This window comes from Oncorhynchus mykiss, chromosome 21, assembly GCF_013265735.2.
Source record: "Oncorhynchus mykiss isolate Arlee chromosome 21, USDA_OmykA_1.1, whole genome shotgun sequence".
Classification (NCBI taxonomy): domain Eukaryota; kingdom Metazoa; phylum Chordata; class Actinopteri; order Salmoniformes; family Salmonidae; genus Oncorhynchus; species Oncorhynchus mykiss.
Window position 1 is genome coordinate 24,146,580 of NC_048585.1, and position 144,179 is coordinate 24,290,758.

The window sequence follows — 144,179 nt, forward strand, 5'->3', positions numbered from 1 at the left end:
ACAACTACTATTATATTTTTACATTGTTTATTCTTGAATTTCTTCAGATGTATACTTTTGATAGGATTCATGTAAGACCTACTGTTACGTATAACAAGACATCCCCCTGCACTGACACCACAACCCCAGATGAACAGCAATATCCCTTCTGTGTCGCTGCAATGAGTCTCACAGCATTAGCCAGTTTGAAAGTTGAGAGCGGGTTATTATTGTATAGTAGTACTGCTACCCCTCATCATATTCATCCATGTTTAACCTCAACCCTAACCTGAACCTCTACCACGAAACGTCCACTGATCTCCAGTGTACAGCCACGACCACTGTCCAGCCCTCCCCACCCTGCCCATAAGTGGGGATCTCAGACACACTCAGTAATCATTGAAAGTTGAGGCACTGTGCCAGGGCATTTATCCATAAGAACAATGGTCAAGGATAGGGCTGGGCTGGCGTGTGATGACTGCATCATAATTGCTGTTAATAATTACAGTTAGGAACGATAAGCAACCCGGTAGAGGGGATATGTTAATTGCAACATTCCCAAGGGTCCCGGTCCCAGATAATCGTAGGGTGTTCCTCTGTGCGGAGAGAAAGAGAGAGAAAGACAGGAAAAGTTTGGATACACTGAAGCTGCGTACACAGATAAACTAGTCAGGTAAGAGTTAGTGTTATGTATTATTCTAGTACCTTGCTTATCATTTATTACAATTAAAGATAGAAAGTATCTTAATTTATCTATCTTTCCATCTGATATCTGGATATGGCAGTTGGTGACAACACTTTCTTAAGAGTTTTTTATTTTGTATTACCTTTAGTAAAAACTGTTTGTAATATAGGACAACCTTGCCTGTGTTCTCCTGTGTATTATAATGGTATCAGAAACCTTATTTAACCCAGACCACTCTAACCTGGTCAAAGCTGACAGGCAGCACAGGCCCTGCCCAGCCATGCCAGTCGCAGCTGGTCCACTGGACAGCACAGAGCTGTGACATTAATGACACAGGCTGATGTAGTTAGTGTGTGACGGTAGCTATACCTTTGTTGTGCAGCAGCTCCACAGTGATCGTCTGTGCCAAGTTACTTTCAAAGGCAGGAGAGAAAGATATGACAGGAGCCTGTACTAAAATGTGATTGATGGGTCTCAGAGACCCTGTGAGGAACAGGTGCCGCACCACTCAAGACGAAGAGGGTAAAGATGAAGCAGTACATGGTCACCAGGCCACTCTACTCAGAGGACGCCTTCGCAGACGTACATGAGAAGATCCACAGGCACCATAAGACCGTGCGGCACCATGTCAAGCAGTATTTCACGTAAGAACCAATCAAGTTTCTTCTGTTGTTTTGCTTGTGTTGTTTTGTGTAACACTGAAGGTAGCCTTATGATGGGCTGCAGTGCATGGATGCAACACTTCGGCCTAAATTCAATCAGATCAAGAGTTAACCAGCGATAGCAGACACTTGCATAGCTGGTGTTTTGGCAGAGTCGGACATGTAACTGCATTAAGAGGTGTCAAATCGGTGAGCGGCTGCTCCTTTGGTCATTGTCACGATTATTACAACACACATTCCAGTGTACCAACTTGTAACAAGGTTGCTTGGGATTATAATTCATGCAATTCAGCGTGTCCAATGGCAATGTCCGCGATAGGTATACTGCCGGAAGTTGTTTGCTGATTTGACAATGAAACTGCAGTTGTCGGTTATCACGACTCAAATCACTGTAGGAGTTTAGTCTTTGTTTGGTGTGGACGGGTGGGCCCACATGACATTTTACCTGAGACACCCTGATTGTCTTTAGTTTGCTTACAGATACGGTAACTGTTCTTTAAAAGCATACGTCTTTTTTAAAGATCAGCCCTATCATCTTATATACTCTATGCCTAAAAAATATGTGCATCAAGATGCTTAGATGTTATCAACTATTAGTAAGTCATGCCTGTGGAGACTAACTAAAAATGGTGTGTGTGTTAACTGTAGTTGTGACCTCAAGCGCGCTAAGAACGCAGCGCTCTCTCTGCTGCCTTTCATTGGTTGGATGAGAATCTACCAGCTGAAGGAATGGTTGCTGAGTGATATTGTATCTGGGGTCAGCACTGGACTGGTAGCTGTTCTACAAGGTGAAGCTAACACCCACTCTAACCCACCTCAATCAACCAGTGTCCACCTTCAGATCTATCAAAGCAGTTCCTAGAGCACTTTTTGAGAAATCATTTGATACAGAACTGTAGACCTCCTCATTAACGTCACAAAAACATACACTTTGAGCATTGATAGAGAGAGAGAGGGCTGTTATTGAAATTGAAGAATATTGATGAACTGTGGTTTTACAGAACGGTGATCAGGTCCGATGGTGGTATCACCTAAAATACATTATCTGATCCTAGACACCTATTAATAGGTGTTTATTGAAAGAAGAGATGTTAACGTATCTTTATTAGCAGGCGTTGTTATCACAGTATTAGCATTGGCACACAGTAGAGCCAATAGATACATCTGGATCATGATGACTCTTGAATGCTGTCGTAGTCTCTAGTGACTAATGGTGGAGTTATTTAGCATGCGCTGTAAATTGTTGTTCATTGTTTTTGTTTGATTGACAGGTCTGGCATACTCCCTGCTGGCCTCCCTCCCTCCATGGTACGGACTCTTCACTGCTTTCTTCCCAGTGATCGTCTACTTCTTCCTTGGCACTTCCAGACATATCTCAGTAGGTAAGTACTGTGCATGTGTGTGTGTGTGTGTGTGTGTGTGTGTGTGTGTGTGTGTGTGTGTGTGTGTGTGTGTGTGTGTGTGTGTGTGCGTGTACCGTGTTTTGCTCTGACCATCACAAGCTATCACACATTTTTACTGTACTTACCGCCCTCTCTCTGCCCACCTCTCCAATTTCCATCCACTGCTTCCTCATCTTCACTTCCTCTCTCTTTTTCCTCACCCCACTCACTCCAGGGGCGTTCCCTGTTCTGAGCCTCATGGTGGGTGCAGTGGTGACGAGGCTTGTGCCTGATGAAGGCCCCCCAGTCAACATCACTGGGTTTGAGGGGCTGACCAGCGATGAGCAGAGAGTAATGGTGGCCGCCTCTGTCACCTTCCTCATGGGGATAATGCAGGTAAAACACCATCATTACCTCAACATTATCACTCATGTACTGTACATTACTCATACGGTATCTCTCTGTAATCTGAATCTAAAATGAACAATTCTCCCATATTCTAACATGAGTCCTCTGCTTCTCTCCCAGCTGGCCATGGGTCTGCTGCAGGTAGGCTTCATCGTCATGTACCTGTCAGACACGCTGGTGTCTGGGTTCACCACCGCGGCTGCTGTCCACATCCTGGTGTCCCAGCTGAAGTTTGTGTTGGGTCTGGTGGTGCCGGGACTCAGTGGACCGCTGTCCATCGTTTATGTGAGTCCAGGAAGAGAGACAGGATGAGGTCAAATGTCTTTCAATGCAACAGTCTGATTTTTTTCAACTGATATCCAAATATGTAATGGCTTAGCTATGACAGATATATATTCATTAACTCCCTCAAATCTTATCCCTCATATCTGATCGGTTTCTAAGGCTCTGAGGAATAAAAGAGTGTTGATAAGCTAAACAACTGTCTCATTGTATCTTATCTTACACAGTTAAGCACAGGTCTTCCTCAAGTGCCCACAAGATTTCAGAAAAAGCCATAATTCATGAGTCATGGCTTGGTGTAGAGACCTCTGACTTAACTCTCACACCCTGTAACTGGTTCTTCATTACTGTCATCAATATTAACTGACGTCTTCCTCAGACCCTGGAGAAGATCTTTGTCCAGATTGAGAAGACCAACGTGTGTGACCTGGTGACGTCCATATTGATCATGGTGGTGGTGTTCATAGTGAAGGAGATCAACGATAGATACAAAGCCAAGCTGCCTGTTCCAATTCCCATAGAGGTTATCATGGTGAGTGGCAATGTGTGCACTATGTCATCACAACCGGGGCTACAGGTCTACAGTATATGACAGCATACACAGATCAGAATTGGGAAACATTGTGGCGAGAACAAGCCTCATACGGGGCACCATTGAATTTACATTCTTAGAAAAAATAACCCAATGGAGTTTATCTGGAACCAAAAAGGGTTCTACAAAGGTTTATCCTACTGGGACAGCCGAAGAACCCTTTTAGGTTCTAGATAGCACCTTTTTTTCAAAGAGATAAGAAAAAGGTGTTGCCATGCCGGGCACTGTTTATGGAGATGTGTCTCACGATTTAATATACATTTGAATGTGAGTATGCACTTGCACAAAGTACAGATCATATTATCACAGATAAGCATCGGGAAGCATTGCTATTCTTATCCTGAACAGTCACTCTCTTGTTCCTATCTTAGTACACTCTTAGAATAAAATGTGCTATCTAGAACCTGAAAGGGATCTTCGGCTGTTCCCATAGGAGAACCCTTTTTGTTTCCAGGTAGAGCCATTTTGATTTCCATGTATAACCTTTTACATAGAGGGTTCTGCATGGTACCCAAAAGAGTTCTACCTGGAAGCAAAAAGGGTTCTACCCGGAAGCAAAAAGGGTTCTCCTATGGGAACAGCCAAAAAAACCTTTTGGAACCCTTTTTTCTAAGAGTGTATTGATCCAAAGTACAATGCCATTGTAGCAAGGAGCCAGCTTTTGCGAAATGTACATTATTGATGTTTTATTCTCACACTGACTCACAGTACGGCAGATGAGGACAATCAGGTGACTTGTAGGAAAATACATGAACTTGTACTGATGTACTATAGGCCTGCAGTGTGCCACAGCTTTGTGTTAAAGTTGACAAGGTAACCAGATTCTCTTGAAATATACTGTTTTATCACCAGATTGCATTAGTCATGCTAATAACTGATACATTGATTTTGGTAATGACTTTGGCAGACTGTCATCGCTTGTGGCGTTTCCTATGCATTCAACTTCCGGGTGAATTATAAAGTTGATGTTGTCGGCCGTATTCCAGTGGGGTAAGCACATGTAAAAAGATGTTTGCTGCATGTTAAAATGGCTGAGAATAGATGGGAAAAGAATCTAACAATATCTCTCCCTCTCAATATGTTAGGTATGAGTCCCCTATGGGCCCGAACATGCAGATCTTCGGGCAGACTGCTGTTGAGGCGTTCCCTATGGCCATAGTGGGCTTTGCTGTAGCCTTCTCTGTCGCCAAGGTCTACTCAGTCAAACATGATTACATCATAGACGGAAATCAGGTGAGTCCCAAAACCAGAACATTAGGAGGAGGGGTTGGAAGCCGAGGTGGTACAGAAAAATGTGATTATTGTTGCTTGTGAATGAGGGGTGTCAGCCTAATACAAACTATCAACATAAGACTTGAACTAATATCAACAGTTCCAGAACATGTACTTGTGCTTGTTTTGCTCTCTAGGAGCTGATAGCTTTTGGGGCCAGTAACATAATTGGAGCAGCCTTTAAGTCGTTTGCAGCAAGCACAGCTCTCTCCAGGAGTGCGGTACAGGAGAGTACAGGTGGCAAAACCCAGGTAAACTACTAAACCAAGAGGCTGTCTGAGAATACAGACACACAACCATACTTAGAGTTCCTTCCTGTACAAGTTCTTTATCCAAGAGATGTAGCTGTAAACGTTATGAAATATTGACCTATTTGGGTCTCCCTATCTTTATTGTAATAATAACTGATAACTTATCATAGTCCAAACCAGATAGAATTGTACAAATGGGAGAGAGAATGTGAAATAGTTTGTCGTGACTCGTGACCTACAGTACATAGTGAGGAATGATAGAATTGGCTCAGAGTTACAATGCACCAAGTTAATAAATAATGATAATAATATATATATATATATATATATATATATATAAAATATATCAAAGGGAAACACTGCTTAAACAGTGCTTATCTGTAGTTGTTTTGTGAATAGCTAAATGTGAGTCAAATAAAGTGTAATTTCATCATTTCAGATCGCTGGTCTACTGTCAGCGCTCATCGTGATGGTCGTCACCTTGGCTATCGGGTTCTTATTGGAGCCACTCCCAAAGGTAAAACTCACTCAGTATTTACAATATAATTGGCTTTAGGAGTTGAATGATAGGGCAACATTTTGATTTCTGCCTAAAAAGACATACCCAAATGTAATTATTTTTCATGAGAAGGCCATAAACAATAACTGGTAATATTGCATAGTTTTAGAAAGTTCTGGAACTCACCTGTCTGTAAAACATTTTTGTATAAATTGCTGAGGTGTACTCACTTTTGAGGACACAAGCTTAAGTACACAGTACAAATATAATGTGAAAATATTGAAAATCACATTTGTTTTTCTTATTCAACAAAAGTGGGGCAATAGGGCCTGAAAATACTGAAATGCTTCCTAAATATAGTAACAATCAAATGATAAACTACTTACCATAAGATTTCACCTTTCTTATAACTGTAAAATAAGTATGATCATACTTAGTGGGAATACAATGTTTGCACAATTTCATATAACACTATTTAATAAAAGTCCACTGAGCAGCGCAGGGACACCATTCAAATGTGTGCAGACTCGCTACAACTTCAGCTTTAAGCACTAAGTGATTTTGTCTGTCTGTGACCAAGAGAAAGTGTTCTTGTTTCAATTCTATGAAACAATTTAGTATGTTTTCATGTTGAGAGCTCTTAAATCCAGCTGAGAATATTCAAGTGAGATGAAACGACAACCGTTGGATTCACTAGACTTTCACCTTATATGGGCTCTGTCATTTAAATCGATTCTTTGTCTGGATAGGTCAGAAAATGTGACATGTCACTTCCTATGCAAATGTGGGGTCTGAAACCTGACACTTCAAGTCAGCTCCGCTGAGAGAGCGGAAGCGGAGAGCAGACAGATGGGTCTTTCTGGCATTATATTGCACTGGACCCTAAGGCGTTCACCAAAATGTCAGTCAGAACCAGTCCAGAACCGCTCAAAGTCCCCCATATAGGGGACTTAACATCTAAGATTAGAACATTATGCATTGAATCACACTGTATGAAGTAGATAGGAGCACTGGAATTTAGATGGAAGTCTTGTGCAACTCTTGTGACTGATCATCAAAGATGTCATTGCCTGACCTTTTCCCTCTGTGTTGACAGTCGGTGTTGGGGGCAGTGGTCATAGTCAACCTGAAGGGGATGTTGATGCAGATCAGAGAAGTCCCTTACCTGTGGAGGAGAGACCGGCCCGACTGTGTGAGTCTTCTGAGACACTCCCACTGAACTACACCTAAAATGGAAACACGGAGTGATGTCTTTACCAACTGTAATAATGAACTCATATTTCCCCCAATCCCTTCCATCCTGCATCCCTTTGTCCTGTCTCCCCTCCATGTCTTTATCCAGGTGGTGTGGCTGGTGACCTGCCTGGCTTCCATCCTGTTGGGGCTGGATCTGGGGCTGGCTGTAGGCCTAGGGATCGAGCTGCTCACCGTTGTCTTCAGGGCTCAGTTGTGAGTGTGGGCACAAATCTCCAAATACCTCAAAAAAAGTTGAACTTGTGTCTGTTTTTATTCTTTGTCAGTTTTCAATGTTATTTGGAGGTGGACACCAGGGTTGGGGTCAATTCAACATTTCGGAATTTGATTCAATTCAACCCAAGTATTGAAATTCAAATTGGCCACACCTCACAGGAAGCATAATTTGAATTGAATTTTAATGAAAGGAAGTATAATTGAATTCGGAGCAATTCAAAGAAATTCAACTGAGACATGAAACAGACGAGTCTCATTCCTTTGATAAATATTTTGCCCAAAACAATCTGCCACCTCTTACTCAAGAATACAGATACCATCAAGAAAAATGGGATTATAACTCAGTGTTTTATTTGTATTTTTTACCCTAAAATGTTTAGCTGTTCCATTCTTTGTGGAGTGTTGGATTTAATGCATTGTGGGAAATGTATTTTTCTAAATATTTAATAACGTGTAAGTGAATTATGACAAAATTATCTTAGAATATTTCCAGACCACTGTTAATTATTTAATACTCTTTTTAGGAGGATGAGTTTTAAAAATGAAATGTTTCAAGTATTGATAACCATGCATCATGTCAAAATTAACATGTGCATAATGATGTATGGAATAAATGATCCATTTGAATTACAATGAATTTCATTGAATTCAATTCTACTTCCTTTAATTCAAATTCCGTTAAAACGCTGCTTCCTGCGGGATGTGGCCAATTCACATTTAATTCAAATTCAATAATTGAATTGGAATTAAAGACCAATTCACAACTCAATTCAGAATGAACCCCAACCCTGGAACACAATGTCATAGTGACATTTCTGCATACATTCTATTCCAGCCCACGTTGCAGTGTCCTGGCCAATATCACAGGAACAGATATCTACAAAGAGCGCAAGGATTACATGAGTGTGAGTAAGCTGTAATGTGGACTAAAGACACTCACCATTATCTTTTCATCTTACAAGACTGTGACGATGGTATGTCTACACATGACCCTTGTTCTATTGTTTATATATCTCTTTCCAGATCTATGAGCCACAGGGTGTGAAGATCTTCAGGATACCGTCACCCATCTTCTTTGCCAATATAGATTTTTTCCGGGGCAAGCTGGTGGAAGCTGTACGTAAGCAATTATACACAATTAGACGTGTAAAATGAAGAATTATTCCAAACACATTTACACGTAGGCCTTTTTGCATTACAATTTCCATGACATGGTCAAATAAGGTAATGAATGATTCATGGATCTACTTATTAAGACATCTTATTTTCTCATCGGATTTGATCCAATGGAAAGAGGTCCTAAAGAATGGTCAAATAAAAATGATGAAGGTCAATACGACCTCAATGTATGAGGTAATATAGTATACCAGGTTGTATAGCAATAGTGCCCATACAAATTGGTGTTACTAAAGTTTGACTTGCACCTTACTAAACACTAGGCACATGCAGAGAAGATAAGATAAGATTAACCTTGATCTGTATGATGGCCAAGGCACTGGTAAACAACATGTCCCAGTCACAATAAAGCCCATGTGTAACAGTTACTCCCACATTCATGTGTGCAATTGCTAATTCGGGTTCAACTTGACTTTGATGTGTTTTCAGGTGGGCTTTAACCCTTTGAGGGTGTTGAGGAAGAGAAACAAAGCCCTGAGGACGATCAGGAAACTTCTAAAGAAAGGAGAGCTGCAGATGACATCTGTGAGTAGTGGTGCCCTTAGAAACACATTAAAACATAACTTCCACTCACAAAGTTACCCCGTTAACACTTTACAAGAGCCCCCTGTATCATAAAGTTTCATTCAAATGGCCATAAGTATGTCATAAATCAGTCTAGCCCAAAACATTAGTTTCACACCTGGCAACAACATACTTTTAGCAATCCAAAATCAACAGACATCATGCACACGCTGCAGTTCCTACCTATAGGTAGTCGTCCCCGTACCTGCCTTATCAGTATGGTCTTGGGGTTGCATGTATATGAAAAGCAAATTAATCATCATCCCATAGTGGTGGGTGGACCTCCAAAGATCACCTTCTACATGTAGTCAGGTTTTCACAATAAGAGGTTGTGGTAATGTTGTGGTTCTCCCGGTGCAGAAAGGCCTACTGCTCACCAGCTCTGGTCCCATTGAGGAGTCTGAGGATGAGAGCAACATGGAGGATCTGGACCAGCCCACTGACTTCAAGGACCTTCCTGTCCAGGTGAACTGGAACTCTGAGCTTCCTGCCAACATCCAAGTCCCCAGAGTAGACGTCCACAGCCTGATCCTGGACTTCTCAGCCGTCTCCTTCCTCGACATCTCTGCCCTCAAGGGACTCAAAGCGGTGAAACAAAACTCTTCCGTTACAACCCTGGGGAATGTGAGGATGATTGTATATTTCACCAGAGTATTTCTACTCGCCGGGTACTGATATTTTGTTGTGCTCTATAGGCACTCAAAGAGCTCATTCGGGTTGAAGTTGAGGTCTACATTGTGGCATGTGACGGTAAGCCTGGTTTAAGACAAGCCATCTGTCCCATCTATTCCTTCTCCCTTTTTCTCTTCAACACTGACTTCAATCACTCTGAAACAAATAGAGGTGAAGTGATTGATCTAACGATATCTATCTCTTCTGTCCAAAGCGTACATCCTGAAGAAACTGCACAGCTGTATGTTCTTTGACGACGAGGTGAAGTCGTCCATGTTTTTCCTGACTCTCCACGATGCCATGCTGCATATCCTGGACAAACATCCAGTAAACTCTGAAAACACAAAAGTCTGTGAAAAGGTATCACATTTACCTGTAGAAAAATACTGTGTATCTATTGATGTTTCCACCCTTACAGACTAGATAAGAGGTGCCAAACCTTATCTTGGCCTACATCACTTCATACACAGGAACTTGTCTCATTCTTTTGAATCATGTTGTCTTACAGGTTATAACAACAGCCACTATCCATGGCAACCAATGCAATGGTGTGTCAAGTTTGCGTAGCAGGGACCGATTTGTACATGTAAGTAACAGAGACCCATCAAATCTATTTGTCATTGTCTTTTCTAAATTTGTAATGAATAATCACCAATCCCTTTAAAATGATAACTCTCGTAATGTTGCAACTCATGTGGAGGTACAGGTAATTCATAAAAATCATTCATAAAAATAAAATTACAGTAAGATGAGCTGACAAAATAAAATCTAAATCTCTTTGCTTTCCCCAGGTCTCAGAGTCAGAAACCAAGTTCTAGTTCCAGAACTACACTCTCAGATGTCAGTATTTTAAGGGTTCTTCGATTGTCCCTTTCCACAGATGGGTCTACATGGAACCCAAAAGAGGTCTACCTGGAACCAAAAAGGGTTATATTTGGAACCAAAAAGGGTTCTCCTATGGGGACAGCTGAAGCAATTTTTCTAAGAGTGTAGTGATGTGTACAGTACTTTCATTTCCTGGGATGGCATACATTTCCTGTGATCGCTGTGCTTTCTGGTGATAATTGACATAAGACACATGATGCTGTCCTAAAATGGACACCATACAGTAACCATATGTACACAGGACACCACTTATTGAGCTAATAATTGTACATGAAATATATTTGAATTTTTTTTGTACTGTCAAACAGATACTCAATGGCAAGTGTTATGAGATTTTGAAAGAAATATCAGAAAACGTCATTCATTTATTTCTTTTTAAATAGCTCGACCATGTTGCGTTTTATATGTGTGCATAGGGATTTTATAGGAATGTTTACTTTGATGTATTTTATGTGTAAAATAAATGTACTTCTTAGCACAAAGTATTTCCGCCAGCAAGAAATGAAGCAATATTAGCAGTACGGTATTTGGAAATCTGAACGTCCTGTAACAGATATTGAATAAGAGTTATTGTCACATTCATCATAATGAGGAGACCAAGGTGCAGCATGATAAAAATACATCCTTCTTTTAATAAACGAAGAACACTAAACAAACTAACAAACTAACAAAATAACAAAACGAACGTGAAGCTATAACAACGACTGCTGACACAGGCAACTATACATAGACAATAACCCACGAAATACCCAAGGAATATGGCTACCTAAATATGGTCCCCAATAAGAGACAACGATAAACAGCTGCCTCGGATTGGGAACCAATCTAGGCAACCATAGACATAAACACCTGGATATACAACAACCCCTAGACATACAAAAAACCCTAGACACTACAAAAACTACACATACCACCCTCGTCACACCCTTACCTAACCAAAATAATAAAGAAAACAAAGATAACTAGGGTCAGGGCGTGACAGTACCCCCCCCCCAAGGTGCGGACTCCCGGCCGCAAACCTAAACCTATATGGGAGGGTCTGGGTGGGCATCTAACCTCGGTGGCGGCTCTGGTTCTGGACGCCGCCCCCCTTCTTTACATTGAGTCCTCGCCGTAGGCCCCGGGCTGGGGACCCTCGCTGTGTTGACCATGGCCGGATGTTCTGGGCTGGGGACCGGCGCTGGAGACCCCGGACAGGGGACCATCGCTGGAGGCCCCGGACTGTGGCCCGTCGTTGGAGGTTCCGGACTGTAGCCACTCGTTGGAGGTTCCGGACTGTTGCCCGTCGTTGGAGGTTCCGGACTGTGGCCACTCGTTGGAGGTTCCGGACTGTGGCCACTCGTTGGAGGTTCCGGACTGTGGCCACTCGTTGGAGGTTCCGGACTGTGGCCACTCGTTGGAGGTTCCGGACTGTGGCCACTCGTTGGAGGTTCCGGACTGTGGCCCGTCGCCGGACGCTCTGGACTGCTGAGGCGCACTGTAGGCCTGGTGCATGGTGCCGGCACTGGTGGTACCGGGCTGGTGACACACCTCAGGGCGAGTGAGGAGAGTTGGCACAGGACACACTGGGTCTTGAAGGTACACTGGGGACCTGGTGTGTATAGCCGGCATCAATTGTTCCGGAACTTTAACACACATTTCAGGACAAGTACGGAGAGCTGACTCAGGTGGCACCAAACTGACAACACTTTGACAACATTTTATTCCAAATCCGTGCGTCCTCCACCAACTCAACAACTCCCCCATTTCTCTCTCCTCCGAATCCTCCTTCTCCCAGACTGGGGCTGGTTTACTCCTCAGCTCCGCCGACATGTCCTTGTGTCCCCCCCCCCAAAAAACATTGGGGTTTCTGTGGTTGCCTTGACTCCTCGTATCGTCGCCTTTCCTCCTGTGCTATCTCCACCTGCTTCCATGGCAGGGTCTTGTACCCTGCCATTACCTCCTCCCAGGTCCAGGATGTCTTCCACTCATCTTTCTCCCGGGCCCAGGATGTCCGCTCCTCATTCACACGCTGCTTGGTCCTTATTTGTTGGGTTATTCTGTCACGTTCATTGTAATGATGAGACCAAGGCGCAGCGTGATAAGAATCTTCTTTAATTAACGAAGAACACTTAAACAAACTAACAAAACATTTTGAGATGATGCTTCATTCTTTTGCTAAAGAAATTCATCAATGAATTCAAAGTTCCCATTGCGTGTCTTGTGGTGTAAAAATAAGCCATTGTTAGTAAGAAGAAGAACTAGAGGTACAGTATAAACTTGGCACAGACCATGAAGGAATCATCATCCTGATCTCTGTTGATGATTGGATACACTGAGTGTTCCATGACATAGAATGACCAGGTGAATCTAGGTGAAAACTATTGATGTCACCTGTTAAATCCACTTCAATCAGTGTTGATGATTGGGGAGGACACAGGTTGAAAAATGATTTTTAAGCCTTGAGACAATTGAGACATGGATTGTGTACTGTATGTGTGCCATCCAGAGGGTGAATGGGCAAGACAAAATATTTAAGTGCCTTTGAACGGGGTATGGTAGTAGGTGCCAGGCGTACCTGTTTGTGTGTCAAGAACTGCAAAAACATTTCACACTCAACAGTTTCCCATGTGTATCAAGAATGGTCCACCATCCAAAGAACATCCAGCCAACTTGACACAACTGTGGGAAACATTGGAGCATCCCTGTGGAATGCTTTCGACACCTTGTAGAAAGGGAAAGGGGGATACCTAGTCAAACATGCCCCAAATAATTGAGGCTGTTCTGAGGGCAAAAGGTGTTCCTAATGTTTTGTAAACTAAGTGTATGACTTTAATTTTCAAGACAAATTTCCCCTCACAGGGATAATAAAGTTTATCATATCCTATAAGATGAAACACTGGCTTGATATGCCAGTGACTTTAGGAACACACACTTCAAATCATCCATTTCCTGTAGCACAATTGGTGGCTGACTAAATACTTTTTTGCCCCACTGTATAATTCACTGTATCACAATTCCAGTGTGTAACGCTCGTCTTCCTCCTCTTCTGAGGAGGAGTAGTAGGAAGGATCGGAGGACCAATGCGCAGCGTGGTACGTGTTCATGATGATTTTATTAAACACAGAACACTAAAACAAACATAACAAAGAGAATGACACGAAATGAAACAGTCCTGTCTGGTGACATACACAAAGACAGAAAACAATCACCCACACCACACAGGTGGGAAAAAGGCTACCTAAGTATGATTCTCAATCAGAGACAACTAATGACACCTGCCTCTGATTGAGAACCATACCAGGCCAAACACATAGAAAAAGGAACCTAGACAACCCACCCAACTCACGCCCTGACCATACTAAAACAAAGACATAACAAAATAACTAAGGTCAGAACGTGACACAGTAGGTCAGAAGTTTACATGCACTAAGTTGACAGTGCCTTTAAACAGCTTGGAAAATTCCAGAAAATCATGTCATGGCTTTAGAAGCTTATGATAGGCTAATTGGCATCATTTGAGTCAATTAGAGGTGTACCTGTGGATGTATTTCAAGGCCTACCTTCAAACTCAGTGCCTCTTTGATTGACATCATGGGAAAATCAAAAGAAATCAGCCAAGACCTCAGAAAAAAAATCGTAGACCTCCACAAGTCTGGTTCATCCTTGGGAGCAATTTCCAAAAGCCTGAAGGTACCACGTTCATCTGTACAAACAATAGTATGCAAGTATAAACACCATGGGACCACGCAGCCATCATATCGCTCAGGAAGGAGACCTGTTCTGTCTCCTAGAGATGAACGTACTTTGGTGCGAAAAGTGCAAATCAATCCCAGAACAACAGCAAAGGACCTTGTGAAGATGCTGGAGGAAACATGTACAAAAGTATTTATATCCATAGTAATACGAGTCCTATATCGACATAACCTGAAAGGCCGCTCAGCAAGGAAGAAGCCACTGCTCCTAAACCGCCATAAAAAAAGCCAGACTACAGTTTGCAACTGCACATGAGGACAAAGATCATACTTTTTGGAGAAATGTCCTCTGGTCTGATGAAACAAAAATAGAACTGTTTGGCCAGTTCCTCCGACACATTGGTGCGGCTGGCTTCCGGGTTGGATGTGCATTGTGTCAAGAAACAGTGTGGCTAGGTTGGGTTGTGTTTCGGAGGACGCATGGCTCTCTACCTTCGCCTCTCCTGAGTCCGTACGGGAGTTGCAGTGACGAGACAAGACTTTAACTACTACCAATTGGATACCATGAAATTGGGGAGAAAAAAGGGGTAATATATATATATATATATATATATATATATATATATATATATATATATATATATACTGCTCAAAAAAATAAAGGGAACACTAAAATAACACATCCTAGATCTGAATGAATGAAATATTCTTATTAAATACTTTTTTCTTTACATAGTTGAATGTGCTGACAACAAAATCACACAAAAATTATCAATGGAAATCAAATTTATCCACCCATGGAGGCCTGGATTTGGAGTCACACTCAAAATTAAAGTGGAAAACCACACTACAGGCTGATCCAACTTTGATGTAATGTCCTTAAAACAAGTCAAAATGAGGCTCAGTAGTGTGTGTGGCCTCCACGTGCCTGTATGACCTCCCTACAATGCCTGGGCATGCTCCTGATGAGGTGGCGGATGGTCTCCTGAGGGATCTCCCAGACCTGGACTAAAGCATCCGCCATCTCCTGGACAGTCTGTGGTGCAACGTGGCGTTGGTGGATGGAGCGAGACATGATGTCCCAGATGTGCTCAATTGGATTCAGGTCTGGGGAACGGGCGGGCCAGTCCATAACATCAATGCCTTCCTCTTGCAGGAACTGCTGACACACTCCAGCCACATGAGGTCTAGCATTGTCTTGCATTAGGAGGAACCCAGGGCCAACCGCACTAGTATATGGTCTCACAAGGTGTCTGAGGATCTCATCTCGGTACCTAATGGCAGTCAGGCTACCTCTGGCGAGCACATGCGGCTGTGCGGCCCCCCAAAGAAATGCCACCCCACACCATGACTGACCCACCGCCAAACCGGTCATGCTGGAGGATGTTGCAGGCAGCAGAACGTTCTCCACGGCGTCTCCAGACTCTGTCACGTCTGTCACGTGCTCAGTGTGAACCTGCTTTCATCTGTGAAGAGCACAGGGCGCCAGTGGCGAATTTGATTTGCCAATCTTTGTGTTCTCTGGCAAATGCCAAACGTCCTGCGCGGTGTTGGGCTGTAGCACAACCCCCACCTGTGGACGTCGGGCCCTCATACCACCCTCATGGAGTCTGTTTCTGACCGTTTGAGCAGACACATGCACATTTGTGGCCTGCTGGAGGTCATTTTGCAGGGCTCTGGCAGTGTTCCTCCTGCTCCTCCTTCCACAAAGGCGGAGGTAGCGGTCCTGCTGCTGGGTTGTTGCCCTCCTACGGCCTCCTCCACGTCTCCTGATGTACTGGCCTGTCTCCTGGTAGCGCCTCCATGCTCTGGACACTACGCTGACAGACACAGCAAACCTTCTTGCCACATCTCGCATTGATGTGCCATCCTGGATGAGCTGCACTACCTGAGCCACTTGTGTGGGTTGTAGACTCCGTCTCATGCTACCACTAGAGTGAAAGCACCGCCAGCATTCAAAAGTGACCAAAACATCAGCCAGGAAGAATAGGAACTGAGAAGTGGTCTGTGGTTACCACCTGCATAACCACTCCTTTATTGGGGGTGTCTTGCTAATTGCCTATAATTTCCACCTGCACAACAGCATGTGACATTTATTGTCAATCAGTGTTGCTTCCTAAGTGGACAGTTTGATTTCACAGAAGTGTGATTGACTTGGAGTTACATTGTGTTGTTTATGTGTTCCCTTTATTTTTTTGAGCAGTGTATATATATATACATAAAAAGAAGGCCTACAAACCTGACTCAGTTACAACTTATTGTGGGAAGCTTGTAGAAGGCTACCTGAAACGTTTGACCCAAGTTAAACAATTTAAAGGCAATGCTACCAAATACTAATTGAGTGTATGTAAACTTCTGACCCACTGGGAATGTGATGAAAGAAATCACATCTGAAATAAACCATTCTCTCTACTATTATTCTGACATTTCACATTCTTAAAATAAAGTGGTGATCCTAACTAACCTAAGACCGGGAACTTTTACTAGGACTAAATGTCAGGAATTGTGAAAAACTGAGTTTAAATGTATTTGGCTAAGGGGTATGTAAACTTCCGACTTCAACTGTAACTCTGCTGGATTTCTCAGTGGAAAAGTACAAAACGATACAATAAACTTCAGGTAAGGAGCGTTGGGCCAGTAACTGAAAGGTTGTAGGATTGAATCCCCGAGCTGACAAAGTAAAATTCATTTCTCGCTGTCAATAATGGCTGATCCCCTGGCTGTGGTCCCACTCTCAGTGGGAGTGTAATATGCAAAAAAAAACAATTTCACACCTGTGCAGGTTACCCACTTGTACATACAGTGAAACAGGACTATATGAGCACCCCCTAATTATTAAATTTTTATTGAAGTCATCCTCAGGTGTCCAACATTAATTGGGAGTTCTATCCTCCGGCTGGGGATGAGCTTGATAACAGGGTCTACTCTCCTGCGAACCGGGAGTCATGGAACTTCGGGAGGGAAGATCTGACAAAGAACACATTATTTTAGCAATAATAAGGTTCCCAGCAATCAAGTATGCTGTAATGGTCGATTTGAAACCCAAAACCTGTTACTTTTTGTCATATAGCAGACACTCTTATCCAGAGTGACTTACAGTAGCAAGTGCATACATTTTCATACTAATCCCCCATGGGAATCAAACCCCCAACCCTGGTGTTACAAGCACCATGCTCTACCAACAAAGCCACCCTCTTATAGGCTGATTCCAGATGTTTGTTTATTAATAATGTGAAGACCAATCAGTGGCAAGTATTGGAGTCAACATGAGCCAGCATCGCTGTGGAATGCTTGACACCTTGTAGAGTCCATGCCCTGAGAAATTGAGGCTGTTCTGAGGGCAAAGGGGGGGTGCAACTCAATATTAGGAAGGTGTTCCTAATGTTTTGTACACTCAGTGTATACTTTTGTGTGGCAAAGCCATTTTTTTATGAACATACAATAAAGTTACTTATTTTCAAATAGCCTCACTAATCCTTGGAATCAACAAAGCAAATAGTCAACAGCAAAACACTACTAGTAGGTTGATATAATTTTATATAGCAAAATAATCCCCTAAAGCATTTGCTAAGGAGGGTGACATCAAATAGCACACTGCAACACAGTTAAGGCATAAATGTGAAATGGTTAATAAAGTAATCTTGGTGTTTTGTCATAATTACAGTGCCACCCCTCAAAAATGTATTCATTTTCTCCCAGCAGCTACATAACTAGGGCCATGTTTTGGTCAATCATGTCACATGACCTGGATTTTAACTTTTATTTTAAGCCTTTTCCAGAAATGAGAATTAGAAGAAAAAAATGAAGCATTGTCTGAAGGATAGTGCTGGACCATCTGACATTAAAGAAAAATGGGGAAGTTTGATGAAAAAGCTTTAAATAAAGTTTCAAATCCAGGTCATGAGATTAACCAAAACACAGGGCTCCCTACACAAACAATGTCAAATGTTAGATTATACACCGCCCCCTATTGATATGGATGAAACCGTTTCCATAACTAATAATATTGAAAAATAATGAGATTTAACTTGGTTAGAAAATATTTATTGAGACGTCATCAAACCAAAAATGTTCCAGATACAATGTCCATTAGAGACCAATACAGGAGCGATTCAAATGTATCATTGCTCATTTGACAGTCCAAAAGGTTCATATCAATAAAAGTGAACAGCTACATACATACATTCACCATAGACTAGTCTCTTAAGTGTTTCCATAGAAATGCCAGTCATACAGAACCCAGAGACTCATGTTCACATTATTCAAACCAGTGAAGAGGAATAGGGACAAGTCAAACAATGCCCCCGACTTCGTGGGGAGTTGAGAGTTTACTGATAATAAGGGCGGTAGCGGGACTGATCGGGGTGATGGGGTCCAGGCATCTGGCCCTGAGGTGGGGGGCCCTGCATCCTTGGAGGAGGAGGCCCTCTAGGGGCAGGCCACATCCCAGGGCTCAGACCCCCTTGCTGGTTAAAAGGGGGACTGAGTGTGCCCTGGTCCTCAGGGAACTGCTGCATGGAGTTAGGGTTGTAGTGGTGGGGAGGGGGAGCGTTGACTGGAGGACCACCATGTTGAGGTGGGGGGCCTGGAGGAGGGTGGTTCATGTAGGGGGGCATCTGACCCATGATGTGTCCTGGCGGGGGGGTAATGGGAGGAGGTGCGTTGGACATGGGCGGGGGAGGGCCGGCCTGGTTGTACACCATGTGGGGTGTCCCAGAGCCCTGGGGCGGGTGCTGCATGGGGTGGTTGATGGGTGGAGGGGGAGGAGGCGGAGGGCCATAGTGCTGCTGCGGTGGCGCCATCATGTGGTGGGGGTGGGACACTACAGGCTGACCAGGGTAGTCAGGGTGGTGGTGTGGGGGTGGAGCAGGGCCCGGGCCAGGAGGGAGAGGGTCACGGGAGGAAGAGGTGGAGGAAGAACCGGAGTCATCCTGGATTGGCACGGTGATGAGGTTGCTGCGTGCGCGTGTAGTTACCGTGGCGATGCGAAAGGTCTCCTGGGAAAGAGGAGGTGCATCATGGGAAGCCTGTGGTGGCTGACTGTAGGGGTCATGACCCCCGTGTTGGAGGGAGGGCGGGAGGTGCCCTTGAGTCTTGGGCAGGTGAGGGGGGGGCACACGGAAGCGGTCAGGCACCTCTGTGGATGGGGGAAGGTGCAGGGCGTCCTGGCGGCTTGCCAAGGCCTTGGCTGCCCTCATGTGGCGGTGGTTGATGTGGGCTTGCAGGTCACGCTGGGAAAGGTAGGTGCGCTTGCAGCCTTGCACGATGCTGCACATGTAGAGGGAGCCACGCAGACACTGTTCGATGCGCTGGACCGGGTCTGTGCAGCTGAAGAGCTGCATACTAAACAACACAAAGGTTTAGTTAGTAAGTGCAGACAGCAACCACACATACAGATAGTATATTTGTGTTTTATTTATTTAACCAGGCAAGTCAGTTATGAACAAATTATTTTTTACAATGACGGCCTACCCTGGCCAAAACCTAACCCGGGCGACGCTGGGCCAATTGTGCGCTACCCTATGGGACTCCCAATCACGGCCAGTTGTGATACAGCCTGGAATCGAACTAGTGTCTGTAGTGCCTTAGACCGCTGCGCCACTCAAGAGACCTGCATATGGACAGTTGAATACACTAGTGCAGCGATTCTCAACTGGTGGGACATTTTGAATGGGTCGCAGGTAGTAATGGGGAAACATTTCCAGCCAATTGTGTAGAAAATAGGTTCATTACGGGAGGCTTTGATCAACACTGTGTACACTAGTGGCACCTAATGGTCAAAATAATTTAGAACAGGCAAATTGGTATACATGACATCACACATGCCTTCACGCTTTGTCTTCTACCGAAACCAATCAGGTGGTTGTTCGACAAAACGAAGCGCCGAACGTCATTGATCGCGTGCTTCTGATAAAGGGATACAAGCCTCGGCACACTGTTTAGAAGCAAGCTGCTTAGCGATTTCGATGCCCCGGGGCTCCGGTATCAAAAGTAACGCCACTAGACACGGCTGTCTTGAGTAAAAATGTATAAATACTCCAGTCAGAACTTAAACAACTACAACCAGTTAGAAAGTGTGTAGAAATTATATAATTATAATAAAAACACTCTCTTTTCTATTTTTGTTCAATCAAAGTATTTTTTACATCGCTATTGGCAGAGCTGGTTGATTTTGGGGTCTCAAACCAGTGAGCTTATTAACATTCTTCATCAAGAATATGGGGGAAAATGTATTATTGACAATGAAAAATGTGGGAATGTCTTTCCCTTGTCATATAATTTCTACCTTTACTATCAATACAGCATTGAAGATATTTTTCCAGATTGCATATATATATGGACTCTCATTTTTTTCTACTGTGTTATTGACTTGTTAATTGTTTACTCCATGTGTAACTCTGTGTTGTCTGTTCACACTGCTATGCTTTATCTTGGCCAGGTCGCAGTTGCAAATGAGAACTTGTTCTCAACTAGCCTACCTGGTTAAATAAAGTTTAATAAAAAATAAATAAAATTTGGGATATTTTTTGTTTCACAATGCGAATATTGGGTTGCGACTGAGACAACCTGGTTCAATTTGGGTCCAGAGGCAAAACCAGTTGAGAACCACTGGTTAAAAAAATAAAAGTCAAGAGCTTACCCTGGGCACATCTTGTCTCCCTTCTTCTCGTGGAGCAAAGCACACTCATAACAGAACACATGCTTGCATGGAATCTGGTGAGTAAATACAGGTAATAACATAAGCTGCTGCACTCATAGCCTCTTACTATAAAACATTTTTAAGAGCCACATAACACACTATGTAAAACGTGATCGAAGAGACATACCATGCGTCCATAGATCCTTATGGGCAGACCACACTTGTCACAAAAGTGTGCTGGAATGTCATCCTTTTCACCTATCAAATTCAACTGTGGGGAAAATACCAAGAGGTCTATGACACAGTAATGATGTAGGTGGAATGCACCCCCCCCCCAACAATAGATTTTGAAACACTACCTTAAAGTCCCAAAACATTTGCTGGGGGAACCTCCGTTGACTTGCAAACACATCCCCAGCCTTGGTACCACTGTCGAACCTCTCCTCTTGCTTGAAGCTAAAACTCTCTAGAAAACACAGATATGTTGCCTTACTGTAGTCCCATATGAAAGCTTGCTTCTATGACCTAGAAACAGGTTTCCCTACCCCAAATCTAGCCCATGGGAATTAAAACTGAGAAAATGAGAAAGCACTTGTGGCTGGCTAACCTTCATCCCCAGCCTGGGGTTTGGAGGGCTGCCTGCCCATGGGTCTTTGTGTCCGGGGAGCAGGTTTGCTCCTGATGGTTGGTTTGGAGATGAGTTTGATGGGGATGCGTCTGCGGACATCAGGGCCCCCAAGACTCCCCGAGCCGTCCGTGCCTTGCAGGTCATTGTCTGTGGGAAAACGATGGATCATTCAAAATGTCAGTGACCTGAGTCAGTCATTTGCTACCAAGCAAACATTTACATGATACTTGCTACTAGCAATGACACTATAAGTTGACAATCCATAGGTGATCAAAACCGTGATAAATAGTTCAGTAAAGCGCTAATGTTTCATTTTAGCCAACGCTAACATTGTCTGGAGTTGCAGAAATTGATGGAGAATGCAGACCGTAGCTAGCACTTAATCTAAGCTACAAACATCGCATTATTTATTTTGAATATTTTGTGGTTAGAGTACTGTCCTGACAATTTAAGTTATTAGCTTTGCACTGGCAGATCAACTACAACCGTCACTTTATTCTAAAAAGTATAGCTAGCTAGCTAGCTACTACTGTGGCAACACAGATCTGCGGAAACTAAAGTTAGCAATATATTAGCTATTTAGCTAGCAGTGGGCTGGCAACGAGAGGTTGCTACAAGGCCTCAATTTTTGTACTTTAAACACTCCACTGATAATACTTGTAAAGTATAACTGAACATGAATAAGATTACAAATTAAATCTATTTCGCTGTGTATCAAGTTAAATCTACTGATACACAAATAAAACTAAAATACAGCTGAAACTGGAGAGTAAATAGTCTCTCACCACTTTGGTCCATAATTCACCGCAATGCTGTATGGGAAAGTATAATAAAAGGGGAGGAGTGGAGTTCAACCACTGAGGGGTCGTTACCACAGCCACAAAGTCTTAACCCCCGCCCATTTCTACAATTGACCTTCTTAAAATCTCATTTTAAACCTAACTACACTGCTAACCCGAAAAAGCACATTTCTGTTTTCATTCATTTTTACGATATAGTCTATTTTTACTTTGTGGTGTGGTAATAACTAGTGGAAACCATCACTGATGTGTAAAGAACGAGAGTTCAACCAAAGACAGTACAGTATGAAGATAGGCAGAAACGGCTTCTTTAATAGAAATCCCCGAGCACGCTTGTCGGCGATGTCATTGCGACGTTGGCTAGCTAAAGGCCGCGTTTCAAACTCATTAAAGACACACCCTCGCCTTGTGCCCTTGGGGGAATCCCCGCGGCCATATTTGTCTTCGGTCCAAATGATAAGCAAGAGAAGTTTGCAACATAAACTCCTCAGCTCTCGTTTTTAATGGAGTTTGCGAGTTATTCAATTATGTTCACTTCGGGCCTGAAACGCCCCATAATTCAATTCGCGATGATTGTACATCCTCCAAAACTTCTATGTCAATATGGAGTCAACATACAAGTGTAAGTCAATAAGTTAGAAGTTGTGCTACTAATGCACAGACACATCTCGTAAAAGTAATAATGTTTTTATTTGGTTAGCTTTTGGAAATTGTAGAAATACATTTTTTTCCTTCTTCAGTAGTAACTAGGCAGGCTAACATTAGTTAGCTAATTAATTTGCTAGCTATCATACAGTAGGTGTATATTAATAATTATATAGTTAATATAAGTAGACATGCAATCATAATTGACTGTAGCCATATAAAGCACCCAAAAGAGACCAGTGGCTGAAAACACAACCATTGAGTGACGAATTTCCGGGCAAGGGCGGTCCATTTAAAACTAATTCCTTCCTCCCCCCTTAAAAAAATAAATAATAATTCCTTCCTCCATCGCCCTGCAAGTGTAAACTCGTCAGACATCATAAAACGTCATCGTCTTTTACGTGTTTGGAATGCAGCCAAACTCATGTGCAGAAACAAACTGCGCATGTGCATGCTGCCAAATCAAAGGCACTCCTTCAATATTAAGTCGTTTTTGACGAAAATGAAAACGTGTCAGTTTTTGACTTTGTTGAGGTTGTAGTTATAACATCTTTAGCTACTAAAGACATTGGCTCAAATTAAGATTTTAAGAAAATTGACAACTAAGGAATAATTTTTCACTTCTATTGACTTCTCAAACCAAAGTCACCTGATGTTGCATCTCTGGGTTTAAAAACTCTGGTTCAATGCAGCTCCTCCTTTCTTAATTTCATCCGGGAGGCTAGACGCTTTGTTGTGTGTTGCTGCTTTTCACAGTTCGGAAAGTTCATTGCACATTTGTTCTAATTAGATGTCGAGAGTCTATATACCAGCATTCCCCGTGTGGGTGAGGGGTTGGCATCACTAGCACACTATTTGGGAGACAGATACTAACGAATATCCACCAACAAACTTTACTCTAGAGCTGGCTGAATATGTTTGGACGTATAACTATTTCAGGTTTGATGATGAATACTCCCTCCAAACGAATGGAACATCAATGGGCTCCACATTCGCTCCGAGCTATGCTAATTTCTATGTGGGTATTTTTGAAGAACGTTTTGTTAATAATGAAAATAAAAATCCATTTTTGAATAAAGTCCTGAAATGGTATCGATATATTGACATTTTTTGCATATGGGAAGGAACGGAAAAAGAGCCGTCAGATTTTATGGCGCTACTCAATGACATTGACCCCAATCTCAAATTCACAATTGAATGTGACACTCAACGTGTTCATTACCTCGATATGTGGATTGAGAAATCAAATGGAACCCTGTTTACAACTCTGTATAGAAAAGAAACGGGTGGAAATACTATATTACAGGGGGACAGCTTCCATCCTGAGCTTAAAAAGAGGACTTCCAAGAAGCCAGTATTTCAGACTGCGAGGTATGTGCCACTCCACAGACGATTATCTAGAAAAAGAAGCGGAGATGCGTATTAGGTTTCTAAGAAGAGGCTATTCGCCACAATATGTGGATGAAGCTCTTAATTTGGCATTAGGAAAAACAGGAGTTGAACTGCTAAAAAAAAAGACCCGCTAAAGAACATTCCGTAATGTTCACAACCACATATACTTTGAACTCGCGAAAAGTGGGAGATGTGGTCAAGAAACACTAGCATATTTTATCATCGGACCCGGTTTTGCCGGCTGAATTTAAAAATCTACCACTGATTGTGTATAGGAGAGGTCGCAATTTACGGGATAAATTGGCTCATGCCAACTGACAGCCACAAAAGAAAATCAGCCAGGCTCTTTTACACCCTCTTCGAAATGATAGCTATAAATGCAGAGGATGCGCACAGTGCAACAATATGATGAAGTGTGAATATTTCTGCCACCCACACACAGGAAAACGGTTCCAAATAAATTACATTATTACGTGTTCCACCACCCATGTTATTTACATTATTTATTGTCCATGTGGGCCTATCTCTGTCGGTAAAACCTCTCGAGAATTAGTGAACATAAAAGTTCAATCAGGAGAAACGAAAGGGATTATCCAGTCGCAGTACATTTTAATGACCTAAAGCATGACATTTCTACCTTTAGATTTTGTGGCATAGGGAAAGTTAAGATATCAGACAGGGGAGGTGATAAAAATACTAAAATAAAATATAATGTTTTGGGATTTTCACCCTGCAGACATGATTTCCTAAAGGACTTAATGATGAAATGCCTAAGTATGTTATGTTGTGAATTTGAACATGAATTATGTCCCTATTTAAGATTACTCTGTTTTTCGTACGATGTACCAAATTATTAATGAGAACAATGTCCTCATTGTGATTTTACAGACGTGTTTAATACGTCTTATTTACACACTTTATTCGAATATTTATGAAATGCATATTGTTATATTTGGTTGCACTTATTTGATTTTCCTTCGCCTCCAACCCCTGTCGATGCGTGGAACGGATGTGGGTGGGGCTAGGTCTACATAAGGGTGTAATTATTATTATTTTTTTTTATCACAAAAGCTCTGACGAGGCCGTGAGGCCGATACATGAGCTTATTTAAGATCAGTGATTCTATCAAGAGCAGTGTGCGGTTTCCTTTTTCCTTCATCTTGTTCAACTGTTGCCATGCACCTGCAAAAAAGATTGCTCAGATGTGTGAGTGCCTTTTTGAATTTTAAAACATTTGTTCACAAAAAAGAGGATATGGGGAAAAAGGAAAATGCACCATCATCTAACCAGATACTGTATATATCCTTTTTTGGTTTCCCGAAATGCTCAGCGTCCAAGGCACTGCATATCAGTGCAAGAGGCTGTCACTACAGTCCCTGGTTTGAATCCAGACTGTATCACATCCGGCCATGATTGGAAGTCCCATAGGACGGCGCACAATTGGCCCAGCGTCGTCTGGGTTTGGCCGGGGTAGGCCTTCATTGTAAATAAGAATTTGTTCTTAACTGACTTGCCTAGTTAAATAAAGGTTAAATAAAACATTTAAAAAATACCACTATCCCCAATACACCCCACCATCCCTTCCCACTACTTTGGCTGTAACCCCTTCTCTCAAAACCCCCTTTAGTTCTTCTGCACTAAAATCTTTGACACCCAAAAACATCTCTACTGCTGCAGTGCTCTCACCCTGGAAACATCAACCTGTCTCACTTACATAGGACATTTCTGATCCCAAGCAACATGGCCACCCCCTAATTGAAGCATTCCACCTTTTCCACCAAACCTACACACTTTCCCATGCCCTCCTGCACACTTCTCACACCTCGGAATCTCCCTCCTAAATACTGCTGCAACATGACCATAAACTTGGCACCTGAAACACCATAGTGGGTTTGAAACAAAAGCTCTTCGGATGTACAGTAACACAAATGTGGAAAAAGTCAAGGGGTGTGAATGCATACAAACTCAGAAGGACAGGCAGGGTCTCCTCAGGCTTGTGCTTGCCACCGGGTCTGCATCAGTCGATCCACCTCAACACTCAACGCTACCCCAGTTATCACTCCTTTCAGCAGTGCTCTACTCCGGAGAGCAAAGCAGGACACAGCTCTCATCCCGAGTCGCATAGCGCCCCCTCCCTCTGGGCAGCAGACACACAAAAAACTCTACTCAAGTCCACTTCTGGATACTTTGACTGAATTGACAAGAACCAACTCCTTCTTCACACATCCTGATACCGCAAACTGTGCCAAAAGGCATGGATCTACTTTCTCCAAGAATTGTACTACCACTGGGCTAGAGTCATCTCGGCCATTTTCCTGATCATTAGGGTGAGGCTCGGAAGCCTTCACATCACCTGTCGGTGCAGGTTCTTCCTCTTCACTTCTGTCAGGTTCAATTTCTGAGAGTTCACTATCTGTTGACTGCTCAGGGGTTTCAGGCACGTAATTATCTCTTCTGTACTTGACTCAAAGGAGAAAGTACTGTGCTTGTATTTCGCAGATGTTGGTTTGGGTTTGAACCTCACGCTCTTCTTTCAGCCTCGCTTCATCTTGCCATGCGCCATAAATTCCATCTTCCGCATTCATCCCAGCATCTAACAAATATAATAAAATATGCAAATCTAACAAATTAAAGTCAATATCTTTATCATACATAATAACTGAGTTGCAAATGTAACGCATTGTGTTTGTGCAGAAAAATGTATGTTTGAACATTGTATTAGATCTGTAGGCATACATGAACAATAAAAGTTATTCCATACACAGTGCAGATGATGCATGGTAATTTCTGTATTCAACTGGTAATTAGTGGTAAATCACTTGATTATCTTTTGATGGGATTATCGAAGACCTCTAGTCCAATCTAGTGGAAAAGGGCCTTATCAGAGGAGCAGGCCAAGACCATTAGGTCCACTATCCTAGACAGTAATGTTGCAGACAGGAAATGTCATATACTGTATATTTGTGATTTATTTACATTCATTTGCAGCTTGTTGTCAACAATCCACTTAAGCCCCAACCTGGTCCCAATGTATTGAAAACTTTAGTAGACAGACATAACATTACTCATGCATGTAGCCAGGACCTGGTGAATATTATTATTTTTTAAATATACTGTTTATCCCAATCATAATGTAATAATTGAAATTATATTGTTTGATAAATCGACAGTTTTGACAGGAAACAGATGCAAAGTTTTATAGTTTATTCCTCGTCTCTCTCTGAAGTCCTTGCGCCAAAAATGTTAGACGGACCAAGATTCAAAGGTCAGATAATGAAGGAAGAGGTGGTGTTTGCTCAGTTGTGTCTAGGACATTGAACTCGTCATTAAATTTGGTTGGCATGCATGGTTTGTCATTGAGGTTGGACGAATTTGGAAGGGCTGGGGAAGGGTCTGTTAGAAGTTAGCAGGGCTCTTTTAAATGTTCTTAATAGTACAGTTAGGTAGGTGGATCTAATGTAAACCGTGATTGACCACACACTCCAGCACAGTAGGTGGCAGTATGCACCTTAAAGTTTGTGGTTTAAAAGCAAGTGGTTTGAGTAAATGAGATAATGATAATGGACCTTTTTACACAGTTTCTCGACTGTGTCCAGCTTGCTAATAATCACAGAAATTCAAGCTAGACTGTTAGGGAGTAAATACTTTAAAATGACTCAATATACACTGAACAGAAATATAAACGCAACATGTAAATTGTTAGTCCCAAAATATGTTTACATTCTGGTTAGTGAGCATTTCTCCTTTGCCAAGATAACCCATCCACCTAACAGGTGTGGCATATCAAGAAGCTTTTGTCACAGAAGAAGTTTTGTCATACAACACAATGCCACAGATGTCTCAAGTTTTGAGTAAGCATGCAGTATGCTGACTGCAGGAATGTCCACCAGAGCTGTTGCCAGAGAATGTAATGCTCATGTATCTACCATAAGCCACCTCCAACGTAGTTTTAGAGAATTTGGCAGTATGTCCAACCGGCATCACAACCGCAGGCTACGTGCATTGCGTCGTGTAGGTGAGCGGTTTGCTAATGTCAACATTGTGAACAGAGTGCCCCATGCTGGCGGTGGGGTTATGGTATGGGCAGGCATAAGCATGATAATGCACGGGGCGGCAGGTAGCATAGTGGTTGGACTAGTAACCAAAAGGTTGCAAGAACGAATCCCTGAGCTGACAAGGTAAAAATATGTTGTTCTGCCCCTGAATAACCCACTTTTCCTGGGCTGTCATTGAAAAATAAGAATTTGTTCTTAACTGACTTGCTTAGTTAAATAAAGGATAAAAAATAAAAATAAATGTTGCAAGGATTTGTACATAAACTGAAAATGTCCCATGGCCTGCATACTCACCAGACATGTCACCCATTGAGCATGTTTGGGATGCTCTAGATTGACATGTACCACAGGCACAGCATGTTCCAGTTCCCGCCAATATCCAGCAATTTTGCACAGCCATTGAAGAAAATTGTGGGACAACATTCCACAATCAACAGCCTGATCAACTTTATGCGAAGGAAATGTGTTGCGCTACATGAGGCAAATGGTGGTCACACCAGATACTAACTTTTCTGATCCACGCCCCTAACTTAAAAAAAAGAAAAGTTATCTGTGACCAACAGGTGCATGCATATCTGTATTCCCAGATGTGAAATCCATAGATTAGGGCCTAATGAATTTATTTAAATTGACTGATTTCCTTATATGAATTGTAACTCAGTAAAATCGTTGAAATAGTCGCGTTTATATTTTTGATCAGTATACTTTATTAAAATTACTAAAACCAACTCGAAACCTTGTAGAAAATGATAATGGCCTTTTTATAATACAGTTTATTGAATGTGTCCAGTTCCCTAATAATGACGGAAATTAAAGGTAGACAGGGTGTTCCAAAAACGATGGATAGAGAACTACATTTTGCAAATGTAGATGGTGAGGCACAGGAATATTACCAATTTTCAGTGCGGCCCTCCGGACCTAGCAAAATTTGTTTGACACCCCAGCCACAGAAGAAGTCAATGCGCACTCGCCTGCGCGCCTCCGCGATAATATTCGCCATTTTGATTCGAAAATATGAAGGAGTTTTCCTGCTTTGCATGCTTGAGCTGGGAAGAGGCTAGCTTATGAATGTATGTACTGTAGAATATATAAATATATATTACGCGTAATAATATTGAATATACAAGGTACAAATGTGAGGCCTGTCCGTTGCCACGTCACAAGAGACAAATATCCGTGTTACCAGGTTGACAGATACTTTGCTCATACTCCTCGTCAGACTGACCCATCAAAACAAATCACGTTTGGCTAGTTCGCTAACTAACGTTAGCTATTAGCTAACGAAGGTAGGTAGCGCAACATTAGCCATACAGACGAGTGGATTGCTAACTTTGAACAAAACGGTAAGTTTCTCAGGACCATCGTTGGCTAGCTAAAGCTGGTGAGTTATTTGTGCTTGGCGACTTAAAATACCTGGTTAAGCTATCAGTACCTAGTTAGCTAAAGAGGGTTAGCTAGCTTTTGCAAATTTAGCCAGCTAAAGTTGTGTTAATGTTAACGTTAGATGCTAGTTATCGGACTCCGAGAGAAACTAACGCCGACAACTAGCCCTGTAACTAACTAGCGACAAAGTTGATGATAATTTGCTCAACTCCTTGTGCTAACGCTAGCTAAATTGTATGGTAACGTTAAGTTAGCTAGCTTCCTGGATAGCTAGCGACTCAGGATTCTCTACGCCTTTAACTGTGTCGAATCCCTCTGGTTTAGCCAATCTACTTTGCTAACTGAATTAGGTAACTATGTCCTAGCTAGCTAACATTAATACTAGCTGACGTTAGCTGCTGTTCAGACATTCGACGTTAGCAAGACCAAAAAGAGAAGTGAAGTAATGTTCAATCAAAATAATGTTTCGGTTGCAAGAAATGTTAACTACCAAACCATGTTACTTCCTGCATTTGTGAAGATATACTTGTTGCGGAAAATTCCACACCGTTGTAAAATTATAGTTGTCTAGAAACAAATCGACGGTCTTGGAATTTCTATCCATTGAACAAACAAACTCAACCCCGTTTCCAACTGCAGGGCAAGGGTTTGGCACTGGCAGCGTTACCTTATAAATAATCAGATGTCAAGTCTCCAAGTAGTGAATAGAAGTAGCCAGCAAGTACTACTGTAGTGACTTGAAGTAAACAGAAATGTGAGCTTCCAACACTCAGCAGTTGATGTGCATTTCTTGCCAAGGCCACCACCATATAATTTTACAGCTCTACAGAGCACTTGCCCCTGCATTGTCAGACAAGGAGGGATAGACCCTAAACCATCTTACCAATTTATTTTCAGAGAAATTATCAACACGTAAAAGTAGAATTTTGGGGGGTTGATGTATATAATATTTTTTCTATTATTGTTATGTTTACCTGAGACAATCCTACAAATAATAATAATATACACTTTGACAACTGTAGCAATGTATACATACATGTCCATTGGAGAGTGGGGGCAGGGTAAGTATACTGTCCGCATCTAAATAATGGAAGTGGGGAGAACAGTCTGAGGTTCTTCATAGGCTTACAGACAACAAGTGCAGCCAAGTGAGACCGATAAGCACCTAATTAGGAATTGGGACATAGCCAGGCTCTCCCATTTATCTTCGAGACATCACAACTAGGAAATAGGAAGTTCCGACGAGCATGTGAACGAACGCTGCGTTACTACGCTGCCCCATAAGCCACTTGCTTTGCTTAATGACAGGCTACTGTTAGGTCATAGCATCCAGTTGATTGCTCTTCAACCATTGTTCTTTTTGTCATTTACTCTATTAGCCAGTGGACTGTTTTGTTGAAGATGCCCCTGGTGACTTCTATTTTAGATGAGAAGTCAAGTTTTAGCTTTTTCCTGTGTAGCGTTCACGGTGGAGCACTCTAGGGGTTATAGTTGCACTAGTGTGCTCTGTATAAATGTATGCCAGATGGACTCTCTCGCACGTGCAAGATTGTCCAAATAAGAGGAAAAAGTAGGAAACACTTTGATTTCCTTTTTCAGACCCATTATTGTGTTGTGTGGGCGGCCAGTCAGTGTTGTATTGCACAGGCCAGCACATTCGTCTTTTGTTGACTAAGCAAGTTAGTTTGACTTTGTCCCTTCTAACATGCCTGAATAATGGTCTTGATAGGCTAGTTAGTGTGTTTATCATAGCAACCATAGACAACAGATTATTCTAAACTATTCTCATTTCCTGTCTGTAGTTGTGGTTGCCTAGGCTATAGCTTATAGCTAGGTTGTTTAGTGTGAGATGCTGACGTCAAGAACAGTGAAGTAGCTAGAGCTAACCACAACCTTTTCACATTAGTGATGTATGAGTGAGGGTCCAGGAAAGGATAGTGTGCATTAGATGCTTTTACTTCTGCATATATTTTAAAGCAGACAGGTAATAATATTTATTGTAGTAGCTAGGCAGCAACCCCTGCTAGTCAGCCCAGTGTTCATACATCAGACTTAAGACAAAATACTCATGAATTTGACTAATTGGTAGCCTATGCAAGCCTATAATCCATTTAAAAATGCTTGCCTCATTTCATAAAGCATTTGCATAGGCCTAACAAGACCCGAAGCATGTATCTGGAATTTTGTTTAAGATTTTCCAGCCCGCATCTTAGTTGATGGCATGCCCATTTTTCTGTGTGAGCCTGTCAATTGTTGGCCAAAATACCATTCACTACTATCTTCAAGTAATTAAGTTAGCTGGAGTTCTTTTGTTTGTGTTCTTGACGACACAACACTAAGCGTTGCACATTTCACCGTTGTTAGGCTAAGTTGAGTTGATATATAATGTTAGTCTAGGCCTTGTTCTCTTTTTTTATAAGCCACAAGGCAAGTCAGGACAGGCTGTTGGCACATCAGTTCATTGTCTCATTCATAAAACTGAAAGCGAAGAGTTCTATAGAAGCAGGTTGACTTAGGGTTTGGCTACTCTAGGCTAAGATTTCAAAAGTCAAACCCCGCTACAGCGTTCTCACTAGCAGTCTACTAACTAGAAGGCTAGATCATGACCCTATAACTAATGACAGCCAGACAAACGTCTTTCTCGAAAAGCTCTGTTCAGAATCCTCCTTGTAATATTGAATAAATCTGATGCAACACAGTCATCTTTAAACACAAGATGCATATAATACTGCTGCTGACTAATAATAGATGACTTTGCGATCAGATGCAAGGTCCTATGTGAATTTAATTATAATCCCCATCCCCTTGTCTCTCTCAGGTTATGGTGAGCCTTTCAGTGTGTTGTGTACTAAGGATGCCCGTGTTCTAAGAGGAGACCCATGTTGATAAATGCCAGGCCTTGCCACGCTCTCTGCTGTCTGCACAAACACAAATGCCTGCCTTTGAGGGAGGTCTGATTAAAGATACCCACATTTAATCTGCTGGTAAGCACAGTTACTGGATATTACATCTCAAATGATATCTGCAATGAGTTTGTTGTCCAAGTGTGGACCGAGTCAGTGACCGTGTTTGATGTTTTTAGATGTTCCTGCTTCATTGTTTTCATATGTTTCTTTGTATTTCCCCTGTTACCCTCCCTACCATGCATGAACCTCAGCTCTTTTAATCTCCTCAGCTCTTTTAATCTCCTCCTTTTTCTTCCTCATTAATTTGATTTATTTTCATCTCAAAGCGCTTCAAAAAACAAACAAGCAATATCATGAGTAGCCTAGCTTTAGTTAGCTATGTCAAACAATACATCATGAGTAGCCTAGCTATAGTTGGCTAGGTCAACCAATAAGTCATCGTCATGAGTAGCCTAACTATAGTTGGCTAGTTCAAACAATAGAGTGCATGCATCCTTTAAAGATGGAGAGGGACAGTTCATGGCTTGCTCAGAGGACTGTAGTCAGGGAGATGGTGATGATCTTGTAGAGGGCTACATAACCACCAGAAATGTGCAGAAAAACTAAACGTCTAATAAAAAAATAAAAACAATTAAAACCAATATTTAAAGGAGCTCTCTGCTTAGTCTACTACAAGGGCACCATGCCAATATTGCGTCCCTTTCTCTCTCTGACTCTTTTGTTTCTTCTCCTAGGGCTGTGCCCCCTGTCCAAGCAGCCACCATGTTCTGGAAGTTTGACCTGCACACCACGTCCCACATCGACCAGCTGCTGGACCGGGAGGACGTGACTTTGCGGGAGCTCATGGAGGAGGATGATGTCCTGCAGGAGTGCAAGGCACAGAACCGCCGGCTGCTGCTCTTCCTCTCCCAGGACCACTGCATGACAGAGCTGGTCAACCTCATCACCACAGAGCCCCCTGCTGACCTAGAGGAGAAGAGCCGCTTTAAGTGAGAGAAAAGGGTCACCCCGGGGGAAAGAGGGGATGTATATTGAGCGGCCACAGTCAGCCCATGTACAGTGGGGCAAAAAAGTATTTAGTCAGCCACCAATTGTGCAAGTTCTCCCACTTAAAAAGATTAGGCCTGTAATTTTCATCATAGGTACACTTCAACTATGACAGACAAAATGAGAAAAAATATCCAGAAAATCACATTGTAGGATTTTTAATGAATTTATTTGCAAATTATGGTGGAAAATAAGTATTTGGTCACCTACAAACAAGCAAGATTTCTGGCTCTCACAGACCTGTAAATTCTTCTTTAAGATGCTCCTCTGTTCTCCACTCGTTACCTGTTAATGGCACCTGTTTGAACTTGTGGACAGGTGCCTTTTATACTGATAACAACCTCAAACAGTCACACTCAACTCCACAATGGCCAAGACCAAAGAGCTGTCAAAGGACACCAGAAACAAAATTGTAGACCTGCACCAGGCTGGGAAGACTGAATCTGCAAAAGGTAAGCAGCTTGGTTTGAAGAAATCAACTGTGGGAGCAATTATTAGGAAATGGAAGACATACAAGACCACTGATAATCTCCCTCGATCTGGGGCTCCACGCAAGATCTCACCCCGTGGGGTCAAAATGATCACAAGAACGGTGAGCAAAAATCCCAGAACCACACGGGGGGACCTAGTGAATGACCTGCAGAGAGCTGGGAGCAAAGTAACAAAGCCTACCATCAGTAACACACTACGCCGCCAGGGACTCAAATCCTGCAGTGCCAGACGTGTCCAGGCCCATCTGAAGTTTGCTAGAGAGCATTTGGATGATCCAGAAGAAGATTGGGAGAATGTCATATGGTCAGATGAAACCAAAATATAACTTTTTGGTAAAAACTCAACTCGTCGTGTTTGGAGGACAAAGAATGCTGAGTTGCATCCAAAGAACACCATACCTACTGTGAAGCATGGGGGTGAAAACATCATGCTTTAGGGCTGTTTTTCTGCAAAGGGACCAGGACGACTGATCCGTGTAAAGGAAAGAATGATTGGGGCCATGTATCGTGAGATTTTGAGTGAAAACCTCCTTCCATCAGCAAGGGCATTGAAGATGAAACGTGGCTGGGTCTTTCAGCATGACAATGATCCCAAACACACCGCCCGGGCAACGAAGGAGTGGCTTCGTAAGAAGCATTTCAAGGTCCTGGAGTGGCCTAGCCAGTCTCCAGATCTCAACTCCATAGAAAATCTTTGGAGGGAGTTGAAAGTCCGTGTTGCCCAGCAACAGCCCCAAAACATCACTGCTCTAGAGGAGATCTGCATGGAGGAATGGGCCAAAATACCAGCAACAGTGTGTGAAAACCTTGTGAAGACTTACAGAAAACATTTGACCTCTGTCATTGCCAACAAAGGGTATATAACAAAGTATTGAGAAACTTTTGTTATTGACCAAATACTTACTGTCCACCATAATTTGCAAATAAATTCATTAAAATCCTACAATGTGATTTTCTGGATTTTTTTTCTTCTCATTTTGTCTGTCATAGTTGAAGTGTACCTATGATGAAAATTACAGGCCTCTCATCTTTTTAAGTGGGAGAACATGCACAATTGGTGGCTGACTAAATACTTTTTAACCCCACTGTATACTATTTCATTATTGTAAGATAATCTGTGCTTAACAAAGAATAGTTTTAATTAAATAAATATTCAAATACACCCTATGCTTAAGCTATCACGTACTGACCTTTCCTCTAAAGACCAGTTGTACAAAATGAAAGGGGCTTCTCCGTAACATGCTCTGACATGGCCTGGGTTCTATGCTCAGTGGATAAGTGCCAACCTAAGACCAGCATGCATACAGTATTACATTCTTTGTTTTCCTGTGATTCTCAATGTCAAACAAACGAAGAGATCCCTGTCTAGAGCGAAAGAGCTTGTCTGTGGGGTCTAGTCTTCGTCTTGTAACCCCGGGGGGTTTATCCCATCTGCTCATCACTCCCAACATCACTGCCCTCCAACCATTTTTTTGTGGCAGCCACTCCCCGAGAACATGAATAAAACCACCAGAGGAAAGGTTCTTACCCCAGAGCCATAACTCCTTCACACTGAAAACGCATATGTTTGACATTGAGAAAGCACAACCAGTTAGATTTGAACCCATAGCCATCAGTATGGGTTCTTATCCTAGAGCTACAACACCTTCACAGTTCATACGTGCTTCTGCATATGATTGACATTGAGAATTGTGAAAGCACCAACAAACACAACTAGTTAGCTTTGAACCCACGAACATCAGTTTGAGGAAAGGTTCTTAGGCCAGAGCCACTGACTACTTCACTATACATGTTCTCTTCATACAGTTGAGGTTGAGTAGAACAAACAAGCACAACCAGCTAGATTCAAACATTTTACCCAATGCTTGAGGCAATGGTCTTACCTCATACTCCCCAAAAAACAGTTCTCTTTGAATATTTGATAAGAATTGTTTAAACAATAACACAGCCTGCTAGATTTGAACCCACAAATTTAGACGTGAGGCCAGGTTGTTACCTCACCCACTGTCTCCTCCAGAATGTGACATTTCTTTGAAAATGTTAAATCTAAAAGTTGGGATTCAATCCCTATATAATAGGAATTGTGGCTTTTTAAAGGCAATTTCGATTGAGCAGACATTACATTATTGCATCTCCGTGCAAGAGGTGTCACTACAGTCCCTGGTTTGAGTCCAGGCTGTATCACATCCGGCCGTGATTGGCGGTGCATAATTGGCCCAGCATCCGGGTTTGGCTGGGGTAGGCTGTCATTGTAAATAAGAATTTGTTCTTAACTGACTAAATAGATGAAAGGGATCTCTGCAAAAATGGGAACATAGCCTTTAAAAGCCACAATGCCTATAACTCGTAATTGGATTGAATCCTGAATTTAGTGGGAGCCAAGATATATTTTTGAATGCTTTTTTTAAGGTTGAAGATTGATAATTGACAGAAACACTGTTTTGAACTCAACGTCATGAACTGGGAACAGAACTCCCAGTGCCATGATAGATGCCTCTGAATTAGTTCATGTTTTTAGGTTGCTCCTTTTAATGTAACAGAAGAGTACAACAGGTGGCGTTGGGTTTGAAACATGCCCAGAGATCCTATTACATTACTATTCTAATTCCTAATCGTATGCATGCCCTCGTGGACAACATCTCGCCCTCTAAAGTAGCTTACAAGACACAAAGAACACCAAATAGGCCCTGTTTCCCAAAAGCATCTTAAGGCTGAGTTAGGATAGGATGCTATGGTTCTAACTAAGAACTTAGTCTTAAGATACTTTTGGGAAACTGGGCCCTGGTCTTGATTGGGTCTGTTAACATAGCATACACAATGTGGTCTTCAGCATACTCAGTCCAATAAACATGAATTCAGAATTGACAATGAGCATTGTCAGAATATTTCCAAACATCGTAAAAGTAATATTTCAAGAATTAATACACTGTACACCTCCCTCCCACAGGTTCCCTAACATCGCCTGTGAGCTCTTGACATCAGACGTGTCCCTCATCAACGACAAGTTGGGCGGGGACACGTCACTCCTGGAGACTCTCTACCACTTCCTGGAGCAGGACCCGCCCCTCAACCCGCTACTAGCCAGCTTCTTCAGCAAGACCATCGGCAACCTCATCGCTAGGAAAACAGAACAGGTAGCCTCAATGCCCAAGAAGTTATAAAGATGGATAAAGAAAGTGTAAGGACCTACCTGGAGCTCACTAAACGTCTCTTTTGCGCCAGGTAATCTCCTTCCTGAGGAAAAAGGATGGCTTCATCGGCCTGGTGCTGAAACACATCGACGCCTCCGCCATGATGGACCTGCTGCTTCGCCTCATCAGCTGTGTGGAGCCTGCCCCATTGAGACAAGAGGTCCTTAATGTAAGCTGCCACTGTCTGCCAGCCATTCCTGTTCTTATAAATATAATTTCTTATTGACTTGGGCGTCTTGTATTTCTCTTTCATTCCCTGTCATACTTTTTCTTTCCTGATCTCAGTGGCTGAGCGAAGAGAAGCTGATTCAGAGACTCACAGAGCTCATCCATACAGGCAAAGACGAGGAAGTGAGTTATAGACCGTAGTCTGATATTGCAGTATTCTCCTGGACAAGGCATGGCAGTTGATATTAACTATCTGGTAAGAAGTATGAATCCTGATTTGCATGAATCTTTATTTTTTTCCAGAGACAATCAAATGCGTCTCAGACGCTTTGTGACATCATCCGCCTTAGTCGAGACCAGGCCAATCAGATGCAGGAGAATGTTGAGACCGACCCCTTATTGGCTGTTCTAGAGTCGCAGGAGAGCGTAGCTGGGCTCCTGAAGACCATGTTTGAGGGGGAGAGGAGTGAGGCCTCCATTGTTAACGGAACTCAAGTGCTACTTACCTTACTGGAGACCAGGAGGTCCGGGTGAGTGGAACAACTGTTCTCTCTCCTCATATGTACTCTCCCTCCCTCATCTCTTTCCATTGCCTTGTCCAGAAACAACCTCATGCCACTTGTGGACATCTTAAAAAGACATGATAGATTTAAGCAATATGGTAATAAATCCTTGCCTTCTGATAGGCTGTCTGGATTTATCACCACAAATGCTTAAGGCAGGGGCTAAAGGTTGTTTCTAGACGGGGACCATCTCTCCAGCTATTTTAGCATGTGAACACCCTCGTTCTCTCTCCGTCAGGTTGGAGGGGCTGATGGATCTCTATTCTCAGGGATATGAAAGGTCTTACACTGTCAACAGCAGTATTCTACATGCCATTGAGCCCCATCTAAAGGACTTCCAGCAGCTTCTCCTGAATCCCCCCAAGGTAAGGTCATACAGTAAGGCCGTATGCCTGTGGCTGATCAATTTACAGTGGTCAGTGGGTACGAGAGACTGTCATGAAACATACAAATAATACTTTTTTTAATGTTCTTATTTGATTATGTGGGAGGCCAACAGACTGCAGACAATTCCAACCATAATTTTATACAAACTGTTCGGGGGGTTTACCAACCATTAACACACAATTGAATCAACTTGTTCAACAGTTCTTCCTGTATACAATGACTGTTTAGTAATTGAATTGAACATGGTGTGTGTAGAAAAGTGCAATACTGACGACCGTTGGCCTTCTGGAGGAGCCGCTGGGGAACGCCCGCCTTCACGTGGCCCGGCTGGTGGCCGCCTTGCTGCAGACCAGCGCCCCCAGTGTCTGTCAGGAGCTCTGCAAGCTCACCACCATGGACCAGCTACTGGTGTGTCTGCACTGCCGGGACTCATCAACTTGTCATTATCTCTCACTCTTTCGCATTTATTCATTTGTTCACACTCTGGCACTTTTCTTTACCTCTCCTTTCTGTAGTTCACATTCTTGTTCTGTCACTGTCACCTACCATCGGTCACCACGGTTCTCTCGCTCTTTGCTCTCTACAGGACCTGTTCTTCAAGTACTCATGGAATAACTTCTTGCACTTCCAAGTGGAGCTGTGTGTGGCGTCCATCCTGAACCACTCTGTCCCAGAGGAGCGGCCCATCCCTGGCCTCCAGAACCACGAGGAGAAGCCCCCAGCAGGCCCAGAGAACCAGGGGGAGGCAGGAGGTGAAGCTGGGGAGCCAGCCAAGGCCAGTGACTCGGTGGAGGAGACCACCCTTCACAACACCCTGGTGGCACATGTAGGTGGCTTGGCAGCTCTGTCTGTCTATGTGCAGTAATAGCCGGGTGTAAAACATTTATTTGCTATATAGTGTAGTGCAGGGGTATTCAACTCTTACCCTACGAAGTCTAGAGCCTGCTGGTTTTCTGTTCTACCGGATTATTCATTGCACCCACCTGGTGTCCCAGGTCTAAATCAGTCCCTGAGTAGAGGGGAACAATGAAACAATACAGTGGAGATCCAGTGAGTTTGAGGGGTCTAGTGAGTGTGTGTAGAGTCAGTGCAGATAGTTTGGGTACCTTTAAGACTATTTAGGGGGTAGAAGCCATCCCGGAGCTTATTGGTCCGAGAGTGTTAAACATTGTCTTCCTCAGCTCTTCCAGACGTGTCGGTTGGTACAGAGGATCCTGGACGCCTGGGAGGAGAATGATCAAATACAGTAAGACAACATGTCAGATGCTCAAATCTGGGGAACAACAGCTTTTGCTATAGTCCAGTATTGTTTCACTACAATAGTGGTATCTAACATGATAGTAGTGTCTTAGAGGTCATTAACCGGTGTGTGTTTTTTTTCTCAGGGCGGAGGGTGGCGCTAGGAGAGGTAACATGGGTCACCTGACCAGGATGGCCAACATGGTGGTACAGAACCTAGAGAAAGGACCAGTTCAGTCCCAGATCAGTGACCTCATCAAAGGTATGCGTGTTTTGATGAGCTGCCAGATTAACACTTCTGTATTCAGAAAAGAATAGCAAAGAATGTTACTGTGCCTGGGTGAGTGCTTAGAACTGGTCTGTGATATTGCAGAGTTGCCAGAGGACTGCAGAGGACGCTGGGAGAGCTTTGTGGATGAGACTCTGAGAGAGACCAACAGGAGAAACACAGTGGAACTGGTATCAACCATTCAGTCACCATCTCTCTCCACACACACACAGATGCGTTTTCCCTTGCTCAATCACGCAAGCATTCCCTTCTATACATTCTGTCATTTCCTCACTCTAATTCTCTGTCTGTCCTGTGTGTCCCAGGTGAGCACCCATAACCTGCACTCCTCCAGTGAAGATGATGATATGGAGAGTCCCTTCCCCAACGATCTGTCACTCCAACAGGTAGGAAGCCATATTTGTCTACCCATGAGGAAATATAATTTTGAAAAGACTAAATTCATGTCCCCCCCCCCCCCCCCCCCCCCCAGGCTTTCTCAGACTATCAGATCCAGCAGATGACTGCCAACTTTGTGGATCAGTTTGGGTTCAACGATGAGGAGTTCAGTGAGCATGATGAAAACATCAAGTGAGTTTACTCATCCGTTCCACTATTCCTTCTCCAATAACCAGAAATCAGCTTTGACAAAGACCTCTGGGGGCTAACAGCTGCTATTTTGTTTCCTTCCTTTCCTAAGTGCCACATTTGACCGGATTGCAGAAATAAACTTCAATCTAGATGCTGATGATAATAGTGTAAGTTGTTGTATTATGTCTACCAGCTTCATTGTGTGTGTGTAGTGAAAGTTAAATGTGTACATGCGTTTCCCTCTCCATGTGTGTGAATACAGGCCAACGCTACTGCCTTTGAGGCCTGCTGTAAAGAGAGGATACGTCAGTTTGACGATGCTGAAGAGGAGGACGACATTTGGGAGGAGAAGGAGATTAACTATGCAACACAAGTCAAATCCAGAACAAGGTTGGTAAAAATTCAAGATGCAAAAACAAAGTAGGGGATGTTATGTCAATGTGCAGCTCTCCATCGATTTCTCATCAAACCGCTCTTCTCTTTCTCTCCCGTGTGTGTGTCAGATTTGGGGTGTCCCACACCTCAGAGAGCAGTCTGGAGAACGGGGGTCGGGAGCGGGACCGCGGGTCGGGTTCTGACGAGGACGACTCCTCCAGACAGAGTGCCTCAGCTCCAGGCAGCCTGGAGGAGAGCAAGGACAACACTCCCAGTACACCTGGCAATCAATCAGCTACTTGTAAACTATGCTTATTACCCATTTTTACTCAACCAATTATACAATCATTAATGGTCTCCACTTTGCAAAAAACATTATTGTAGACTTTTTCCTCTTACCATGTTATCATGTGAAGGTCCAAGCTGGACAGCGAGTTTCGGGGAAGCTGGGGGTAACTCGTCCTCTCCGGGTCCTGCAGGCTGGGATTCCCCAGGGGGGAGTGGAGGAGACAAACAGGAGGCAGGTTGGGCCAACTTCACAGAGTTCCAACCTTTCAGCAGGTGGGAACCAAACACTCTCCATACAGTTTTATATACATTTGATATTAGTGTCTGGGATATTGTAACTTGTCAATTTATCATGTTTTTAGTAAGCCCTTTTTAAATCACCAACATAAGATGTTGTTTACTTCATTGTGTGACATACCTAGTGGTGTGTTGTCAGTTCTCTGTACCTGAAGCTTACCTCCTCTCCCTGCAGCCCAGAGGTTGGCCCCAGATGTAGCTCTCCCGTAGGCAGCAGTGACGCAGACAAACAAGTCAAACTGGGTCCGGACAAGAGTGGTGAGTGTGGGATGATGGGAGGTTTCAGCCACCTGACACTTGACCTAGCTCCCCCCTGTGGAGACATTCACTATTGCATTGAGAACAAAACATGTTACACGGCTTTCATTATCGCTTTGGCGTTAGGTAAAGTGATTGTGTGTCCAGGTGCGAGCCCCTCTGCCGGTGGTGAGTGGCCGGTGGGTGAGGGTAGGAAGGCTCCCCTCGTAGCCTCAGATAGCAGCTCCTCCGGGGGCTCCGACAGCGAGGACGATGACAAGACTGCCGCCACCGCCACGGAAACCATCAAGAATGCTGAAGTCAAAAGGTTTGTTTAACAAGAGTTAAACTCATGCACAGTCAATGCGAAAACATTTTCTGTTGAAGTCCACTCAAGCCTTAGTACCCATGTAAATAAACATCTATATTTGAAACATAACTACCACATTGAAGTAATTATACACTGGACTTGAAATTAAATTACTGGATTCAGAGTTTGGAAATCCATGGAGCTTCCCATGAACTATGAATGTACTTTACTGGAGAGGAAGAATCTCTAGCATTTATTAAAAAAAAAAAAAAATTTAAGAGTTGGCGTGGTGTAGCTACCAAAATACAGTTGAACAACGCTTCTGTTGAAGACTTACTAACAAGCAACCTAACCTTTCCTCTGCTAGTGAGGAGAACCCCATCCCTCTGGAAAAGCTGTCCCTCACAGACACTCTCAAGTCCCCCCCAAAGGCACAGCTTGCAGCAGACACACTGCCAGCCTTGGCCCCCACCTCTCAGACAGACAACAAGTAGGTGCCAGCTCATGTTTGTACAAATAATGCATGCTTGCACGTAGAGATCCCAGGCAGTTTAGGGCAAAATAATATTCTAGCACCCGGGTTTCCTTTTCCAAGCCAGAGCCAAGACACATCTGGATGTTGAACAATAGCATTGCGTGCCTGTAGAAGTATTTACTGTGAACTCTAGCCTGACAGAGAAGGAGAGGCGGTCTGCAATGTAGGATTATGTTATCACCCTCCCCTCACTTTGTCTCCCATCTTCTCTACACCTTCTTCCCCCCTCCAGAGAGGATCCACCCCAGTGCCCAGAGATGCCAGCAGTCAACGGGCCTGTCTGAGGGGCAGACAGTCCTATACCCCAGACTGGTGTGATAGACTGTGCCATTTCCAGGGAGACCACCCCCTCCCAAATAACCTCACTGCAACCTACAGTGTTTTAATGAATCACGCTGCCATGTTATTGGACCTGGACACTGCCAATCAACACCAATAATGGGGAGAGGAGACATGTAAAAGCAACCAATCATCCCAACCAACAGGCAGAACAGTGTAGAGGAAATTGTCTTCAAAGCCTTTTCTAATGTTGCACATAAATACGTGTGGTTTTATTGTAGCAGTGATCTCTTTTAAACAACCGAAATCTGAGAGGAGTATAACGTTTTTCTGAAGGATTTGTTCTCGTACTCCTTTCAAATGGTTGGACCTGAGTAGTAAGGAGCGGATAGCACAGGTCAACTTAACGAAATGATGCCTCAACAATAAATACCTTTCTGAAAATGTTTTCCTTGAGCTTAAAAAGGCACTTATGCAGCCATTTTTACTGTACATTATAGGACAATGTTAAGTGTTCTGCCATCTTGTCTCTCTCAGATCAAGGTTTTAACCAAACCTGGGTTTTTTTTGTCATGGAAAAACATCTATTCTTGTACCTCACTAGTTCTGAATGTTTTAAAGTGTCCAAGGAAAAGGGTGGGTCAAGAAACAGTTCTATAGTATTAGTCTTCTGCTCATGTGCAATAATGACAATTAGCCATTTTATTTAAATCAACTTTTAGTGTTGTCAGAAGGAAGACTCATTCGGTATAGTTATATGGGCCAACTAATTTGGATATAAACTGAACAAGGTTTTGATTTGTTACTGCATGTATAACCGGTTCTCCGTTGACCTAGCTAGTGAGCTGAGACCTGATTGTATTTGACTTTGTTATTTGCTATCCCCCTTAAAATCAACCAAACATGATCTACCTATATTCAAATATCTACATTTTAAAGTAAATTTTACAAACAATCTTGAGCACTGTGTTAATGTTCTGTTATTCCTAAACACTTACAGGGCAGGAGCTGTCTTTTTGAGAGAGTCAACATTGGGTTCTGCTAAATACCTCTAGTGCAGTGGTTCCCAACCAGGGTATACCTGACACCATAGGTCTACTGGTAAAATTCACATGGGAGGGTACTCTGGGCAGAGCTGAATTCAGGTGGTACAGCAACCGAAAAAGGTTAAGAACCACTGCAGTAGTGTACTTACTCATTTGACACTGTGGTTGATCACATGAATAGCAAAGTACCTAAATGCATCCTTCCCTTTGAGATTTTGCTGGATGACAACTATAGTGCTTTCACCCATCCAATCATGTATGGTTTCCTTCAGGCAGAGGAGGATGCATTTTAGTTCCCCCCCCCAACACCCTCCTTTTGGGACTGGCGAATCAAAATACCAACTTGTTACAATTTAAATATATAGTGTGAGTGTAGAACAAATAATTATGCTTTGTATTAACAGGTTAATTGTCATAGCATCAGCTTTCCTCACACTCTTGTCATTAATAGTATGTTTTTGCCTTGGTTAAGTTTAGGGTTGAACGGTGAAATAGTAGATTCTAACTTGCCTTTGACCTGACAGCATTTTCTTCAAAAAGTGCATGTTCTAACTTGGCGAGTCTGATATGTTTCTCCTGCCAAGTCTAACAGTGGCTTTAGGAAGGCTATATAAAGAGTTCAGAATGGTGTTCCCTGCCCATACCACTAACTACTCCCAACAGGGTGGGGCCCCTTTGGACACAACCATCCGCACATGCATAGATACAGGATTGATCATAACCCTCTATTCTTCAGACTGGTGCTCTCAACCAGGGAATGAGGTTGGTTTTACCTGGCTGGTGCTGTCTTTGCACTCATGTAGTGCTACATAACTGATCCTTAATCTTGGACGAGAGAAAAAAGGACAAACCTACACCAAAACAGTGATGTTTAAACCCACAGTGTTTTAATTCTAAAAAATATATTACATGATTGACAGACCCAGCTCAGAAGGAAATTCCTAAATAAATAAGATTATGTTGTGGATATAATCTACCCAAATCAGGAGAGATGAGTAGACTGCAGTAAATTGGGTGAGCTGGGTTTTAAGTGTGTGTTGGGGTGGGTGTGACATTTTAAAAACACCCCACCTGTGCAGCTAAATGAGATTCCATTCCAGAAACTCCACCTTAACTAGGGAGGCTAGTTCTTGCTCATACAAACACACCATTTCCACTCTGCTTAGGGATTGATATTGGGGAAGGACAATGTAAAAAAAGAAGACATTTAGGATTTACTTCCACAACACATTTTCCAAAAAGTAGTAGCATTAGTCACGTTAACACAGAAAAACAAATGGCACATTGGATTCCTAATTTTAAAAAAGTGGTAATTGAGGAACTTTTCTTACCGAGGAGACAAAGTTAAATAAATTACTACCATAAACGTTACATACAAATCTGAGTAGTATATACAAAATGAGTTATTAGACACAAATCTACAATTCAAATTTTATGTTCAACAAGACAGCAGTATAACCATATTTTACACAGCAATGTGTGTGTTAAACGAGGAGTATGTGTCCGTTTTCGTAACTTGGGGGCTCAAAATGAAGGCTAACCGATACTGCTCTGTAGCGTAAAAAAACTAACAAGTGACTTAATTGCAATCTCACAAATTCCAGCTAAACATACTCTCTCTACAAGGCTCTAACAAACATTGACTCCTATGTACAGGCTTAAGAATAGAATGTACCAGCCTCTAGCTAAAAACACTGGTTTAGACAGAAGAGCAGCGGCGAGAAAGTCGGGACTCGCTGAAGTATTACTGTTCACGTAGATGCAGTTGTTCAGAAGCCAAGCTGTGACTCACAGACCACCACACAAAGGCTGAGTAAGGTGCACCGAGTGATATCTTATGCTCAGACACATGCTTTTGAGACTTTCAATGCTATTAATTGGCTGTAATTATTGTTGGAAATGTGAATGTATTAGTCTAAGTGCCTTGACCACTAACGCCCCCCTCTGGTCAAGAACTGTATTACATGAACAAATTGGTTGTTTTTACTTGTTTAGAGCATATTCCAATCCAACTGTTTAATACTTGTCACATGTTAAAATCCACTGGCACCATTTGTCCAACATTAAACCTGACCATAGAAACAGAGGGGGAGGGGGGTCGTGTCATGTTAGTCAGATCCAGTCTCAGCACTGTGTCATGTAAACAGACTAGTCATCCATCCCATAATCTCCTCCCATCACCTTTGAACATTGTTTTATCATTTTGTGCATAAATTAATCTTCACAAAAACATGTTCCTTCAGCATCCCTTAACATTCTGAACTGTAATAGTGGTTATTTGTTTTTGATAAATAGAGGAAGAACTTTAGCTTCTTGTGTAAACACTAATATTGTTCTGCAGACAGACAGACTCCCTAACCGGCGGATTTAGAATCTCCGACTGCCATTCTCCTGGTTTGATCACGAGGACTAATAACAGCATATCACCATCAACTGCTCTGGGGGTGATAACTAGGAGGACTGATATCTCTGACACAATTTTGAGTGACCCAAAAATAGAAATCCTTCATAAACCGTTGAGAGGGCTCCCTTGGTGGTGTGTCTAGGGAATAAGAGACATCTTAGAGGGGATCTGTGAGTGTCCAACTCCTCACGGGTAAGACTCAGCTACATCAGGCAGTGACAGGGGAGGCTTCAACGTCAGCTAGCAGGTGACCATGACGACTGTCCTGTATTAGTTGGGGCCGATTCTGTGTTCTTTTGTTAAAGGAAACACTCCAATTCACTTCCAGTTTTCATTGACTACAGGCAGGATCCTCTGCATGGCTGGATAATGTACTTCCTCCCTGGAGTGTTGGGATGGGTGGGTCTGGCTACATATGCATGCTGGAGGCACCAGTTAGATTAGTCTGGTGAGAAACTGTCCGTCTTCAAGCTCACACAACAAACTACATCATGCTTTGTTTCTTTTAGCTCCATTTTGCATAGACATCCAGCGCAAATAGTGGTTGTACTATCAAGGTGACAGGCTGCAGCCAGCAACACGGTGAGACAAAAGCGAGTGGTTATTCAGGGACTTTACTTAATTTTCATTTTTATAACAACACTGAAACGTGACATCAGTTCGACACTGAACGGCGCTCAACTGTGGAAAGGACCCTCCCCCATCTGTCTCAATTCCTCCTTTTGGAGAGGAACTCCTGTGATTGGCCAGCAGAGATGTCCATCAGGTGCCTCGGCACTGCTCATTGGTTCCTGTTATGGTGGAGCCGTGCATCTCTCTAGGCATCAGAGAGGCAGCTCTGAATACTGTCCATCCACAGCTGTGCGTTGGGGCTGTCCTGCGCACAGAAGTTATACACTCTTTTGGTCGTCTTGAGCTGCCGTAGAAACAGAACGAGAGAGGTTAAGACTGTGACCATTCTTAAGTTACCTCGTAGATTTACATTTTAGTCATTTAGCAAACGCATTCACTGATCATTACATGTCATAAAAAACATCACCCTGAGGCCTCTGGTAACTCACATCGAAGAAGGCTTTCTCCTCTATATTTTTGGGCGCTCCCATGGTGGGCGTGCCTGGAATGACGGACTCCACCTCCGCCAGCTCAATCACCCCCTTACACTCCTTGTCCTGCCTGGTCTCATAGTATCTCAGCTAGAGAGAGAGAGATCATTATCACCACCACCACAGTAACAATCACCATCAGTATCATGGTCCACCTCCCTCCTCTTACCTGATGTTTGGTCTTGTCCAACACAAACCAGCGTGGTTTCCATGGCTTCAGCAACGCACCTTTCTTAAACAGGATGCCCTCAAAACTCCTGGGAGTCAAAGGTAGAGGAAACCCAGTCAGCCACTTTCGTAACACACCGAGGGGTAATGTGTTGCTGGGGCAGCGATAAGGGTGGGGGTACAGACCTGTTCTCACTCTCCGTGCTCTGAAACTGGCTGTATAGGGTGCTGGTGCTGGGGCGCCCGGCCACAGGGGTGGAGGTGGTGCTGGTCTCACGGTCCATGGCCAGATTAATGGAGGAGCCCACCCCACTCTCCGGAAGGTACACCCCCTGAGACCGCCGCTGGTGACTCAGGTTGGACGACATCAGCAAGGAGCTGTTGAACGACGGCTGAAAGAGTGAGAGAACGGAGGAAGAGGGGGGATATCCTCTGATTAGATTAGGGAGGGCTAATCTATTCAATAAAACACAAATAGTTTCCACAAGAGGTCAGTAGAACACATTACTATAAATCTACAAGAAGTTATTTTCAAAAAGTCTAAGTAAGTGTCTAAGTTTAATTGTCAGAAGGATGGCATCCTAATAGCTAGTGAAATCCTAGGTTAGCTTCTGGTTGTCCAGCGTTTCTCACCCTGTTCTCCAGCTTGGCCTCGGCCCGTTGGTTGGCCTTGATCTTGTCCCAAGTGTCCTTCCATTTCTCTGGTGGCAGCCCCAACTCAGCCTCCAGACTCTGCAGGTCCTAGGACAGAATACACAGAGCAAGTCAGATTCATGTATGAGAATTTATACAACAAGTTAGGGTTATACAGTATACAGCAGTATACTGATGGTACGTAATGTGTAAGTAATCTCCACTAACTTGCAGCAGTTTGGTGATGGCGTCGGGTACCACTCGGCTGCGGCTGTCGTAGCAGGGCCAGACGATGTGTCGCTGGGATTTGGGGGTGGTGGTGTCTGGTTTGTCAGGCACCTCCTCAGCCAGCCTCTCCTGCCGGCCCCTCTGCACCAGCTCCCAGTCGTAAGACGGGCCCTCAGACAGCGTCTCCTCTGTGTAGAAGTCCCACACCTTCAGGTTGGAGATGAAGCTGTACGGCCGCAGCACCTGGGGACCACATGGATTTATTTTTGTTACCACAAAATGTGCATGTAATTAAAAGTAATAATTCTAACTTCAAGATCGGCTAGTAAATCTTAGGTTAAGTCTAAAACCTCCACTTGATTAAAAATGTGATAGCCACTTGGATTTTCAGTAAACTTCCCCACCAGGGGGCAGTCTAATGTAACCCAGTTGTGTTCCAGGCTCACTCACCTCCTCATCCTCTGGTGAGAACATGTAGTTGAAGAAGATGGGTGTTTTCTTGTTGAGCCGGTCAATGTAATCCCACACTGACTTACACACCTGCGGGTTCTTCCTCTCCCCCTTCTCCTCGTACAGAACCCCTTAACACAGACAGAAGATTCAACAACTCACTGAACCCAATCACTCACCTGGCATATAAGTCACACTCAAATACCCAAACGTGTACTGAAATAACCTACTTCTAAGAATTCAGATAGTATCTATGGGGTCTGGAGTTTCTCCTAATCATGTAACCTGAATCTGGAGGGCATCTGATAAGGTAAACCTCCTGCCCTTATGCGTAGAACGGATAAAAGGCTCACCGAGCTCAATGCGTTCGTAGTCCGAGTCGAGCAGGAAGGTTCTGAAGCGGTTGGACACGTAGTGGTAGGCCAGGAACTTCAGGTAGTACTGACTGAACTCAAACTCCATGGGGAACTGCAGGTGGATCTGAAGGGGGACAGGATTTAAGGTAACACGTCAGTTGCCCTTCCTGTGTTTACTGCTCAACTTCTTGATCAAACATTCACTGGCCCTTCCTCAATTGGATTTGCGCAGCTCCTGCGTCCTCTCTCGCCTCCTTTAGAAAAAGGTAAAAGGTAATCGAGGAGAAACTGCGAGGAGAAATTGAAATTAAGACTCTCCTCTCCACTCGCGCGTCATCAGCGAATTACGTGATATAACAAACGATAGCTAGTTGTGCAAGACATTTTATAGATAGAAGTAGCATATTGTTTTTAAACGTGTATATACTTTTCTCCTCCGAAAAGACAAAAGCTGATTCAATCGGGGTGTGGCAGATTTCAGAACTCTTCCGCGAAGAACTCAGGTAGGATGCATTTGGAAAGTATTCCTACCCCCGACTTTTCCCAGATTTTGTTACAGCCTTCTTCTAAAATGGATTAAATAATTTCTTAATCTACACACAATACCCTATAACTACAAAGTAAAAACAGGTTAAGACATTTTTGCACATGTATAAAAATAAAAAACTGAAATACCACATTTACATAAGTATTCAGTCCCTTTAATCAGTACTTTGTTTAAGCACCTTTGGCTGCGATTACAGGCTTGAGTCTTCTTGGGTATGACGCTACAAGCTTGGCACACCTGTATTTGGGGAGTTTCTTCCATACTTCTCTGCAGATCCCCTCAAGCTGTCAGGTTGGACGGGGAGAATCACTGCACAGCTATTTTCAGATCTCTCCAGAGATGTTCGATTGGGTTCAAGTCCGAGCTCTGGCTGGGCCACTCAAGGACATTGAGAGGCCTGTCCCGAAGCCACTCCTGCATTGTCTTGGCTATCTGCTTAGGGTTGTTGTCCTCTGGAGCAGGTTTTTAATCAAGGATCTCTCTGTACTTGCGCCGTTCATCTTTCCCTCAATCCTGACTAGTCTTCCTTTCCCTGCTGCTGAAAAACATCACCACAGCATGGGTGGCAGCAACACCGAGGGGATGGTGCCAGGTTTCCTTCAGACGTGACGTTTGGCATTCAGGCCAAAGAGTTCAATCTTGGATTCATCAGACCAGAGAATCTTGCTTCTCATGGTCTGAAAGTCCTCTAGGTGCCTTTTGGCAAACTAAAAGCTGGCTGTCATGTGCCTTTTACTGAGAAGTGGCTTCCATTCGGCCACTCTACCATAAAGGCCTGTGGAGTGCTGCAGAGATGGTTGTCCTTCTGGAAGATTCTCCCATCTCCACAGAGGAACTCTGGAGCTCTGTCAGAGTGAACATCGGTTTCTTGGTCACCTCCCTGACCAAGGCCCTTCTCTACTGATTGCTCAGTTTGGCCAGGAGGCCAGCTCTAGGAAGAGTCTTGGTGGTTCCAAACTTCTTCCATTTAAGAATGATGGAGGCCACTGTGTTCTTGGGGATCTTCAATGCTGCAGAAATGTTTTGGTACCCTTCCCCAGATCTGTGCCTCGACACAATCCTGTCTCTGAGCTCCACGGACAATTCCTTCGACCTCATGGCTTGGTTTTTGCTCTGACATGCACTGTCAACTGTGGGACCTTATATAGTCAGGTGTGTGCCTTTCCAAATTATGTCCAATCAATTGAATTGACCACAGGTGGACTCAAATCAAGTTGTAGAAACATCTCAAGGATGATCAATGAAAACAGTTTCAAGGGCCTGATTCCCACCATACTAAAAAGAGCGTTCACGTAGCAGGGTTGACCTTCAAATTAATCGTCTTCAGAAATGACTATCAAAGCAACAAAAGTAACTAGTGTTTTACAATGATATTGGGATTGAGTGGGTAAAAAGCTTCCTACAAGTCAGAGGACGCACAAAATGTATTGATTTTTCCATTTGGTCGATATTCAAGGGCACTTCATTTAATATAATAGGATTTTAAAATTCAATATTTGTGTACAATTTCTACTTAAAATATCAAAGGGATGCAAAAGGCACTCATTGTGGGAACGACAACCCATATAACACAGAGTACAAAATATTAGGAACACCTGCCCTTTCCATGACTGACCAGGTGAAAGCTACGATCCCCTTATTAGTGTCACCTGTTAAATTGATGCTGTTCTGAGTGCAAACCGGCAAGCAACTCAATATTAGGAAGGTGTTCCTAATGTTTTGTACACACAGTGTATGTCCCTGTGTAACAGGGGGTTAAATAGAGCAAGCCATTGTGAAGCTGGGATCATAAATACAGACAGGACTATTGAAACCCTCTGACAGAGACGCATCACACATGCGAGTCCACATCACTGGCCAGGAAAAAAAAGAAATTCACTGTCACACTCAGGTAAACACACGCACATGTTTACTCAGACACACAGATGCACACCTATACAGATAAATAGCAGAATCCAGATGATATGGGTAAAGTAGCTGACATGTAAACACCCAGTTAGACAAATACACACACACTTTACTGTCACACCTGCACTCATAAAACCCACCCCCACACGTACATACCTGGTGCACGCAGTCGAGAAACTGCAGGAACACAGGTGTGAAGCCACTGCTCTGGCTGGCCAGGGTCTGGGCGCCGCGATGACTGAACCTGTGGCCAAACGACAGCCACTCCTTCTCCACCAGCAGGCGGAAGCCATCGAAGGTCCGGTAGTACGGGTCTGACAGAAGCTGGACCAGAGACACCACCTAGAGAGAGACCAAGAATCGGTGTGACAGTCAGATAGACAGGATGATCGTAATTTATAGGTTACCTAAACAGCGGAGTGAGGAGACAGATCGGTAGCACAGGCAGAGACGATATATCACATGTATGTACAAGTTGACCTACATTAGCTGTGAGAGGTGTGTTTGCATTGTGAGTATGTTTAGTGAGTACGTGTGTTATACCTGAGTAGTGACGTCCCAGCCGTCCTCCAAGCTGACCATGACTGACGAGCCCGTGTCTAACAACTCTACCACCAGGACAGACACCTGCAGAACTCTGTGGAGCTGGACACACACATCATGATCAGCACACTTAAATCATACACACATTACCTTATGCAGGCAGAGTAAGGATAAACATACAAAAATAAAATGCATCCATAGGTCTCTCTATTGCACAATACATACGCTTTTACAGCTGCACACGCTAACAAACATACACACACACTGTATGAATGGGAGCATTACCAGGCACATCCATTCGGACTCTTCCAGGCAGCGGTGGAAGGTCATGCTGGGTTCAGAGGTGGCTGAGCTGGGAACACAGGCCTTAATCAGCTTCTTAAAGCTGTTCTTCACCTGACGCACATCACACACCTCGATGGGCACCACCTCCCACTGCTGGAACGAGTCCTGCTTCCCACCCTGATGACATGGGACAAACAGGGGTCAAGGTTTGTCCTGAAGACAAACAATGTATATGAAACGCTTCAGTCTGGTTTTAGACCCCATCATAGCACTGAGACTGCACTTCTGAAGGTGGTAAATGACCTTTTAATGGCGTCAGACCGAGGCCCTGCATCTGTCCTTGTGCTACTGGACCTTAGTGTTGCTTTTGATAACATCGATCACCACATTCTTTTGAGAGATTGGAAACCCAAATTGGTCTAAACGGACAAGTTCTGGTCTGATTTAGATCTTATCTGTCGGAAAGATATCAGTTTGTCTCTGTGGATGGTTTGTCCTCTGACAAATCAACTGTAAATTTCGGTGTTCCTCAAGGTTCCGTTTTAGGACCACTATTGTTTTCACTATATATTTTACCTCTTGGTGATGTCATTCCGAAACATAATGTTAACTTTTACTGCTATGCGGATGACACACAGCTGTACATTTGGATGAAACATGATGAAGCCCCAAAATTGCCCTCGCTGGAAGCCTGTGTTTCAGACATAAGGAAGTGGATGGCTGCAAATGTTCTACTTTTAAACTCAGACAAAACAGAGATGCTTGTTCTAGGTCCCAAGAAACAAAGAGATCTTCTGTTAAATCTGACAATGAATCTTGATGGTTGTACAGTCGTTTCAAATAAATATGTGAAGAACCACGGTGTTACTCTGGACACTGATCTCTTGTTTGACGAACATATCAAGACTGTTTCAAGGACAGCTTTTTTCCATCTACGTAACATTGTAAAAATCTGAAACTTTCTGTCCAAAAATAATGCAGAAAAATTAATCCATGCTTTTGTCACTTCTAGGTTAGACAACTGCAATGCTCTACTTTCCAGCTACCCGGATAAAGCACTAAATAAACTTCAGTTAGTGCTAAACACGGCTGCTAGAATCTTGACTAAAACCCAAAATAATTATCAGTGCTAGCCTCTCTACACTGGCTTCCTGTTAAGGCAAGGGCTGATTTCAAGGTTTACTGCTAACCTACAAAGCATTACATGGGCTTGCTCCAACCCATCTTTCCAATTTGGTCCTGCCGTACATACCTAAACATACACTACGGTCACAAGACGCAGGCCTCCTTATTGTCCCTAGAATTTCTAAGCAAACAGCTGGAGGCAGAGCTTTATCCTATAGAGCTAAATTTTTATGGAATGGTCCGCCTACCCATGTGAGAGACACAGACTCAGTCTCAACCTTTAAGTCTTTATTGAAGACTCATCTCTTCAGTAGGTCCTATGATTGAGTGTAGTCTGGCCCAGGAGTGTGAAGGTGAACGGAAATGCTCTGGAGCAACGAACTGCCCTTGTTGTCTCTGCCTGGCCGGTTCCCCTCTCTCCACTGGGATTCTCTGCCTCTAACCCTATTACAGGGGCTTACTGGTGCTCTTCCATGCGTCACTGACGTGATCTTTCTGTCCGGGTTGGCGCCCCCTCCTGCGTTGTCCCGTGGCGGAGATCTTTGTGCGCTATACTCGGCCTCGTCTCGGATGGTGAAGATTGAAGATATCCCTCTAGTGGTGTGGGGGCTGTGCTTTGGCAAAGTGGGTGGGGTTATATCCTTCCTGTTCGGCCCTGTCTGGGGGTATCGTCGGATGGGGCCACAGTGTCTCCTGACCCCTCCTGTCTCAGTCTCGGGTATTTATGTGTCAGGGGGCTAGGGCCAGTCTGTTATATCTGAAGTATTTCTCCTGTCTTATCCGGTGTCCTGTGTGAATTTACATTCTCTCTCTCTCTCTCCCTACCTCTCTCCCTCGGACCTGAGCCCTAGGACCTGAGCCCTAGGACCATGCCTCAGGACTACCTGGCCTGATGACTCCTTGCTGTCACCAGTCCACCTGGCAGTGCTGCTGCTCCAGTTTCAACTGTTCTGCCTGCAGCTATGGAATCCTGTCCTGTTCACCGGACGTGTTACCTGTCCCAGACCTGCTGTTTTCAACTCTCTAGAGACAGCAGGCGCAGTAGAGATACTCTGAATGATCGGCTATCAAAAGCCAACTGACATTTACTCCTGAGGTGCTGACCTGTTGCACCCTTGACAACCACTGTGATTATTATTATTATTATTATTATTTGACCCTGCTGGTCATCTATGAACATTTGAACATCTTGGCCATGTTCTGTTATAATCTCCACCTGGCACAGCCAGAAGAGGACTGGCCACCCCTCATAGCCTGGTTCCTCTCTAGGTTTCTTCCTAGGTTCTGGCCTTTCTAGGGAGTTTTTCCTAGCCACCGTGCTTCTACACCTGCATTGCTTGCTGTTTGGGGTTTTAGGCTGGGTTTCTGTACAGCACTGAGATATAAGAAGGACTTTATAAATACATTTGATTGATTGATTGAAGGTTCAATGACACTAAGACCTCCAAAGACTTCTGGGATATTGAGTCAATCAATATTAAATAAGTAGACAGTCTAGTGTAGTATTGTGTATTGGCAGTTACTTTGAGCTGTGTCTTGTCGCCGATGATGTAGAGGTAGGCCCTCTGCTGTCTGAGGAACAGGGCCTCGCTGGGGCCCCCGTTGGGCTGGGGAGACTCCTTACTGGACAGCCTGTTCCCCACTTCTGGGTTGTAGGCACTCAGACGCCCACTACCCCGGATACTGCCCCACTTCCCTAGAGCAGACACATACAAGCGAGAGGTTTTAGAGGGGGTTAACACACACACGCGGAGAGGTTTTAGAGAGGGTTATCACACACACACACACACACACACAGGGAGAGGTTTTAAAGGGGGTTATCACACACACACACAGGGAGAGGTTTTAGAGGGGGTTATCACACACATACAGTGTGCACTCTCCAAGTTTGCCATTACTAACACACACAAGCCATTTATGCAGTGGCAGATACATTCATTGTACTCTATACCACTAGACTAACTGAAAGCCATGCTGAAAAAAAAGTACCAAGGTATGAATAATTGAACAACTATAATAAGATTGATCTATGTTGCTAAATAGGCTATATGTAAAAATTATGCTCCAAACCAAACAGCGCTGGGAAAACATGAGTCATCAGACCACTCACAGCACACAGTAGTAATCAAACACAGAACAGAAACATGGACAAACAGGACGATCTGCAGCAGTGTGTAGAGTCGACAGCCCACTAGAAAAGCATGCAAACAGATGCCTAAAAAGAAGAAGAGAATCTCTCTAACAAAGAGATTGGACAACAAAAAGTTAGTCCTGAGAGCGAGAGAGACACACTAGGACATCACAGGGAAAGAGGGACCGACGGGCGGGGACGCCAGCCAACGCAGACAGACTGACGTAACTGTTAAGAGTCCTGATTGGTTAGATTTGGGAAACAGGGGTCGGTGCATACTGTACCTCCAGGGGGGTTTCTGGCCTTGCCTGAAACTCTGGGCTGAGAAAGGGAGATGACTCTCGCCCTTTGACCCAGAGCTGAGGTCAAATGACACAGAGATAATGCCCATTAACCAACACCATAGACCATAGGGGGAGAAGGTTTCACACAGCTATACATACACACAGGCCCAAATATGGATATACTATGGAGATGGGTTATTATTAAGGTAACAACCACCATTCCTCTTTTGGGTTAGTTCCAGTGAATGTTCCTTGGCAGGTAATTGTAGGGCGAGCCACAATACAAACCCAAACCAAACCTAGAAATATAAGGCATTCCTTACAAAGGAAGTTTCTACGAACTAATTGATGCAAGTAACGCAACCACATACACCCACACAAACACAGTAAAACCACAATCTCACCTCCGCGGCTGAAGGTTCCAGGTACGTCCTCCTTGCCTCCCATCACCTGTTTCATCAGAGCTCCGATCTTAGGCTGCCTCAGCTTATCTGACGAGTCTGGAGATAGACACAAGCAAAGGGTCACAAACTCTGGCTTATGAGAGTGTATGAAATCAAATAAAATGATTAGGATTGTGTTTTTGGCTACTGGACAATGAAAAACAGTTTGGGGAAAAAAAGGGGAAAAAATAACATTTGGCTACTTGTTTCATTGGCATATGGAAGTCTTTAGAAAATAAATGCCTCCACGTTTACAGAAACAGATTTTGGCTCAGCTACATGGAAGCAAGGTAAGACGTGCCACATAATATGAAGTAAAACGTTAAGGTTTCACACAATTAGGTATACATGTTTTCAAAATGTATTCCATCTCCAGCTCACATTCTAAAGTGGTGTGTGACCTGCTGAATCATGCCTACTGTTGCCTAAGCACTTGAATGGTGCTTCAATTACCAGTTGAGAAATATAGTAGCTTTTTTTAATGGTGACTGTTTTTAACATGCGATCGCATTTAGAATTGCTGTGCAATGATTGGGCTTATAAAAGCACATTTCACACCAGCAGCAACTGGCACTATTTTACAGATTCCCCCCCCCCCCCCCAAAAAAGTGTGTGTGATAAATAAGAATCATATCAACTAAAGAAAATACACACAAGACAATTTAATACCACTAAATTATGCAAATTAAACAAAAGACCGATAAGCATGACCGGTCAAATGTATTTCCATCGACTGTTATTTCCAGCAATGAATAGGTTAAACGGCGTTGTTTTGAAATGGGATCATTTTATTTCTTAGGGGACAATTCTATTGGATTTTCATTTTAAAAAATTGGGCCAAAAGCCGGATTTTAGCGGGCTAACAGAAACCCTGGTGTGTGTGTGTGTGTGTGTGTGTCCTACCTGAGGTGCTCATATGAGTGGAGGTGAAGCCGCCGAGTGTGTTCCTGCCACTGGGCTCACAGTAGGAGGGCATGGAGCTGATGATCGCCTGCATGTACTTCTCCTGCTCCAGGCTGGTCGAGTCGGCCTGGGAGGGGCCTGGGGAAGGATCCCAACTGTCAATCACCACTGGTTTTTGCAGATTTGCATGCTGGGTATAAAATGCTGAAGACTAAAAAATGATGCTCAAGCTGTAAGGGGCATGAGCTGTGCATTGTGCATTTCTATGCATCTAAAGTGTTGGTTTATTTGCTCATTGTTTCTGATGAGTTGAGACTTTCTGGAGCACATTCTTATACTTTCACATAACATTGCTACTGATATAACTGGCTTTGGAGTGGTTTGGCGTGTTTTATTATTCCTAAACAAAGCCCAACATCCCCAGTCATTCCCTTAAAAACACCATCTAACTAACTTTTAGTTTGTGTCGTACCGGCGCTGGGGGCATTGGGGGACTTGAAGAAGCCCACCACTCCCTTAGCATGGAGGCCTGCAGAGCGCAGCAGCACAGCCTTGGTACGAGAGTTCCTCCAGCACACCACAGGGAAACGGTTCTGTCTGTAACAGCGGGAGATGCGCTGGATGGTGGAGTCTGGAATGCTCTGGGGCACGATCAACAGGCCGGGGTAACTGGTAACACACAGAGAGAGAGAGTGAGAGAGCAGAGGGAGTTAGGGTTGAGATGACATTCTGTTCATGTCACTGCAGGATGTCATGACCACAAGATAATGTCATGTGTTAAAATATAGTTTGCTCATTGGCTCACTCTGCATATCAAGTCACATCAAAGTAACATGACTGAATGTTTATTTATATAAATGTTAAGATCAAACGTGTACTTCAATCAAGACGGCATTCAACCTGAATGCAGTGCTTTGAGACTAAACTCAGGAAGTTACTTGAAACATTGTCCATGTATGGTTTGACCATAAACCTACCACATGCGATTGATATCCGCTAAAAACGAAGAGTGTCGAAGTGGCGTGTTTTTAGGGAGTCCCACATGATATTTGACCGTGAACCTGTCGTAAAAACATATTCTATCTGCGGTTGGACCGTGAACTTACCTCCTGCAGACGGTGTACATGCGGTTGACGGTGGAGATGCGGAAGGGCTCGTTCTTGGAGCGCGTCAGGCTGTTACTGAGCGTGCCCAGTCCTAGCCGCTGGTAGTCACGGCAACAGGCACGCTCCACCACGTTGCTCATGGTCTGTCTGTCCGAGGAGCGGATGGTGGAAGACAGGGTGAGGGAGCCCTGGTCCAACTCCTCTGAGACTGTAGCAGACACACAGACAGTCATAGACAGTGTACACTGGCCTACTACCTCAGATCAAACACTGTAGAGACCATTCAACAGCAACTCAAGACTTTTACATAAGACATGTATTTATGTCAACGGGAGTGCGTGGATTTTAAGTCAAAATGCCGCCCTAAACCTTGACGTTGCTGCTTGAGTTGTCAACACCATGTCCTACCGGAGATCTCATCCTCGTCCAGCTCTGACTGCAGGCTGCTCCTGTTCTCCCAGGTGGGAGGTGAGTACTTCTTCCGGGTCACATACTGTCGACCGATTGTCCTCTTGGCACTCTTTACCAGGTTTTTGGAAAGTGTTCTTAGGAAGGGTGGAGGGGTAAGGAAGTGAGAGGAGAAGGAGAGGGGGAAGAGAGAGAAAAGGGTTCACAACATAGTTAACTTCAATTAAAGCAAAACTTAATGACGTCTACTTCCTGGGTCATATTCATTTGGGCACACCATAGCAAAACACTTTGCAACGGAAAATGAAAACAAGTGTTTCTTATTGAACAAGTTTCGATTGTACCTCCCTGTTTTGTCCCGTTTGCTTCCATTTCATGTCAAGTGAATACAACCCTGGTTATAAATTTAAAGGTACAAAAGCACTGAGTGGCACTTAGAAGTTTAAATAACCGGTCAATTAAATCCAAGGCACATCCCTAATGCAGACTCGGCGGTAGTCTGTATGCATAATTAAAGCTAATGAATGCATTAAAAGAGTGCTAGTTGAGCTTGCTCACTGCTGCATGGGGGTTGGGCCCGCATTGTCGTGAGGTTAATATCAGTGAATGAATGGAGTCTTTTACTGGCGTGACGACTCGGGGAGGAGATGGAAACACCAGGGACAAACACGGAGGAGCCGTCACTGTTTCCACTGCTGCATTATTCAACAGATAGAAGCCAGCTCTCAGAGAGCTCATGCTCTTTTCATACCCCACATGAGAGAGAAAAAAGGAAGGAGTGATGGGGGGGATACACACAGACAGAGTGAGAGAGCGAGAGAGGGAGAAATGGAGAGAGTGGGGGATGATAAAGCAAAAGGGAACTCTGGGGGTCTACTGGCAGTAACAGTGGACAGAATAGAGTGTAGGATGTGAAGTTGCATTCCTCTCTACTGACCCTGCCTGAAATAAGTCAGTGTGCAGCGAGCAGAACTAGACAGTCTGCATGCTATACGGCCCATTGGTGGTTACACAAGAACAAGGGTTCACACTCACTGAAGCACTTTCACTCGCAAGCAACAAGTCTATAAATCCTGTTTTTATTAATACATCACACCAAACACTGACTTTAAATCAGAGACCGTCAGATATATTCTTTAAACTGTCAGGACGGCTATGAAATGTAGGGCAATAATGTGGACTACTATATCTCCAGAGGCTGCTGCTTGGAGCAGGCCTGATATTCAGCTCACATTACAGTGCTGGGGTGTCACCCGTGACCCACATCCTTTAGTGAGTAAGCACTTTTGAAATGGATGTTCTGTACTTGACGTGGAGGATGTGAGAGGTGTGAAACGTCTTACAGATTTACATTTTCACATTACTCTGCTAACTGACAATAAAACTGGAGCGGTACTGACGTTTTATAATACGCTGATGTGTGTTGAAATGCGTTTGGCGTGTGTATGCTCTTCCTGTTTCCTTTTAGTGTTGTTTTGGTTCTTGTGGTTGACGTGAGTGTGTGTTATATCGGTCTGGTCTTACTTTATTGACTGATTTTTGTCCTTGGTCTTGTGTTCGACCAACGTCTTGCCACTCTGGCCCACGGTGAAGGCGAAGGTTCCCTGGACGTGCTGTGGGTAGCGGAGCTTATGCATGTGCTTCCGGAACACCTCGGCCAGGTCCGACGCCACCTCCTCATCAAACGCTATCTTCAGCAGCTACAGGAGGAGGAGGGCGATATTAGGAGGAATGTCAGAAAAACACAAATGAATGAGTGTTCTGTCAAATTTTAAATGGAGAGCGTTACGATGCAGAATGAGAGTGTGTGGAGGGAGGAGAAGCTATGAAGGCCTAGGGGCCTGGTGTTTAGGCAGTAGGGTGATGGATACGAGGGTGGCAGGACGGAGGGTAGAGGTGTACCTGGAAGGTGCAGGAGCGTAGCTGCAGACCCTCCTGTATGAACTGGTCCATGGACAGACTGACAGAAATCCTCTTCTCCTTAGTCAGGGAGGCGATGGGGAACGACCGAGTCACCACCTGCTCACCCACTGCACAACAACACTCAGGGTTAGAGAGAAAGTGTGTGTGTGTGTATTAACGCGCGTGCATGTTTGTGTTTTCAACACCCTCTTACCCAGTGGGTCGTTGGGCGTGCCCTTGAAGATGAGGCGGTAGGTGGTGAGGAAGATGGCCCCCTCGGCAGGGAGGAGGGCTGGACCCCCCAAGGCCCCCGTGGCCTCCTCCCGGCCGTCTGAGATCAGGTGCACCCGCATGCCGTCCATCACCAGCTCCTCTCCCGCCAGAAGAATGGGCCTCAGAAGCTTGGGCTGTAGCACAGAGAGAGGGAGGAGTGAAGGAGAGAAAAGGAAAGGGGGAAGAGATTGTGAACAAGAAGAGAGAGGGAGGGCAGAGGAAGATAAGGAAGAGGTAGATGTGGGGTAAAGAAACGAGAAGAGTTGATAATTTATGGAAGGAGAAGAGCAAGCAGATTGAGTAGAGGGACAAGGTAGGTAAGGATGGGGGGGGGGGACAGTTGCTAGTGCTTTATGTCTAACAGAACGCAAATATATAAGCCATCCTTACATTGGTGGTTCTATATTTCAAACCAAATTCACCACAACAAATGGCACACGTCAATCCAGATCGCATGCTGAAGCACAAATGTATCACACGACAGACAGTTGAAAACGGACATATCAAAATGGAGACATTTGATTGCAATTTGTTATTTTTGTTAATGTTACATAACATAAACGGTTTGCCTAAATCTCAATTGGCTGGTGGGATCTTGGCAAAGACATCCCTGATGCTCAACAAGTTGGATATGAAACTATTCAAATCTCTTAAGACTAGTATAATATCAACTGCAATTTTGAGTGGTTTAGGGTTTTCCCCTTCAAAAGAGGTAACATGTTTACAACCATTTGTATATTTTCTCACAAAATCCTCTCACAGCATTCTTGGATGTATAGAGAAGTATTCAAAGTATGACGAGCGGCAGGTCCAGTTTCTGTTAAAGACCAATAGAACATCTGGCTCAGAGCATGACATCATTTCCTGTGCCCAGCGATACTGGAGAGGCCTATGCTGGGGCAACTACACCATACAGAGCAGCTCAACTCATAATAGAACATTTGTTAAGGCACTCGTTTTGTAACCCATTTCATAATCTGTTGTGCAACTCCTAATGCCCTGGGTCCAGCTCATTGGGAGAGGATTTAACTGGAACTCATATGACATGAATGCTCATGCAGGGAGAAAAAAAAAAATAGCGCATTCTGGGAGGTGGGATCAGGTCAAATTATAAGATGGGATAAACACAGAAAACGCACAAAAGGTGAGATCCAATTGGACTGATATCTGATACAGGGCATCCCTGAGCTCTTGGTTGATGCATATGCTAGGACAATGCTTAGATGCCATTAACACAACAGACATGCCGATGATGCCGTGCCAAGCTACTATCCCTCTCCAACTGCTGCCAGAAAACTCCACAGAACAACCAGAGCAAACTGCACCCTTCTGTCTGAAGGCACAAGAGTCAGTGACGCAGGTGGTAGTCAACCAGGTCACTGAGAACTACAACCCCCAGCATGCACTGCTCGGGCTGTAGTCGTCTTCCAAGTCCACATTCAGTAGGCACCAATGGGAGAAAATGTACTGAAACAGGAAATCCACATTCTTGTTCGTATTGGACAAAGTTAGGTAGTACCTCGTTTTCAAAACATTTTCTCCCATTTTAGTTCCAAATGAACGTGACCCCGGCTTCTGAGAGGGGAACTACATCAACCCAGCATGCACGGCTCAGGCGTAGTAGTGTGAGTCACACATGGTGCTGTCGCTGGGACAGACGTACCTGCCGTGGGCGTGGCACTGTGACACTGAGCAGGGATTGGTGGAGAGGGGGTTGAGCGGGGCTGGCCTGGGGCGGGGATCTGCGTGGCTTTTTTCCAGCGTAATGTAAAATAAGGAATTGGTTACCTTTTGGATCGGTGGCAGTCGCTTACTCTCCCTGTGGACTGCATCTAGCGTCTCGATGTGCATCTGAACGATGTCTGTGGAACAACACAGGAGGCAATATGAACTCTAGAAAACCTGAGTCATATTCATTAGGGAACACAGTAGCAAAACGCTTTGCAAAGGAAAACTAAAACAAGTGTTTCTTATTGGACAAGTTCAGGGAATCCCTCCCCATCAGTCCGTTTTCTTCCATTTAGTGCCTAATGAATACAACCCTGATCTGTCAAGGAAAGTTCACAACATGAGCACCGAAAACACAAAATGGAGATTCCTACCTGGTATCATGGTGTGTAGTGCCTTGAGGTGCTCGTTGGTCACCCCACTCTCATTACACACTTTGTCTACGAAGCGGTTGATAAATCGCACCACAGAGTTGGCCACGTCAGAGCTCTCAGCGTCCTCAAAGCCGCTCTCTGTGTCGTAGCTCTCCGCCATGCTGCCAGCAATGCTAAATAAAAACAACAAAGGCATCTTAGGAACGACCATTATGAGCTTGAACTTCAAAGTTAAAGTCGTATCGCTTGGCATAAGTTTGTTGCTGGTTCCACTGTAAGATGTTACAAAGCTGCCCACTGTTTGACAAGCTGTTTTTAACAGGTCTGTTAGTGATGAAGCTGTTGGGTGTGTTAGTCTGTCTGTTGTCGAGTGTGTTTTTGTGTGTGCGCGCGTCCCCCACCTGTTGGTGTACCTGTTGGTGACGTAGCTGTTGCTAACACTCTCCACATCCCCTATCCCGGACCTGTTGAGCAGGCGGTTCTTGCTGGTGTCCAGGGGCAGCAGCAGGTAGGACATGCGGTTGGCGTAGTGGATGGCCTGGCTGAACACTGTGCTCTCCTCTTTCTGCACGCGCTCACTCTGCTGCTCCTTGCTGAGCGTGGGCCACAGCCTGCTCTGCTCTGACGCCAGCTCCAGAGCACCCAGCAGCTCCTGACCTCCCGCTGCTGGACCAGACTCCTGCTGACCGTGAGACTGGGGGGGTGGAAGGGGGAAGATCAGATGGGGTCAATGTAAGGATGTACTCCAAGGATTAAGTACTATTATCAAAGAAAAGGCCTCGGTTATGTTTTTATTGCTGTGTTTGATGCTAATATACAGGAGCATTAGCTTAAACAAGGTCCTGCTTGTTGTGTAATTGTAGGGTCCGTTCTTACAGCGACGGACTGCTCCCCCCCGTCTGCCTCCAGATACAGGGCTCTGATGTGGTTCTGGACATCACTGTAGAACATGGCCTCCCAGAACTGCATGTTAGTCCACACCATGTGCTCCTGCACACAGCTGTAGGCAAACTGGGTGATGCCCGCGCCTAGTTTCTGCCAGACACAAACACACAAGGCCACACAGAAGCTTTAGAAACAGACCACTTTAAAAGATACGAGGACAATGATGTTTGTGTTGAATAAGGATGGCTTGTTTTTGTGACTTACTCTGCAGAAGGCCGTGACCAGGGGAAGGAGGATGGCAGCAATACCGTGTTCATCCATGTGGGAGCAGTCCTGAGTAGGAGAGTAAGAGGTCAACATCGCCATACAATGTCAGTCATGCAAACGCCACCGATTAGGCTCCATTATTCAGTGTATGATCTTATGAAAATATAAAGGCCTCCATCGCAGTGTAAAAATAGCTAGCATGGCACTGTTTTGAAAAAGTCCCAAGGAGTTAAAGTTATTGCTTTCAGAACTCCTTCAATACAGCCGTTCTATGTACTGAACCCAACTGTGTGCTGCGGTCTACAATAGAACTTTGTGTAGAAGAGAGAGACATTTTTGTGGCGTCGGCATGTACCTGTAAGGTGCAGTTCATCATGCGGACGATGTAGTCAAACTGCTGGTCGTCCAGCACAGCTCGGTTCTGCAGGACGTGCTGGTTGAGCTCCTGGGTCAGACACACCCTGGCCGCCCGGCCCTTCAGCGCCCGCAGTACTGCTGGCATCAGCTGGGGGGGAAGCAGACACAGGACAACAATATTAGGAGATGGCAACTTTAGGAAGATATTTATGGTTAGGTGTCATGTGCAGGAACTTAATTTTTTTTAATAAAAGCAAAATTATGTTTTCAAAAGATGAAGTCACTAGACTATCATGTAGGTCAAACCTCTAAACTAGCTATGAATTAGAGGTTGACCGATTATGATTTTTCATCGCCGATACCGATTATTGGAGGACCAAAAAAAAAAGCTGATACCGATTGAGTCGGCCGTTTTTTATATATATATATATATATATATATTTGTAATAATGACAATTACAACAATACTGAATGAACTTATTTTAACTTAATATAATACAAATAAAATCAATTTAGTCTCAAATAAATAATGAAACATGTTCAATTTGGTTTAAATAATGTAAAAACAAAGTGTTGGAGAAGAAAGTAAAAGCACAATATGTGCCATGTAAAAAAGCTCATGTTAAAGTTCCTTGCTCAGAACATGAGAACATATGAAAGCTAGTTCCTTTTAACATGAGTCTTCAATATTCCCTGGTTAGAAGTTTAGGTTGTAGTTATTATAGGACTATTTCTCTCTATAGAGAGTATTTGTATTTCATATACCTTTGACAATTGGATGTTCTAATAGGTACTTTAGTATTGCCAGCCTAATCTCTGGAGTTGATAGGCTTGAAGTCATAAACAGCGCAATGCTTGAAGCATTGCGAAGAGCTGCTGGCAAACACAGCAAAGTGCTGTTTGAATTAATGCTTATGAGCCTGCTGCTGCCTACCACCGCTCAGTCAGACTGCTCTATCAAATCACAGACTTAATTATAATATAATAACACAGTTATACGAGCCTTAGGTCATTAATATGGTCGAATCCGGAAACTATCATTTTGAAAACAAAACGTTTATTCTTTCAGTGAAATACGGAACCGTTACGTATTTTAATCTAACGGGTGCCATCTAAAAGTCTAAATATTGCTGTTACATTGCACAACCTTCAATGTTATGTCATAATTACTTAAAATTCTGGCAAATGAGTTCGCAACGAGCCAGGCGCCCCAAACTGTAGCATATACCCTGACTCTGCATTAAATGAACGCAAGAGAAGTGACAATTTCCATAGTTTAATATTGCCTGCTAACATGAATTTCTTTTAGCTAAATATGCAGGTTTAAAAAAATATATACTTCTGTGTATTGATTTTAAGGGGCATTGATGTTTATGGTTGGGTACATTCGTGCAACGATTGTGCTTTTTTCACAAATTCGCTTTTGTTAAAATCATCCCCCGTTTGGCAAAGTAGGCTGTGATTCAATGATAAATTAACAGGAACCGCATCGATTATATGCAACGCAGGACAAGCTAGATAAACTAGTGATATCATCAACCATGTGTAGTTAACTAGTGATTTTGTTAAGATTGATTGTTTTTTATAAGATATGTTTAATGCTAGCTAGCACCTTACCGTGGCTCCTTGCGGAACTCGCATAACAGGTAGTCAGCCTGCCACGCAGTCTCCTCGTGGAGTGCAATGTAATCGGCCATGATCGGTGTCCAAAAATGCAGATTACCGATTGTTATGAAAACTTAAAAATCGGCCCTAATTAGTCGGCCATTCCAATTAATCAGTCGACCTTTACTATGAATCAGCTATAAATTGTTAAACGTTTAAAACAACTTTTATCATTCTAAAATGGCCGAGCATGGAGATGCTGTTGTGGCCTTGTCTCTCACCTTCTTGGCCTCCAGCATCTTGTTGTCAAATATGTAGGTAATGCAGTTCCTGACCACCTCCAGCCTGCGAGCGCTGTTAGCCAGGACATGACCATGCCTGTCCACAATGTCTCCTGGAGGAACACCACAAATCAGCGATTATTACATCACACTCATTAGTCTACACTGAATCCAGCTCAATTAAACCCATGCTGAGAGATGGATGGGTCACACAGAGGTCGTCCAAACACAGTGGACTGTCGGGTGGACTGGAGGACTGTCGGGTGGACTGGAAGACTGTCGGGTGGACTGGAAGACTGTCGGGTGGACTGGAAGACTGTCGGGTGAACCCGGCACACTCAGTCTACGCTGAAGCTCCACTGAATCCAGCTCAATTAAACCCATGCTGAGAGATAGAGGTCATCCTATGTGACCCATCTAACACAGTGGACTGTCTGGAGGCTTGTCGGGTGGCCTGTATCAGCCTCTTTACACCAGACATCAAGCCAATCCATCAGACAATCTCATTTTGGCATCTCTGCTAACTTCTAACCCACAACCCAATAGGAATGTCTGCATCAGTCTTTCAACCATCCATTCACTCCACTACTTAAATTGCACCATCTCATGCCTATTTTATTTTATTTATTTATTTCACCTTTATTTAACTAGGTAGGCAAGTTAAGAACAAGTTCTCATTTACAATTGCGACCTGGCCAAGATAAAACCAAAGCAGTTCGACACATACAACGACACAGAGTTACACATGGAGTAAAACAAACATACAGTCAATAATACAGTAGAAACAAGTCTACATACGATGTGAACAAATTAGGTGAGATAAGGGAGGTAAAGACAAAAAAAGGCCATGGTGGCAAAGTAAATACAATATAGCAAGTAAAACGCTGGAATGGTAGATTTGCAGTGGAAGAATGTGCAAAGTAGAAATACAAATAATGGGGTGCAAAGGAGCAAAATAAATCAAATAAATACAGTAGGGAAAGAGGTAGTTGTTTGGGCTAAATTATAGGTGGGCTATGTGCAGGTGCAGTAATCTGTGAGCTGCTCTGACAGATGGTGCTTAAAGCTAGTGAGGGAGATAAGTGTTTCCAGTTTCAGAGATTTTTGTAGTTCATTCCAGTCATTGGCAGCAGAGAACTGGAAGGAGAGGCGGCCAAAGAAATAATTGGTTTTGGGGGTGACCAGAGAGATATACCTGCTGGAGCGCGTGCTACAAGGCTGTCGAGTCTGCCGATGAGGATGTGGTGATTGACAGAGTCGAAAGCCTTGGCCAGATCAATGAATACGGCTGCACAGTAATGTTTCTTAGCGATGGCGGTTAAGATATCGTTTAGGACCTTGAGCGTGGCTAAGGTGCACCCATGACCAGCTCTGTAACCAGATTTCATAGCAGAGAGGGAATGGTGAGATTCTAAATGGTCGGTAATCTGTTTGTTGACTTGGCTTTCGAAGACTTTAGAAAGGCAGGCTAGGATAGATATAGGTCTGTAGCAGTTTGGGTCAAGAGTGCTCTACCCCTCAGCCCACACTATCCCCTCCACTCAGTCTTTCCCACCCAGCCTGGCACACTCACCCAGTGGGGGTCCGGAGGGCACCATGCCATTGAGCTCGGCCCTGACCACGGGCGGGGCGGTCTTGAGCTTGGCGGCGGCGTGGTCGATGAAGAGCTGGACTGTGACGTCATCCAGCGGAGGGAAGATGGCCAAGTTCTTGGGGTCATTGTGACCAGGGCTCTCAGCTGGCCGCTGCACCTTATGCATGGCCACGACAGGGTATGGGTTCTCCTGATGGGGGGAGAATAAAAGGTGAGCGACCATAAAGGTGTAGGGGGAGAAAGGGCAAAGAAAAGAGGTAAGTGGCCGCCTGTAATTTTAGTTACTACATTACATACAGATGGAGGATCTTAATTTGACCTTAATTGTCACAGCAACAGGATTTGAACGCTTAGTCCATAATGTTACTTCATCGGTGGTTAGGCTATTAGCTGGCCAAAAATAGGCTACATGAAAAATGCAATAGGACTATTCCATGTCAGCATGGCCCAAAAATAGTTCATAGAAACTTTATTGGGAGGAAGGATGGTTGATACTCTTTGTACATTGTAACAAACCATTTTGAGAAAATAATGAAAGCCAACATTTCAGTCCCTTTTTAGACCTGTAAATGCCTCCCCTGTAAGACCCAATGATCCGTGAACTGTACATGATACAGATAACCTCTTGGTGTCATTATACTCCTTATAGTGTTCTCTAAAATATGGAATATCGATACTTTCTGAAATACAATTTTACACATCAATTCATTCAACATTTTTAGACATTGTTTTAAACAATTTACTCTACAAGCAATTTTACCTCCCAAAAAATTAGGCACTGAACAAATTTCAGGTCTGCTGAGTGCAAACGTTGTGTAAATTCTGTGCAACTTCTGGTGCGCGTTTACTGTGAACACTGCGGCTGTACCGGCTTTAAGTTACCGTTTTAAAAGTGGCCAAGTAAGCTTCTGTGGCTATTTGATCATATGTAGGCCTATCAGAGTGGTCTACCATAAAAAACTATGGAGAAAATGCATCCCATAACATTTTAACATGGCAATAGCTGTTCTATCATTCAGCCAACAATAGCAGCTAATGTGTGGTGTTCAACATAGGCCTAAATTCTATGAGACTTAAAAATAAAATAAAAACATGTAGGGATTTCCATTAACCTGTTTATCCACTTGTCCTTCAGACAAGGAGGTGACTGAAAATGTTGTGTTTGATACAAAATAAAATGTATTATTATTCCCATACCATTATTACACAGAATAAGACAAATTATACTACCCTCTGCCTTAGCTAATTCAAGCCTGTCTCAAAATACAACACTGCCCCTTTAAGACAGAAAAAAAGCTCTTCACCTGACTTGCTTTTCAAAGATGGCTAGAAATGCACACATTATGTGCTCTTGTCAGAAGCAACCACTCCCCCATTGCTGACTAGAAATGTGCTAATAACTCACTTAATAGCCAAGAATATGAACAAATGTACACACCAGGACAAATGCAAAACAAGCATATCTGCACACAATCACTCATGCTGTAAACACAGTCCAGTTAAAAGGGAAAAGCACAGATCCATATATGGCAATGATCTATTTGCATATAGGGATACTGCAGCTCTGATTGGTTATGGCGCACCAGTCTGTGTGTGGAGTATGGGCCTGACTTGTTGATCGTGTTAACTAAAAGGGAAAAAGCAAGTTGACTGAAGTTCAATCTCGTGCTTCTCTGCGCAAGCTGATATTTCTTCTGCACGGCAGTCCCGGGGAGCTGCGCACCTGCGCACGACCGGAGCATAGAGGGAATATTGTCTACAAGCATATCAAATTTCCAGAGTGGGCTCTCTGCTACTTTTAAAGTTCTGAAACATTTTATGAGCACCACCAACACAATGAATGGGAAAATGAATTCAAAGGGAATTCCTTCTGCTGGTGATTTGCTAAACGTGCAATCCTACATGAGGCTGTGATTGGTTAATGACCTTTTATGACAATCAAAAGGGTCTGTCACAGACAGGGAATTATAACATACTGAGGGGTAAGTATGGGACAGCTGGACAGTAAGCCTGAGAAAGCTCAGAAATCCAGAGACCTTGCTGCAGCATTGCCCCAAACAAAGGGACAGAGAATTTCTCACATTTACATTTGAGTAATTTAGCAGACGTTCTTATCCGGAGCGACTTACAGTAGTGAGTGCAATTTTATTCATACTTTTTCCAAACATCTTCCACCGAGGATGGAAGGGCTCTACATTACCTGAATGGATCATTTCTTCAAAAGCAGCAGAGACACCACACTGGAAACTTGCTGTGTTTTAAGAGTATAGTTCCAAGCAATGTCTTAAAATAAACAAAATCAAAAAGGATACTTTTGAGATATGAACAGAAGTTTTAATGTTGAATAAATTTTTTAAAAAAATAAAAAATAATTCAGAATCAAGACATACCCCATATTTTAGAGCACACTATAAGGAGTATAATGACACCGAGATGTTATCTTTTCCATGTACAGTTCACGGATCGTAGGGTCTTACAGGAGCTATGTTTAGGTCTAAAAAGGGTCTAAAACAGCTACTTTCATCATGATTTTCAAAACAAACTATCTGTGATACCAAAAATATTTCTGGACCATGCTGGCGTGAAAATCGGCCTATACTGTTAAAATAACCACGTTTGTTTGGGTTTTCATTGAATTTTACATAAATCACGAAGCTCATCAACATAATTTCTCAGCAACAAAAGGGTGATAAAATCATGATCCTGCATCTGTAAATAAAATCAATAAACATGTTTTTCATTTTTTTTATGGACAACATACGTTTTTGAAAAGCTGCTCGGCTAGCTCCTTGATATGGTTCATGACTTTGTGAGGACTGCACTCCTCCTGGCGAATACGCTCCACCTGATTGGCGATCAGCTGTCCACAGGAAAAGAAAAACATGAAGTTAGAATGCTTTATCCTTCACATCTTTACCACTGATTGGGAAGGTGTGTGTGTGTGTGGGGATACTCACGTCGTCGAACAGGTCTGTGGGTCTGTAAGGTGGCCCTCTCTCCGATATGAACCCAGCGAACGCCATACCGTCCAAAACCTTCATCAAGAAGTCATCCTCAGTCAGAGCCCTCTGGCCCAGGAACGCAGCCTGGAGGAACACACACACACTCTCATCAAGCCTGAGATTCTTGTTCCACTCTTCCTCTCTAAGTGTTAGACTCAAAACAGACAGTTCGCAGGTCTGTTTAGAGCTAAATGTTTTTCTCCTCCAGGCAGACATTAAAGTGATATATTCCATTGTGTTCATAAAGATCGTAGTTAGTTGCAGGCTTGTATGAACACAATGTAATATATCACCTTAGGAATAAAGTTCAGAGAGATAGAAGGTGATGTGTACCTTATGGAAGCGGATGACTGGTTCAGGGTGGATCCGGATGATGTGCAAACACCAGCGATAGCCATGGAACAGCTGGCCGAACAGCCACAGAAACACCGCCCGGATCTCCTTATCCTGCAACACACAGACAGGGAATTATAACATACTGAGGGGTAAGTATGGGACAGCTGGACAGTAAGCCTGAGAAAGCTCAGAAATCCAGAGACCTTGCTGCAGCATTGCCCCAAACAAAGGGACAGAGACTTTCTCACATTTACATTTGAGTAATTTAGCAGACGTTCTTATCCAGAGCGACTTACAGTAGTGAGTGCAATTTTATTCATACTTTTTCCAAACACATCTTCCACCGAGGATGGAAGGGCTCTACATTACCTGAATCTTGAGTGTGGAGGGTTGTGTGGAGGAAGGGGGGAAGGCATGGTCAGCTATCTCCAGCTCTGGGTCCAACACCTACAAACGCAACAAGATGGCAGGAATCACATTACAATAACATGGACAGAAATATAATCTAACAGTCTTCTCATTACATCCGTTCAGTTCATCAATATTATTCAGTACATAAATCCTACAGCAGCTGCTGCTATATTTTGGCTTTCGGACACTGCTTCATCGGGTACCATAAATTACAATATGCGGTCAGAAGCTTTTAAGAAGATGAGAATTCTAGGAAGCCCCTCTCATAAATGAGACATGTGGCTTTAGACTAAGCAGCAAACACCCATTAACTAAATTAGCTGCAGCAGCTCCTATTCACAGTCCTATTTATATTTGGGGATGGTGATGTGAATAAATTCAGCTAATCGCTGAGAGCAGCAGAGTACCTAGATAAGCCCACACCTAACGGTTGCTGCCCAACTATCTCTAGACGCATCACAGCAACAACCTACACCCACCACCCGCCTCCACACACACACTGTACCCCACCAACCCCCACACACACACTGCACTCCACCAACCCCCACCACCCACATAACTTTTCCAGATGATTAAACAAATTAATTATCCCTCCAGTTGCAAAAGCTATAGCTTTTCACGCTCGGCAATTATCCTCTCTGTGAAGGTCACTTAGACTCAGGCCTGTTATGTTACGTGAGCCAGCTGGGAGGCGGAGGCTGGGACTGGGGAAATGTGTCCCTCCCTGACAACGTAGGACAGACCCCATCCAGACTGACAGGGCCATGGGTCCTGGGGCTGGAGCCGCACAGACTGACAGTGCAGACAGACAAATGCAGGGTGAAATGGACCCCACGATCACACACACTCACAATGTGCTTCATTGGTTATGGAAGGAAGCATGTGTGCATACATGTCACATGAACGCAAAGTGTTTTATTGACTCAGGACACAGAGGACTAGCACTTCCAGTGAAATTCTCCCTGCATTATCGGGCTCTGGTCTCATTCCAGCCATGCAGGGTCACCGGGCCAGCACTACAAGTCTATGGCCCACACAGGTTAGTACAGAGGGAGACAGGGGGAAGAAAGGAGGAAAGAACAGGGGGAAGAGGGAGAGGCCTGTATATTGTATTGTAGAATGGTCAGGTCCCATCAGAGGACCGGTTGTTCTGAGATGGAACAATTTTACAGTCCCTATTACTTACCAGAGCAGGTATTAGCTGGTACCTAGCTCTTTCTACTGTGTTGTTCATCAAACACCAAGAAATGTTTAAACATGGTAATGACGGACAATGGAAAAGTATACCGGTTTAGGAGCAGGTCCTTTTCAATGTACCTCTGACCGAGAGAACACAATAACAGCCTAACCCAGTCTCATTCTCTCTTACCCTCCCTCCCTCTTCTCCTGTTCAGTCTAGCCGTAACAAATTGGCTAGTAACCGTGCAGATTGAGTATGGCTCATGTTTCATGCCCTCCAGCCAATAGAGATCATAGAGACCGGCCTGATATAAACCCCATTGGTCTCAGACAGACAGCCTTGGAGAGTTACAAAAGCATAAACACTGTATACTGTCACATGTACTAAGATATAATTCACCACGGACATGTGTCAGAAAACAACCCAAATTGGAATTAATTTAAAACAGTTAAGAAATGTGCCAAAAAACTAATGAAGTACGCATTTTGAGAAGTCCCGAGCAATGTCTGTTTGGCAATATTCTGAGCAATCTACGCCAAGTCCATATCAAATGTTCCTTCATATTAAAACATACAACTTGACTCAAATCCTGATAAAGAAATGAGGGGAGGAAGACAATTACATCTAGGGAATAATATGTTCCTAAATATTTATCATGTGGGACTGCATGTCAGATTCTATAATTCATCTTCTCCCTCTGGTCTAACTCTGATAACACAAACACACACTGTTTGGGCTGTGGGAATCAATGCCAATGTCATACAGGCAAACAAAAAAACTCCTCTTTTGGCTGCAGAATAATTTCATTCATTGAAAATGGGAAGATACATTTCATAATTCTTTATCGGACTACTGTGTATTACAGTAAACTCTGCACATTACAGTAAACTCAGCACGTGGCAACTCACACCAATTGTGAAACTAAAAACGGACATATCCTCATGAACAGTTCAAGACTGTATTGTTTTTATAGATGTGACTCATGGGTAATTTCAATATTGTAAAATATGATATTGTTTTATAGGGGTGTGTAATGGTAGTGCCAATCTCTTACAATTAGAATTTAAGATTGTGATCAAAGTAATTTCCCACAAACATATGATTGCATACAATATCAACGAGAATCATTCAATAAATAAATTCTGCCACCATTTGTTTGTTGTAGCTATTGATGGGAAAGCTATGGCATGGCTCGCCTCTACTCCACATAGGAACAAATGCTTAAGACAGCCGGCAGATACCAACGATAGGCAGGACCAGTCAGGAAATCAGATTAGTTTTACATAACATGGATCTTATCTGAACAAGAGGAATTTCCAGATTGTGCTGGCAGTGAGAAGCTTGATTACAATAAGGAACTTGATCTTATTTAGAAAAGGAGTTGGTTCAGAAGTAGTAAATCAACATCTTAATGTGATGCTGTGCTTAAACCACTATAGCTGTACATGGTTCAGGGTAATGCATAGTGGGAGTCCCTGTGTTGGGTTAACGTGCTGTACTGGTATTGGTGACTGATGTAGCTGTATGAAGTGAAGGTGTAGAAGTCTGAAGGGTGTTGTGGTGGGGTGTGAGTGTTGTCGTCATGGTAGTTACCATGGAGAGAGCGGTCTGGGTCTGCTGCAAGAGGGGGTCGGGGAGCAGGGAGATGTGGACACACTCCGGGATGGTCACTGTGCCTCCGTCCAGGTCAGCGATGATCACGTCCAACTGTAGAACAACACACACGGATGGCCCAGTCAGTACGATATCTTTGATTGATCTTGCAAGAGATCACTGTACTGTAAACTGTACATGAGGCTAAGTGTGCTGATTGATAACAGTAGTGACTGACAGAGCCAGACAAAGGCTTGTCAACAGCTGTTCATTACAGAACTTTACCTACTGCAGCAGTGAAATGTACCTTTTACTGGGTACATTTTAAGGGGTGAGAAGCGATAACCTCTCACCCCTTACACTCCATGATCAAATCGAGCTATCAGAGCCATGTGACTGTATCGTATACTATATTATACAGACAGGCGGTCTGTTGTTAAAGTCATTACATAACAAAGCATGGCGAGGGACCACGTAGTTTGACGCACCCTAACCTAGACCTCAGAAACATGACACTAAAATGGCTGTCTTTTCATAGTCCTAGTCCCAATCTGAAATGTATTTAGTGCCTAGCCCACTACTGCTATTTTACCTGCCTTCATTCTAAAAATGTACCTTATTTTTTTTGAATATCCTTTTGTATTATTTTTTCCTCAGAGCTTTGAGATAACTAATGAAAAGCGATATACAAAATAAATGTATTATTAGTATTATTCATCTTAATCATTAGTTTGTCCTTAATAACAAAGGAAACACTTTCAAAGTCATCCAACATGCCACTGAATATAGAATGAAGATATTTAATTTACGCGTCAGGTATATTGCGAATGTGCCTTGGCATTGGTTACAAAGACCGTTGTGTTAGTACTGCGAGATATTTAAGCTAAAAGAGGTTTCAGATGGCTAAAATACAGCAGGTCTGGGTTGTTGAGTGAGATTAATTATAGATAAGGAAGGAAGGCCAGAGAACTGACAAACACATATCTAGTAATCAAGATAGTACTACATGCTGTCAAAGTATGGGGGGGGCAACACAGAATGAAGACAGTCTTTACTGGCAGATAGGCTTTACAAAAGCATACACTGACGGAATATATAAACATCACATAGAAAATAAATCAAAAGAAGTATTGTAGATTGGAACATACGGTCATGCTACCCACCAGTTCCTGGGTCTCGGAACGGAAGAAAGAATTGACCCCGATGATGAAAGGCGTGGGCGTGCTCAGCACCTCCAGGAGTTTTCCCGGCAGGATGGGGACGTACGTAAAACTGACGGGAGGGAAAACAAGAGGACAACAGATTTACAAGCAATCAGATTAGGAGATGATATGATAAGTGTGAGGAAATCATAAAATTCCCCAAACAGACCAATATCGTATTAATCAAATCCCTGTAAACTCCCTATTTAAAAAGACATCTATGACCCTATTTTACAATGAATAACACACACACGCAGGCACGCACGCACGCTAACACGCACACACACCTGTATTTGAGGGGGAACATGATGGCCAGTAGTGCTCTGCAGGCGTCTGTTAGTCTCTGGTAGCTGCTGGACAGGAACAGGATTTTGTGTTCCGTCAGAGCAGCACAGAACAGATACAGGACGTTCACTATACCTGAGAGCAACAACATAACAGAAGTACAGTATTCACTTCACCTGCAGGGAAAGACCGACTGCGTGGATTGTAAAGATCAAATGTATCTTCGAACAAATTATCAAACATGCAGGCATAAAGACTGATATATACACACACACACAATACCCCAAAATGACCAAGCAAAAACAGGTTGTTCAAATGTTTTGATAATTTATACCAAATAAAAAACTGAAATACCTTATTTACACAAGAATTCACACCCTTTGCTATGAGACTCAAAATTGAGCTCAGGCGCATCTTGTTTCCATTGATCATCCTTGAGAGGTTTCTACAACTTGGTGATGGTCACTGACAGAGCTCCAGAGTTCCTCTGTGGAGATGGGAGAACCTTCCAGAAGGACAACCGTCTCTGTAGCACCTCACCAATAAGGCCTTTATAGTAGACTGGCCAGACATAAGCCACTCCTCAGGAAAAACGGCACATGACAGCCCGCTTGGAGTTTGCAAAAAGGCACCTAAAGAACTCTGACCATGAGAAACAAGATTCTCTGGTCTGATGAAACCAAGATTGAACTCTTTGGCCTCAATGGCAAGCGTCACGTCTGCAGGAAACCTGGCACCATCCCTTCGGTGAAGCATGGGTGGCAGCATCATGTTTTTCAGCGGCAGGGACTGGGAGACAAGTCAGGATAGAGGCAAAGATGAACGGAGCAAAGTACAGAGAGATCCTTGATGAAAACCTGCTCCAGAGCGCTCAGGATCTCAGACTGGGGCAAAGGTCAACCTTCCAACAGGACAACGACCCTAAGGAGACAGCAAAGACATCGCAGGAGTGGCTTCGGGACAAGTCTCTGAATGTCCTTGAGTGGCCCAGCCAGAGCCCGGACGAACATCTCAGGAGAGACGTGAAAATAGCTGTGCAGTGACACTCCCCATCCAACCGGACAGAGCTTGAGAGGATCTACAGAGAAGAATGGGAGAAACTCCCCAAATACAGGTGTGCCAAGCTTGTAGTGTCATTCCCAAGAAGACTTGAGGCTGTAATCGCTGCCAAAGTTGCTTCAACAAAGTACTGATTAAAGGGACTGAATACTTATGTAAAATGTGGTATTTCAGGTTTTTATTTTTATACATGTGCAAAAATGTATATTTTTTGGACAAAATTTCTGAAAAGCTGTTTTTGTTGTGTCATTATGGGGTATTGTGTGTAGATTGATGAGGGGGAAAAACGATTAAATACATTTTTGAATGAGGCTGTAATGTATGTATATATATATATAATTTAGGGTCACTTAGAAATGTCCTTGTTTTTGAAAGAAAAAATGTGCTTTTGTCCATTAAAATAACATCAAATTGATCCGCTGTAAATGACTATTGTAGCTGGAACTGGCAACAGTGAAGAGGCGACTCCAGGATGCTGGCAGAGCTCCTCTGTCCAGGGTAGCCTAGTGGTTAGAGCGTTGGACTAGTAACCGGAAGGTTTCAAGTTCAAACCCCCGAGCTGACAAGGTACAAACCCACTGTTCCTAGGCCGTCATTGAAAATAAGAATTTGTTCTTAACTGACTTGCCTAGTTAAATAAAGGTAAAATAAATGAAAAATGTGCACATCTTAATCTTTTATTTTTATTAGCCAGTCTGAGATATGGCTTTTTCTTTGCAACTCTGCCGAGAAGGCCAGCATCACGAAGTCGCCTCTTCACTGCATTGAGACTGGTGTTTTGCGGGTACTATTTAATGAAGCTGTCAGTTGAGGACTTGTGAGGTGTCTGTTTCTAAAACAAGACACGAATGTACTTGTCCTCTAACTCAGTTATGCATCGGGGCCTCCCACTCTTTCTATTCTGATTAGAGACCGTTTGAGCTGTTCTGTGAAGGGAGTGGTACACAGCGCTGTACGAGATCTTCAGTTTCTTGGTCATTTCTCGCATGGAATAGCGTTCATTTCAATAGCCTTAATTTCTCAGAACAAGAATAGACTGACAAGTTTCAGAAGAAATTATTTGGTTTCCCGACATTTTGAGCCTGTAATTGAACCCACAAACGTTGATGCTCCAGATACTCAACTAGTCTAAAGGCCAGTTTTATTGCTTCTTTAAATCAGCACCACAGTTTTCAGCTGTGATAAAATAATTGCAAAAGGGTTTTCTAATGATCAATTAGCCTTATAAAATGATAAACTTGAATTAGCTAACACAACATGCCATTGGAACACAGGAGTGATGGTTGCTGATAATGGACCTCCCATTTTTATTTTATTTTTTTTATCTGCCGTTTCTAGCTACAATAGTCATTTACAACATTAACAATGTCTACACTGTATTTCTGATCAATTTGATGTTATTTTAATAGCCAAAAAAAATTGTTTTTTTTTTTCAAAAACAAGGACATTTCTAAGTGACCCCAAACTTTTCAATGGTAGTATAGAGATATACACACACACTTTTGCCTTGTCCCCTAACTCATATCAAATATAGGCCTGTGATTTGCGTTCATTAAGAAATTCAACAATTGCGGAAGGTCTTCTCTCAAAGGAACATTGGACTTTGATTGGTCCATATCACTGATCATAAAAGTGCCCCATCGGTCCAGGGCTGAATAAACTGCACCGTGATTTGCCGTACCAAGCTGTCTAAAGAGATGGGCTACGCTGCTGCCGCTGACAGGGAGGGAGTCGTTGATAGGAGTCTGGATGACCTGTCGATCGCCCGCACCCAATGTTATAGTCCTCTAGAGAGACAAAGAGAGAAAGAGGGACGCATGGAAAAAGAGAACAGATCATGTGAACGCCCTTCCTTGGAAAAAAAAGGGATCAGCAACAATCAGCACAATCACAGAGGTATCGAGGAGAGGAGAAATCAGATGGGGAGAATCACAGGGGTTTAGCAGGTACATTAGAACTCCACAGTAACCAGCCATTCACAGCTGAACATGAGAGAACTGACCTATGCTGAACTGAGAAACCCATAGAAATGGGCCTTACCACAGACTCAATCAGCCCACTATATTTAATGAGCCTTTATGGGAGTCAAATATCAATGACATGCCAGATTGTCCATACAGAAAGATTTCCATTGTGTTTTGAGTATGGAAAGGGCAGAGTTCATACGTTTGAAGGATTTCAGGGGGTCTTACCATTTGAAATGTCTTATTGGTTTAGTGTCTTATTCGTTTAGTGTTACGGGATAGCTCTTACGGCCATGTGACGCAGAAGGAAAGTGAAAGACAATGATTTTTGTTGTTGATTGTAACATTCATGAAACATCTGATCTTAGCCATGTAAACTTCACATTGCAGCACATACATTACATGTATAGCTCAAGAGAGTTGTAGTAGTTGGTGTAAGATTTAAATTGCCATCATTTGTAAGTGTGATCTTTATGTTGCATGAAATTTCAATGACTGTTTTGGATTTTTAAGTATTTGCAAGACCGAAAAAGCCTGTTAGCCGACATGAATTAAGGCATAATTTGCACAGCATGATTAGCACAGTGAGTCTTGCCTGCAAATGAAGACAGATTGCAAAAAGTTGCATACAGGACAGGTAGCACAAGGTCAAAGAAGGCATCCAATACATCACAAAGAAACACAACCACAGCAGCCTCGAGGACAGACATCACATAGTAATACAACAGAATATACAGAAACAACTGGAACTACCTACAGAGGCTGTATACCACAGTTGACAAGTAGGAATGCAAATTATTTTTAGTACAGAAATTCTTCGAAAATACTGCCGTTTAAAATAAACTCCAGAAGCAGGAATCTACTGCAGCCAAATCTTCATCTCAAAGTACATAAAATACAGGGCCCAGGTATATCTGTGTATAGCTTAGAAGGAAAGGTTGGCATTAGCTCATGCTCTCAACAGCAGCACTGAGAACACAGTAACCCAGCTGTTGATCACCATTTCACAGTCACTCGTCTGGTCAACAACAAATTAGATATCGTTGAATTTTTCCAGGCTACCAATAACAGATTGTAAAAGGATCAGCCATCGGGTAACATATTGAGCCTTAAAGTGATTTGATTGCAGACCTCTCAAGGTAAAACCATTTTGACTGGCAGAGGAGGAGAGGAGGATGGGCTGAGAGAGGTATGTGAGTTACAAAGACATAGGAGAATCCCGACAGAATTGGGGAAAGCTAGGAGCTGATTGGTTGAAAGGAGAATAAAGTAGTCAGGCGGCGTACCAAGCTCTCCTCTCTCTCCTCCTGGCCCGGCTACACAAGTCCAGCAACACACAGACACACACACACAAACGAGAGAGAGAGAGAAATACACCATAGGAGAACACACAAATTAGAGACAACAGGATCCAAACAAAAACATGGCAAAACAATGACAAAACATTAACATTACAAATATATTCAGACGGTAACAGCGTGGCATTATGACATGAGTGCGCAGCAAAATGAACATAAGGCACAGAGTCAAACCAGCTATCAACTTAGGGGAAATAAAATGGAAGCATCCACAGCTACATACAGTGGAAGTCAGAAGTTTTCATACACTTAGGTTGGAGTCATTAAAACTCGTTTTTCAACCACTCCACAAATTTCTTGATAATAAACTATCGTTTTGACAAGTCGCTTAGGACATCTACTTTGTGCATGACAAGTAATTTTTCCAACAATTGTTTACAGACAGATTATTTCACTGTATCACAATTCCAGTGGGTCAGAAGTTTACATACACTAAGTTGACTGTGCCTTTAAACAGCTTGGAAAATTCCAGAAAATAATGTCATGGCTTTAGAAGCTTCTGATAGGCTAATTGACATTATTTGAGTCAATTGGAGGTGTACCTGTGGATGTATTTCAAGGCCTACTTTCAAACTCAGTGCCTCTTTGCTTGATATCATGGGAAAATCAAAAAACATTGTAGACCTCCACAAGTCTGGTTCAACCTTGGGACCAATTTCCAAAAGCCTGAAGGTGCTACGTTCATCTGTACAAACAATAGTACGCAAGTATAAACACCATGGGACCATGGCAGCCATCATACCGCTCAGGAAGGAGACGCGTTCTGTCTCCTAGAGATGAACGTACTTTGGTGTGAAAAGTGTAAATCGATCCCAGAACAACAGCAAAGGACCTTGTGAAGATGCTGGAGGAAACAGGTACAAAAATATCTATATCCACAGTAAAAACAAGTCCTATATCGACATAACCTGAAAGGCCGCTAAGGAAGGAAGAAGCCACTGCTCCAAAACTGCCATAAAAAGCCAAACTACAGTTTCCAACTGCACATGGGGACAAAGATCAACCTTTGTGGAGAAATGTCTTTTGGTCTGATGAAACGAAAATAGAATGGTTTGGCCATAATGACCATCATTATGTTTGGAGGAAAAGGGGGGAGGCTTGCAAGCCGAAGAACACCATCCCAACCATGAAGCACGCAGGTGGAAGCATCATGTTGTGGGTGTGCTTTGCTGCAGAAGGGACTGGTGCACTTCACAAAATAGATGGTATCATGAGGCAGGAAAGATGTTGCTTCGAAATATCCACATAATTTAAAGACATCCATCAGGAAGTTAAAATTTGGTCGCAAATGGGTTTTCCAACTGAACAATGACCCCAAGCATACTTCCAAAGTTGTGGCAAAATAGCTTAAGGACAACAAAATCAAGGTATTGGAGTGGCCATCACAAAGCCCTGACCTCAATCCTATAGAAAATTTGTGGGCAGAACTGAAAAGGCGTGTGCGAGCAAGGAGGCCTACAAACCTGACTCAGTTACACTAGCTCTGTCAGGAGGAATGGGACAAAATTGTGGGAAGCTTGTGGAAGGCTACCCGAAACGTTTGACCCAAGGTAAACTATTTAAAGGCAACGCTACCAAATACTAATCGAGTGTATGTAAACTTCAGACCCACTGGGAATGTGATGAAAGTAATAAAAGCTGAAATAAATCACTCTACTATTATTCTGACATTTCACTTATTTAAAATAAAGTGGTGATCCTAACTGACCTAAAACAGGGATTTTTTACTAGGATTAAATGTCAGGAATTGTGAAAAACTGAGTTTAAATGTATTTGGCTAAGGTGTATGTAAACCTCCGACTTCAACTGTACATCCAACATGTGAATTAGTCAGACGATGTGTTCATGACCATGGGATGAAATAACTGAGGACTGAAATATTAAACTTGTGTAACATTGACCATTTTCAGTAAAGTTAATTTAAAAAGGGAAATTTGCTTAGTTAATGTTTTACAGTTAATATTTCAGGAAATTAAGTTATTGATGGAGCTTGGGCCATTGACAGAACGTCCTTGGGCTGGTTCATGGGAAGACATTGTGGAGACTAGACAGACAGTCATTTACAATTATCTATTCAATCACTCATACAGACGGGCAGATGTACGCACACACAAACGTTCAGGCAGGTTCCATATCAGACTCATTTATATTCCAGTGTACAGTATTTGGGCTAAAGGTTGCTACTCTGTATGCCAGGAGTGCGTATCTGACAGTTGAGATGATTGCCAGTTCCAGTAGTAAAGTGGATATGTTGCAATGCATGTTGGGATGACAGTGGTTGATGTGGCATGACTGGGGAGAGTCCTAGCAAGTCCAGACCTGAGTCTAATAAAAAGGCATGTGTGATTAGAAGTTCCTGCTATTACACCGTAACAAACACCTACCATAGCTTTTCATGTACTGTTATAAACTCAACAAAAAAAGGAACGTCCTCTCACTGTCAACTGAGTTTATATTCAGCAAACTTAACATGTGTAAATATTTGTATGAACATAAGATTCAACAACAGACATTAACTGAACAAGTTCCATAGACATGTGACTAACAGAAATTGAATAATGTGTCCCAAACAAAGGGGGAGGCCACCAGCTGCATTAAGTACTGCAGTGCATCTCCTCCTCACAGACTGCACCAGATTTGTGAGTTCTTGCTGTGAGATGTTACCCCACACTTCCACCAAGGCACCTGCAAGTTCCCAGACATTTCTGGGGGGGAATGGCCCAAGCCCTCACCCTCCGATCCAACAGGTCCCAGACATGCTCAATGGGATTGAGTTCCGGGCTCTTCGCTGGCCATGGCAGAACACTGACATTCCTGTCTTGCAGGAAATCACACACAGAACGAGCAGTATGGCTGGTGGCATTGTCATGTTGGAGGGTCATGTCAAGATGAGCCTGCAGGAAGGGTACCACATGAGGGGGGAAGATGTCTTCATTGTAACGCACAGCGTTGAGATTGCCTGCAATGACAATGAGCTCAGTCCGATGATGCTGTGACACACCGCCCCAGACCATGATGGACCCTCCACATTGATCCTGCTCCAGAGTACAGGCCTCGGTGTAAACGCTCATTCCTTCAACAATAAATGTGAATCCGACCATCACCCCTGGTGAGACAAAACCGTGACTCGTCAGTTAAGAGCACATTTTGCCAGTCCTGTCTGGTACAGCGACGGTGGGTTTGTGCCCATAGGCAATGTTGTTGCCGGTGATGTCTGATGAGGACCTGCCTTACAACATGCCAATAAGCTATCAGTACAGCCTCTCTCATCTTATTGCGGACAGTCTGAGCACTGATGGAGTGATTGTGCGTTCCTGGTGTAACTGGGGTAGTTGTTGTTGCCATCCTGTACCTGTCCCGCAGGTGTGATGTTCGGATGTACCGATCCTGTGCAGGTGTTGTTACACGTGGTCTGCCACTACAAGGACTATCAGCTGTCCGTCCTGTCTCCCTGTAGCGCTGTCTTAGGCGTCTCACAGTACGGACATTGCAATTTATTGATCTGCAGTCCTCATGCCTCCTTGCAGCATGCCTAAGGCAAGTTCACGCAGATGAGCAGGGGCAGCTTTCTTTTGGTGTTTTTCAGAGTCAGTAGAAAGGCCTCTTTAGTGTCCTAAGTTTTCATAACTGTGTCCTTAATTGCCTACCATCTTTAAGATGTTAGTGTCTTAACGACCTTTCCACAGGTGCATGTTCATTAATTGTTTATGGTTCATTGAACAAGCATGGGAAACAGTGTTTAAACCCTTTACAATGAAGATCTGTGAAGCTATTTTGATTTTTACAAATTATTTTTGAAAGACAGGGTCCTGAAAAAAGGGACGTTTCTTTTTTGCTGAGATTATTACAAAACACTCTGTACTACACTATCCAATGCATGAAGGTCTCTGAGTGTGTGTAAGTCAAGTGTATGTTTGTTTTTGTTTGCAAGATCTGCGCGTGTCTGTGTTAATGCTGTTTAGTCCTCTCTCTCATTCAGACCACAGCACTGCCTGCTATGAGGCCATCTGGTGCCCCATATGGTCACCCTCAGAGAACCAATGTGTGTTCCTCATCAAGTGAAAAGTCTACACACTTCTATAACAGATCAACAATGGCGAACACGTCAGATCGATCCACGACAAACAACGGCACATAGAATCAAAATAGTTCATTGATTTTAAAAAGGTCTCAAAAATGATCAAAATGACTGACAGGTTAATGTAGCATGGAATATGCAGCATCGTTAGGCCACAAAACCCACAAAAGCAGATTAGTGCAAACTGCAAACCACTGAGTGAATATTAATCAGCATGGTTTGAGATGATTACAGGAAATACAAAACATACTTTTTAGAATCGTCATGTTTATCTAAATAGCTATAAAAAAAAAATCACAATGAGGCAAGCGGATTGGTAAGAAGCTGCCGGAAGGTGATGTTACCTGGTCCTGAAAGCAGCCCAGTAGCCAGTCACAGGCTAGGGCCTGAGGAACCGAAAGATTTAAACTACATACTGGGGACTCATTTATCTGTAACACACAGGAGGAACCAATGTACAGCGGAGTTCAATGGCATGTTACACAAGGGAACAAAATGTACAGAAATGTACGTATAGGCCCAATATAGTAGTAGTACTGTATGTTACACTGCTTCATGCTTTAGCATCCTTCAATTAGTTTGAGACAAACAGTACGTTTAAATTGTGCACATAGGGCGAATACAAGCGCTAAGTAGATATTCCTATACATAGTGTGTAGAAGTGGAGGCTGCTGAGGGGAGGACGGCTCATAATAATGGCTGGAACGGCATCAGACACATGGAAACCGAAATTGACTCGGCACTGTGGGTTAGTATAGCACACCCGCTAATGCTAAGCTACAACGCTAACCGGTTGATTAAGCTAATGTGCTAGCAGTCTGCATCGGCCAATATGCTAAGCTAATATGCTAGCAGGTTGGATGGGGCTAACAAGCTAATAGGCTAGCTGGATTGGAGTGTTGCACTGCTCAGGAGAATACGTACAAGTCGGTATGCATGCAGGAGGTGTGTTTACCTGAGAACCACCAGCAACGGGGATGACGCAGGTGAGGAGGTTTCCGATCACTGTTTCCAAGGGAACACTGAGGCTGTCCACGTGCACGGTGTAGATGAGCCCCAAACAGTTCTGCACAGGGGAGGCACTCAGTCAGAAGACAAGAACAACCTTTCCTTGACTTGTAGTGAAATGACAAATGAGGTTTGTGTGGAAAATAACACATCTACTACTTAAAGCAAAATACAGCCAAATCAAGCCTAGATTTGCCTCAAACACACTTCGTTGTAACAAGAAACAGAGATGAGAAGTGTAATGGGAGTATCAGACAGGGACATGGAGTATTGTTTTGAGGTGCGTTGTACCCTGAAAACCTCTGTGTGGTCCAGACGGGACACCAGCACCAGGCTCTTGGGGGCAAAGACCTGGGCCGGCTGGACCAGCCCTGGGACTTCGTCCTCATCCACCTCACTGGCCTCAGCTTTCTGTAGCTACACACACAGAAAGACACAGAATATCATACAGTGTACAGAACGTAGCCTACCCTGTGCAAATGTTCTATAGATGTATCATTAAAGATCAAATGTAATATCAGACGGCAAGTACTGCTTGGAACATTTATAAATCGTTATCGGTTTCTCATATGATCAGATCGTCTCATTTCCACAACAGCGTAAAATGTAGGGATAAACACTTGCTATACAGTACAGCTTAGAGGTCGACCGATTAATCGGAATGGCGGATTTCTAGTTTTCATAACAATCGGAAATCGTTAATTTTGGACGCTGTTTATTTTCTTTTTTTACACCTTTATTTAATCTTTATTTAACTAGGCAAGTCAGTTAACTTATGGCTGCAATCCCGTTGACGGGAGCGATATGACAACAGCCAGTGAAAGTGCAGGGCGCCAATTTTAAAACATCAAAAATCTCAATTAAAATTCCTCAATCATACATGTATCTCATACCATTTTAAAGCTAATCTTGTTGTGAATCTCACCACAGTGTCCGATTTCAAATACGATAAATACATATTTATCAAAATATGAGCTGACATTGGCGCGTTACATTCACTAGTTCCAAAAACATCCAGTGATTTTGCATAGCCACATCATTCAACAGAAATACTCATCATAAATGTAGATGATAATACAAGTTATACACATGGAATTATAGATATACCTCTCCTTAATGCAACCTCTGTCTGACTTCAAAAAACTTTACGGAATAAGCAAACCATGCAAAAATCTGAGACGGGGCTCAGAAGAATGTCGCAATAGCCGCCATGTTGACGTCAACATAAACAAGAAATTACATGATAAATATTCCCTTACCTTTGATGATCTACATCAGAAAGCACTCCAGGAATCCCAGGTCCACAATCAATCATTAGGATGTTTTTAACATATAGCTTCAATAAAGTTCCAACCCAGATTATTCCTTTGTGTCTTCATGAGCAATGGAACGCAAGTGGATACCATGAGGAATGCGCGTGATCAGAAAATGGCTGACTGCCAGACACCTGATAGATTCTGCTCTCATTCACTCACACAGCACAGCAGAGGTCCCATTCACATTTCTATAGATGATTGATATCTAGTGGAACCCCTAGGCAGTGCAACATCATTAATATATCAGGGGCATTTCATTGGGGACTGTGGTGAATACATACAAAGCTCAGATTTCTCACTTCCTGTTTTGATTTCTCCTCAGGATTTTGCCTGCCATATGAGTTATGTTATACTCACAGACATCATTCAAACAGTTTTAGAAACTTTAGAGTGTTTTCTATCCAATACTAATAATACTATGCATATATTAGCAACAGACTGAGGAGCAGGCCGTTTACTTTGGGCAACTTATTCATCCAACTACTCAATACTGCCCCCCAGCCATAAGAAGTTAAGCACACATTCTTATTTTCAATGACGGCCTAGGAACGGTGGGTTAACTGCCTTGTTCAGGGGCAGAACGACAGATTTTTACCTTGTCAGCTCGGGGATTCAATCTTGCAACCTTACGGTTAACTAGTCCAACGCTCTAACCACCTGCCTCATGAGGAGACCGTCTGTTACGCGAATGCAGTAAGAAACCACGGTAAGTTGCTAGCTAGCATTAAACTTAATCACTAGTTATAACTACACATGGATGATATTACTAGTTTATCTAGAGTGTACTGCGTTGCATGTAATCGATGCAGTGTGCATTCGCGAAAAAGGACTGTCGTTGCTGCAACGTGTACCTAACCATAAACTCCAATGCCTTTCTTAAAATCAATACACAGAAGTACATATTTTTAAACCTGCATATTTAGCTAAAAGAAATCCAAGTTAGCAGGCCATTTTAACCAGGTGAAATTGTGTCACTTCTCTTGCACGCAGAGTCAGAGTATATGCAACAGTTTGGGCCGCCTGGCTCATTGCAAACTAATTTGCCAGAATGTTACGTAATTATGACATAACATTGAAGGTTGTACAATGTAACAGGAATATTTAGACTGATGGATGCCACCCGTTAGATAAAATACGGAACGGTTCCGTATTTCACTGAAAGAATAAACGTCTTGTTTTCGAGATGATAGTTTCCGGATTCGACCATATTAATGACCTACGGCTCGTATTTCTGTGTGTTGTTATGTTATAATTAAATCTATGATTTGATAGAGCAGTCTGACTGAGCGATGGTAGGCACCAGCAGGCTCATAAGCATTCATTCAAACAGCACTTTCGTGGGTTTTGCCAGCAGCTCTGCTGTTTATGACTTCAAGCCTATCAACTCCCGAGATAAGGCTGGTGTAACAATGCGATGTGAAATGGCTAGCTAGTTAGCGGGGTACGCGCTAATAGCGTTTCAAACGTCAATCACTCTGAGCTTTGGAGTGGTTTTTCCCCTTGCTCTGCATGGGTAACGCTGCTTTGAGGGTGGCTGTTGTCGTTGTGTTCCTGGTTCGAGCCCAGGTAGGAGCAAGGAGAGGTACGGAAGCTATACTGTTACACTGACAATACTAAAATGCCTATATGAACATCCAATAGTCAAAGGTTAATAAAATACAAATGGTATAGAGAGAAATAGTCCTATAAACCTGGGAATATTGAAGACTCCTGTTAAAAGGAACCACCAGCTTTCATATGTTCTCATGTTCTGAGCAAGGAACTTAAACGTTAGCTTTCTTACATGGCACATATTGCACTTTTACTTCAACACTTTGTTTTTGCATTATTTAAACCAAATTGAACAGCTAAAAATTGATTTTATTGATGTATTATATTAAGTTAAAAATAAGTGTTAATTCAGTATTGTTGTAATTGTCATTATTACAAATAAATAAATAAATAAAAATCATCCGATTTAATCGGTATCGGCTTTTTTTGGTCCTCCAATAAATCGGTACCGGCGTTGAAAAATCATAATCGGTCAACCTCTAGTAAGGATAAGGATACTGTTATTGGTTCATAATGACATTGGCTCAGTGTGTGAGGAATAGTGTGGCCAGGGGGAATCTTCTCTTTCTCCTCTAGTCTCTCACCTGTGGGTTGTCCAGGCCCTCCCAGAACGTGAAACAGGCACAATAGTGACGCTCTGAGTTGATGTCGGTCAGAACCGACACAAAGAACGACGGACGCTCCCTCTCTGGAACTAACTGCCATCCGTTTGGCTGACAGAACTGAGAGAGAAAAGGAGATGGTGAGAAAGAGGAGGAGGGAGGAGGAGGGAGAGGGTGAGATCAACAGAAAATGAGTCAATGGGCGCAGGGGTCGAGAAAGAAGGGAAGAAGGAGGGAAAAGGGAATGAGGTGAAAGGGACAGAAGGACAGGAGGGAGAGATAGATGAGGAAGCACGAGAGAGAGAGCGATGACAGGAGAGGAACATACAGTATTAGTGGGCCGTATCCCAGTGTGGTATGTCACATGTCCCTACTCTGCATCTCTGTGACTCACCTCTGATCTCTAGCCTATCATTTAGTTATTTTCCACCACTAGGCTACACCAAGTTAAGAAAACTTTCCACGTGTCAGAAATGATTAACCTTACACCCTTATTTTGGATCGGGGTGAGAAATAGGCTAGAAGCAAACCAAGGAATAACCATTGTTCTGTAGGCATTCATCTTATAAAACATTATGAACACTTAGGAATTCTTCAATGCTGACTCGGGCAAAACACACAAGACAATAATGAGGTAATCAATACTGGAATAAGGGTTATTTGGGAGACATTAAATACACATTAACAGTAAATTATTCAGGGTGATGTTGATCCCTTCACGATGCAGCCTTTCTTCAGGTTACGGATGATGCATGTAGCATCGGGTAAATATGTAGGCTATTGTGCATTTGTTTGTGTGAGAGTAATGTTAGTTACATACCAGTTCGATGCCTTGTGGAAAGGGATTGTCCTCCCAGTCTTTCTCAGGAAAGCGCTGGAGAATGTGACCTTGGCCCTCACTGCCCCCTGGAGAAAGAGAGAGAAAAGAGGGTGACAAAGGTCAGGTCGGAACTCTTGATCAGAGAGCCAAGTTATCTGTCAGGGCCTAGTCCACTACTGTATGGCTGGGGATTGCAAGGGACCTCACCATACGATATTATTACAATACTTAGGTGCCGGTACGATATGCATTGCGTTTCTCATGATTCTATATGTATTGCAATTCAACACTGCGATTTCATGTTCCAAACATATTTCTCACTATATTGCTGCACAGAGACAAGAGAGAGCATGAGAAAATTAGTTGGAAACTAAAGTGCTGAAAATATGTTAACTCACTGTTTTAAAAAATGTATTTAAAAAATAATAAAAATAGAGGCTGTACCCTAGCGCAGCTACAGCCGATTAGCGCTAACGCTCATTTTTACAAGTTGATACTTCGAGTCAGCTATAGTCCACTGATTTGACAAGCGCACGCGCGTGCGCGCACACACACACACACACACACACACACACACACACACACACACACACACACACACAGAACTTTGTTCATGTGTTTCAGCTAACCTCATGACCAAACACACACACTGCTCTAAATGTCATAACCCTCTGAAGTCCTTAGTGGTTTTATGTGGACTGTGCCATGTGCATTCCAAAGGAAGTGCACCCCTATTGATAAAACTAACACAAATGTATGGTTGTATTGGACATGAGACATGCACTTCTGTCTCTCTCCTAGTTGGGCAAGATATCAACCCTGATAACATGATCCTTAACCCATTAGATATTAATGAAGTGAATGGGAAATATGATTGTTGATTCAGATTTAAATTTCCTGAAATTTACCAGAAGTGGCTAATACAGGTATATTTCATACTGATATTTCTGACCACTTTCTAATTTTCCACTTCTCGTTGGCAACTGGAAATGAACAGGTGGGAATGATTAGAAGCATTACATGTAGAATGTTTAACTCAAGTAATTGTGAGCGCTTTAAGATGTTGATTGATGATATTTCAAAGGAAAATGTTTGTAAATCAGGCCGATGTGGAATCTGCTTTCCAGACTTTTCTCACATCTTTCATTTCACCACTGCTTTCCCTTAGTTAAACCACGTAAGAGAGCAGCAGAAGGGTTCTGGAAACCTTGGTTTACAACCGGTCTCAAAAAATCCTCAGTTAAAAAAAAACAAAACAAGTTGTATAAAAAGTCCTTCACAAATCCCTCTCCCCTGAATTCTGCAAATTACAAAAAGTATATGAACAAATTTACTCACCTACTTTAGATATCCCCCCCAAAATATATATTTTACTAACAAATTCCAAGAATCCTTCAATAATATTAAGTCAACTTGGAAAATCATCAATAAACTGTTGAATAAAAAAAGGGCATCTACAACTATCCCATCTAAATGTATAGTTGGAAATAAGACATATAGTGATCCTGATGTTATTTCATGTTAATTGAATCACTTTGTGAATGTGGGTGCCTCTTTGGTGAAATCCATGTCTTCCTTGATCACTGAGGCGCCAACGTATACCTTCACCAAATCTACGCAAACTGGTATTGTTCCTAAAGATGTGATAATTGGAAAAGTTATCCCACTCCATAAATCTGGGGATCCAAGATTCCTCTGAGTTCTAATTGATGAAAAGTTGTCCTGGAAAGATCATATTACATTTGTCTACAGCAAAGTGATGAAATCTGTTGGTATCATCAGAATTGCTTCCTACCTCTTTACTATAGCTTAATTTACCCAGATCTCAATTACTGTAATATTGTCTGGGCCAGTATTTAATAGAGATGCACAACATAAAATCGGTGAGCATATTGGAATAGGCTGATATTAGATAAAAATGCCAACATCGGCATCAGCCCGATGTCTAGTTTAACTCCGATGTACAAAATCGATGTCAAAGCTGACGTGCATACCTATATATTTTTCACCTTTATTATATAACGTAAGTAGATGATGTAATGATGACCCAAAAAATTGCGCTACGCAGAACAAAAGCATAAAAATACTAAGCGTACACTTCCAGCAACTAAACAAGTAAGTCGAGCAGTCATTTGAAAGAGTAAGAACATTTCAGCAAGACAACTCAAAGGCGAAATCCATTAACGCCAAGATAATGGAATTTATTGCCCATGACAATCAACCGTGCTCTGTCGTAGATGATGTTGGCTTTTGCCGACTGATCGATCGATCCCCGGTTTTTCAGATGTTGCCCTACCGGAGTTACACAGTATTGTTGAAAGACACATCCACTGCTATTAGCGTCACGACTCATATTTGGACCAGCGAGTCTGACAGCACAGCGGGTCGACGAGGATTTGGCACCAATAGAGATGGCAGTTTCAGTTCTAGTCCGTAGGAAACTGTGCAGTACTTTGTTATTGTATTATTTCTTACATTGTTAAGAAATACTTCCCGACATACAGCCGGGAAGAACTATTGGATATCAGAGAGACGTCAACTTACCAGCACTACAACCAGGAATACGACATTCCCAAAGCGAATCCTTTGTCTGCACCTCCCAGGGTATTTGAACTGATTCCAGAGGCCGACCCAAAACAATGCCGCCAGAGAAGAGGGACTCGGAGCGGTCTTCTAGTGAGGCTTCGGAGGCACGCACACCACCCACCGCTTTAGAGTATATTACTCTCTAATGTCCAGTCCCTAGTTGACGAAATCAGGGCAAGAGTTGCTTTCAAAGAGATGTCCGGGATTGTAACATACTCTGTTTCACGGAAACATGGCTAGCTTGGGATAGGCTGTCGAAGTTGGTATAGCCAACGTGATTCAGTGCATCGCGTCGACAGGACGGGGCTGTATGTATAATGATAAACTACTAATAATCGTAACAACATACAGGAACTCAGGTCCATTTGTTCACCTGACCTAGAATTCCACACAATCATATGCCGACCGTATTATCTCCCAAGAGAACTCTCCGAGGTTATTGTCACAGCTGTGTATATCCCCCCTAAAGCATTTTAACAAAGCTAATTTGAGAACAAGGATACCTAAAGTCTATCAGCATATCGAATGCAGTACATGGGTGAGTAACACGCTCCACCCTTGCTACTCTAACTTCCGCGAAGCCCTCCCCCGCCCTCCATTTGGAAAATCTGACCCTGGCTCCATCTTGTTGCTCCCTTCCTATAGGCAAAAATTTAAACAGGAAGTGCCCGTGCTTAGGTCTATCCAACGCTGGTCTGACCAATCGGATTCCACGCTTCAAGATTGCATCAATCACATGGACTGGGATTTGTTCCAGGTAGCCTCAGAGAATAACACTGACGTATACGCTGAGCGAGTTTATAAGGAAACGTATAGGAGATGTTGTACCCACTGACTATTAAAACCTTCCCTAACCATAAACCATGGATGGATGGCAGCATTCGAACTAAAATGAAAGTACGTTCCACCACATTTAATCATGGCAAGGCAACTGGGAATATTGCCGAATACAAACAGTGTAGTTATTCCATCCGTAAGGCAATCAAAACAACCAAAGTGTCAGTATAGAGACATGGTCGAGTCGCAATCAACAGCTCAAACACGAGATGTATGTGGCAGGGTCTACAGACAATCACGGGTTACAAACAGAAAACCAGCCCTGTCGCGGACGTCAACGTCTTGCTTCCAGACAAACTAAACACCTTCTTTGCACGCTTTGAGGCTGATACAGTGCCACTGACGCAGCCCACTACCAAAGATTGTGGGCTCTCCTTCCCTGTGGCCGACGTGAGTAAAATATTTAAACGTATTAATCCTCGCAAGGCTGCCGGCCCAGAAGGGATCCCTAGCTGCGTCCTCAGCGCATGTGTAGACCAGCTGGCTGGTGTGTTTACGGACATATTCAATCAATCCCTATCCCAGGACGCTGTCCCCACATTCTTCAAGATGGCCACCATTGTTCCTGTTCCCAAAAAAGCAAAGGTAACTGAACTAAATGACTACCGCCCCGTTTGTGACCCTGGGTCTCGAACCCGCCATGTTCAATTGGGTCCTGGACTTCCTGACGGGCCACCTTCAGGTGGTGGAGGTAGGAAACAACATCTCCCCTCCTCAACACTAGGGCCCCACAAGGGTGCGTTCTCAGCCCCCTCCTGTACTCCCTGTTCACCCACGACTGCGTGGCATGCACACTTCCAACTCAATCATCAAGTTAGCAGACAACACAACAGTGGTAGGCCTGATTACCAACAACGACGAGACAGTCTACAGGGAGGTGGTGAGGGCTCTCGGAGTGTGGTGTCAGGAAAATAACCTCACTCAATGTCAGCAAAACAAAAGGGAGGATTGTGGACTTCAGGAAACAGCAAAGGGAGCACCCCCCTATCCACGGGACAGCAGTATAGAAGGTGGAAGGTTTTAAGTTCCTCTGTGTACATATCACCAACAAACTGAAATAGTGCCTGTTCAAACTCAGGAGGCTGAAGAAAATGTGGCTTGTCACCGAAAACCCTCACTAACTTTTACAGGTGCACAATTGAGAGCATCCTGTCGGGCTGTATCACCGCCTGGTACGGCAACTGCACCGCCCTCAACCGCATGGCTCTCCAGAGGGTGGTGTGTTCTGCACAACGCATCACCGGGGGCAAGCTACCTGCCCTCCAGGACACCTACAGCACCTGATGTCACAGGAAGGTCAAAAAGATCATTAAGGACAAACCACCCGAGCCACTGCCTACCATCCAGAAGGCGAAGTCAGTACAGGTGCAACAAACCTGGGACCGAGAGATTGAAAAACAGCTTCTTTCTCAAGGCCATCAGATTGTTAAACAGCACAGAGAGGTGGCTGCCTAATTAGAGACTTGATATCATTGGTCACTTTAATAAATGGAACACTAGTCACTTTAATAATGCCACTTAAGAATGTTTACATATATGACATTACTCATCTCATGTATATACTGTATCCTACACTATGTATTCTATACCATTGCATCTTAGCCGCTCTGTCACTGCTCATCCATATATTTCTATATTCTTATCCCAGTCCTTTACTAGATTGTGTGCATTTGGTTTTGTTGTGAAAATGTTGATATTACTTGTTAGATACTGCTGCACTGTCAGATCTATAAGCATAAACATTTCACTACACTCACAACATCTGCTAACCATGTGTATGTGACCAATAAAATTATTTGATTTCGAACTGAAGAAAGCCGTACTGCACGCTCAAGAATGTGCTGGTTATCATACCGCTGCTGCCATTTCAATGGCATTTGAGAACATGTTTGAAACATTAACACACTCCTAGTTCCATTCAAACAACTGACTGGAGAAATAAGGTCAATTGCGTCTGCAGCAGACGTGATACCCTGTCATGGCATTGAAATGCCTGTTCAATGAAACTGCCAACGCAGACTGTGGCGTTAAAACTTACAAAACTACTCGAGGCTGTGAACAAGCGATTCAGTGGCATTCTCGATAAGCCTCTTTACTGTGTCGCCACCATGCTCGACGCTAGGTACAAATAATGCTACTTTGATGCAGAAAAGAAACAGGGTTTACGTGAAATGTTACATACACAGCTGGACAAGATGGAAAGATGGAAATGGACACAATGACAGTGCGCACCGAGGAAGTGAGGCCACGGACAGACAGAGCTGAAACTTCACTGCTTGACATGTATGATGAAATCCTGGTTGAGAATGAAACGACTGAATAAATGAACAAAACAGTACAGCAAGTAAGTGAAAGAAATAGGTTTTGATTATGTTTTACTGGTAATGGGGACATACGTAAATGTCAACAAAAAACTTTTTGGTCAGTGTGGTGTGTGTGTGTGTGTGTGTGTGTGTGTGTATAACTTTTATTTAAGTAGTCAGTTAAAGAACAAATTCTTACAATGACAGACTACCCCAACAAAACCCGGACGACGCTGAGACAATTGTGCGCCGCCCTATGGGACTCCAAATCATAGCCAGATGTGATACAGCCTTGATTCAAACCAGGGACTGTATTGACGCCTCTTGCACTGAGACGCAGTGCCTTAACACACACACAGACGCAGTGATCTAACTATTTAACTGCACTAGAATTCTTAAAAAGGCAGCAAAAAAAATTGTATATTGGTTATCTGTATCGTTTTTTGGCATGGAAAATATTGGATATCGGTATCGGCCAAAAATGTAATATCAGTGCATCCCTAGTATTTATATTTTAGTCTTTTAGCAGATGCTCTTATCCAGAGCAGTATTGAGTGGATACATTTTAATTTTTTTCCCCGTACTGGTACCCCCGTGGGAATCTAACCCACAACCCTGTCGTTGTAAGCGCCATGCTCTACCAACTGCTCCACACGGGACTGAACATATGCCTCCTGTTGAAGATATCCCTCTAGTGGTGTGGGGGCTGTGCTTTGGAAAAGTGGGTGGGGTTATATCCTTCCTGTTTGGCCCTGTCCGGGGGTGTCTTCGGATGGGGCCACAGTGTCTCCTGACCCCTCCCATCTCAGCAGCCAGTATTTATGCTGCAGTAGTTTATGTGTCGTGGGTCTAGGGTCAGTTTGTTATATCTGGAGTACTTCTCCTTTCCTATTCGGTGTCCTGTGTGAATTTAAGTGTGCTCTCTCTAATTCTCTCTTTCTTTCTCTCTCTCGGAGGACCTGAGCCCTAGGACCATGCCTCAGGACTACCTGACATGATGATTGCTGTCCCCAGTCCACCTGGCCGTGCTGCTGCTCCAGTTTCAACTGTTCTGCCTTATTATTATTGGACCATGCTGGTCATTTATGAACATTTGAACATCTTGGCCATGTTCTGTTATAATCTCCACCCGGCACAGCCAGAAGAGGACTGGTCACCCCTCATAGCCTGGTTCCTCTCTAGGTTTCTTCCTAGGTTTTGGCCTTTCTAGGGAGTTTTTCCTAGCCACCGTGCTTCTACACCTGCATTGCTTGCTGTTTGGGGTTTTAGGCTGGGTTTCTGTACAGCACTTTGAGATATCAGCTGATGTACAAAGGGCTATATAAATACATTTGATTTGATCCCATCTACACAAATTACTCATCATAGAAAATACATTTCCAAGACTAGCCACCTCCACTAATTACCTGGCTCCATCCACGGGGTTGACCAACCAGTGCCCACGCACAGTGGCTAACCAGGCTATCTGCATTGTGTCCCACCCACCACCTGCCAACCACCCTTTTACGCTACTGTTACTCTCTGCTCATCATATATGCATAGTCACTTTAACCATATCTACATGTAAATGCTACCTCAATCAGCCTGACTAACCGGTGTCTGTATGTAGCCTCGCTACTTTTATAGTCTGTCTTTTTTTGTTTTATTTCTTTATATTTATTTCTTTACCTACCTATTGTTCACCTAATAACTTTTTTGCACTATTGGTTCGAGCCTGTAAGTAAGCATTTCACTGTTGTATTCAGCGCACGTGACAAATAAACTTTGATTTGATTTGCACCTTTATTTAAGAACCTCATACCTCCCAGACAATTTACTGAAACCCTTCAATGGATTCTGCCGGGTTAATTCTGAAATCTATCTATATAGCAAGACACTGCGATAACCTTCACCCTCCCAGCTGTCACACCTCACATAGCCAATTCTCTATCAGATACACAGGTACCATACTCTGTAATTCTTATCTTCACATTGCCAAAACATCATCATCCCTCAATAACTTCAAGGCAAGACTGGGGGTCAGCCTGATGAACCAAACTACTCAGTAATCTCCTCCATATGGCCCAACAGACATTTAAACAAAACATATACTGTTTATAATGTGTTGTGATTGCTGATCAGTTCATTTGTACATTTATGATTAGTGGGTTTTGTTATGTGTTTTAACAAACCTTTTCTATTTTTGTACTTGTATTGTATATAGTTTGTGGTGTGGTTTGTACAGTATATAAGGCCCTTAGGTTTCTAACCACACCTACACAGTTTATTTATTTATTTGTTGTTATCTGTATTGTTGTTGATCACTTATTTTCTTTGGTGCCAATAAATTAAACTAAAAAGTATTGTGATATGTAACTATTGATCCCCACACCCACTTTACTGTCAGTCTGTCATAAAGAAAAAGATGAGCTCAATGCCACAAACTGTTACTTCATGACACAGTTATTGTTGACACAGTGGTTGAGGTACTTTCAGTCTAAGGGCTCAGACACACCAACAGCGTTTGCTGGCCGAGAGTACTTCACCTCTGCATGTAATTTGCAAATTGAGCGTGCACAGATTTCACATGTACTGTAGATTCACATGAAGAATGTCGGCAGACAGACATCTAAAGTGGGTGGTCCCTAAAACAAGGCACGCTGAACGATCGGCAGACGAACGCTGGATCCACATTCGTGTAACGTGTGCGAGCCTTAAACCTGGCCTTGAGGGATCATGACCCAGAAGGGACTGGCCTTGTTCCAGGCTGCCTCACTAATAGGCACACTTTCTTGGCACAACGCCCTTGTGATTATTCCCGAACACAGAATGATATATAGACTTCAGCTAAGATGTCAGTGCTGCTCGTCTTAGCAGAATGACATAAGCCTTCTTACGTAACCTCAACAAATCACTCTGTTAACCATCGTTTGAGCTTCTCTGTCCGGACAGTCGTCTTCACACAGAATTCACTTTATGTCACAGCATGAGACCAATCACTGAAAGAGACATTCACAAAGTAAAGAAGGAAGAGAGAGTTTGTGGTTGAATGCTGCATCAGTCTGAGAGAATAACAAAAGTCTCACGCTCTTTATCCCGGGGAACAAAACCAAGAGCCCGGTAAGCCCAGTCACAATACAAACAACAACTATAGGGCAGGCAGCTCCCAAAACCAAACACACAGATGGGAAGGAAATAGCCTACTCATCGTCTCTTCTGCACGCTCTTTCTCCCCTTCACCCATCTCCTCTTACTCATCTCACCTTTGCTACCATCCCCATCTCACTCTCCCTTTCTCGTGAGAAGGTGGGAGTCATGAGACAGTGGGTTGTGTTTAGTAGAACAGCTGTCCTTCATTCCTGACCACTTTTTAAAAACCTTTCTGGTGTCAAAAACACTTTGACCAGTCAAACACAGAGCTGCAGAATAGCAGGCAGCCAGCCTTTCATATTACATGTACTCTCTCATTCGTTTAAAACATCACTCAAGTTCTGTCTAAACAGACGTGAGCAGCGGTCAGGGACCGGGAAGGAATTTACATTTTCAACTTTACCGCACTGCTGTTTATTAATTTAGACCTCCTTCATGCTACATTAAGTGATGTGCAGGCAGCATAAAAAGTGACGGGATGGCTAGTGGTAGATTATCAATAGTACATCTGGCTAAATTATCCATTCTAGAATACCACTTACAATTGCATGTAAAATACATTCCTTCATTTTAAGTAGTATGCTAGAGTGGATATTGAAACGTATTGTTTCAGTGGCAGCCAGGTGGTGGTGGTGTGTTTTCTATATGTACTCCTCAGTGGTAGACTGTAAACTGTGACAGAAGAGAGGAGCTCATAAAAACTTCCTTGAGGTTTGGCTCTGAGAACTTCAGCACGTAGCACAGGTAGGTGTGTGTGTCTATCTCAAAGAATATAGTCCTCATGCATCTTGTGTGTGTAAGTGCACATAGTATATGTTAAATGGGTTAATCTGTGCAGTAAGAGCTTGAGACCAATAATGAGACCAATAATCGGTCTAAGTAGAATATTTGACCTTACCTGTCTGTTGCTACATGCACGTGGCCTGGCCAGTGTTCACACATCTGTGTTTGCAATGCAACTAGTCTAGGGCTGGGCAATATGGCCTAAAAATCATATCTTGATTTTTTTCAAACATATGGGTGATTCACAATATACACAGTGTACAAAATAGTAAGAACACCTAATATCGAGCCCACCCCCTCAGAACAGCCTCAATTTGTCCGGGTATGGAGTCTACAAGGTGTCGAAAGTGTTCCACAGGGACACTGGTCCATGTTGACTCCAATGCTTCTCACAGTTGCGTCAAGTTGGCTGAGTGGTCCACCACCCAAAGGACATTCTTGACACACACAGGAAAATGTTGAGCATGAAAACCCCAGCAGTGTTGCAGTTCTTAGCACAAACCGGTGCGCCTGACACCTACTACCATACCCAGTTCAAAAGGCACTTAAAGTGTTTTGTCTTACCCATCCACCCTCTGAATGGCACACACACACACACACAATCCATGTCTCAATTGTCTCAAGGCGTAAACAGTATTCTTTAACCCGTCTCCTCCCCTTCATCTCAACAGATTGAGAGAAGATTTAACAAGTGACATCAATAAGCGATCATAGCGTTCACCTGGTCAGTCTGTCATGGAAAGAACAGGTGTTCATAATGTTTTGTAAACCGTGTACATTTATTACATTTATTTGTAATAATGACAATTACAACCATACTGAATGAACACTTAATATAATACATCAATAAAATCAATTTAGCCTCAAATAAATAATGAAGCATGTTCAATTTGGTTTAAATAATGCAAAAACAAAGTGTTGGAGAAGAAAGTAAAAGTGCAATATGTGCCATGTAAAAAAGCTAACGTTTAAGTTCCTTGCTCAGAACATGAGAACATATTAAAGCCGGTGGTTCCTTTTAACAAGAGTCTTCAATATTCCCAGGTAAGAAGTTTTAGGTTGTAGTTATTATAGGAATTATAGGACAATTTCTCTCGACTTACGATTTTTATTTCATATACCTTTTGACTATTGGGTGTTCTTATAGGCACTTTAGTATTGCCAGTGTAACAGTATAGCTTCCGTCCCTCTCCTTGCCCCTACCTGGGCTCGAACCAGGAACACATCGACAACAGCCACCCTCGAAGCAGCGTTACCCATGCAGAGCAAGGGGGAAAACCACTCCAAGTCTCAGAGCGAGTGACGTTTGAAACGCTATTAGCGCGCACCTCACTAACTAGCTAGCCATTTCACATCGGTTACACCAGCCTAATCTCAGGAGTTTATAGGCTTGAAGTAATAAACAGCTCAATGCTTGAAGCACAGTGACGAGCTGCTGGTAAAATGTACAAAAGTGCTGTTTGAATGAATGCTTACGAGCCTGCTGGTGCATACCATCGCTCAGTCAGACTGCTCTATCAAATCATAGACTTAGTTATAACACAATAACACACAAAAATACAAGCCTTAGGTCATTAATATGGTCGAATACGGAAACTATCATCTCGAAAACAAGACGTTTATTCTTTGTGAAATACGGAACCGTTCCATAAGTCTAAATATTGCTGTTACATTGCACAACCTTCAATGTTATGTCATACTTACGTAAAATTCTGGCAAATTAGGTGGCCCAAACTGTTGCATATACACTGACTCTGCGTGCCATGAACGCAAGAGAAGTGACACAATTTCACCTGGTTAATATTGCCTGCTAACCTGGATTTCTTTTAGCAAAATATGCAGGTTTAAAAATAAACTGCTCAAAAAAATAAAGGGAACACTTAAACAACACAATGTAACTCCAAGTCAATCACACTTCTGTGAAATCAAACTGTCCACTTAGGAAGCAACACTGATTGACAATACATCTCACATGCTGTTGTGCAAATGGAATAGACAAATGGAATAGACAACAGTTGGAAATAGGCAATTAGCAAGACACCCCCAATAAAGGAATGGTTCTGCAGGTGATGACCACAGACCACTTCTCAGTTCCTATGCTTCCTGGCTGGTGTTTTGGTCACTTTTGAATGCTGGCGGTGCTTTCACTCTAGTGGTAGCATGAGACGGAGTCTACAACCCACACAAGTGGCTCAGGTAGTGCAGCTCATCCAGGATGGCACATCAATGCGAGATGTGGCAAGAAGGTTTGCTGTGTCTATCAGCGTAGTGTCCAGAGCATGGAGGCGCTACCAGGAGACAGGCCAGTACACCAGGAGACGTGGAGGAGGCCGTAGGAGGGCAACAACCCAGCAGCAGGACCGCTACCTCCGCCTTTGTGCAAGGAGGAGCAGGAGGAGCACTGCCAGAGCCCTGCAAAATGACCTCCAGCAGGCCACAAATGTGCATGTGTCTGCTCAAACGGTCAGAAACAGACTCCATGAGGGTGGTATGAGGGCCCGACGTCCACAGGTGGGGGTTGGGCTGTGCAAGACGTTTGGCATTTGCCAGAGAACACCAAGATTGGCAAATTTGCCACTCTTCACAGATGAAAGCAGGTTCACACTAAACACATATGACAGACGTGACAGAGTCTGGAGACACAGTGGAGAACGTTCTGCTGCCTGCAACATCCTCCAGCATGACCGGTTTGGCGGTGGGTCAGTCATGGTGTGGGGTGGCATTTCTTTGGGGGGCCGCTCAGCCCTCCATGTGCTCGCCAGAGGTAGCCTGACTGCCATTAGGTACCGAGATGAGATCCTCAGACCCATTGTGAGACCATATGCTGGTGCGGTTGGCCCTGGGTTCCTCCTAATGCCAGACAATGCTAGACCTCATGTGGCTGGAGTGTGTCAGCAGTTCCTGCAAGAGGAAGGCATTGATGCTATGGACTGGCCCGCCCGTTCCCCAGACCTGAATCCAATTGAGCACATCTGGGACATCATGTCTCGCTCCAACCAACAACGCCACGTTGCACCACAGACTATCCAGGAGTTGGCGGATGCTTTAGTCCAGGTCTGGGAGGAGATCCCTCAGGAGACCATCCGCCACCTCATCAGGAGCATGCCCAGGTGTTGTAAGGAGGTCATACAGGCACGTGGAGGCCACACACACTACTGAGCCTCATTTTGACTTTTTTAAGGACATTACATCAAAGTTGGATCAGCCTGTAGTGTGGTTTTCCACTTTAATTTTGAGTGTGACTCCAAATCCAGACCTCCATGGGTTGATAAATTTGATTTCCATTGATCATTTGTGTGATTTTGTTGTCAGCACATTCAACTATGTAAAGAAAAAAGTATTTAATAAGAATATTTCATTCATTCAGATCTAGGATGTGTTATTTTAGTGTTCCCTTTATTTTTTTGAGCAGTGTATATACACTTCTGTGTATTGATTTTAAGAAAGGCATTGATGTTTATGGTTAGGTACAGTCGTGCAACGCTTGTGCTTTTTTCACAAATGCGCTTTTGTTAAATCATCCCGCGTTTGGCGGGATTGTTGGCTGTCTTTGTTGGGAAGAAATATAGTCTTAGCAGAGTTCAATATATACTTATGTATTGATTTTAAGAAAGGCTTTGGTGTTTATGGTTAGGTACACATTGGAGCAAGACAGTCCTTTTTCGCGAATATGCACTGCATCGATTATATGCAACGCAGGACAGGCTAGATAAACTAGTAATATCATCCATGTGTAGTTATAACTAGTGATTATGATTGATTAAGTTTAATGCTAGCTAGCAACTTACCTTGGCTTCCTACTGCATTCGCGTAACATGCAGTTTCCTCGTGGAGTGCAATGTAATCAGGTGGTTAGAGCGTTGGACTAGTTAACTGTAAGGTTGCAAGATTGAATCCCCGAGCTGACAAGGTAAAAATCTGTCGTTCTGCCCCTGAACAAGGCAGTTAACCCACCGTTCCTAGGCCATCATTGAAAATAAGAATGTGTTCTTAACTGACTTGCCTAGTTAAATAAAGGTGTAAAAAAATATACATCATTAAAAATCGCCCAAACCGGTGTCCAAAAATACCGATTTCTGATTGCTATGAAAACTTGAAATCGGCCCTAATTAATCGGCCATTCCGATTAATCGGTCGACCTCTAATAACGCAGACATCCTGATGTTATACTAGGGAAATTGTATTTACAAAGCTAGTGCTTCCTTGGCCCCAAGTCAGAGCAGGTCAACTGAGACCATGGCCCAGTGAGTCCCAGGAGCCAGGATAAATCAGGGTAAATCTTCAGTGGAAATGGAGTAACTGGGCCCAGTAGTAACATTTCCCTCCATACAAACTTAGTGACCTAAAATGACCTTTGATAATAATAACGTTTCACAATAGACTACAGTTACCATAACAGACACAGTCAGGTACACACCCTGGCAGAGTGATTCCTCTGCCACAAGGTTGAGATATGCTATTAGCCTTGGGCAGTGATTGGGGTGGATAGAATAAAATCTAAATTGTATTTGTCACATGCTTCGTAAAACAGGTGTCGACTAACAGTGAAATGCTTCATTACGGGCCCTTCCCAGCAATGCAGAGAAACGTGAGAAATAGTAGAAAAAAAGTAACAGAAGGAAAACCACAATCTGCAATATTAAAGCTGACCCAGCCCCCATTAAAAAAAACACAAGGAATAAATACACAATGAATAACGTTAACTTGGCTATATAGTGCAGATAAGAGTGCTGGTTTATGGCACTGAGTACAAAGCCAGGGTGCAGGACATCCTGCATCTGGTAAAGGTGATATTACCAAGCAGAGCTGAGGGAAGGAGTCTGCCTTAAGACACAGACACAATTCAAGTGTTTGCCGGCCGAGAGTACTTAGCACTTCTGAACAAAGTGGCGGCTATAATTTGCAAAACGGACAAAAATGGCAGCAGTCAGACGCCCAGGCGGGTGGTCCCTTAAATACACTGTGTAGTCAGCAAGCAAACATTTGTGGCAGACAAACAGCACACCATACTTCGGTGCGATGTGTTTTCTTAAGCGCTTTCAGACAGCTAACAGAATGTCGCCTAGTAGCTAGCTGGCTACAGCAGGCCACTGTGTTTAGGCCAATGAGGTGCTAGCTAGCTAGCCAACCTGACATACTGTATAGCAAAGATAAATATCATCAGCTAGCTAACTTCATTTTAGCTTGTTATCTTGATGTATTTTTCATTGCAAATTAAAAACACATGCTGCAAATGCATGTGTAGATAACAGGCATGGAGGAGGTCAAACGGATTTGCCTCTTCAGCAGCCAGAAAGGGAGAGAGTAGTCTACTAGCTAGTTAGATTTTACGGGAGGTCATTATTTCTCCTAGAGGGGAAAATTATGAAGACCGACAGAGTCAACAGGAACCACAACAGGCTGCGGAGGGGAGAACGGAGCTAATGGAATGGCATCAAACACCTGCAAACCATGTGTTTAATGTATGGTAGCATTCCACCCATTCTGCTCCAGTCATTATCACAAGCCCGTCCTCCCCAATTAAGATGCCACAAACCTCCTGTGATAGCAACATAATAGTCAGGGCTGTCAGCCATAGGCCCACAGTATGATGGCATTAGTGGCCTTAGGGGCATGTGCAACGCACCCTTGTCATTGTACATCTGAAGCATAGAAAAGCTAAACACACATTGTTTGCATATTGTTAATTAAGGTCCCCCCAAAATTCTCCTGCCGACACCGCGTCTGGTGGAAAGTGCACGGTTAGTCTGTCAGTGTACATTCCGTCAGTGTACCAGAGTCATCCTACCCATCACATCCAGTGTCTCTCCTCCTCCTTTCCATCATACTCTCCCTCTTCTTATTTCCATCCCCCACTCTTCCTCAGCCTATCAGAGACCATGTGATGACTTGTCAGTGGCTGTGTGCTCAGCCAGCCATCCTGAACGGGACACTCAAGCTGACTTCCTTGACTCCCTGAGTGCTGATGGTGGAATACTAAAGTCTCACTCTGGTTCCAACATTCCCAGGTGCCATTTCAGGATATTTATGTTGCTGAGTTAGTGAAACAGAACAGGCTCTTAGGATTTCCATTAATACATGGCATGGAGGACTGACCACACACACACACACACACACACATTTAGGGATGCTTATAGTGTTTCAGAGGTATTGCTAATGGATCTCCTCTCTGCTGCTTGTTCTGTCTATGTGGGATATCACCGCTTTAAAACACTTTACAACACTCAAGTCATTGGCTCCTTCACTTCATTTAAAAAAAAAAAAAAAGAGGCCTTTCACTATAGTATTGCATAGAGAATCATGGAAGAGCATGTATGCACACACCCACTGCACAAAAACAAACCACTGTTCAAATAAACATGGTTGTCATAACAATAGTCTCTATGTACTGGACAACAGAGCCTAGAAGCCTGCAATGTAATGAAGCTTACCATGACAATATACACTACCGTTCAAAAGATTTGGGTCACTTAGAAATGTCCTTGTGTTTGAAAGAAAAGCACATTTTTTTGTCCATTAAAATAACATCAAATTGATCAGAAATACAGTGTAGACATTGTTAATGTTGTAATTGACTCTTGTAGCTGGAAACGGCAGATTTTTAAACGGAATATCTACATAGGTAGATATTCGGTGCACAACTGAGCAAGAGGACTAAGAGTACTACTCCCTTCACAGAACAGCACAAACTGTCTCTAACCAGAATGGAAAGAGTGGGAGGCCCGGTGCACAACTGAGCAAGAGGGCAAGTACATTAGAGTGTCTAGTTTTAGAAACAGACACCTCACAAGTCCTCAAATGGCAGCTTCCTCCCGGAGTCACCTCTTCACGTTTGAGGTTGATACTGGTGTTTTGCGGGTACTATTTAACAAAGCTGCCAGTTGAGGACTTGTGAGGTGTCTGTTTCTAAAACTAGACACTAATGTACTTGCCCTCTTGCTCAGTTGTGCACCGGGCCTCCCACTCTTTCCATTCTGGTTAGAGACAGTTTGTGCTGTTCTGTGAAGGGAGTAGTACACAGCGTTGTACGATATCTTCAGTTTCTTGGTAATTTCTCGCATGGAATAGCCTTCATTTCTCAGAACAAGAATAGTCTGACGAGTTATAGAATAAAGTACTTTGTTGCTGGCCATTTTGAGCCTGTAATCGAACCCACAAATGCTAATGCTCCAGATACTCAACTAGTCTAAAGGCCAGTGTTATTGCTTCTTTAATCAGAAAAAAAAAAATTCAGCTGTGATAACATAATTGCAAAAGGGTTTTCTAATGATCAATTAGCCTTTTAAAATGATAAACTTGGATTAGCTAACACAACGTGCCATTGGAACACAGGAATGATGGTTGATGATAATGGGCCTTTGTACGCCTATGTAGATATTCCATAAAGAACCTGCTGTTTCCAGCTACAATAGTCATTTACAAGATTAACAATGTCGACACTGTATTTCTGATCAATTTGATGTTATTTTAATGGACAACATTTTTTAACCAGGAAACAATAGGCAGGCAACTGTCTGCAAGTCTAAAACATTCAAAGGGACCTGGTCCCTAGAAAGGTCTGTGCTACAAAGGTGTACCAGGCTTGGCCAGCACAGGGTGGCACCAGGTACTAGAGCAATGTCAATGACATGGTCAGATAAATGATTAAACATTACGGTTTGCCTTACAGTGACAATCAGCAGTTGAAACAATAGTTTTTTCGGTAATAATATGCGGGATGGGGCTGAAAAAAATGCAACCGCTCTCAAATTCATAGACAGATATGGAAGGACTGACCATCTGTGATATCAACATTATAGTTACAACCATGTTGAGGATATATAGTGTTTTACTTTGTTTACAAACACTGGCGTAAAACAAGCATATATTTGGGGTTCTGATGGGGTACGACAGTTTAACTAAGCTTATGAGTCTTTTATAAGTTACATTCTTCACGAATCAATTGGTACTAAGTATATAATTCATTTGTTAATCAAAAAATGATGTAGCAACTGCAGATTACCCCTTTAAAGTGGCTGTTGCTATTGGTTTTGGCATTTACCTATGATTTTGCTACTGTTATTCTCAAAACCTACATTTTTGGTGAGCGGTGGCACAACAGGAGCCCTTGCATAATCCTTAGTTAATTCTCCCTGTAGGTGAAAGTTGAACCATTTAGAGTATGGTTGATGGGAAAAGAAGGCCCTGGAGGTACTATCAACATTTACAGTAGAGGGTGTTAACTGCAAACACAAACAAAATTATGATGATTTGAAATATGAAATCATAGCTACAGTTCTGGAGAGGCAGTTGGCAGCAGCATGTCAAAATTAAAGTTTGCCTATGCCTGGTGAACTTTTAACATGCAGATATTTTCATGAGTGAGGTTTGCAGGCCATTGATCAGTAGGTCCCACCTGCGAGAGGCCCAGTGACACACTAAGTGTGACACGGTGGAGGTGAAGTGAAACTATGAGCAGGTGATGTTTATTTTGGTCCGTGGTCACAAGGTGAGAAAGTTAGCGGATGTTAGGTGTTGACCGGGTGGTTCTGCTCTTCCAGAGAAGAGGAAATGTCTCACACAGTACTGTAGCGCTTCCCCTAGCATCACAAGGTAGAAGTAGCCACTAGACAGTACTCTAGCACTTCCCCTAGCATCACAAGGTAGAAGTAGCCACTAGACAGTACTGTAGCGCTTCCCCTAGCATCACAAGGTAGAAGTATCCACTAGACGGTACTGTAATGCTTCCCCTAGCGTCCCAAGGTAGAAGTAACCTCTTGACACCTGACGTGTTGGTAGCAGCCCTGACCATAGTTCTAAGTTCTTTAGACCTCCCCCTTAGAAAGAAAGCTGACATGGAGATTGCCTGTATAGAGACCATAGTAACCTGTAGAGAGCATAGTAACCTGTATAGACATCATAGTAACCTAAGTTCTAACTCCTGGTCCTAACTCCAGGGTACCCACAGGGACTGTGCAGGCTTTTGTTCCAGCATTGCACTAACACAACTGATTCCACTAATCATCAAAAGCCCAGTTGATTCATTGAATCAGGTGTGTTACAGGCAGGAACTCTCAAAACTGGGCTCTTGGGCCTAAATTAGATATGGTGAGAGACCCTGATTGTCTTGGCTCAGGCACAACTATGTGAGCTTATCAACAGTGAAACCTCAGCAGAGTGAGTCTGGGCCAACGTGGACAGTCAGGTAGACTAGACTTTAGTTGTCTTTTGGGTGACGAAGTAACAGAGTCTGATGTAAGAGCAGGGTTTCCTTGCAGAGCATTCAGACTGGAGTGTGACTGGAATGTGAACTGAGCCGAGCAGCGTGAGGGAATATCAGACACACTACTATCAGCAGGACATGCTGTTGGGTAAAAACTACTGGAGGTGGAGAAAGAGAGGAAGGGAGTGGGGTAGATAGGTGGAGAAAGGTGAGAGGTAAGAAACTGGTGAAGCAGGGACGGAGTTGAAGTTGGGAAGGGGTCCTATGCTGACAAGGTGCTGAGATGGTGGCCTTAGATCAGGGTTTCCCAAACTGCCCCAGGACCCTTTGTTTTAGCCCTAGCACCACACAGCTGAGTCAATTAATCAAAGCTTGACGATGTGCTGGTTATTTGAATAAGCTGCGTAGTGCTAGGGCAAAAGCCAAAATGTGCACCGGGGGGGCCTAGGACTGAGTTTGGAAAACCCGGTCTTAGATGACCATGAAACACCGAGTGATCTTGGAGGATATACAAGTTGGAATAGTGACTGGCTGTAGACTGAAAATGATCATGGTCTTGGATGGACAGTCAAGGGTATTACTGCACTATTGGAGCTAGGAACATAAGCATTTTGCTACACCCGCGATAACATCTACTAAATGTGAATGACCAATCAAATTAGATTTGATGGAAGGCTGATAACGGCTCTCTGTGCGTGTTGTGTTCTTGGCATCAGAACAGACAACAGCTTCTCGCTTTCGTCTCCAAACCACCATGATGTGACAGCTCGTTACCATGGTTACTGCAACTGACAGGTTAAATTAACACACTGTGTGTGTGTCTGCATGGTGACAGGAGGGGAGCTGCTCTGGTGCCTGCCTTCACATTACATCACTTATCCTTAGCACATAGGTCATGATTTTATCTAATCTTCATAGTTTCAACATCAAATATGTATCGACCCGATTTTTAAAAAAGACAGCAGGACACTAACAAGGTTAGCGTGACATGGTTACTGCACTGTGCAGCTCTGCATTTTTCAGGCTCCTGAGGCCAAACCACACATGGCCAGAGAAGTGGATCCATTACAGGCCCGATGCACAATGCACTCTTTCTCCCTCGCACACATAAACAACATGATATCATTTTCAAGCCTATCACCACACCCACTGTCCTCTCTCTATGCTGCACACACACACACTGTGTTGATGTGTAATATGAATAAGTGAGAGTCACTCTCTCTGATTAAAAGCAGCAGTGCAGGCCCAGACCTCTACTTGGCTCAGAGACACTGGGTGGGATGCAATGTGACTGGTCACTGGAGAGTATGGCAACAAATAAATAAATAAATAAATAAATAAATAAATAAATCGAATCCAAATATCTCTATAATGTTTTGTTTTTTCCCAGAATTTGTAAATAGTAGTCAGCAGGGAAAAAAAATAATCACTAGGCAAAAAAAAGATTAGCCCAATCCATTTTAAAGCAATCTCTACCAGCAACCAACACTGGCTTGCAGACAGACCAAAAAGGGAAACCGCCATTTCTTTGTGGGAAAAAACACATCCTTCATGCTAAACTTATAGCCCTCTCTGTCAGCCCCCTCCCCAAACCCCCAAAACAAAAACACAGCCTTTCAAGGATAAGAAATACGAGAGCGAGAGAGAAGGTTGTCCCCCAAATGGCACCCTATGTAGGTAACCCGAAATGCACGTCCTGGTCAAAAGTTGTGCACTACATAGAGAATATGGTACCATTCAGACAAGAGAGATGTGGCCAACAAGTATTCACTTTAACTTTTCCCTTTTTGTTTTGCAGCAAAACAGTCACTGTTCACCTCCAAATATGGTCAACTGATAAACATATATATTTTTTTTAATTACTCGCTTTCTTTGCAGTCGTCTGCGCTTGTCTCTGAGGTCTATTTCCTTCTCCTCCTACTCTACTACTTTCTGGCAATGACCACCAACACACACACACGTGTAAACTTTCCAATGAATCTAAGCACTGTGATGTCAGAGGTCAGACTTTTTTCTAATACCAAACTAAGTGCCTGTTCTGTATCAGACTTCTCCATTTGATCCCCTGTCTTTTCTACATTACCGGTATGGAAATACAGCAGCCTACAGTATCTACCTGCCCTGTCTCAAAGCCCTTAGTGCCCTGGTATAGAAAGAGTGTTTTGGCTTTCACTTATCTTGGACGGGGTCAGGTTTGGGGAGAACTGATCATGCAACAGTTCATAAGCGTCACATTCCTTGTGGAGCATGGCACACACACACACATTGAACTACTCACGCACAACACACTCCTGGCCAGCCAGCAGCAGCAGCACAGTCTGTTAGGTGACAAGCTACTAAACTAGTGTTGCCCACATAGCACATTTACATCACAGCTGTATGCAGACAGACTAGGGGGGAAAGGATCCAAATATCTCCAACTTTAATCAGTGACAATCTTCAGCATGTTAGCACAGTGCTATGCTATGCTAACGGCAATAGCCTACAGTTTTTAGGCCTGTAGTGGTCAGTGACTTCTAGAGCAGGGATCATCAACAAGGCTAGGGCGGTATACCATATATACCCTATACCGAGGTATTTTGAAAAAGTGACAGGATGGTTTTTCAATCTCTTTGTGAAGTTTAATAAATGTATATATTTATTGGTGCGGTCTTTAAAACTTCAGGCTAGGGTCTATTTTTCCTCCACTTCCTGTCTGACTGACATGCTCATAGTAAACTGTTGTCTGTTACTCAGGCCCAGAAGCCAGGATATGCATATCACCAACCAGAATTGTTTTGTTTTTTTGAGAGCCCATGCTCTTTCATTGGAAAGCTATGGGTCCTATGCAATTCCAGCTCCCAGATTGCAATTCCTATGGCTTCCACTAGATATCAATAGTCTTTGTTCAAGGTTTCAAGCTTGTTTCTTTTTGAGTTTTGGTACATGGAGTCAGAGTTGGAAATCAGTCTTGTGCGCACGCGCGATGAAGAGGATGCACACTTGCTAATTTAGCTTTTCTATTGAACATACTTCTTTCCGTATGAAATACTATAGTTTAATTACATTTTAGGGTACCCGAGGATTGAATAGAAATGTATTTTGACTTGTTTTAACTTCTTATGGCTTGGGGGCAGTATTTCGACATCTGGATGAGAAGTGTGCCAAAAGTAAACTGCCTATTAGTCAGGCCCAGAAGCTAGGATATGCATATGGTAGAAGTGGATAGAAAACACTCTAAAGTTTCCAAAACTGTTCAAATAATATCTGTGAGTATAACATAACTAATATGGCGGGCAAAAACCTGAGGAAAATCCATCCAGGAAGTGGGATTTTTGTTTTTATGCGGGTACTTTTCAATTTAATGCCTATAGAGAACCTAATGGGTTCGGACCCAGATTGCAGTTCCTATGGCTTCCACTAGATGTCAACAGTCTTTAGACATTGTTTCTGGCTTGTTTTCTGAAAAATGAAGAAGAATGAGACTTTTCTGTCAGTGGATTGAGGAAGAATGCAGAGCTGGTTTTTCCTTTCTATTGAATACGCTATTGTTCAGTTGAAATATTATCGATTATTTAGACAATTGACAACCTGAGGATTAATTATAAACATTGACATGTTTCAACGAACTTTACCGGTACTATTAGAATGTATTCGTCTGCATGTTTTGACCGCCGTTTTGTTCAGTGGATTACTGAACAAAACGTGCAAACCTACCTGAGTTTTTGGGATATAAAAGAGGGACAAAACAAACATTTGTGTAGCTGGGACTCGTGACTGCAACTATATGAAGATCTTCAAAGGTAAGTGATTATTTCTGACTTTTGTAATTCCTTTACTTGGTTGTAAAATGCTTGTATGCTTTTGTAAGCGGGGCGCTGTGCTCAGATAATCGCATGGTATGCTTTCGCCGTAAAGCCTTTTTGAAATCTGCGGCTGGATTAACAAGAAGTTCATCTTTAAACCGATGTATAACACTTGTATTTTTTATTTATGTTTAGTATGACCATTTCTGTATTTTGAATTTGGCGCTCTGCAATTTCACCAGATGTTGTTGAGGTGAGTCGCTTGCAGAACGCCTGCGCCAGAGAGGTTAACAAAGTTTAGCGGTAGCTTTTTGGATTCCTTTCTCTGCATGTTGAACGAGTGGATTACTCAAATCGATGGCACCAACTAAACAGACTTTTTGTGGTATAAAGAAGAATTTTATCTAACAAAACGACCATGCATGTTGTAGCTGGGAACCTTGGGATTGCAAATCAGAGGAAGATTTTCAAAAAGTGAGTAAATATTTTATCGCCATTTGTGATTTTACAAAGCCTGTGCTGGTTGAAAAATATTTTGATGTGGGCCACCGTCCTCAAACAATCGCATGGCATGCTTTCACTGTAAAGCCTATTGTAAATCGGACAATGCAGTTAGATTAACAAGAATGTAAGCTTTTAACCGATATAAGACACTTGTATGTACCTAGATGTTTAATATCCATAATTTTTATGATTATTTATTTGAATTGTGCGCCCTCCAATTTCACCGGAAGTTGACGACAGGTGTCCCGCTCACAGGACGCCTGGCCCTAAGTTAACAGAGAACAGAGTGACTATGGGGAGAGCTGTTACACAGGGCATTGACCACGGAGATTGGCCACAACAGATAGAAGGCCTATGGCTTAATGCCCATGTTGTCGTCTCCCAATGAGTGGGACATGGGTGGATGGCTCATAAAATTCAAACAATAGATTTACAGCAATCAAACTTATCAAACCCCTCTCCCTACCCTTCACTTAAAGCAAGTAAACTGAGGGATAGAAGATTCACTCATTAGGGCTGGGAATTGCCAGGGACCTCACGATACGATATTATCACTAAATAAGTGCCGATGCGATATGTATTGCAATTCTCACAATTCTATTGTATTGAGGTCTATGATGTGAAGTCGTTTGTGGTGACGAAGGGCAGGATATAGCATCCATAACAATATTGCGATATGTAACTAGGGCTGGGCGATATGGCAAATAAATTATCACAATATCTTTATATTTTTTCATTCAATAACGATAATTAGCGTTGGGCCAGTAACCGAAAGGATGCCAGATCGAATCCCCGAGCTGACAAAATCTATCCTTCTACCCCTGAACAAGGCAGTTAACCCACTGTTCCCCGATAGGCCGTCATTGTAAATAAGAAGTTGTTCTTAACTAACTTGCCTAGTTAAATAAAGGTGACATTTTTTTAATTATGTGAGCTACACATAAAATTATACTTCAAGGAAAAATTGTCCATGTTTGCGGCCAGGGAGCACGTACCTGGGGTCAATTAAATTGATAAGCATCTTGAAACCTTCCTTTTCGACTGTGCTAATTGGTAGCATGTCCAATGCAATGCATAATAGCATTTGTGATGTCTGTCTTTTCGAGGTTTGCTTGCAAACATCCCTAGATTGGCTGGTGCTTGATGGGCGTTTATAAATACCAAGGCGCAAACTCAAACTTTCTGCATGTTCCAAAGAGTGATTTTGCTTCAGATGTTGAAAAAGGTTTGACGTATTACCAGACTTTGTAGCCACCTGTCTACGGAACAATTTACATCGAACATTGATTGCTCTGCTCTTTGACGGACTTCAAAAAGCCAAACCACTTCCAAATTACTGAAACAGTTTAACCCTTTTAATCAATCATTTCTTCGTTGGAAGCTGTTTTTTTCTCCATGGCTATCACTGCCACTGTTTTCGCCTACATCACTCATTTTTCGTGGTTAATAGTGGCTACTCCATCACTCGAGGAGCTAAGTGGTTTTTAGTGGGCGTATACCTATCCACGTGCATATGGTCACTTCTCTCATCGTTACTGCTTACATTACATGAGGACGTGCAAATTCACGAGCATCATGCTCTCTCCCTTCTCTGTGTAAAGAAATTTGACTGCAACCAAACACAGCACACACAAATTGTACCAGGAGGCAGGACAGAAAACAGACTGCATTTCCCTGTCATCGCTCGCTTTGTGACTGACAGGCACCTATCCTATCATTAGATCACTAGAAGATGCAGATCTTTCTTTCTAGCGGGCGATGGCTTGACGGACTAGAGATTTGAAACTTAAATGAAAAGTAGCCTACTTAATACAATGGCAACAGTAAACAGGTCGTCCCCCACGAATGATGCAACGGCCCCCTTCGGGACAATCCTTGTAATTTGGTAAATTACAAATCTCTATGGCATGATGCATCATTCTTTAGGTACTAGTCTGGAAAATATTGCGTCGAGAGACCGTTGTCCATAGATGCCACATATCAAGTTTGGTGCAGATCGGTCATTAGGTGCCAGAAGAGTAGTGTTTTAAGTGTTTTTCAAGAAATTCTGAACCATAATGGCAGACCTTATGGGACATTGGGATAAATGTGTTCCTTGTGAGAAGGACATCTGTACCAAATTTCATGAGTTTAGGTCCTTTCAAAGTTTGCATTTTCAATATCATTATAGCATCACCACCTGGAAAATGTGTGTAATTTTGTAAATGCCATATCTATATGGCAAGACGCATCATTCACCAAGTTTCGTCAAAATCGTGTCAGCTATCACGTGTGACTAACGTACGGACAAACGCACAAACAGCCTGCTGAAAATGAGTCTGTAACCCGCTGATTAGCCGCCGGCCGGCGCTACTGGAAAATGCTGCCAAGTAGACAGACGGGTACAGAGACACAGAGAAATGAGCCAGTGGACCACACTTTGAGGAACACAGTACATTTGCATATTAATAGACAATCATATCTGGAGTGACCTACAAGGATGGGTGCATACAAAAAACAGCAGGGGTGGGGGGTGAACAACACACAGTAATAACCTGGAACCCAGAAATCAAACAGCTTTCCCTGGGAGAGGGAAGGGGGTGGGGTTGACAACTGTTAAAAAAATAAAATAAAATGTAATCATCCATTCACCAGAGATGAATAATCATCAATCAGGATCAACCTTTTCTGGCCCAGGACCAATCAGCATTGCTTCCTCTGTCCCTTTCAACCAATCAGATGCTGTGTGCGGGATTAGGCCAAACACAGTGGGCCACCAGATTATAATTCCTTTCTTTGATGGCAACGATGAAGAAGGGGAGGGGGTCTTGGTCATAGATAAAACTGTACTGGCCTAAGAGACAATCTAGTCCCACCGCTGATATACCCTGGGGGGGATTGGAACGATTACTCCTCTAATCCCAGGCTGACTGGGAACAGGATTGCCCCAGTCCTGCCTTGAGGGGTAACAGCAGGAGGAGAGGAAGGGTGAGGGGGATAAATTCTCCAAATTCCATGGAAGACCATCAAAGCAAAGCAGGGCTGGGAATTGCCAGAGACCTCACGATAGAATAGTATCACAATATTTAGGTACCAATACAATATGTAATGTGATTCTAAACAATTGACTCCCTATTTAAAAAGTAGATTGAGAACAAGCTATGAAGGAAAAATACTGGAGTATTGGTGCAGGTACAGCCTACTAGCGCAAAAATAATATTGTGAAATTTGCAAAGCAATAAGATGTATCGTCAAATAATATCCCAATATGTAACTATTCATTTTTATCCCCATCACTAGCTTCTAGAAATGGGTCACTGGGGTCAGGCTGCAGGGCCCTGGGGCACTCGTCTGCCTCCTGAACAAGGAGCATTCATTTCAGCAGACAGACAGCGATGAAACAGTCACACGCACACACGCACACACAGCCCCGGGCTGGGGCAGGGACATAAACAAAAGTCCTTCACTAGAAGAGCAGTAGGCTTACATCCAGGTCAGAGCAGGGACCAGAGAGTCACTTTACATCATGTCTGCAGGTAGAGAAGTATCCGACCCAAGCCCTGAGAGACACCAGACCAGCCATTATTCAGTGTAGTTTCACACCGAGACAAGCAGTGTTTGTTTACAGCCTAACAGACAGGGAAGCAGTAACGTTACCAAGATACCATGGCATGACGAGTCCCATGGTAGAGACATTCTGACACACACACAGCTCTGTCCCCCTTCCAGCAGCACCCCCGTCCCCTATGAAAGACAGATTGTGAGGTCTATTTCTGGAAGCCCTGAGTGGCTGCACCCTGGCCTGCTCTAGAACCAGGGGGGGGGAGTGGTAGCCCACAGATCGAGACGAGAGGAGTGCTGGCAAGATCCCAGCACTCGTCTCTCTCATGTCCTTTTCCGCTGCAATGGTTGTTGTGGTGTTTCAGTCTCACTCTGGCGGTCTCTAAATGTAAAGCTGATTCAAATCGTCCAGCAAAACATAGGCATATCTATGCACCTGACCTAAAGAAGCATTGGGTGAATCTCCTGGCTGTCAATGACAAGAATGCTGCTCACTTGTCGATGATAGGTATTTTGTTTTATAATGAATTGGACAATACTACAGTAGGTGGCATTCTTCATGTTTCTCTCCTCTATACAGATCTGTGTACCTCTAGCTGAGCTGCATGCTGTTGTAAAGGGAGCGGAGGCACAACGCTGAGCTCTGGTCCAGGCTCTCTCACAGTGCCAGAGTTGTCACTCCTGGGTGAAAAATAACTGCTGTGCATTCTGTCTAGTCCCCCACTGCTGCATACACAAACAGTAACACTCCTCCAACTGCCTGGGAGGGAAGTAGAAAAGGGGGCAGAACGGAGAGCAGTGTGTGTTGCGGCTGATCATGGAATGAGACCTTGGCTTCCACAAAATTACATACAGCTCCCCACCCACATGAGAAAACAACCCCCCCCTCCTCTCCCAGTTTTCATAGAACACAGACACACAACAGAGGGACAACCTGGATTCTCGCTCTAAACACATCTCCCAAGAGTCCTCTCTCCTATTTCCTGTTTGGGCCGGGAGCCCCGCGGACGGAGTATCCGATTCGCCGCAGTGTTCTCAGCACAAAAGGGGACGGCTGTCAAAACAGAGCTACACAAGAAGCCCCAGTCAGGCTGACCATATCCCGGCCATTTTGGCTCCCCATGTGAAGTCTATCTGATCGATGAGAGTTTGGGTTGAGCACAACTATCAGGCTACCTGACACCTTAGTGACTAATGGGGTGTGTGAATGGGAGCTGTAGGCAGTGGTCATCAGGGCAGGGGCGTGCCCTACAACCACAACATTGACTGTAAACAGTACAGTAACAAAACCTGCCCCACAGGGTGCAGAGAGGTTTTGTTTCTCTGGATATCCTCTTCTAATAATTCAACTGATGAATGCTTTACATTGTACACTGTCGACTCTAATTCTAAGCATGGTCCCATGCAATTAAAAGGATGGGTGTTTGCAGGTAAAAGCTTTTCTCCATCACTGAATGTTATGTTGATGATGTAACCCCCCAGGAAGCATCTTCTCTAGAAATACAGTGATATTTCAACAACTCAGACAGTGGAAGTAACTTGCAAACACAGATGAGCTCACACACCCAACCTGTTAGTCAGCAGTTGTGAAACATTCCAGGCCTGTGTAAATGTGTCAGTCAAAACACAGATGAAGCAACACCTCCACATCTGTGCTTTCAGGACATGGCAGGACTACAGCTCTGTCAAAATGTCAGGGAGCACCAAGCTCTCTCTGGTATGCGAGAATGATGTCAGAAGACAATGTCATTGCCCCTGGGAGCATGTGTCAGCCTAACAGAATAAAGAGTATCAAACTGGAGTATCGATCTGATTGCAGAAGAGTGGGTAGCCACTTTAGGTAATGAGTATGGGGTCAGTGTTCAGGAACAGGGGGTAAGACTAAAATAAGCTTGTGTTGCTGAAAAGTAAAATGCATACTTTAAAGAATAAAATGTCAGATGCATATGTTGCAGCAAGTTATTTACTATGCATGTATTTATTAAGCATTGGGCTGCTGTAAAAGGGTTTCAACGACAGACAAATCATAATCCCCGAGTCTTGTTTTTTTTATTGGGTACGGAGGCCTCGTTTCTCCTTGATCACCTCAGCACTTGGGGTTTTACTGTCTGCTTCCCAGATGCTTTACAGGCCTAGTCTGCATTCAGCAGCAAGAACAGCAGGGTAGATACAGGAAGGAGAGACATTCTGCAGTGTGTGCAACATCCACATCATAACATCCTGCCACTCAACCTTGCAGGGATTGGCCCCTTCAAAGACAGACATGCATTAAATGTATGCAAAGAAAAACTAAATGTTCGTTGTCCAACCTCAACCTTCCAACCAAGAAATAAGTACACAAGCCAGTTCTTGCTTGATTTTAGACGCTGAGAACTTGTCATGCTACGATGTTTCCGCATGCTCCATCTAAATAAGTCATAAACAGAATCCATTCTATAAATAAAAGACGTTACAAGTTTCCAAATAGCTTAATATATTCATCGGATAAAGCGGCTTTAATATTTCATGGTGAACAGGCCATTATACCGCACAGATCTAGGACACCGCACAAACCGGGGGAGCGTCAGATAACAGTCCCAAACGCTCAGCGTCCGAAACACAACAGGAAGAAAACTGAGCATCTACTGGGCTCGGTTCCGGCCACTCTGGTTCAAGTGGCTTGGGGAGGGGCAAAGCCATCTAGCTTAGTCCACAAACAAAAACAGACAAAGAAAACAACCAACAATACTTTCATTTCTAAAACATAACTTAGTTTTTCACAAGCATTGGCAATAAAAAAAATAAAAAATAGTACGCTTATCAAGCAAAGATTTGCTTTGCTTCTCAGAATGACCAACTGGTCCTTATAATTTCGACCTCATCATGTAAAATATCGACACGAATGTGTGACGTTTGCTTTACTAGCTCATTCCTGTTAGCTTGGCGAGGTGACAGAAAATGGTTTTGCTTTAGTTAACAAGTTGATTTAATAAATCCGTATTAACTAGAAGTCTACTCTAACCAACGCCGCCAACAAGTCGTTAGCTAGCAAGCTAACAAGAATCCTTCACCAAGCTAGTTAGCTGGCAATTTCACTTCAATTATTCGTTTGCTAGATATGACTATGAAAATGATGAATGACAGCAAAAAAAAATGGAATGCAGACATTCACTCAAACTCTTTCCTCGTGGTTTGAAATGACACCAGACGAGAGGCCTTTGACATCCGCGATTTATAGTTCAGTGCTCTGCCGGATAAGACACCCCACTACTGTGGGACGCCGTTTTGTCCCGGCCCGTCCCCGCCTCCCTTTCCTCCGCCTCCTCATGTTTACCAGGGCTGAACCGCGGCTAATACGCCAGCATTAGCTAGCTAGCACTTAGGAAAATAGCTAGCCCAAAACTCACCTCTCTTATCGAGGTCGTAACCGACCACCACGAAGTAGTCGGCGAGCCTGGCCATCTCGGAGTTCACGGAGACAGGCCTTTATTGCGGTATCCTTTCCCTTTACCGTCGATATTCCATTCACATTCTGTTGGCGAAAGACACATCACGGGCGACAGTAGCATCCTTCCTGCTGTATCCTGCCGCCATACCGTCAGTATGCCTTGAGCTGACAGCGGAGTGTGATGAGTCTGCGCACTGGGTTACAGGGAGGGGCGCACGGCAAGAATGTCCCACGACGTCCCATTAATGAATGTAGTTGGGTGTAGATCTCTTGCAAAAAACTATAACCACTATTGCCTAGAAATGCAACACGTTGCTAGCTAGATGCTGACAATTATGTTACTGAAAACATGCAATATTTGCGGTAGAATGATTCTGAACAATTAGTGTATTTAGCATGCATCAATAACATCTTGGCTACAAGGCAAGGAAGGTACTTATGTAGTCTACCAATGCACATCAACATATCAAATAAACACGTTGAAACAAGTCTTTGACAGCCCAAATTGACTTTTTACAGTGAAAATGACAATACTGTATCATAACCTTTCTGTGCACTCACTGTCAATCTTTTTTTAAACTAGAGACCAGATCTTCCTCATATCTGTCACAAGTGTTCCCCAGCCCGCATGTCATTGCTGAAATTACTCTGGAATCAGAGGGTCTGCCAGAACTGATCAGAGGACAGCCCACAGGAATGCCTGCTTTCGCAGTGTGTGTGTGGTCAAAACAGATGGTAGCCCATTTAGTTGAAATGTAATCTTGGACTATACAGAAAATAATCTGTATTAAATAGGATTTATAAATGTTCAGTTTTCCGCAGTATGCTTGTATGAGAGAGAGGGAGATTAAATAGAACATCACCTCTGTGTGCAGTTGAATAGCCAGTGTGATCCTAACCACAAGCGTCACTCGCATTGTCTCCTCATGATCGCCTGAACAGAACTAAAGTACCTGTTACACAATACATTCATGCCTATGTCAAATTCCAGCGTAAAACTGCAGAGCACTTGACATTGTTACATGACATTTATCCATCCTCTGAAACAGAGGCCCTGTTTCGTGCAGCCTGCTGTCCTTGGCTGCTGGCACCATAACACCACTGAGAAAATTCCAACACTTCCTGCACTGTGACCTTTGACCCAAAGTACTTAACACTCCAGGATTAAAAACCAGGCATGGCTCTTAAGCATTTTTGTTTTTTGTTTTTGTTTTGTATAGCCTTCTCTCTTACTGCACTTGGTATCCCCCCTTGACTTAGAATGATAGACTGTCACTGTGGGTGGTTGGCAAAAACATGTATGTCAAGAAACACCCTATACCTTCCCTCTTCAGTGAGCACAGTGTCAACCCGATAGCATATACTGTAGATAAATCATTGTTGACAATAGTGTGATGCTATTTTCCTATGCCTGTAGTGAGTCAGGTCAAGGGGGATGGTCTATGCTTCTTACAGCTGACGGGACACATGGCCTTGAACTTCAATTGACAAACTGCCAGTAGGCAGGAGGGAGGGAAACACACAAGATCCATCTCCTTGGCTCTCCTGGTTGAGCACTAGGTTTTAAGGTAGCAATATTCACTGCCCTGTTAACTGCAGTAACCCTGCTGGTGCTTAAATAAAGGTGTTGTAGATACAGAGAGACCTGAGAGAAAGACCTAGAGCCTTCTGGCCTTAGTTACAATGGATACACTGATCAAGTTCCCCCACAATGCCTTGAGAAAGACAAATCAAATTAAATTGTATTTGTCACGTGCCAAATACAACAGGTATCTTAGACCTTACAGTGAAATGCTTACTTACATTCCCTTAACCAACAATGCAGTTTTAAGAAAACTAAGTGGTAAATAAAAAATAGATAACTAAAACATTTGAAATTAAAATAACAAATAATTAAAGAGCAGCAGTAAAATATCAATAGCGAGGCCATATACAGGGGGTACCAGTACAGAGTCAATGTGCGGGGGCACCGGTTAGTCGAGGTAATTGAGGTAATATGTTCATGTAGGTAGAGTTAAAGTGACTATGCATAGATAATGACCAGAGAGTAGCAGCAGCGTAAAAGTGTGGGGGGAGGGGCAATGCAAATAGTCTGGGTAGCCATTTGATTAGCTGTTCAGTAGTCTTTTGGCTTGGGGGTAGAAACTGTACAATAAGTTTTTTGGACCTAGACTTAGCGCTCCGGTACCGCTTGCCATGCGGTAGCAGAGAGAGCAATCTATGACTAGGGTGGCTGGAGTCTGACAATTGTTAGGGCCTTCCTCTGACAACGCCTGGTATAGAGGTCCTGGATGGCAGGAAGCTTGGCCCAGTGATGTACTGGGCCGTAGGCACTACCCTCTGTTGTGCCTTGCGGTTGGAGGCCGAGCAGTTGCCATACCAGGCAGTGATGTAACCATGCTCTTGATGGTGTAGCTGTAGAACTTTTTGAGGATCTGAAAGTCCATGCAAAATTTTCATTCTCCTGAGGGGAATAGGCTTTGTTGTGACCTCTTCACGACTGTCTTGGTGTGTTTGGACCATGATAGTTTGTTGTTGATGTGGACATCAGGGAACTTGAAGCTCTCAACCTGCTCAACTACAGCCCCGTCGATGAGAATGGGGGCGTGCTCGGTCCTCCTTTTCCCAAAGTCCAAACTAATGAAGTTGTCCGTTGCAGCTGTTTCATCTCCACATCCAGTTCCAGTTCCCCTCTGAAGAAGACCCAGCCCAGCGATGCTGACATTCCTGGTCCTTTTCACTGCTCATGTGTCTCCCCTGTTAGGAGCATCCATGCCCTGGGTAGACAGCACAGATAGCAACATCTCAGATTGGCATACATACACTGTTATTATGTTGTGTGTTGCTAATATTACTAAGCAAAATTAATAAGTTAATATTTTGAGTTACACTTGAAAGTGCCATTAGCGTGTGAAAACAGACTTTTAAGCAGAGAGAATTGGCTACAGTATTTGTTCCTGGTCTCAGTTCCTACATCAATTGTAATTGTCAAACAGAGAAAAAGACAGAGAGGGCCAGCTCCTCCTGTCACTGATTCTCTGTAACTCATGACACACAGCCCACTCAGAACACAAAGAGAAGAACTGTCAGGCCGGATGCGACGAGTCACCTGACTTCCTGCTAACAAACCAACAGACAGGAAGTGGGTTGAAGGCCTCTTACAAATCATAGCTCTCGTGGGGCATCAAGCGTTCAATTGCTCATCCTCTGAGATAAATCAAGCGTGAAAATGTCCTTAATGAGGACAAGAAGAGTAGAGATCAAAAGGTTTCACTTCCCCAAGTGTCTCAAACTGTACTGTATCTGACGATAGAAGTGATAAGGGGAACTGTTTTATGATTTTCTGGTAAAGGTCAAATCTGGTCTATATATACTGCAGTGCTGCCAATGTGGAAGGAAGAGAGATAGTTCAGGATGTCAATCCAACTGACATCTATAGTGCTGCAATAATCCAGAATGTTTCCTCTCAAGGAGGCAGATACCATCTAAGTATACATAAACACAATAGTAATTGAGCCTATGATGTTTATCTGCCGTGGGAATTTACTATTTGAGAAAACAAACCAAATGCATGTGTTGGACAGACTGAAGCCTGTATGAAGTGGTCATTGGACCAGTCTGTGGTTGATAGGAGAGGCCCTGCAAGGCTGCAAGGCTCAGGCTCCTCACTACTTCCCTGGGGTCAGAGATCCACAGAGTCCCCATGGTACCCAGGTGCCTGGAGCACGCACACACCCGCAGGCGATGGGAAATGTAGAAAAGGGCTTTGTGTACAGTAAACTCTATATTCCTGCTATGTAACTATTAGTGTTTTCACTCATAACAGAGAAAAAGCTTCAAGGCTGGTAGATATGTCAGAGATGTCTCTCCTGAGCTCTTTGGTGCAAGAACTCTTCTGTTCATTTATTTAAAGTGAATTAAAGGTCACATGAATTTACTGTATATAAAAAAAATATTATAAGCAAGTTGTATTTTGAAAATTCCTGTACATTCAAGGAGTTGAAAGAAACTTAACACCTGCCCATGGTCGTTGCCAGGTCTGTAAGTAAATGTATTAATGAACCAAGCATGCCTCTGAGAGAATGCATGAGGTAGGTTAACTGCAGTAGGTTAAACCTTGTTTTATTCTACACTGAGTATACCAAGGATTAGGAAAACCTTCCTAATATTGAGTTGCCCTTTTGTCCTCAGAACAGCCTAAATGTGTCCGGGCATGGACTCTACAAGGTGTCGAAAGCATTCCACAGGGATGCTGGCCCATGTTGACTCTAATGCTTCCCACAGTTGTGTCAAATTGGCTGGATGTCCTTTGGGTGGTGGACCATTCTTGATACACACAGGAAACTGTTGAGTGTGAAAAACCCAGCAGCGTTGCAGTTCTTGACACAAACCGGTGTGCCAAGCACCTACTATCATAACCCGTTCAAAGTCACTTAATTGTTTTGTCTTACCCATTCACCCTCTGAATGGCAGACATACATAATCCACGTCTCAATTGTCTCAAGTCTTAATAATCTTCTTTAACCCTTTATATTTAACAAGTGACACCAATAAGGGATTATAGGTTCCACCTGGATTCACCTGGTCAGTCTATACCAATGGAAAGAGCAGGTGTTCTTAATGTTTTGTAAACTCAGTGTACATAGCCATGATACTATCATCAATCTTTTATTTGTTTGGCTATTTGATACTGTGATCTCCTGTTCTCCTGCCGCCAGTTAAAAAGGGCCCAGTCAGGCGCTGTCAGTTCTGGAAGCACCACTATTGTCTGCCTCCACTGTCCCACCGAGCAACAAGCACTGTGCTAACATCTTTCACCACACATAGGAGTGATCCCTCATTTGCCCATGAAATGGGCACACTGGGCAAAACCCTAACTCAATCAGGCCATCTCCTCCAACCCCCGTCACCTTCGGCCCCTCGCTGGTAACAAGAGCCATACAAACAAACTTGACTGTGAGCTGTCAGAGAGACGACTAGCCACGCAAACAATCTTGGTTGTGCCCCAATCCCCTACAAACTAGCGGTGTAAACAAATTTGATGGGGGGAGCCACTATGCCTGTGAGCACACAGGGGAGACGGAGATGCTCATCCCAGTGGGAAAGACCATGTCTCCAAAATGATTTCTCACGGAGGATTTAATGGTGCCTCATACTTAGGGTTCAAGGGTCTGCTTGACATTACAAAAAGTCCTAATTTGATCATGTTTGTTTTCTTGTGTTTTAAAAAATGCTGACAAATTATGTTTATCTTCTATCTGGGACATAATCTGGTCTGTCCCCAGCCCCATTGGAGGTCAAAGCCTTTGTGCTTGGCAAAGCTCCACTGGGCTCAGCTATGTGTGCCTCTGCAGCTGGCCTCAGTAACTGTCCTCTGCTGAAGAACATTCGACTGATAGGAGGTTCACTAGGGGGCAGCAATTGTAAGATAACCAGATACAGTGAGGTTTCTGGTACTGTGCAGACACTTACAAACAGTGAACTGCACTAACTAAGTGAAACGACAGAAAAAGCAGGAAGTAAATTAATAAATGAGTGAATTGATGGATGAATGAATGGAATTTTTTTGGAAGATGGATAAAGTAGAAATTAATATTTGATAAATCATTCTTGAGTTATGATCAAGTTGCTGTGTAAGGAAGAAAAGCAGATATTGGGTACCCACTGGGAAATTGAATCAACGCTGTTTCCTCATCATTTCAATGAAATTATGTTTACCCAACGTGGAATAGACGTTGAATTGATGTCTGTGCCTAGTGGGTTATACTGTAACTGTTTGCAGTACATACGGAAAATGAAGTACAATATCCGTAGAAAACATTTTTTAGGGATCTATCAAGAGGTTTTCTCAGAAACTGGGGGGAACTTTTGGACTCTGGGAGACTCCATAAATCTTCCCCCAGCCCACAGGTGTTGTTTGTTTGTATGCACATCTTCTCTGCCATTTGACTGCACATTACTGGAACTAAAACGATTAAGTTGTTTCGCAACGAAGCCACCTACTTTGAGAGAAATTATCAGAACACTTCAGCTCTGTAATTTGTTTATGTGGTGCATCCTGTTCAGAAACCATAAGCAGACATATCCCCTGACCCCCCTATGTACACAACATTAGACAGCACCGATGATTTCTACACAGATTATGGAGTGTAATATGTTCTGTTTCGCCCCTGGGGGGCCTCTGTTTATAAGGGCTCCAGTAAAATTATAGTAAAACATTTTGCAATTTCAGAACATTTACACAACCAATCAGCCAGTCTGTGACCCCAAAAATGTCACATCGGCTGTGACAAGAAGAGAGGAGGTTGGGCAGTACCACTCTTGAATGGGGGGAGTCCTACTTGTTGGGGAGGGAACAAGTGGTAGAAGGAAATGGTTTTCCCTCCAAGGCTATCCATAAACTGTGGCGTGCCACAGGGGAGCATGCTAGGGCCTCTGTTATTCCTGCTGTACATTAATGATAAAAAAGGATGCTTGCTCATGTAACCTGTTTCTGTATGAAGAGGATTCTGCACTCCTGGTGTCTCACAAAAACTCAACCACACTGCAGAATGAATATAGAGCTCACTAACATCCATGCATGGCTCATAGACAACAAGTTATCTCTGCACCTTGGCAAAACAGAAGCAATTCTGTTGGGGTCTAAATTGAAACTAAATAAGTCCTCGGGCATCAGGGTACAGCTAGCAGGAGAGGTACTCACAGCCAAAACAGTCGGCAATTACTTAGAATGTACACTAGATGGCAACATCGGAGGGGGAGTATATGGTCACTAAGGTACGTGGTAAGAAAGGGCTAGCTAATGCACTCATTTTGACTATGCTAGTGTAAAGGGTTAGAACCGTCTACCTATTTTGAACGCACGCTTGTTGGTCTGCCTGCGCCAGGTGTGTGTGATTGTTATTTAAGGGTGTGGCCTTTTGTATAAAACCCTTCCTGTTTGTGTCATTCAGGGAATCCCCTCACTATGTGCTGGTTGGCTTGCCTTGTGAGGGCGGGAGCGGTGATGGTGGTTTTTAATAAAGTATGAGAAATAGGAATTATTGTACATGTAGTGTGTTTAGGCACTGGCGTCCATATTTCACCTAGACTTGCTCTCCTTCTCCCTGGGCACGCCCCCGTGACCGTGGCAACACATTATTATTGTCTGTTTGAGTATGTGAATGGAATGTATAAACCTAGTGTTATTTGTGTGATATTGAAATCTGTCTTGTAGTACAGTTGTACGGCGCTCCTGGAGCTGATGATAGTATATGGACATTACGTAGGCCAGGAGATTGTGCATTTCTTGTGACAATGAAAATACAATGTTGTTATCTGATTCCCATGCTCCCCCTTTTGATGCAAAGAACCTGTTATGTTTAGCTTAGTCCCAAGGATCTACCTCGCGTAGTACGACTACAGGAATTAAATATTTCTGTGCATTTCCCCCACGTTACAATGGCACTTCATGGTTCGTAGGCTTAACTAATCGACTAAAAAGCAAGCTTCAGAGAGCCCAGAACAAGTTGATTAGGCTGGTGTTGAATCTGAGCCCACGTACTCATATTGGTAGAAGCCAGTTTCAGGAGCTCAACTGGCTGCCCGTTGAGTCAAAGGTCACACAGACTTGGCTTAGTCTGGTACATAGGATCATCCATGGGGCAGCCCCAAGGTATTTGTCTGACTACTTTCCCCATGTTAGAGACTCACACAACCATAACACTAAAGCTAGGATTGTGTGTGTGTGCGTGTGTGTGTGTGTGTATATATTCAGAAGCCTGACAGAGAAAGGTACTTTTTTATACTAAGGAGCTGCTGAGTGGAACAGTCGGCCTCTGTTAAAACTATTCCCAATCTGTGTAACTTTTAAAGGAAGGTGAAATCCCGGTTATTGGATAGTGTGCCTCTGTGAGAATTCCCTCCACGCCCATTGATGATGGCTAAATAACATTCCTTTGTGTATAGTATGGATATGCTGTGTTGTTATGACTAAATAACCAATTTGCCTTAAATTTTAGCTTCTGTTTTTTTTTTATCCTGGTACATGCCAAACTTTCTACGTGCTATCATGAAAATGAGGACCACAATGGGAATAAGTCGTAGACTTTTTGGTGTTCATCCTTGATGATTCTTAATCAAGTGCATAATTTTGTATGTGTACCCTGTTTTAAATTATATACATATATAAAAAGAAAGCAGGGTCGCACAATCACAGATCCATGTCCTTTGATTGCTTGACCAAGACATTGTTTCGACAGGACATCATGGCACTCTGTCGGTCCATTTCAAAGCCAGAGTGAGTAAAAGTTGGAGGATCTTTTCAAGCACAGTGTGTGCTGCACAGAGCACTTACTCAATTACACAACCAGTAACGCCAGTGCATGACTGTGTCACGGATGACTAGGAGTGGAAGGTAGGAATCAGGTGCAGAGAGCAGAGGGTTCAAGGAAAAATGGCAATTTATTCCGGCACAAAATGGTCATGCCCAAACACCAGGCGAAAAACACTGACCAACCCAAAACACAGGGTAACACGGCCCGGAGCACAACAACACCTCCAACTCAAAACGTGAACACAAAATAATCCCGCACAAACAAGAGCGGGCTTCACAAGCTTAAATAGGCGAGCAAATCAAGAAACCACAAATAGGAACAGGTGCAACTAATAAGACTAAACTAACAGAAAAGGAAAAGGGATCGGTGGCGGCTAGTAGGACGGTGACGACGACCGCCGAGCACCGCCCGAACAGGCAGGGGAGCCAACTTCGGCGGGAGTCGTGACAGACTGAGAGATCAAACCAGGCGGTAACCCCTCTGTTCATCAGTACACTGAGGGCACTGCTTCACGGGGCTGATGTCACATGACGCCTGCTCATTGCTACATAAATGGGTCAAAATCCTGGTAAAGCTGTCCAGTTTTGATATCCAATACATCCTAACCTCAGTTTGAATCAGTTACCAATTCAGATACCTGTAATGCATTGCCGAATCCTTGCGGTTGATATTCATCTCTTGGTTTTGCAAGGGTGAAGTTATATACTATTGGACTTTTTGTCACTTAAAACAAATCTTGATTGGGAACTCACCTTTGGTCAAATTTTAATTGCCGTCTACAGAGTAGGAGAATTACATGTCTCATTCATTAGGGTCAGAACATCACAATGCTCTATGTAGCTATAATGCCATGTTTATAACATGCTTATGGATGGGTAATGTATGGTATAATGTACATTTTTACTAAACACTGTAACAGGCCAGACCTGTCTGATGCCTTTCGAGGTCAAGAAGAAGGTGAGTTGACTTCCTGATTGGTTTACTGTGTCATTGTTATGATCCCCCCCTGGGAAAATAACACCAAACCAGAGATTATAGTAGATTGTAGGGTGGATCCTTTAATTTCAGACCAGGCTGGATTAGGCTGCTAGCGGCTATTACCTGTGTGGGCACTGATACTAATGTTATTATAATGATTATGAGAGACTAATGGAGGACTTCAAAGCCGTCAACACTGCTGGAATAAACACAGTGACAACAGTGGAGGGTGAGAAATTGGGAAATTGGCAGCAGTCAGACGATTTGGCGAGTAATGAACATGGCTTAAAAACACAATTCATAACAGAGAGGGGGGAGAGAGAATTTCAAAATATGGAAAATTGTCTGACTGACTTAACAAACAAAATGTATGTAATTCTTCAGGGGTGCTCTGTTTCAGACCTATATTCCCTACATTTACTTTCCCCACTCTATAGTTTATATTAACCCAAGCTGAAGCTCAAGGGGGCTCTCCTAAACTAGGAAAGACACTCAACCTTTGGCAACACATTTGGTCAGTTTTCTCTGAAATGATGGTTGCATAACTTCGTAACTCTCCTCTGTGTTTTGTGTGGATCAGGTATGTATGTACATTATGACTATGCAGCCTAATTAATAAAACATGTCACAACCAGGATAGAGCGCAGGTGTTCATGCTTGCTAAGCTCGGGAGACAATACAGACTCACCCACTTTCCCAACGGACACTGAGTGGAATATGACTCGTGTGAGTCCGTTTTAGGATAAACATGTGACTGACACATCTACAACGCCGTAGTAAGGTTACTAAACACAAATGACAACATCCTCATTGTATACAGGAAGAAAATGTCCTAAACAAATTAGCTGCACGTGATCTTTATAGCCCTGGTGGCATCAATCTGTATGATAGCCACTGTAACCACTCATTATCATAGGTCACATGGTACTCTTTGTGAGGTCATATTTCCTTATAGTTCTGGAAAATGTAGAATAAATACATGTTTGTGGCATAATCAGGAAGCAATCTAACGTATCAATAGCACATTGGGCAGTACTTAGAATGTGTAGCCATGGGTGTGTCTGTCCAAAATTCAGAGGAATTTGAAAGAGAACTATCTATACCTATCCCTCAGGCTCACTTGGTGTTGAAGGCAAAGATAAGAGAGAAGGGAAAGGGAGGGGGTGAAAAATACATGATAGAAGTCTGAGAAAATAATTTTGAGAATATGCCACCATTTGTTTGCATGACATATAGTATGGGAAATTGTTAATAAAACAACATTTGGATCAATGGTTGGTTAAGGATTAGTATGGATCTTTCTTAAAAATCTATCTTAAATATTCATATCTATAACTAAGTTCTTGGAAGGTCTTTGACCAGTCAAGAACCATCATAATTTTGGCATTTCAGTTGGCATTTGCCACCAAAACCAACAACATCGTTGTAAATGGCACACTTCAACATGCACACATCCATGTCATTTAGTGAATGAGGAATAAGTTGTCCGACCAAACCACGGAGCCTACCAGGTACACCGGTTCAGAATGAGTCCCGCCCACTCAGTATTTATACGCACAATGTCGTCTCGCTCAACTTCAGAAGTTGAATCTGAGAATTTCATCTTGACCAACACTTGTTAGATCCGTGGGAAAGTACTTAGACCTACGAGAATATTTCTGAAAATCCTCATATACGTAAGATATTACTAACATTCATAAAATGTACTATTTTATATGAGTTATTATAGCTATAATTTGAAATGCAATATAATTGTTGTGTAAAATATGAAAAAATGGGTCTAGCTGGATATATATATAAAAAAGTTTTCTTTAGTGCTTGAGGTTTCTTTATGCATAGCTTTCAATTGGCCACACATAGAGTGGTTCGTACACTTTGTACGCATGATTAGGCTACTGAATAGTGAGTGAATAATGCACTTGCAGGTGTCCTACAGGCACTCTTGAATATTTGTTGCAAAATAACTGTATTTCGTGCATATTTCGATAATATAACCTAATCAATATCCTGATCAAATTAGACAATTGTATTTACTTTTCTTTCCTTTTTTTATTATCTGTTTATCACAGGATCATTTGACTGTCTCACGCATTGTGGCCTGGATATCAGTACTAGCTTAAATACCAAAACATTTAGGAATTTTTCTTCCCCGGGAGTTGAACATCGTCCAGGTGGTTTGGGAACACCCTCCTTCCCAAGGGGTGTGTGTGAGAACTCGTCCCGAGATGCGTTCACTTCTGCCGGTTACTGTGTATTGCATCAGCCTACTCTCCCTCCAGCAGCTCCTGGCTCTCCCGGTCGCAGACCGTCTGGAGAGAAGCAGGTAGGAAGAAAGACATTACATTACCTTCCTATATTGAACGTGCGTTCCAGTTCCTTCTCTTTCACTTTCTACGAGTGATCCTTTCTGGAAGTGATGATTATTGAACAGAAATTTTCTTCTGGAGGGCTTATTGGATATATAAAAGCTGATGCTATTTCGATAGGAAATCTGGAGGTCTAATTCAAATATAGGCCACATGTAGTCTTATTTTATTCCACGATTCGGAAAATACAGTGATGGATGAGATGCAGTATTATGAAATTGATAATTCTTGAATGTCCAATGACTCTGCCGGTGTTTGGTGAATTGACGTGCACCTTTTTTTAGCCTACTGTTTTTTTTTTAAATTAAATCACACTGTCAAACCACAAACCGATGAACCACTTAATATATAATGTCGAGGTTAATGGCATAAAGTACGCTGAAGTGTTTGTTTCGGGGAGATAACGGATAGAGAGTAGTCCTGGCGGGCAAGGTCAGAGCAAGACAAACGTGATACAGGGAACATGCGCTCCCGCTCAGATAACCAGGGGACTCTGTAGTTATGATATGACAATGTGGTAAAGTTTGAGGGGAATCCGTGTTTTTAGAATGGATTGAGAGTTCATCCATGCGCGCCTTGCGCAGTCTCTGGTTTGCACTGCTCTCTCCATTGGGCTAGGTCTGTTATGGGATTTAAACACTTGTGTTGACTTAAAGTTCATGATAGTGTAGGCTAACGAGTGCTATCTTATCCATGACCACTATGTTGAAAAATGGGCACCTTGACGAAATTACGCATTTATTCCATCTGCATAATAAAGCGTACTCTTCAGAATGTGTGTTCTTATATGATGCAACTGAATTTAGTCCAAAAACTCACATTAACTAATGGGACAGAGGACAATACGACCGTCATTGCATCATATTTTTCCACACTGCGCTACAAACACAAACTGAAGCGCAGGTTAGGCGCGTCATTACACACTGTTAGTATTTGATTGATATATTACCCATGTAGATACATGTTACATCAAATCTGGCCGTTGTCATGAAATACTTTAATACAGTTCTTTATAGGTCCCTAAACGAAAGTGCTAGCTACTTGTGTCAGCGTTCAAAGTCAAGGTTTATTGCGCCAAACCATCTACTTTATCTTATTCACGTGTGACTATATTTTGGAATGCAACAGATATATATATATATATATGGTTGTGTGTTTGTCTTACCAATTAGATTTGGTTTAAGTAGTTTGAGGTCACATGAGGTCATATTCCTAACACAGCAGTATATATGACCTCATGTGGGATATGACCTCATGTGGGACATATGATAGCAGAGGTGGAAAAAACAGTCCTCCTCATGTTGGCATTTAGCTGAACTCCTGCCACGTTTTAGCCATTGGCTACTGTACTGTAATACTGTAATGAGTGGCACTTGTATTTTCCCACTCTGCTATTCTTCTATGTGTGACGTGGTAGTAAAATCCCAAGATCACAGGGAATTGGTCAATAATACCCATTTCCTGTTTCATTGGGTGGGCAGAAGGGCCTGTTCAAAGTGAAGGAGAAGTGCACTAGTGAAGACTCCAGTCTCTGGTGTGTTTTAGTGCAGTGAGAACTAGAGCAGAGGGTAGAGTCAGTGTCTGCATGCCCTCTTCTGGTGGGAGACTGACAGGAACCTGGACTCTATCAATGAGAGAAACCAATTATAACACATGATTACCTTCACCAAGAGCTATGCCTTTACATAGAAATCTGGGATGTTCAAAGCTAAAAGTGGAACATTTTCACCTGATAGTCATTTTTTGGGGCAAGTGAAGTAAGGCACTTGGTTGTATCTAGAATGTTCCTCTAATGTGGGTTAGCACTGTAGGACACACTGACCGGTTCCAAAAAATGTCCATGAGTTGTGTTGTTGGCCTGGTAACTCAGACATGATCAACCAAGGGATCTGGAGAGGATCATTTGTTGAGACTTATTCATATTAGGTCAGTGACACCACTGTTATCTTGCTTTATACAGTGCCTTCGGAAAGTATTCAGACCCCTTGACTTTTTCCACATTTTGTTAGGTTACCACCTTATTCTAAAATGTATTAAATTGTTTTTTCCCCTCATCAATCTACACACAATACCCCCTTGCAAATTCATTTAAAAAAATGGAAATATCACATTTACATAAGTATTCAGACCCTTTCAACTTTGTTGAAGCACCTTTGGCAGTGATTACAGCCTCAAGTCTTCTTGGGTATGACACTACAAGCTTGGCACACCTGTATTTTGGGAGTTTCTCCCATTTTTCTTTGCAGATCCTCTCAAGCTCTGTCAGGTTGGACGGGAAGCATTGCTGCACAGCTATTTTCAGGTCTCTCCTGAGGTTCAAATCCGGGCTCTGCCTAGGCCACTCAAGGACATTAGAGACTTGTCCCGAAGCCACTCCTGCATTGTCTTTTAAATTTTTTAAAAACCTTTATTTAACTAGGCAAGTCAGTTACAAACAAATTCTTATTTTCAATGATGGCCTAGGAACAGTGGGTTAAATGCCCTGTTCAGGGGCAGAACGACAGATTTTTACCTTGTCAGCTCAGGGATTCGATCTTTCAACCTTTCGGTTACTAGTCCAACCTTTCGGTAATTAGTCCAACGTTCTAACCACTAGGCTACCTGCTGACCCTTGGCTGTCTCCTTAGGGTCGTTGTCCTGTTGCAAGGTGAATCTTTGCCCCAGTCTGAGATCCTGAGTCCTCTGGAGCAGGTTTTCATCAAGGATCTCTCTGTACTTTGCTCCGTTCATTTTTGACTCTATCCTGACTTGTCTCCTTGTCCCTGCCGCTGAAAAACATCCCCACAGCATGATGCTGCCATCACCATGCTTCACCGTAGGGATGGTGCCAGGTTTCCTGCAGACGTGACACTTGCCATTGAGGCCAAAGAGTTCAATCTTGGTTACATCAGACCAGAAAATATTGTTTCTCATGGTCTGAGAGTCTTTAATGTGCCTTTTGGCAAACTCCAAGCGGGCTGTCATGTGCCTTTTTACTGAGGAGTGGCTTCTGTCTGGCCACTCTACCATAAAGGCCTTATTGGTGGAGTGCTGCAGAGATGGTTGTCCTTCTGAAAGGTTCTCCCATCTCCATAGAAGAAGTCTAGAGCTCTGTCAGAGTGACCATCAGGTTCTTGGTCACCTCCCTGACCAAGGCCCTTCTCCCCCAATTTCTCAGTTTGGCCAGGTGGCCAGCTCTAGAAAGAGCCTTCAATGCTGTAGACATTTTTTGGTACACTTCCCCAGATCTGTGCCTCGACACATCCTGTCTCGGAGTTCTACGGACAATTCCTTCTACCTCATGGCTTGGTTTTTGCTCTGACATGCACTGTCAACTGTGAGACCTTATATAGAAAGGTGTGTGCCTTTCGAAATCATGTCCAATCAATTTAATTTATCACAGGTGGACTCCAATCAAGAAACATCTCAAGGATGATCAATGGAAACAGGATGCACCTGAGCACAATTTCGTGTCTCATAGAAAAGGGTCTGAATACTCCTGTAAATACGTTTTATATATTTATATATATATTTGCAAAAATGTCTTAAACCCTTTTTTCACTTTGTCATTATGGGGTGTTGTGTGTAGATTGCTGAGGATTATTATTTTTTAAGTCCATTTAGAATAAGGCTGTAACGTAACAAAATGTGGAAAAAGTCAAGGGGTCTAAATACTTTCCGAAGGCACTGTATCTGCACTCAGACATTGTAGGGGAATCAACATTCAACAGAAAAGTGTCACGTTTTTTTTTTTTTTTGCTGACGTGCATTCATGAATGGACTGGCAAGTCTTTATGGCCCATAATTGAGGTTATTGACTTATGAGGATGTGGAAAAAGAGGGTTGTTTTTACCCTGCATGGACTAGATTGGCAGGGCTGAGATGGATGTGCCAGACAACAGTCTCATTATAAGGTGACCCTATTCTGACAAGAGGGCCCCAACGCTGGAGGTTCGGACTTAGCTCAACAACCTCTGTCTACAGGTGTGTGTGCGCGTGTGTGTCTGTGTGCCTGTGTGTCTGCGCATTGGACAAACACCTGCTGCTGAAATCAAATCGAAGCAAAGGGAAACATGACTCAAACACCTCTCTGTTTATGTCAGTCTGAGCTCCCAGCAGGGTTGGGCTATTTCTGCTTCCCAATAGTTGTTAAGACTTCAATCTCTCAGAACTAACTTTCCATTTAAAACAGCAGGGACAGAATTTGTGGGTAATGGTGGATGTGGTTGTGGTTGCATCAGTGCTCTCTATCAGTGTGTTTGAGTGAACACAGCAGCTTTTCAAAAACAAACAGTTCAATAAGAGGGAGTCTGTTTGTCTTGTCCAAGCTGTGGCTGTGTGAGGGGTTATCGTTCCTAGAAATCCCCTCGGGATGTTCCCTTGGTGATGGAAAGGCGATTCATAATGTCCTCTCTCTTTTTCCTCACTCTCTCTCCAATTCTGTTTTCTCTCTTCTCTCTCCCTCTTTCATTCTGGTTTCTCCCTCTGCTTTCTTCCCTCCTTTTATCTATTTATTTACTCAGTAAATGTCCCACTTTTTCTTCCCTCCATACCAAACGCTCTGTCCTTCCCATCACACATGATGATCCCATCACAGGCTGATAACAATAACACAGGCCTCATTGCTCCTCCTCTCTTTCCCCTTTTCAGACTGAGGTGTGATGGGTGTGTTTGGTCATTGTTTCTCTGTACCGATAAAGCGCTTTATGTCCTGATCATGGCCATTCACAATACAAAGTATACCCTTCATTGTGCATATAGTAACAGCTTGAGAGAAAATAGTTGAAGGCCAGAGCCAAACCAATATGGCTTAATTATGGCTTTAGAGACGAAGCAGTTTTACGTTGTGGATTCCAGCTCTGGGGTGCAAGGCGCCCCAGAGAGAGGCATGTTACTGGAGCTGATGTGCTGTTATGTGCTTGTTGTCATGACGACCCACTACTTCCACACAGTCTGGGACAGAGGTCAATGATATGACATGTCAGACATCCCGGACAGGATGAACACAGTTTGTGTATTGAGCGTGTGTGTTAGTGTAAAGCATATTCTCTTTAGAAAGAGGGGCTGTGTATGTGTCGACTACTGGTCTGTCTGTGTGTATTTGAGGCTGTGTGTATTTGAGGTTGTGTGTATTTGAGACTGTCTGTATTTGAGTCTGTGTGTATTGTGGGTGTGAATTTGCTCAGGATGGACAGAAAAAAAACAATGTTTTTCCCGTCTGTCCATCCTCGTCCTAAATCATTAACTCCCTCTGTCACCCCATATGGGGCAAGTGTCAGGGCCAAGCCCCCTGCATGTAATTCAGACGTCAACACCCATCCATTGTCCCAACACAATATTTACCCCAGAATCAGGCACATTGCATCATCATCCACCACCCAGAGGACATACTGTTGTCTTCTGAGTAATATATCAGATGCTCTTTGCATCCATTAGATGGTGATAGATTGTATAACTCTATATACATTAACTTTATATAGATTTATAGATATGCTTATACAATATCAAAGACATAACATGAACATTACCTTGACTAATATGGCTCATAAATACTTAAACTTTACTCCAGTTATCTTTTATGTACTTAAATACACTTTGCGTGCCTCACAGTCTGATATAACCCCAGCTGGCCCTGTAGATTGCTCTGTGAGAGGCAGTAAGTATGACTCTGTGGTTAGACCTCTGCTCTGAGGAAGCATGGCTGCTCTGATGTGGGCCACACTGTAAACAGAGGTCGATGTATGGAGATGTAATGTATCTACCACATAAACACTACCATGACCCTCCCTCCCTCTCTCTCTCTCTCTCTCTTTCTCCTTCTCTCTCTGTGCTCCGTGGGGGTCATTATGACCAGGCCTAAAGAAGAGGGGGGACCAGTCTCCCACCAGGCAGCTCAGAATTCCACAGTGGATTAGTGGCTAAGACCTAAATTCCACCGTCCACATCTATAAAGAAAATGCTTCCACTCTGCACTGATATCCTGACCATGGCAAAATGCTTGTGTGTGTGTGTGTGTGTGTGTGTGTGTGTATGTATGGATTAAGGTTGTCACGATACCAGTCTTGAGATACTACGATACCAGATTTTCCATGGCAATGAAGAAAACATGAATTAGACAAAACTCTATGGTACAATAAAAACCTACTTTACGTGAAATTTTGAGTGCTATAGATTGCAAAATTAACTAATGTGACTTGCCACGATACTTCTGACAATCGCAGTACTGGAATCGTGACAATCCTTGTACAGTATATCTGTCTGTCTCTGTGTATACTGTCAGTGTTAAAGAAATAACACAGGATAAAGGCTGAAGAAGGAACACAGATGGAGCTCTGAGGTCTGAGGAGAGAAGGACTAAACTCTTGTTGGTGGTTGAGGAAAATGTAGGTGTTATTCTAGCTAAGTACAGTCATTTGTAGTGTGGCTGGATACCTACAGTACCGATGGAGATCAGGCCTCAATCAGGAGTCAGCACTGCAGCTGTGAGTGGCCGCCTCAGTACAATTGGAACCACTGTGTGGTTTGAAGTCCGTCTCCCAATTCCCAAACCACTACACACTTAAGTCCACACTTAAGTGGATATGTGGCAGTCGTTCTTTCAAGCCATGGACTTTAGCAACTGTGTACACTTTCACCCAATGCAGTGCATGATGAGGAAAGTGCTAAATCACGCCTCAGCACGTACTTATCGTCAACACAAGAGGTTATAAAACCACCAATGCATGGAGAACAAGCGTCGGCAATGGTTCATTCACAAATAAATCGCCTTTTGCTTATTTCTGTCTCCACAATCTGTCCTCAGTTAGCTGCATGGGGCCTGGCGAGGATTATGCATGAATGTGCCACATTTACTGTTGATTAAGGCACCCCATGGTAGGCCCAGCCCCCTGGGTATAAGCATGTATGAAGGGTCTGGTGCTGGCCAAGGCTTACCCTTCTCTGAGGGGGCCTTACTGGGGCAGAGGAGGGCATCAGGCTGGGGCTGGTGGGACATCGGCGATTCCACGCCAGCGGAACATATTTCTGGTATCTCATATTGTTTTGGCAATTCTCACATTGAAACTTCATTGGGGAAAAGATGTTTGAACTGCTTTTTACATTTGTACCACAAGCAATGTTTGAGAAAATCATGATGAAAGTAGCCATTTTAGGCCCTTTTTAGACCTAAACATACCTCCTGTAAGACCCTATGATCTGTGAACTGTACATGGAAAAGATAACATCTCGGCGTCATTATACTCCTTATAGTGTGCTCTAAAATATGGAGTACACTACCGGTCAAAAGTTTTAGAACACCTACTCATTCAAGGGTTTTTCTTTATTTTTTAAAACTTAGTGCTCAGCATATGTGGGAACTCCTTCAAGACTATTGGAATAGCATTCCAGGTGAAGCTGGTTGGAGAATGCCAAGAGTGTGCAAAGCTGTCATCAAGGCAAAGGGTGGCTATTTGAAGAATCTCAAATCTCAAATATATTTTGATTTGTTTTACACTTTTTTGGTTACTACATGTTTCACGCGTTACTTCATAGTTTTGATGTCTTCACTATTATTCTACAATATAGAAAATAGTACAAATAAAGAAAAACCTTGAATGAGTAGGTGTTCTAAAACTTTTTCCCAGTAGTGTATGTCTAGATTCTGAAATAAAAAAATTATCACATTCATTTATTCAACATTCAAATATTAATATCTCAAATTGACCTTTTTTGATATAGTTTATTTTATGATTTTTTTGGGAGCAATATATATAAGTATATAACATTTCCAGTGTGGGCTTTCTGCTAATTCTGAAGTTATGATCAATTTTTTGAGCACCACTAACACAGTGAATGGGAAAATGGATTCAAAGGGAACTCCCTCTGCTGGTGATTTGCTGAATGTGCAATCCTACATGAGGCTGTGATTGGTTAATGACCTATCATGTCCATTTATATGTATACAATTGGTCATATCATTAAAGGTACCAGAGAACCCACTCTGGAAATGTTACGTATTTGAAGAGAATGCCTAAAAAGGATAGTTTTGAGATTAATATTAATATTTTTAATGTTGAATAAATTCATTTTTAAAATGTGTATTTCAGAGAGAACACTATAAGGCCTATAATGACAGATGTTGTACAGTTCACAGATCATAGGGTCTTATAGGAGGCATGTATACTAAAAAGGGTATAAAATGGCTAATTTCATCATGATTTTCAAAAAAATGGCTTGTGATAGAAAAAAAAAATTGTGTTAAACATCCTGCCCCCCAATCAAGTTTCTATGTGAGAATTGTCAGAACAACCTGAGAAACCTAATTGCTCCTGTAAGTCGCTCTGGATATGACCAAATGACTCAAATGTAAATACCAAAAATATTTCCCACTCCCGCTGGTGTGGAATCACCCTATTGTGGTGGTTCCACTGGTGGGTCTCAGTTGTGATTCCAGACCTAAACCTCAGTCTGAACTGTGGGAGTAATACGAAAGAACAACACCACACTGCAGCACAAAGGAGTTGGGATCAGCTTACCCTTTTATCGAACCCTCAAAACCCCCTCCCTCCGCCCATTCCAGGGTAGCCTAGTGGTTAGAGCATTGGACTAGTAACCGGAAGGTTGCAAGTTCAAATACCCGAGCTGACAAGGTACAAATCTGTCGTTCTGCCCCTGACCAGGCACTGTTCCTAGGCTGTCATTGAAAATAAGAATTTGTTCTTAACTGACTTGCCTAGTTAAATAAAGGTAAAATAAATAAATAAAGTTCCCCAGGCTGAGTGAGTTTTAGCTTAATGCACTCCAATGAAAATGTGACTTTTACAGAACAAGTAGGTGGATTTGTTACAATATATTTTTAAAAATAATCGTCCACAGATCAGATGGTGCTGAAAACGAGTGTTGAGTGAGTGAATGTTTCCAAGAATGTGAAGCTCTTGATATCTTTGATCGTCTCCCAATCACAAAGACCTCCATTACTGTCAATTTGCAGGATTACTTTCTCAATAGCCAAATTAGACGGGCTGTCAGATCAGATGTGATCCAGTGAGAGAGTTCCCACATTGGGCCGGCCTACAGTACATGGTGCTGCTGCCTTCTGGCTGTGGGCTAGAACACGGTGGCCAAAAGGCTTATTGTGGGATCAGAACAACATCCCAACGAAACTGGAGAGGAGCATGTGTTCTGGGCACACTGACTCACAGTCACACCTCCGGTCCAAAGTCTTTGGCCAAAACGCTCCCTTCAGATCCATCCGATCCCTTCAGCACAGATACATACAAATGGGTCCTGGTTGGCCCAAGGGACAAAACAGACAAGTTCAAACTTGCTTGTGAAGCCATTATATAAAAGCTATATAAAAGTCTAAGGGCATCAGTGTCAGGTGGAAGTAAGGCGGTCCGGTCAGATGGTGTAACAGAGAGGAGAGGAGGACAAAAGGACATGCCACAAACTCCCTAGGTGGGAGGTGAACCCCACAGAAACCCAAACACGGTTAACCTCCTTTAAACAGCAGACTCATTCTTTCTTCTTTTTTTCTCCTTCTCCGCCTCTGTCCAGTTACTAATTCTCCAAGAAAATTGTTTTTTAACGACATCACAGGGTCTTTATGGCTGTCTGCCAGCCCAGAATAGCCTGACTAGCGAAGCAGCCATTGTCTGCTGCGTTGGGTCGGGCTCGGGGCGACATGGTGTGTTATGGGAGATTCCAGCGCTGAGTGAGCCACAAAGTCCACTACTGCTCTACCAGGGGTGGAAATAGGCATTAGAAACACACACACACACACACACCACACACCACACACACACACACACACACACACACACACACACACAAACACACAAACTACTTGGTCAATGGGGTGGATTGGGACTGACACAATGTCTTAGGGCAGCAGGAAGACTAGCGGTTAGAGTGTTGAGCCACTAACCGAAAGGTCGGTGTTTCAAATACCTGAGCTGACAAGGTGGAAAATCTGTTGATGTGCCCTTGCGCAAGGCACTTAATCCTAATTTGCTCCAGGGGCACTGTACTACTATGGCTGACCCTGTAAAACAACACATTTGACTACACCTATCCGGTGTACAATAAAATCTATCAATTTTTCTATGGATGTGAAGCTTGGTACAGCACACCCACTGATCACAGACATCAATTCAACACCTATTCCATGTTGGTTGAACGTCATTTCAAACAACATTGATTCAACCAGTGTGTGCTCAGTGGGCATTGTTTGGTACTGGCAGTCTACACACCCCATCAGTCCTGTTTTTGTCCAGGGACTCCCAAAGGAAGCTGTTCTGGAGCTGTGTTACCTTTGTTTTGTTTATTCACCATCTCTTCTTTCCGAACGGATTAAGTTTCCTCCTTCCTCCTGTGTGAGAAACACATTTTCCACCATGGATTCCAAACACAGAAGAAGAATGAGCCTGTACAGAATATTGTATTTCAGCCATTTTGTGTACAGAAAGGTCAAGTTTACTGTAATGAATATAGACTATCCAAATCTCTATAACAACCACATTGCAGTATTTATGCGGTATACTGTATGAATGTAGCTTCTTCCGCGCAGTCAAATACAATTTGTGCCTGTCTGGCAGCATGGTGTTTGGCACAGAAGGCGTGTGTGACTGGGAAATGCCATGGCCACAGGACAGAGCTGAATGACTAGGTGCTCCTGGAAATAGTGCTCCCTCGACATTACCACAGTGGTTACCAGTGACACCCACCATCACCAGGCACCAGGGCCCTGCCCCGTATGGGCAAACAGGCTGGATGGCAGGGAGACACAGGTGATTCAGTGTTTTCTTTGTGTTGGAACTCTGTGTACATGTCAAATATGATACCTTGAAACTTTCACTGACTGACCAGTCATGGTGCTGTTGCTGGAATAGCACTATGTTTTTGTTTGTGAAGTAGCTAGATTGGCTAGTTATGTTAGGCTTCAAGCCCGCAACACAAAACTCAGTTTGAGGTTAAATTGGTTGAACAAACCCATAAATGCTCAGTCATGCAGAATTTTGACCACGAACAACATGTTTGGCAAGAGCCTGGCCAAGGCACTGAACACATTAACTAAGAGACCGCCTTGAGGAGGCAGAGAAGGGTTTGGAACCCTGTTCATTAATATAGCCACTTCTCGCTGTGTCTGTACAGAGATTGGTTGGTTACCATTGGCATAGTGGCATTCTACAGTAGGCCTACCCTGTTATTTCTCACAATCCAGTCAGCATTTTACACGGAGAGCGCTGCTCTTTTTATAATTACGCTGTATGCCAACTATCATTACTGCTTCTCCTAAAGAGCAGTTGGAAGCCGGTCAGAACCTGATGCTGTGGAAATGTTTCTGTGTCTCTTTAAAACGGAAAAAGGATACAAAAGGGACGTTTTCTCTTCCTTGTTCTAACTTTATTATGGGAGGACATTTAGCACACAAAAGTCATACTTACTACTTAAAATAATTTAGGCTTAATATACCTACACCCACTGGCGCCATTTTGAGAATGAAATTCCCTGACTCACTGTGGCCAGTGCTTCGTCAATATGACATCCGCCAGGTGCACAAGCCTCTACCTATTTATGGCATCTGTAACAAACTAAGACACAGAGACACAAATTCAAGCCCTCTGAGCAAACACACCCACAACAGTTCAGAGAATAGCATCCCCAGTGCCAAGTTTGAGTTGAGCAGCTAGTGTCATCATCAAGAAGAGAACAGATGGCAGGGCCTCCTCCTCCTCAGTGCTAAAGCCAGAGTCAATCTGAGATGTGTTTGCTAAACAGGCTGTTCCTGAAACTTAGTGATGCCTCCGTCCTGTGGACCCTTGAGGGAATAGTCAGTAAATCTCCAGAGCCACTCTGTCTGTTTGCTTTAGCTAAAGTGAACATGAAGTCTCAATAGTTGTGACGTCCAGTATGTTGAAATTACCATAATAAATGGACTGCAGCCAGGTCCCCATGCTGTTTTGTTCCTGTGCTGAAAGGCCATTAGTCTTCTAAAATGCATTAAGGCAGGATGGTGACACATCAACCCTCACCATGCCCATTCCATATGTGTAACATTTACTGTCAGTGTGTGTCGACATAAAATGCTGTTGGAAGTGTGCTTCACATTAGTCTGAGAATAACTAAAATGACTTCTCTGATTCAATTGTCAGCATTGAACCAGAGTGGAAAGATACAGACATCAATCTTAACGACG

At 43.1% G+C, this 144,179-nt stretch overlaps 5 protein-coding genes across 20 annotated transcripts in view; 3 read left to right on the top strand and 2 right to left on the bottom strand.

The window, feature by feature from the left end:
* The first annotated feature begins 463 nt into the window (after positions 1 to 463).
* On the top strand, positions 464 to 11,261 carry LOC110500093 (chloride anion exchanger). The gene is made up of 21 exons (XM_021577256.2): positions 464 to 652; positions 1,143 to 1,308; positions 1,975 to 2,114; positions 2,598 to 2,708; positions 2,944 to 3,104; positions 3,237 to 3,401; positions 3,778 to 3,930; positions 4,898 to 4,980; positions 5,076 to 5,223; positions 5,400 to 5,513; positions 5,953 to 6,030; positions 7,109 to 7,204; positions 7,355 to 7,461; positions 8,318 to 8,387; positions 8,506 to 8,598; positions 9,088 to 9,183; positions 9,583 to 9,810; positions 9,918 to 9,972; positions 10,109 to 10,254; positions 10,403 to 10,480; positions 10,686 to 11,261. Exons 2-21 carry the CDS (start codon positions 1,193 to 1,195, stop codon positions 10,710 to 10,712), a joined length of 2,265 nt encoding a protein of 754 aa, XP_021432931.2. The 5' UTR covers positions 464 to 652; positions 1,143 to 1,192; the 3' UTR covers positions 10,713 to 11,261.
* A 7,220-nt stretch (positions 11,262 to 18,481) lies between these two features.
* LOC110501036 (E3 ubiquitin-protein ligase Hakai-like) lies at positions 18,482 to 31,361 on the bottom strand. Of its 4 annotated transcripts, none has more exons than XM_036957381.1 (6): positions 31,033 to 31,361; positions 21,701 to 21,868; positions 21,453 to 21,559; positions 21,281 to 21,364; positions 21,094 to 21,167; positions 18,482 to 19,796 (listed from the first exon to the last, which is right to left on the bottom strand). In XM_036957381.1, the coding sequence occupies exons 1-6, from the start codon at positions 31,115 to 31,117 to the stop codon at positions 18,782 to 18,784; spliced, it is 1,533 nt and encodes a 510-aa protein (XP_036813276.1). In that variant the 5' UTR covers positions 31,118 to 31,361; the 3' UTR covers positions 18,482 to 18,781. The 4 variants fall into 4 exon arrangements, with proteins under 4 accessions (XP_036813276.1, XP_021434210.2, XP_036813277.1 ...); XM_021578535.2 differs by lacking the exon at positions 31,033 to 31,361 and adding an exon at positions 28,908 to 29,052; XM_036957382.1 differs by lacking the exon at positions 31,033 to 31,361 and adding an exon at positions 22,921 to 22,972.
* Positions 29,600 to 44,129, top strand: LOC110500095 (serine/threonine-protein phosphatase 6 regulatory subunit 2). Of its 3 annotated transcripts, none has more exons than XM_021577261.2 (23): positions 29,600 to 29,956; positions 32,815 to 32,980; positions 33,637 to 33,891; positions 37,388 to 37,574; positions 37,663 to 37,800; positions 37,917 to 37,982; positions 38,103 to 38,329; positions 38,601 to 38,727; positions 39,005 to 39,157; positions 39,336 to 39,575; positions 39,931 to 39,995; positions 40,135 to 40,250; positions 40,362 to 40,447; positions 40,583 to 40,663; positions 40,750 to 40,847; positions 40,957 to 41,014; positions 41,110 to 41,237; positions 41,351 to 41,523; positions 41,702 to 41,783; positions 41,983 to 42,065; positions 42,213 to 42,372; positions 42,722 to 42,844; positions 43,122 to 44,129. In XM_021577261.2, exons 3-23 carry the CDS (start codon positions 33,665 to 33,667, stop codon positions 43,171 to 43,173), a joined length of 2,670 nt encoding a protein of 889 aa, XP_021432936.1. In that variant the 5' UTR covers positions 29,600 to 29,956; positions 32,815 to 32,980; positions 33,637 to 33,664; the 3' UTR covers positions 43,174 to 44,129. The 3 variants fall into 3 exon arrangements, with proteins under 3 accessions (XP_021432936.1, XP_021432933.1, XP_036813275.1); XM_021577258.2 differs by having other exon boundaries at positions 29,601 to 29,956; positions 41,639 to 41,783; XM_036957380.1 differs by having other exon boundaries at positions 29,616 to 29,683; positions 41,639 to 41,783.
* Positions 44,130 to 45,079: 950 nt separating this feature from the next.
* LOC110500094 (SET binding factor 1) lies at positions 45,080 to 120,585 on the bottom strand. Of its 11 annotated transcripts, none has more exons than XM_036957370.1 (44): positions 120,326 to 120,585; positions 90,271 to 90,356; positions 89,433 to 89,570; positions 86,273 to 86,398; positions 85,929 to 86,039; positions 85,318 to 85,404; positions 80,824 to 80,853; positions 79,255 to 79,360; positions 76,517 to 76,649; positions 76,191 to 76,299; positions 75,028 to 75,141; positions 72,213 to 72,290; positions 71,841 to 71,954; positions 71,463 to 71,591; positions 71,267 to 71,365; positions 68,485 to 68,695; positions 66,912 to 67,024; positions 65,024 to 65,173; positions 64,666 to 64,734; positions 64,393 to 64,551; positions 63,918 to 64,210; positions 63,517 to 63,689; positions 63,203 to 63,276; positions 61,356 to 61,548; positions 61,142 to 61,269; positions 60,764 to 60,939; positions 59,240 to 59,376; positions 58,832 to 59,039; positions 58,180 to 58,394; positions 57,726 to 57,863; positions 56,784 to 56,879; positions 56,380 to 56,454; positions 55,488 to 55,660; positions 52,840 to 53,016; positions 52,555 to 52,656; positions 52,168 to 52,353; positions 49,554 to 49,680; positions 49,201 to 49,331; positions 48,751 to 48,993; positions 48,523 to 48,630; positions 48,076 to 48,281; positions 47,891 to 47,978; positions 47,680 to 47,811; positions 45,080 to 47,534 (listed from the first exon to the last, which is right to left on the bottom strand). In XM_036957370.1, the coding sequence occupies exons 1-44, from the start codon at positions 120,378 to 120,380 to the stop codon at positions 47,436 to 47,438; spliced, it is 5,895 nt and encodes a 1,964-aa protein (XP_036813265.1). In that variant the 5' UTR covers positions 120,381 to 120,585; the 3' UTR covers positions 45,080 to 47,435. The 11 variants fall into 11 exon arrangements, with proteins under 11 accessions (XP_036813265.1, XP_036813268.1, XP_036813264.1 ...); XM_036957373.1 differs by having other exon boundaries at positions 58,198 to 58,394; positions 63,930 to 64,210; positions 76,176 to 76,299; XM_036957369.1 differs by having other exon boundaries at positions 63,930 to 64,210; positions 76,176 to 76,299.
* Positions 120,586 to 131,217: 10,632 nt separating this feature from the next.
* adm2a (adrenomedullin 2a) overlaps positions 131,218 to 144,179 on the top strand; it is a 17,062-nt gene continuing 4,100 nt past the window's right edge. Inside the window, exons 1-2 of the mRNA XM_021577262.2 lie at positions 131,218 to 131,335; positions 131,729 to 131,982. Coding sequence (XP_021432937.2) covers positions 131,885 to 131,982 — 98 coding nt within the window. The 5' untranslated portion in view covers positions 131,218 to 131,335; positions 131,729 to 131,884. The remainder of the gene's footprint in view (positions 131,336 to 131,728; positions 131,983 to 144,179) is intronic.

What these genes read in the sequence shown, in the direction of transcription:
- LOC110500094 (XM_036957368.1), bottom strand. Translation starts at nt 120,380, where the DNA reads ATGGCCAGGCTCGCCGACTACTTCGTGGTGGTCGGTTACGACCTCGAT. An exon ending in ATGTTCCCCCTCAAATACAG is followed by an intron (nt 76,300 to 76,516) that starts GTGTGTGTGCGT and finishes CCCTCCCGTCAG; the next exon opens with TTTTACGTACGTCCCCATCC. An exon ending in ACTACACACCATGATACCAG is followed by an intron (nt 63,277 to 63,516) that starts GTAGGAATCTCC and finishes GTTGTTCCACAG; the next exon opens with ACATCGTTCAGATGCACATC.
- LOC110501036 (XM_021578535.2), bottom strand. Translation starts at nt 29,013, where the DNA reads ATGGCTGTGCAAAATTGCTGGATATTGGCGGGAACTGGAACATGCTGT. An exon ending in CTCAATGGGTGACATGTCTG is followed by an intron (nt 21,869 to 28,907) that starts GTGAGTATGCAG and finishes GTTTTCCCACAG; the next exon opens with ACAATGACCTGCAAGGCACG. An exon ending in TAAGGATCTATGGACGCATG is followed by an intron (nt 21,168 to 21,280) that starts GTATGTCTCTTC and finishes TTTACTCACCAG; the next exon opens with ATTCCATGCAAGCATGTGTT.
- LOC110500095 (XM_021577258.2), top strand. Translation starts at nt 33,665, where the DNA reads ATGTTCTGGAAGTTTGACCTGCACACCACGTCCCACATCGACCAGCTG. An exon ending in ATACAGGCAAAGACGAGGAA is followed by an intron (nt 37,983 to 38,102) that starts GTGAGTTATAGA and finishes ATTTTTTTCCAG; the next exon opens with AGACAATCAAATGCGTCTCA. An exon ending in ACCTCTCAGACAGACAACAA is followed by an intron (nt 42,845 to 43,121) that starts GTAGGTGCCAGC and finishes TCCCCCCTCCAG; the next exon opens with AGAGGATCCACCCCAGTGCC.
- LOC110500093 (XM_021577256.2), top strand. Translation starts at nt 1,193, where the DNA reads ATGAAGCAGTACATGGTCACCAGGCCACTCTACTCAGAGGACGCCTTC. An exon ending in TTCCCATAGAGGTTATCATG is followed by an intron (nt 3,931 to 4,897) that starts GTGAGTGGCAAT and finishes TGACTTTGGCAG; the next exon opens with ACTGTCATCGCTTGTGGCGT. An exon ending in GTCGGCCGTATTCCAGTGGG is followed by an intron (nt 4,981 to 5,075) that starts GTAAGCACATGT and finishes TCAATATGTTAG; the next exon opens with GTATGAGTCCCCTATGGGCC.